General features: G+C 36.3%; 7 protein-coding genes and 1 pseudogene across 25 annotated transcripts; 7 read left to right on the plus strand and 1 right to left on the minus strand.

The window, feature by feature from the left end:
* Positions 1-45,343: 45,343 nt before the first annotated feature.
* LOC110689815 (glutathione S-transferase L3-like) lies at positions 45,344-54,845 on the plus strand. Of its 2 annotated transcripts, XM_021866630.1 has the most exons (10): positions 45,345-45,707; positions 45,788-45,862; positions 45,979-46,039; positions 46,154-46,240; positions 49,832-49,930; positions 50,011-50,116; positions 50,193-50,269; positions 50,512-50,619; positions 54,349-54,429; positions 54,556-54,845. In XM_021866630.1, exons 1-10 carry the CDS (start codon positions 45,496-45,498, stop codon positions 54,565-54,567), a joined length of 918 nt encoding a protein of 305 aa, XP_021722322.1. In that variant the 5' UTR covers positions 45,345-45,495; the 3' UTR covers positions 54,568-54,845. The 2 variants fall into 2 exon arrangements, with proteins under 2 accessions (XP_021722323.1, XP_021722322.1); XM_021866631.1 differs by lacking the exon at positions 46,154-46,240 and having other exon boundaries at positions 45,344-45,707.
* On the plus strand, positions 46,285-49,337 carry LOC110689814 (proteinaceous RNase P 1, chloroplastic/mitochondrial-like). Its single transcript, XM_021866629.1, has one exon. The coding sequence runs from the start codon at positions 47,352-47,354 to the stop codon at positions 49,098-49,100; it is 1,749 nt and encodes a 582-aa protein (XP_021722321.1). The 5' UTR covers positions 46,285-47,351; the 3' UTR covers positions 49,101-49,337.
* Positions 54,846-59,888: 5,043 nt separating the features above from the next.
* On the plus strand, positions 59,889-66,123 carry LOC110689816 (CDP-diacylglycerol--glycerol-3-phosphate 3-phosphatidyltransferase 2-like). Its single transcript, XM_021866632.1, has 7 exons — positions 59,889-60,782; positions 61,662-61,759; positions 61,842-61,892; positions 61,984-62,097; positions 65,158-65,214; positions 65,329-65,414; positions 65,494-66,123. Exons 1-7 carry the CDS (start codon positions 60,203-60,205, stop codon positions 65,615-65,617), a joined length of 1,110 nt encoding a protein of 369 aa, XP_021722324.1. The 5' UTR covers positions 59,889-60,202; the 3' UTR covers positions 65,618-66,123.
* A 9,043-nt stretch (positions 66,124-75,166) lies between these two features.
* On the minus strand, positions 75,167-80,556 carry LOC110689817. Of its 18 annotated transcripts, none has more exons than XM_021866638.1 (7): positions 80,189-80,556; positions 79,017-79,085; positions 78,881-78,945; positions 77,939-78,145; positions 77,284-77,807; positions 76,258-77,169; positions 75,167-76,182 (listed from the first exon to the last, which is right to left on the minus strand). In XM_021866638.1, exons 2-5 carry the CDS (start codon positions 79,058-79,060, stop codon positions 77,311-77,313), a joined length of 813 nt encoding a protein of 270 aa, XP_021722330.1. In that variant the 5' UTR covers positions 79,061-79,085; positions 80,189-80,556; the 3' UTR covers positions 75,167-76,182; positions 76,258-77,169; positions 77,284-77,310. The 18 variants fall into 18 exon arrangements, 13 of the variants coding, with proteins under 13 accessions (XP_021722330.1, XP_021722329.1, XP_021722331.1 ...); XM_021866637.1 differs by having other exon boundaries at positions 76,258-76,386; positions 76,524-77,807; positions 80,189-80,554; XM_021866639.1 differs by having other exon boundaries at positions 75,167-75,992; positions 76,078-76,182; positions 76,258-77,807; positions 80,189-80,554.
* Positions 80,557-91,993: 11,437 nt separating this feature from the next.
* Positions 91,994-93,118, plus strand: LOC110689900 (annotated as a pseudogene).
* Positions 93,119-102,479: 9,361 nt separating this feature from the next.
* On the plus strand, positions 102,480-107,930 carry LOC110689901. The gene is made up of 8 exons (XM_021866728.1): positions 102,480-102,802; positions 102,903-102,940; positions 103,068-103,127; positions 103,466-104,353; positions 104,451-105,348; positions 105,646-106,924; positions 107,096-107,830; positions 107,922-107,930. Exons 1-8 carry the CDS (start codon positions 102,480-102,482, stop codon positions 107,928-107,930), a joined length of 4,230 nt encoding a protein of 1,409 aa, XP_021722420.1.
* An 8,210-nt stretch (positions 107,931-116,140) lies between these two features.
* LOC110689902 (F-box/LRR-repeat protein 13-like) lies at positions 116,141-117,750 on the plus strand. Its single transcript, XM_021866729.1, has 3 exons — positions 116,141-117,061; positions 117,169-117,294; positions 117,397-117,750. The coding sequence occupies exons 1-3, from the start codon at positions 116,141-116,143 to the stop codon at positions 117,748-117,750; spliced, it is 1,401 nt and encodes a 466-aa protein (XP_021722421.1).
* An 8,325-nt stretch (positions 117,751-126,075) lies between these two features.
* On the plus strand, positions 126,076-126,567 carry LOC110689903 (pathogenesis-related protein 1A1-like). The gene has a single exon (XM_021866730.1). The coding sequence runs from the start codon at positions 126,076-126,078 to the stop codon at positions 126,565-126,567; it is 492 nt and encodes a 163-aa protein (XP_021722422.1).
* The last annotated feature ends 17,612 nt before the right edge of the window (positions 126,568-144,179 follow it).

Raw genomic sequence — 144,179 nt, forward strand, 5'->3', positions numbered from 1 at the left:
TTCTAATACACCAAATACCACTGAGTTTTAGGTAAATGTCACAACATACCATTTCCGTTAATGGTGTTAGTCATTAACGTTAATTATGTCACGTGGCAGCTTGGTAATTGGTGATTATTAATGTTATTTATTTAATTAACTAACTAAAAAAAAAATTAAAAAAAAATAACACCACCAACTCAGCCACTGTTGCCACCAGCCCAGCCCGACCTCTACCCCCGGCTGGTCGCCTGGTCCACTTCCCGGCCGGCCGGCGACCATCCCCTTCCCCTCCTCTTTCCCGTCGCGACCCACCCACCCATTTAAACCCAAAACCCGACCGAAACCCCACCCATGGAGCTTGCGTAATTGATGAATTTGATGAATGGAGATGTCGTCTTGTTGCTGCTGGTGATGATCTTCAAGTTCGTCGTCTAAATCCATGGCGGAAGAATCCATTAAAGCCGGTAACTCGAGTAATTACCCTCAGCAACATACCTTATACACTCCATTTGCACATACCAAGTTCGAAAAAAACGAAAACCCCATTTAGGGATTCCAGATTTTGGAGAAACCAATTCGCAATCAAATCCGAAAAAAACGAAAATCCCATTTGCACAAACCAAGTCCCCTTCAAGATTAACCCTAACCCACGACCCAATTTAGGGATTCCAGAATTTGGGGAAACCAATTCAATCATAGTAGAAAACACACAAATTGCAATCGGAACAAGCATTAAATCATAATAACGATTCTCAATTCCATCAGAATCCTTCAAATGGAGATGAGAAAGTAGAGAAGATAGTTGATGATGAAGAGGAGAGAGAGAGATGTGGCAGAGATAAGGGTGATTGTGGAGAATCGACGGTGGTTGTTGGGTGATTGTTGCGGTGGTTAGGAGGAAGAGGAGAGAGATTCCCAAGCTCTGAGAAGGATGAAACTGCCGCCGGCGAATGCCATTGAAAATAGCCCCATTGTAGTTTGATGGTTTTCTGGGAATTGGAGCTTGATATTCTGCAATGGTCAATCAAGAAATGGAGATGGAAGAAAGTTGAGAGATTGGTATTTGGTGGTGGCAGCAGGTTTTTTTTTTTTTTATAATTATTTTTTGTTATTTTTTGTATTAATTTTTGTTATTTTTTTGGTTTTTAATTTTTTTTTGATAATTAATTAAATAATTTAGAAAGGAACCAATCACAAGCTGCCACGTGGAATTATTAGCCTTAATGACTAACGGTGTTAACGTCTGTTAGTCATTAATGGTATGTTGTGACATTTACCTAAAACTCAGTGGTATTTGGTGTATTAGAAAATTTTGTGTGGTATATGGTGAATTACGAAAGAACTCAGTGGTATTTGGTGAAAAATCTGTTTTCATTTCTATATTTGCTTATATCAATCATCATTACATCGTAATGCTAGTCTCCTAAATTTGCAAAATTAAAGTGCTAATATACGGGATATGTTATTTGCTAAAGTAAACAACATAAAGTAAATTGTTGGTACTTATTGGAGTTTCTTGATTTTTTTTTAATTTATTCATTTAAATTTTTTTTTAGGGAAATTAGGAGATTAGTGAACATATTAATATGAACTATGAAGTGCATAGGATATGAGTATTAGGGTTTTGGAGGATTGTGGGGAAATGTTTATAAATATGACTCTGCAATTATAATATACGAGTTACCAACAAAGTGTTGGCTCACTTACTCTTACCTTAAATCCTAGAGGTTTAGGGTTCAAATCCTATCAAATGAGGGTACTTGGGGGCAAGAATTCCCTTACACTCCCCTCTATTCCCAAGCGCTTGGTCCGTAAATACTGGACCAAAGAAACGTGAGGGTTGAGGTCTGAAAATTATAATATACGAGTAGATGATACTATACTCAGTATTAGGGTGTTCAACAATCGAAAATATGGGCAGGAACAGACCGAATTACTCGGTTCGGTCTTCGGGTCGAGAAGATATAAATTTCGGTCTTCAGTTCGATCTGTCCAAAATCCTTTAAAAACGGTCTTGGATCAGACCAAGTTTCTGCTTAAAATTATGCCAAAATCTATAAAATTAAGAGTATTCTTAATAAATAAGGAAAACTTCAATTTTAATGAGCTATTTTTCCATTAGACTCTTAAAAAATGACATAAAAATTGTTTTTTCTTTATCTTTATTTGAGTTTTTCATAAAATCATTACATTAAAATTTTGAAACTATTAAAAAATTATTTTAAAACCGGTCCGATTCGGGTTTTGTACTGATTTTTCCGGTCCGATCCTAGCTTACTAGATCCGATTTTCGATTCTTGAAATTAAATCTTCTGGTCTTGGACCGATAAATAGCCCTGCTCCCTATGTTTTTAAATTCTTTAAGGATAGATAAAATACACGTAGCATACATGTAAATAATTACCCTAAATTCGCAGTGTTCATGAGTAAAACTGTTAAGAATGGTAACAATTTTGTCCTATTTTCCTCTAAAACTAACATTTTGGCCTCGTGCGATGCACAAGTTATCAATATTAGTAGTAAAATTAGGAAAAAAAAATTTTGTTATTTTATTTTACTTTATTACATTAGAGTTTGAAAGGAAGAGGAAAGAATGACAATTGAAATTCACCCATGAATAGTTTTTGTATGTGAGTGAGGGATAATTCAAGTGGCTAGAGCTTCCCTCCCAGTTTCAAAGAAGTTAGGGAATATAAAGTAAATATTAATTAATTTTTGGCCAAATTAGAAAATAACACCTGCAAAAAAACCCGATTTTGATTATAACACCAAAACATTTCGAAATTTTATTATAACACCACTTAAAATCCCAAAATTTTGGTTTCACCACCCACTAACGGATTTTTGGATGGAAACCGTTAGTGGGACCCACTAGGAACACGTGTCAGTTGTTTATTGGCTTAAAAATAAAAATTAATAAAAATTAAAATTAAAAAAAAAGAAAAACCCCTAAACTCTAACCCAGCCACCAGCCCCACCACCGCTGACCGTCACTACACCGCCGGAGACCCCCACTGCCGTCGGATTCCCTTCCTTCACCGGCGAAACCACCGGCCGTCACCCCCACCAACGTCAGCCCCCCCGTAAATCCCCTTCCCCCTTCCTTCTGCCTGAAAAATCACCCCCACCCTTTTTTATGTGCAATTTTGGGGCATTTTACGGTTCACGAGGCAAAAGTTAAGGGGCAAACATTAGAGGAAGTAAATGAAGGTAATTAAAGTGATAGGAGAGAGAAAGTAGGCCCACCTACTTGCAAAATTGGTGGGCAAATACTGGCAGTTTTGGAGGGATTTGATTTCCCCCCATATTTTCACCAAAAATTCAAATTGGTTGAATTTTTGGTGAAAATTTGGGTTCCCTCCTTATTTTAAAAAAATTTCAACACACATTCAAATTTTTTTCCTGAATTACAGCCTTCATTCAGCATTTAAGAGGCATTTAAATACAAGCCTCCACCATTCATACACATTAATTTCTTACAAACTTAGAGTTTTCACCAAAAAAAAAAGGAATTTGTTCATCCAAAAGTTAGCACTAATTACACATGGTTAGCCCATTAAATACCCAAAAAAAAACCCTAATCTGAAATAAGTGCTGCACATTAAATACCCAAAAAATCTTCATAAGTTGCATCTCCTTGCATCCTTCATCTCCTCCAAAAAAAACAGCAGCCACCCCTACATCATCGAGCTGAAGCTAAAAAAAACAACTCAGACAACACATGGCAGAATTTTTTGATGCTTTGTTTTTCGATGTTGATCAAATTCTAACAGAAGAAGAGCTGGCAGAATTGTACTATGAGCATGAAGAAAATACGCAAGATCTAGGCTTGGAGGACTATGGATCTGAAGATGAGAACATGCAAGACACACAAGGAGAAGAACATGCCCAGCAAAACACACAAGCTGAGGTTGATTCGCCAGAAATGGAACAACCAATTAAACATGGGGCTCAACTTACACAAAGAAAGTAACTCACCATGCAACAGAAAAGACAAATTGTTGATGCAATGTTGGTCAAAATGCATGAGGGAAACTTACCAAGGGGTCACATGAAACATTTATCAGTTTAATTCAATGTTCACAAATTAACCATCACAAGAATATTCACAGACATAAAAAAGCAGATGGCACATGGGAATTTGATTGATGTCAGGACTAAGAAGTATGGCAGAGCAGGTCGAAAGCCAAAGGAATTTTCTGATGAACTCCTACGGTCAGTCCCTTTGAATTTAAGGCAGACAGAAAGGAGTTATGCAGCAGCATTGAAGATCTCTCATGTTACTCTTCACAATCTGAAGAAAAAGGGAAGGCTAAGAACACACACATGCAGCAACAAGCCAGCATTGTCATCAGACCAAAAGGGTTTTGTCACATATTAATCCAATTACAGGTAATGAGGACCCCACATTTGTTGATATGAACCATGTCATACACATGGATGAGAAATGGTTCTATCTGAACCCTGATAAGAGGAGGTTTTATCTCCTACCAAGTGAGGAAGATCCATACATGGCAATATAGTCCAAAAGATTCAAGCTCAAGGAAATGTTTATGGCCTTAATTGAGAAGCCATTGTATGACACAAATGGGGAACTACTCCATGATGGGAAGTATGACATATTCCCATTCACTGTCAAACAACTAGCAAAGAAATCCAGCAAAAATAGAGATGCAGGAACTTTGGAAACAAAGGCAATCCAGAATGTAAACAGAGAGGTGATTAGAGATATGTTACTGACAAATGTCATACCAGCAATTATCTCAAAGTGGCCTGAGAGTCTGGCAAAAAATGTTGTCTTCCAATGGGACAATGCAAGGCTCACCAAGTTCCTAAGGATGCAGAATTTATGGCAGCAACAACAGCACATTGGTTCAACATTCAATTTGTTTATCAGCCAGCACAGTCACCAGATTTGAATGTGCTTGATTTAGGGTTATTTAGGTCTATGCAATCTTTGCAATATCAATCTTTTCCTAGCAACCTAGATGAGCTAGTTACAAAAGTGATGGACTCTTATGGCACATTCAATCCTCAAGTGAACGAGTACATTTGGCTTACTTTGCAAAAGTGCATGATAAAGATCCTCAAGGCAGAAGGTGGTAACAAGTACAAAATACCCCACATGAACAAAAAAAAAAAGTTGAAAATCTCGGCATTCTGCCAAATCAAGTAGAAGTGCAGAAGGAAGTAGTTATGGAGGCTGTGGAGTACCTAAACACTATGTTTAGGCCAACAATTCAAGGGAATGAACAAGCAACATAAGATGTGGAGGTAGATGCAGACTAGGGTACTCAGCACAATAATGGAGAAACACATAACCACTTAGCTCTGTTAGGTTTTTTTTTTTTTTTTTAATTCACTTATTTGGTGGTCAGGTGTATTTTGTTGAATACAGTGATGCAAACATGTTAGGCAGTCTTATGTAAAGGCATTTGCTGAAGGTATAGTCCTTTTGTACCCATATTTTAAATGGAATAGAAATGGAAAAGAAACAGATGTTATGTGGGCACTCAATCCATCAGAAGCTTTGTATGTCATAGTTGAATACAACACTAAGTCATAATGTTACCTCAACAACAACAACATTAAACCAATTGTTGGAGCAAAACATTTGTGTGTAGTGAAATTCAATAGAGTCCCTTCATCATATGGATTTGGATAATGTAAATAGCACAGTAACATGGGGGACTCAATACAAATCAGGCTACAACAGATATTCATAGGGGACTCCTTTAAGAAATGTGTAAAAATGGTAAGGGACTATCATGTGTTCTCTACCCAAATGATCATTGAGAACTTTTAAGGTATAACCATGCCAACTTTAAAAAATAAATGACACAGCATGTTGGGTTTCGTAGAGTCCGACTCTACGCGGAAGGGAAACCCACCCAAGACCCGCACACTAACTAAAGCGACTAAGCATGAAATCATTAATTAAACGACAATTAAGAGAGAGAATGAAAAGACATTCTTACCCTTGGTGCGTGCTTCACTCGAATCCCGGGCTCTTACTTGAACCCCGCAAATGCGAAGGTCTCTGACGGCTCGTACCCACGAACCCGACCCGAATAATCCAAGTCCCGAAGGTTAGTCGGGACCCGACCAATAAAAACTAGAGTTTTACAAACTTAAGGTTTTCTCACTTTTTCTAAGGAGATGCCTTTTTAGTTCCACTCAAGTGTTCTTCCCAAATTCCAAAACCTTGGTATTTATAGGGAAATGAACCTTGAATTCCCACTCTCAATCAATGTGGGAGATTTGCAATTTTCCCATTTTATTTTAATTAAAACAAAAATAAAAATGCAATTCAATCAATAAGTTACAAGTGGCACAAGGAGGATGAGAGATTAGGTGAGGACCATTTCCAAGGGGGGGGGGGGACCATCGCCTTGCTCCCCAAGACAAAGCCCACACCCCTTGGTCCCCACTAGCAAACCGGCACTCCCCTTCCATGTGGCTGGCTGGCAGCTTACCTTGGCTGCCAAGGCTGCCAGCTAGTGCCTAGCACCAAGGCTGGAAAACCAACCAGTACACACGCACACAGCCCACATGCATGCGCAGCCAGCCAGCACGCAATGCATCGCTGCTGCTTGGTGCGTTGTGCTGAGCACTGCAATGCTAGGCACACGCACACACACGCACAGCCCAGCACGCTGCTGGCTGGCGCATGGTGCTGTGCGATGTTGTGCTAGGCACACGCACACACACGCACAGCCCAGCTCGCTGCTTGCTGGTGCATGGTGTTGTGCGATGCTGTGCTAGCGAGGCTGCCAGCGCCTAGAATCACGCATAGCGTAGCACGCCTAGCATGTTGCTATGCGATGGTGCGTGGCTGCGATGGCTAGGCGCCTAGCACGCTAGCAAGCACGCAAGGCTGCGACGCTTGCAAGCAGTGCTAGGCTATGCCTTGCGATGTGCGATGGCTTGCTAGCACGCATTGTCCTAGCACGCCTAGCATGCTAGGCTTGCAGCTAGCATTGCGATGGATCTTGCCTAGCCTAGCACTCACATGGCTAGGCCAATGCAAGGCTACGGCTAGGCTCGAACTTGTACTTGATTGATTTCACGTCTCGTCGAATTTTAAATTCGACTCGACTTGCGACGCTCAGTCTCGACGCTCTAAGCTCGATATCCGACGTCTTTGTTCGTAAAACTCTGACGACTCATCAAATCCTTCGGATTGATTTGTCGTCTCAGATCGGTTGTTCGATTGGGTTCGACGGTTCGACCCGAAGGGTTCAGTCAAGATTAAGCTGTAATATTAATTGAACATTAATATTACTGATCGGAAGTGGCCTCCACCTAGGCATTCCGATCACTTGACCTTACCGAAGAATTAGCTATCCAATAATTCTGAACCCTCTATCGGAATAATACACTTGTTGGAAGGACACCATTCCTTTCAATCTCCCACTTGTCCTTCCGGACAAGTGTGTAATTTGTGCATAGCCCTTTTCCTATGTCACTTAATGTCTCTTCATGAACTATAAGGTAAGATTCTTCGTCATCCTTATTACGTCCAAAAGTGTTTCTCGATTCCCGAGTTCGACTGTCAATAAACAGATGATTTCTAAAATCCATTTGAGCACGGCCATGCATTTTCAAAGTCTCGCTCATCGAAAGGCCTTGTAAACAACAAAGACAAATTCCCTATTGTTAATAGGGGGACATTCCCAGTCTTGTACTGTAAGCTTCCCTTACTAAGAGGACCTAGTCGCCTGAGTGCTGATGTTATAATCCCCATTTACGGCAGACGTTTGACAACATCAAAACGACTAGTACTCAAACAAGAGAACTTGCGATACTCATGGTCGAGGAAAAAGGCTTCGATAGCTATAATAATGAGAAATATACTTATGACGATTTGATATCTCTTAAAGTATTCTCATAGGTTTATCCGGTGTAGTTCCAAACTAGTACCTGTGCAAATGATTTATAACTATCAAGTCCTTGTAGCACAAGAAACGGTGCTATAAATCATACTACACACTAATCTCAAGTGGTCATTAATCGTCCATCATTTAAATGACCTCAATTAGGGATAATTTTCGATTAAAATATTCAATATTCACTTAACAGGTGTTTCTTTATCCAAGACATGGTCTTGATACCCTATTTTGAATATTCTCAAAATCGAATGGACTCATTATTTAATTCTAAACCACAATTAAATAGATATGGAGTAATCATAAATTTGCAGAAAATTTAATTGCTCCAAAATTGAATGGTTTAGCATAGTGTTTTACATTAAGACATCGAGTTTAATTAAAACATCTATACAGGGAAATCAAAGCCAATCTCCAATGTGCTTGATTCTCATTACCTCAACGTGCTTAGAGGATCGGCTACATTGTCGTCCGTTCCAATCTTACAAATTCTGATTTCACCTTCGGATTTCCATTCCCTTATCATGTGAAATCGCCGCTTGACATATTTAACCTTCTGGTGTTCCCTTGGCTCCCTGGCCTGAGCAATAGCTCCATTGTTATCACAATAGAGGTCTATTGAACCCTTAATTGAGGGTACAACACCAAGTTCACCAATGAACTTACGAATCCAAACTGCCTCTTTAGCTGCTTCCGAAGCTGCCAAGTATTCGGCTTCAGTTGTAGAATCTGCAGTGGTGCTCTGCTTAGCACTCTTCCAACTAAATGCTCCTCTATAAAGGCAGAATATGTACCCCGACTGCGACTTGGAGTCGTCTCTGTCAGTCTGGAAGCTCGCATCAATATAACCTTCAACAACCAACTCATTACAGCCACCATAGACCAGGAATTTATCCTTGTTCCTTTTCAGTTTCTTTAGGATATTCTTGGCCGTAGTCCAATGCGCCTCTCCTGGGTCTGATTGGTATCGGCTCGTAGCACTCAAGGCATACGAGACATCCGGCCTAGTACATATCATGGCATACGTGATCGATCCATTAAGCGAAGCATATGGAATCCGACTCATTCTCTCTCGCTCATCAGGTGTCTGTGGAAACTGTTTCTTGCTGAGAGTTATTCCATGGGACATGGGTAGGTGCCCTCTCTTGGCTCCTTCCATGTTGAATCGTGCAAGTGCCTTATCTATACAAGTACTTTGGCTCAATCCAATCATCCTCTTAGATCTATCCCTATAGATCTTGATGCCCAATATATACTGTGCCTCTCCCAAGTCCTTCATTGAAAAACACTTTCCCAGCCAGCCCTTTACGGACTTTAACAGTTTAGTGTTGTTTCCAATGAGTAATATGTCATCGACATATAAGACTAGGAATGCGATGTCACTCCCACTAATCTTCTTGTAGACACAAGACTCATCTGGATTCTTGATAAAACCAAACTTACTAATGGCTTCATCGAATCGCAGATTCCAACTTATGTTTGCCTACTTTAGTCCATAAATGGACTTCTTAAGCTTGCATACCTTCCCAGCATTGCTTGGATTCACAAAACCTTCCGGCTGTGTCATATACACAGTTTCTTCCAAAATTCCATTAAGGAAGGCGGTTTTGACATCCATTTGCCATATTTCGTAATCGTAATATGCAACAATCGCTAGGATTATCCGGACGGACTTAAGAATTGCAACTGGTGAAAAGGTTTCATCATAATCAACTCCGTGAATTTGCCTGTAACATTTTGCCACCAGTCTAGCTTTGTATATAGATACATTTCCATCTCTGTCTGTTTTCAATTTGAAAATCCAGTTGCAACCGATAGGTGTATAACCTTCGGGCAAATTAACCAAGTCTCAGACTTGATTTTGAGACATGGAGTCCATCTCGGATTTCATGGCCTCTTGCCATTTAGCAGAGTCGGGGCTCATCATAGCTTGTTTGTATGTCGCTGGCTCATCTCTATCCATAACTAGGATGTCTTGATCTTCGGTTAAGACAATACCAAGGTATCTATCTGGTTGAGATCTTGGCCGTTGCGACCTACGCAGGGTAATAGGTTGAGCATTTGCATTGTCGGTTTGACTGTGACCAATGTCAAAAGCTGCTTCTAAAGCACTTTGATTGTCAGTTTTGTCATGTTGATTTTGTTACTCTACCTCTCGAACTTCGTCGAGTTCGATTTTCCTCCCACTTGTCATTTTGGAAAGGTGTTCCTTCTCCAAAGAAACACCATCACGAGCAAAAAACACTTTGTTCTCGGATTTATTGTAGATGTAATACCCCTTGGTTTCTTTTGGGTAGCCCACAAAGAAAAACTTGTCTGATTTTGGGTGAAGTTTGTTAGAAATTAATCTCTTGACATATGCTTCGCAACCCCAAATCTTAAGAAAAGACAACCTCGGAGGTTTCTTCATCCATAATTCATATGGAGTCTTTTCGACAGCTTTTGACGGAGCACGATTCAGTGTTAGTGCCGCAGTTAGAAGTGCGTGTCCCCAAAAAGAGATGGGAAGTTCACTAAGACCCATCATTGATCGAACCATGTCTAACAAGGTTTGATTTCTCCGTTCGGATACTCCGTTCCATTTTGGAGTTTCGGGAGGTGTCAACTCTGAAAGAATACCATTTTCTTTCAAGTGATCGTCAAATTCATGGCTCAAATACTCGCCACCTTAATCCGATCGAAGTGCTTTTATTTTCTTGCCAAGTTGATTTTCAACTTCACTCTGAAATTCTTTGAATTTCTCAAAAGATTCAGATTTATTCGACATAAGGTAGACATAACCTTATCTACTATAGTCGTCGGTGAAGGTAATGAAATATCGATAACCTTGCCTTGTGGGTGTACTCATTGGTCCACATACATCCGTATGTATTAAACCTAGTAAGTCACTTGCCCTTTCTCCCAACTTGGACAATGGCTGCTTTATCATCTTGCCTAATAGACATCCTTCGCAATTTTCAAACGACTCCAAGTCGAATGAGTCAAGAACACCTTCTTGAAGAAGTTTCTTGATGCGTTTGACGTTAATGTGGCCAAGACGACAATGCCACAAGTAGGTTTGATTCGACTCGATGATCTTAGCCCTTTTGGCGGTATCATAAATTTGTCTAAACATATGCAATTTTATAGAACATATAAACAAGACATTTTAACAAATCAATTATTGATTAAGTCTTGTGATCATAATAACTTGGTGTCCAACACCATGGATCAAAAGTATGTTCAAAAGCATGAGAAAACAACCATTGTTTAATTACAAGTCATAGAAAAAATAATTATGCCTACAAGAAAGATCAAAAGACCATCTTTGTCGTCCGCTTGTTGATGCACATGGTATCCAATACCCTCTCACTTGTGATGCCCTCTCACTTGGTTCCTGAAAAGGAAACATGAAGTGAGTTATACATGGTATCCAATACCTATGAATAGCTTTAAACACAAGTGTTAATGAAGATACCTGAGGCAGATGCCACATTCCCCTCTTCCTCCTCCTTTCGGAAGAGCTTTCATTCCCTCTTGTAGTGGCCTTGCCCACCACAATAGAAGCACCGCATCCTTGCCTTGTTCTTGAACTCCCTCCTCCTTGCTCTCAAGGGCCTCTCGGTCACTCCATAGGCGGTGGCTCGGCTAAGTAGTTGCACCACCTCCTTTAAAGAGCGTGTCTCCTTTCCCGCAGCTATATGCACTCTAAGTGCATCATAGCCCGAGTGGAGTGAAGCAAGCAAGATATGCCCCGCCATCTCATCCTCCAATGAGATTCCGAGAAGCTGCATGTGTTTGAAGAGCCTAGTCATTCCAAACACATGAGGTCGGAGGGGCATCCTGGGTCTCAATTAGGTATTGTAAACCCTTGATCAAAGCCGGCGCCTTTCCTTAGCAAGACGACCCACATCCGGTGGCTTTATCTTCATGTTTGAGAGTGACCTAGTCAAATCAAACATGAGTCATTCATAGTTGCCATTGTCACTCTTGGTGACTCTTATGTTGACAACATCCTCCAATTATTTGAGGAAAATGTCTGGAAAAGAAGGAGAGCTTTTCTTTCCAATCTTCCAGGATGGAATTAGCCATTAGATGTGTGACTTTCTTGCAATCGGAAGACCATTTCTCATGAGCCTTATCGCTCATGATTCCCTTAAAGAAGAAGCTTGGAATGGGAGTATCAAGAGTGTACTCCAAGGAACAATTCCGAAGAGTTTTCCTGAGTTCCTCCTCCCATTCCTTGAAATTGACCAAGTTAAGGCTAAAAGCCAACTTGTCGGGGAGTTTCGGGCACATAGAGTTGTTGTTTGAGTTACTTGCAGACATGTTTCTACAATTGAAAGAATTTGAAATGAAAAACCATTCATAAACCAATAAGTTTGAAATTTAAAGCGTTCATGCAAATTTTCAATCTTATTGAGCATTTTATCCACGCATTAACATTAGTCCCTTTTAGGCGAGAATAAAATGATTCCAAGATCCCAAAAATCAAATAGTGATTAAGCATGGTTTGGCTTGTCTTAACACTTAATATTTTAGGGTAAGCAATCCAATTGCTAATAGCTCCGAGCTACTCTTGGTTCGATAAAACGTCGCATCTAATGCTTCCTTGACATTTCATCTCCATTGCCACTACATCTAAGGACTCCTTACCGATATCGTTGAGCTTAATCAAGACAGCTTGTATACCTAGTATACCTTACGTTCCTAGGGAAGTAGTGATGCCTGGCTTTGGCGTAGCCCATCACATACGCGCATTAGTTCGGTAAGTGTTGTTCTTGGAATGACATATTTTAGGTCAATATTTTAGGGACCTAGGGTTTCTTTGTTGGTTGATTTAAGTGAACTCAATTAATCATCGCAACATTTGAAAACCTAAACATGCACCTATCATATCATTCACATATATATAAGAACAATTATATATAGAAAACATGAAATAAGATGCATTTGGCAACTAGCATGACCCCTTGAAATCTTCAAATCTTCAAGAGTCTTCATCTTGGCTCGTCGTCATAGAAACGTCGTCTTGAGACATTTTCGCCAAAATGAAATTACTAGTTACTACGACTAGGATTAATCTAAATATTAAGGTACAAAAATACGCAACGGTACGCAGACCGTATTTAGATTTACAAAAATACATAACGGATCGCAGTCCGTATTTACTATCCTGATCGGGCCCCACTAGTTGCCATTTTCACGAAACCTATGAAACAATATATCTTCCATTCATCCATTCACTCTATGTGAATGGCCCATGCATTTTACAACGAAAAACAACAATGCATAACGCGCGCGAACTAGTAACTAACTTAGGTGGTTTATCAAATTAACGCGCCTAATTAAAACTAGTCAAAGTTGTTTAACATTTTATGTGATTAAGACGCAATTATATCATGCAATTAACGAAGCTCCCACTAAATTCCGCATCCAACTTAATTAATCCAATTAATTAAGCCGGTTAACCCAAATTTTGTCAAAATTAAAATTTTGTCAAATTTGGCTACCAAGTGAAAGGAATGGTGTCCTTCCAAAATAAAAATTACTAGCTACTACGAACCTAGATTTCCACCCAAAAATATGTTTTTTGAGGGGTTTTTCATTTTTTGACAAAATTTTTTAAATCTTTTAACCTTGATTAATTATTGCATGTTGAAGGTAGATTAAATGTACGGTTGCATCCCTAATCTACTGCAATTATAAACCTCATTAAGCATGTTTATGAAGTCATAATTGGTGCTTAATTTGGTGTATTCACTTTTCACATAAACTTGTATTTTTCACATTATTGCAAATAAATTGCTTTAAGTGTGAATGTTTATGGCGAACTTGCAATTTTGAAGCCCCTAAAATTTCAAAGATTCAATCTTTAATTGTTTATTTGGTTTGAACTTTGATTGCTAAATTCCATGTTGAGCTAATTTTTGGATTTAATCATTTTTGTGTTGATTAAAGTCCTTAAAGTTCAAAACTTGTAATTGAATTTTGATTAATCTTCATATTGGAAGATGTAATTTTTCAATTTTACACAAGTTATTGTAAGGAAATTTTTCATTGGATGAAAGGGTTTATTTTTCCAACTCCCTATTTTGTCAAAAACTCATTATTAGTTTGCATTTTGATTAAATTAATTATGGGTGTAGCCCTTCAATTTTAAAGCATCAAGAAAGACTTAAATTGTTTCAAAGGTAATTTTGGATGATTTAGGTTTGTGCACCATTAAAATTGAATTTAATTAAGTTGGACTTGTTTTATTTTCATTTTGCCCTAAATTGATTCTAAAATAAATTTAGAGTTGATTTTATGTCACACGTACAATGGGATTAAAATCCCGAGAAAAGGCACGCAAATCGAGGCAACAACACCCAAGCGCCACCAAGGCTAGCCGGGTTGCCCACGCAGCCCACATGTGGCTTCCTTAGGTGCGCACAAGGGTGCTGTGCCTTGAGGTGTTGCTGCTGTGTGGCGAGGCTTGTTGCACGCTGATGCTGGATGCGTGGCCAAGGCGGCTGGAGGATGCTTGGGCGTGTTGCTGGGCAGCAAGGCAGCAAGCCCCAACCAGCCAGCCACTCGCTGCCAGCGCCAGCGAGCATGCTAGCATGTGTAGCGTGCTGCTGGTGCTAGCTAGCGTGGCATGCTACGCTGGGTGAGCATCCTAGCACCCAGCATAATCAGGCGCAACACCAAGGGGCTGCATAGCAGCCATGGTGCGCAGGCCACGAGTTTTAGGGGTGGGCCATTTTTGTTTAAACTTGGGCTATCGCTTTTGCAAAAATTTTTGCCGTTTTAAATGATTTAATTATTTTAACGAGGCTAGGCCTTGGTTTTTCCGGCTCTTGCAAAATTTTAATTTTGACAAAATTTGGGTTAACCGGCTTAATTAATTGAATTAATTAAGTTGGATGCGGAATTTAGTGGGAGCTTCGTTAATTGCATGAAATAATTGCGTCTTAATCACATAAAATGTTTAACAACTTTGACTAGTTTTAATTAGGCGCGTTAATTGGATTAACCACCTAAGTTAGTTACTAGTTCGCGCGTTATGCATTGTTTCTTGTTTTTCGTTGTAAAATGCATGGGCCATTCACATATAGTGAATGGATGAATAGAAGATATATTGTTTCACAGGTTTCGTGAAAATGACAACTAGTGGGGCCCGATTAGGATAGTAAATACGGACCGCGATCTGTAATGTATTTTTGTAAATCTAAATACTGTCTGCGTACCGTTGCGTATTTTTGTACCTTAATATTTAGATTAATCCTAGTCGTAGTAGCTAGTAATTTTTATTTTGGCGAAGATGTCTCAAGACGACGTTTCTATGAAGACAAGCCAAGATGAAGACTCTTGAAGATTTGAAGATTTCAAGGGGTCATGCTAGTTGCCAAATGCATCTTATTTCATGTTTTCTATATATAATTGTTCTTATATATTTGAATGATATGTTAGGTGCATGTTTAGGATTTCAATTGTTGCGATGATTAATTGAGTTCACTTAAATCAACCAACATAGAAACCCTAGGTCCCTAAAATATTGACCTAAAATATGTCATTCCAAGAACAACACTTACCGAATTAATACGCGTATGTGATGGGCTACGCCAATGCCAGGCATCACTACTTCCCTAGGAACGTAAGGTATACTAGGTATACAAGTTGTCTTAGTTAAGCTCAACGATATCAGTAAGGAGTCCTTAGATGTCGTGGCAATGGAGATAAAATGTCAAGGAAGCATTAGATGCGACGTTTTATCGCACCAAGAGTAGCTTGGAGCTATTAGCAATTGGATTGCTTACCCTAAAATATTAAGTGTTAAGACAAGCCAAAGCATGCTTAATCACTTTTTGATTTTTGGGATTTTGGAATCATTTTATTCTCGCCTAAAAGGGATCAATGTTAATGCGTGGATAAAATGCTCAATAAGATTGAAAATTTACATGAACGCTTTAAATTTCAAACTTATTGGTTTATGAATGGTTTTTCATTTCAAATTCTTTCAATTGTAGAAACATGTCTGCAAATAACTCAAACAACCAGTTTTCATTACGCTCAATTCTCGACAAGGAGAAGTTGAGTAGGCCAAATTATCAAGGAATTTGCGTATTGTTCTCATGCAAGAGGAAAAGGAATACGTCCTTGATGAGGAAATGCCCGACACTCCCAATGAGGAGGTCACCCAGGCTGCCCTTAACTGATGGCAAAGTGCCAATCAGGATGTCAATTGCATCATACTGGCCACTATGTTTCCGGACCTTCAAAAGACTTTCTTTGAAAAGGAGACGGCTTTTGAGATCATTTCTGAGCTTCAGAATATGTTTCAAGAGCAGGCCCGTACTGAAAGGTTTGAAACCCACAGGCAGATCCTTGAGAGCAAGCTCAAGAAAGGAGAGTCAGTAAGCCCGCATGTTCTTAAAATGATTAGATTGTTTGAGAACATGGAAAGGCTCGATGTTGGGTATTCAACCGAGATGGCAACTGACATCATTCTCCACTCGTTGCACAAAGGTTATGATCAGTTCAAGATGAACTATAATATGCATAGCCTGGAGAAAACTCTCACCGAGCTTCATGGTATGTTGAAGCAGGCCGAGCAAACCCTCAAAGATGAGGGAAAGCATGACATGCTCATGGTGAGAAAGGGCAAGCCATTTAAGCGCTCGGGCAAGAAGAGAAGATGATTTCGATATATGTGTACTCCGACTATTTTCTCATAAAAAGAACATTTATTGTTATGGTACTATGGTGGTAATTTGGTGAAAGGGTGTTAATTATTAACAACTGAAATTAGTTTTTGTATTTGTATGAAAAACTAGTATTCAAACGTGACATCTTAAAATTATGAGAAAATGCTTATGAAACTAAATACGTAATGGGATGACATGATATATTATATCATGTTTAATGTGGCTTTCAATTATCGATGTACAAAGCTGCATGAAAAAACTATTCTATTATATTAAGGAGGTGAAAAATAATGGTATTCATAAATTATCAATATATATAACTATATACTAAGCGAATAATACATGATACGTGTCAATTTCTGTATAAAATAAAAGATTTTCCGCCAAAATTCTTTATTGTTTTTTTTCTTCGCCAAATTGTTTTAGGAAATTTCTATTTCAATATCATATTTTCTTTTTTTATTTTTTGAAGAGAGTATCATATTTTCCTTCCTACTTAATCATTATACGAGTATATGTTTTTTCAGAATAAAATTTTATTTCAAATCTTTTATATCACTATTTATATTAAGAAAAAAATGATTTGAATGTAATGCAAGCTTTCTCTTTATAGAGAATTAACTTAACCATAAATTACAAAAAAAAATTCATAATTTAAAATTTAAAATATGTACATACAACGTACGGGTACAACAAAAAATGTGTTATTCGAAATTTTTTTATAGAATATGAATACCTTATTGTATATTTTATAAAGAGAAAAATATTTATAAAATTATTTTGAACTACAGATTATTATAAATCTTTATGATATTTAGTAAAATTGTGCGTTACACGGGACTTAAACTAGTCTATACTATATATTAAAGTAATCACCAGATTTATCCCTAAAGTACATGTGTCGCATACAAAAAAAAAATTACCCACCAAAAACTTTATTATTTTTTTCCTTTTTGCTTAAAAAAGTTAATGAATAAAAAATTACAATAGTTTATAAAAAATATTTAAAATTATATATCTAACAAGAGTTGTAAGGGTAGACATTAAATAAATTCAATTTTTAAAAAAAATAAAACTAAGATGTTATATAAGTCATTTTATTTAAACTAACTAAATTTTAATTGACTTTTATTATTTACAGGTCTTATTATTATGAATTCGTGCATTGCACGGGGTAAAAACTAGTATAATATTAAAACAGACACTAGGAATGACACATGTCACTTCCTGGTGCTGTTTTTTCCCTCCAAAATCTCTCTCTTTTTTTTTTTTTTTTTTTTTTTTTTAAGCCAATGCCACCTACTATAATTTATAAACAAAATATATTCACCATAAATCTTATAATCTTGATTCACATACTTTCTAAAATTGTAATAAAATATTTTCCATATATATTACTATATATCTTATAAATATTACTCCGTATGGTATATCTTTAAATAGCACAATACAACATATTTTATTCTTTCAAATAATAATATATTTTAAGTAACGTAATTTTGTAACAATATTTTTTTTTTTTTTTAAAAATACAGAAAAAACTGATAAATCTATTACACTATATGAATAGTATAGTTGAGGGGGGATTCATTATTGAATACACATTCAATCCACACAAAAACCGAGCAATATTCATTGCAGAATTCTCTCTTAATCAGAGAGAAGTATTTATATTCCGTATTATACTCCTCATACACGTTCTAACTCGATCGTCGGAGGCGGAACTCCAACCCCCGAGAGTCTCCGTTGTTTTGCAGGTACAGGCAGCCGGAGGTCAGTCTTGGTGTTGTAACTCTCCCGCAGGACACATCAAAAAACCCCAAAACAGTTGGGAAATCAAAAAATACCGATGGAAAAGCCATTGGTAAAAATAATACCGATGGTTTTACCGATAGCCAAACTCCATCGGTAATTTTTTAAATAACGATGTCTTAAACCATCGGTTTTTTTATCGATGGCGGAAAGCCATTCGTATTTTCATATTACTGATGGTTTTTTTTTACCGATGGCAGAAAGCCATCGGTAAATTTAAAAAAAAATTAAAAAAATTAAAACCCCTACCCCCCTATACCCCAGCCATTGCCCCCTACCCTTACCCCCATACCTAGTCCCTGCCTCCCTACCCCATACATCCTCACATCCAATACCAGCACCGCAAACCACCTAACCAGCCAAAACATCCACCGAAACCCATCACCACCATAATAAACCCATGAAAAAGATTTAACCTACGGAAATCAACAAAAAATAACCAACGAAAATCAACAAAAATTAACTAACGAAAATCAAACAATTAACTACAATCATCTTAAAAATTACGCAAAATCTAAAAATAACTACAATCATCTCATAAGTTAAACAAAAAAACACAAATCAACACAAAATTCAACTAAAAAAACATGAAAATCAACCCAAAAACGAAAACCAAGATAAATAACCATAATCAAATCAACACGAAATCAACCACAATATGAACCTACCTTTGATTTCTATGGCTGATTCTCATCTACTTAAGGTTTAAATGGTCAAATTTGACCATTAAAACTCCAGATTCGGAGCTTTTATGTTCAAATTTGAACAAAAAGACCACAATGCTGCAGGATTTCCCACGAATAGCCCACGAACACCGTCGAAAAAACCCACGAACACCATGAGAAAGAGCAAAACACAGAGGGAGGAGAGAGAAGCGGGCGTGAGATAAGAGATGAGAAAAAGAAAATAGCATAACAGAGAGGGAGGAGGGAGGAGAAATCGAGAAAGAGAAAAGTAGGGGGAGAGAGAAGAAAGAGAAGGAGAGAGGCGTGAGAATGTGAGATGAGAGAGGAAAGAGAGGAAGAAAGAAGAAAGAGAAAAGGGGGAAGGGGGGCGCTCAGTTTAGGGTTTACTCCAAACCTTTTTTTTAAAAATTTTTTAAGAAAATGTCGAATGGCTTTTAGTCATCGGTAAAATACCGATAGTATAAAGCCATCAGTATTTTTATTTTATCAATGGCTTTTAACCATCGGTAAAAAAATTAATTTTTTTTTTAAAAAATAAGATTTTACCGATGGATTAAAACCATCGGAAAAAATATACCAATGGTAAGGCCATTAGTAATTTGTAAAATTATAATTTTACGGATGGATTTTAGTGGTCATCGGTATTTCCCATCGATTAACGCGCGTATTCTTGTAGTGGACATCAATGGCTTGAAGCTTGAAGGATCGCTACTTTCTCCCTCCTCTTGTTCAGTCATACATAATTTTGGTTAGTAAATTTCGAATTCTACACTCTTAATATTGGTTTTTCGTCATTATTTTCGAATTGAGTGATCTCAATTTAGTATTTTCGTCAAAATTTTCGAATTTAACGTTCAAACTATTAAATTTTAGTGTTCCAAAAAATTTCGAATTTGAGTGCTCTTCATTTTTGTTATTCGAGTTTGATATTCTAATTTTCGCTAGATTTTTTGAATTGAGTGTTCTCAATTTAGGATTTTCGTTAAAATTTTCATAATGGATGTTAATTTCTGTTAATTTAAGATAATTTTCATGAATTTTTTCATGTTCAATGTTCTTATTTTGTAATTTTTTGTCAAATTTTTCGAACTAATTTGATAATTTCAATCAAAGATATGTAAAATGAGCAAACAAAAACAAAATGAGCAAACCTAAATATGCAAAGTAATATAATAAAAATAAAATGAGCAAAAATTATTTGCTAAGTAATACAGTAAAATTATCAAATGAGCAATAATTCTTTGCTAAATTGCTAAATAATTTTTTGCTCATTTATCAAATGATCAAATAATTCTTTGTTAATTTATCAAATGAGCAAACAAATCTTTGCTCGTTTATCTAATGAGCAACCATTCTTTGTTCTTTTATCAATTTAGCAACATAGGGTGTTAAAATTTAGAACATAGAAAAATAATTTAAAACATATATTCAGAGCTTATGCGGAACATATTCAAATAAATTTTTAGAACATATGCAAAAAATATTTATAATATATGATAAAACCTATTAGCTCAATTGGTAGAGCATTATGCAAATGCATAGAGGATGTAGGTTCAATTCCTACATAGGTTATCTCTATAAATAACTAAAAGCAATTAATTAAAAATAAAGAAAATCAAATTTGCACTAAATTTTATGTGCAAAAAATGGGCTTGAAATGATTAATAACTATAAAAACTTTATTACAAGTAAACTTTTATACAAACGCTTGTCTCCACATTACAAAAATGAACCTACGTGAGATTCGAACCCACATCTTTTGTGCATTTGCACAAAGCTCTACGTGTTGAGCTAGTAGGTTAATGTATATAAAACATTCCATGAAATGAGCAAAAATATTTTGCTCATTTATGAAATGAGCAAACAAATTTTGCTCATCTATGAAATGAGCAACATTGTTTGCTCTTTTGCGTCAATTGGCTAATCAGAGCAATATTATTTACTCATTTTAAGAAAAGAGTAATCATAAGTCAAATAAAATGAAATTTACATGCTGAACAAACACGAAAACCAGGTCGTTGAATTGATATGGAGGTACAAGCCATTTAGATTGACCAGTACCACTTTAATATCAAAGACATAAACTAGTACAACTTTGATTTCATTTTACTATGGTGGTTAGCATTCATACATCTTACGGCGCATAATTAACAAATAATACCTTAGGAAAACCCTAATTATATATTATAAAGGGGATCTTAGTTCAAGTCTTCTCTACTCATCTGTGAATTGAGCAAAAACCTTTGCTCATCTATGAAATGAGCAAAAATTATTTTGCTCATTTATGAAATGAGCAAAAATATTTTTGCTCATCTATGAAATGAGCAAACATATTTTTGCTCATCTATGAAATGAGCAACATTGTTTTGCTCTTTGCGTCAATTGGCTAATAAGAGCAATATTATTTACTTATTTTAAGAAAAGAGTAATCATAAGTAAAATAAAAAAATGATTCGAACGATAACATCCTATTTTATTCATCCAATTGAGTACAATTATAAATGTTTTAACCTAGTAAACCTATGTAGGATTTGAACCTACATCTTCTGTGCAATGTAGGAACACAGTGCTCGAAAAATTGAGCTAATAGGCTAAAAATTTGCCAACAACACACCAATGTAGGAACTAGAAAATGCTTGGCAGTAAAGGTAAAAGTCAATAGAATATTATTTATAGTGGATGTCTTGACAATCTGTGAAGGTATGAAATATGGCAGATCAAGAAGGAATGCATTTCATGTAGCAATAGCAAGAGGTGATAGAGGTTAATTCTGCATCAAAAATCATTAAGGTCTAACCGTAGCTAGCATTCACCTGATCATTCATCACATGTTAGTAGCGACTAATGATTTTAATCTCTTCTGTTTGTTTTCTAACTTTTAAATGCACTGAGCTTCTCAAACTCTACAACCACTACAACCCCTTATGAACCAACATCGACAGCGCACTCTTTTTCAATAGAGTTCCTGCTCATACAAAATCATAAAAAAAAAAAGTAATATCAAATAGATTTTTTTTTTGGAGGCATAGTGAAGAGCATACTTTAGGGGAGGATCTGGAGTATGTTATGATAGAGAAGCATAGGCTGATAAATGAGCAAATAGTTAGTTGCTCATTTGTTAAATGAGCAAATACTTAGTTGCTCATTTGTTAAATGAGCAAAATCTTAGATGCTCTTTTGTCAAGTGAGCAAATACTTAGTTGCTCATTTGTCAAATGAGAAAAAATATTTCTTTAATCTTCATTAAATCAGCAAGCATTTCTTTGCTCATTTGTGAATTGAAATGAGAAAACATTAGTTTGCTCATTTGTCAAATGAGCAAATAATTAGTTACTCATTTGTAAAATGAGCAAACATTTCTTTAATCATTTGGGAAATGAGCAATCAATTTTTTGCTCATTTAGAAAATGAGCAAATAGTTAGTTGCTCATTTGTCAAATGAGCAAATACTCAGTGCTAATTTAACAAATGACTACAACTCCAAATAGAACATACATTTCATCAGATATGCTATACAAAATAAAAAACCTCATATTTCATAAATGAGCAACAAAACATAAAATGAGCAAGTTTTAATATTGATATTTTAGTCTGCCAAGTTTCGTATTCTTTTAACAAACCGAATTTCGTACCCCCATTCCAACATTCCCAATCCGCCAATGGTACGGATTTATTAAGAACAACAGCAAAGAGTGAGAAAAAGGCAAAACATGTTCTGTCAAAAAATATATATATATATATAAATGCAAAACATGTTATTTTCTACTAGGCATTTCGTCTAACAGGTGGTGGGCAATATAAAAAATGATGGATAAAGCACAAAACTTCAACTATAGCTCAAATTATTCACAAGATTAAATAGGAAAATTCTACATGGTGGCCTTATGGTTTTGAGTTTTCTACGTGGAAGACGAAGTTTTTTTTAGCTCTCTTTGGTGGCACCAATGTTTAGAAAAATTGACCATAGTGACCTTTTTTAGGTTTATGGCTAACGTTTTTAGTTAAAATGGTTAACCTTTGATTTTTTTTATTAAAAAATTATTTAAATTATATTTTAAAATAATAAAATTTAAAAAAAAAACAAAAAAAAAATTCCCAAAAATTCCCAGCCACCCCGCAAACCCTAACCTTGCCGGAATCCGGCCACCCCCGACCACCGAAACCACCTTCCAGCCCAATCCCTGACCACCAAAACCACCAAAAATGGTCAGTCGACCTTCTACAACCCCACCTGACCTAGCCCCGACCCCCAAAACCGCCATCCAATCCCCAAAACAACTCGAAGTCCAACGAAACCACCGCCACCCCCACAGCGAAACCCTAAATTCAACGAAAATTGGCCGGCCGCACCCCTTCACCACCAAAACTCGTCAGCCGGCCTTTTAAAAGGTCAACTAACCTAGCCCCGACCCCCGTAACCGCCTACACAGCCACCCCGATCCCAAAAACTACCAACAAGTCCGACGAGCGCGCACGGTGACTTTAGGTGGTTTTGGGGGTCAAGGTTGGCTGGGTTGGTGGTTTTGGAGGTCGAGGATGGGTTAAAGGTGGTGTACAGATCCAACCGTTTGGTTTTGATGGGTAAGAGGGGTGGTTGGCTGGTTTCCGGCGAGGCTAGGGGTGGGGTTAGGGTTTGACGGTGGGGATAGGTGGCTGGGAATTTTTTATTTATTTATTTTTTTAAAATTTTATTATTTTAAAATATAATTTAAATAATTTTTTAATAAAAAAATCAAAGGTTAACCATTTTAACTAAAAAGGTTAGCCGTAAACCTAAAAAAGGTCATTATGGTCAATTTTTCTAAACCTTGGTGCCACTAAAGAGAGCTGAAAAAAACATTGTCTTCCACGTAGAAAACTCAAAACCATGAGGCCACCATGTAGAATTTCCCGATTAAATAAGCTTGAGTACTCATTGCATAACGAGTATCAGTACATTATAAATTCGACAACCATAGTTGAAAAAAAACTTAAACAAACAACGATTCTTTAGAGTTGAGTAAAAATGTAGCTCTAGAAATATAATATCAGATTTAACATCAAAATACCCAATCCAATCGGTTCAATATATAAACCAAATTCAAATAAACCTAAAATCAACGTAAATTTGTATCAAATTACGTAAAATAATCGAATTTTGGAAACAAATTAGATCATAATATTGATAAACTTACTTTAAATTGGTATAGAATTTCCCTAAAAACACTGATTTGAGATGTATATATGTATACAAGTATATTTATATACATATGTATATATATATATATATATACATATATATACATATATATATATATATATATATATATATATATATATATATATACATATGTATATATATATACATATGTATATATATACATATATATATATATATACATATGTATATATACATATATATATATATATGTATATGTATATATATATATATATATATATATATATGTATACACACACACACACATATATATAGGGGAAGACTCTTGTGAGAATTCCTCCTTTATGTGAGAACTCTTTCATATGTGAGAACACTCTCATGTTCTAAATTTTTACTCGTATGTTCAAAATTTTAAATTAGATGTTCTAAATTTTAAATCACGTGTTCTAAATCTTAAACGAGTGAAATCAAATGTTTTAAATTATTACTCAAATGTTCTAGATCCTAAATTATTTGTTCTAAATTTTAACTTATATGTTTTAAATTTTAAATTAAGTTCTACAATTTATAATCATATGTTCTAAATTATTACTTGTATGTTCCAAACTTTTACTCACATGTTTTAAATGTTACTCATATGTTATAAATTTAAAATCTGGTGTTCTTGATTTTTTTATTCACATGTTCCAAATCTTAAATAAGATGTTCTAAATTTTATTCAAATTTTCTGAATTTTAAATCAGGGTTTTTTAAATTTATAATCACACGTCATAAATCCAAAATCAGATATTCTAAATTATTACTCGCGTAGATGTTCTAAATTATTAATCACGTGTTCTAAATTTTGAATCATGTGTTCTAAAAAGTTAATTCATGTGTTCTGAATTTTTAATCATATGTTCTATATTTTTACTCATATGTTCTAAATTTTTACTCACGTGTTCTTAATTTAGATCATTTCTCATATAAGTATGTTTTCTCACATATAGACCTCTCACCGGATCCCTCTTCTATATATATGGTTTGCTCTTTTTTGCTCGGCGATTTATGATTTCGATTCTTATTGTTGAGATATTTTTGCTGATTTTTGTTGACATTTCTCATGATTAGGTGTCCAATTTGGAGAATTTAATTATTGATTGTTTTAAATTTTGTGTAATTTTTTATTTTGTTGTATTTTATTTAATTAGGGTTTTTTCTTTGTTTTTGGAATACTTACAATCTGCGATTTTGTAGTTCGCTTTTTATTTTTTAAAATATCATCTTTTAAGTAATTATAACTTACTTTTGACTTACTTTGATTAATTTTATGATATAATATGATATAATTTTAAGTTTCAGTGACGTTTGATATAATATGAGTATGATCTTAGTTTTGGTTGTTGATTTTTATAATTGGCAAACTCGTATTTGCTTATAACTAAGAGAAACTATCTATGCCGAAGTGGCTAATATGTGCCCAACATTCCATAGAGTGATCAATTTCAGAACTCCTAGCCTAAGGCATAGGCGCAGAAGGTTGAGATTTTTATTTTTTTAAATTCACTCATATACTAAGATGTCAAGACAATCAACTATGTCTCCTACTGAGTGCATTAATCAGTTTCAGATATAAACCAAATCAAAATATATGATGCAATTTATTAATCAATTCATTAGCACAATTATTACAAAGAGTGAGAGAATTGAAGTGAAAGTAGTAATCAGGAAGCAACATGACAGCACACACTAATAAAGCAGCAGTTCATAGCAAAGAGGCACCCATTATCACATATGGTTTTTCAGCTTTTGCTTTTCCTTTTACCCTGTTATTTTTTTGCTTGATTCTTAATGATATTGTACTTTAAATTTATCTTTGTGGTTAATATAATCATGGCAGTTTACAACAAATAGAATGATCGATGTGTATGAAAATACAATCGTTGTAAAAAATTGAGTACGGTATAGGATGGTAGAATTGTTTTAGTTAGCTTACATTTTTTTCGGTTTTCTTTCTTATAATTGTAGAACTGTTCAATGCTATGGATTCTTCGATTTCTGTGGATTCTAATAATGTTATTGATTCTACTAATGCTAAAGATTCTACGGCTGTACCTTTGGAAAGGAAAATGTACGTGTTTTCTTATTTGCACATTTTATATGTTTGCTTATTTTACAAATGAGTAACTAATTATTTGCTCATTTGACAAATAGCTCATTGCACAAATGAGCAAAGAAATGCTTGCTGGTTTAATGAATTATTAAAGAAATGTTTGCTCATTTGACAAATGAGCAACTAACTATTTGCTCATTTGACAAATGAGCATCTAAAGTTTTGCTCATTTGTTAAATTAGCAACTAAGTATTTGCTCATTTGACCAATGAGCAACTAACTATTTGCTCATTTGCTAAATGAACAATATATTGATTGCTCATTTGACAATTGTTCATTAGATAATTTATCAGCCTATGCTTCTCTATCATAACATACTCCAAACCCTCCCCTAAAGTATCCTATTCACTACATCTCCAAAAAAATTCTATGTGATATTTTACATTTTTTTTTTATGATTATGAGATTTTTTTTTTTTTTTTTTTTTTTTTTGTATGAGCAGGACATCTGTTGAGACAGATTTTGCTGCTAATGTTGGTGGTGACCAATTAAAATGTAGCAGGGGCATCACTGTTAGGGTTTGTTGGTGGTTCTACACAGCCACAACATAAGGGAAGGAACTTCAAGACAGTTGATTCTAAGGACAAAGGAAAAAAGGTTTTAAAAGGAAACATTAAAGAAAGAAAAACAGATGATTAAGGTAGAGGAGATGAAATCCAGCAATGAATTGCAAGGTTTGAAGTCAGGCAATGAAGTGGAAGGGTTGAAGTCTCACGTTCATGGGGCATTGCATAGTCGAATGTCACCCTCATCCATTGTTCAGGTTATGGAATCAGTTTCGAGAAAATCAGTTGAAAGCAGTTAGAGCTATAGGATTTGGGTCGATGGAGTTTTTGAAAGCAGTTAGAGCTATAGGATTTGTCAAATGAGTAGGCAATAATTTGAGCATTTTTCAAATGAGCAAGCAATTATTGCTCATTTTTCAAATGAGCAAATTATTCTTGCTCATTTTTTAAATGAGCAAATTATTCTTTGCTCAAATGATGACATTTTCCTCTTGTTTTTTTGAATTCTGGCTATGGTCAATATGGGGGTTTTAGAGGCTGATGATGGCCTAAGCCTTCAATCTTACTTCCCTAGTCAACAATGGAAAGTCTGCTAATGCCAAAGTAGTTTAACCTTTCCCTTGTTAATTGCTCCTGCCTTTCATTAATTTTTATCCATTACAGTGATGGTTTATAATTGTAATAATTTTATATGCTGCAATTAGGCGACCCATCATTCATAATTTGTCATTTAGAGCTACTTGTTTTGTGTCCCATCTATTTAAAGTAGATTTTTTTTTGGATTTATACTTGTACAAGTTGTCATCTGGAAACATGACTTATCTTTAGTATTTAATGCTTTTTTCAAATTAGCAAATTATTCTTTGCTCATTTTGTCAAATGAGCAAATTGTTTTTTGCTCATTTTTCCAAATGAGCAAAAAATATAATGTTTCCTCCCAAGATGTTTTACACTATCTATTCTATTCTTCTGCTTCCTGCTTCACCCTCCTTCTTGCATTTATATTTTTTAAAATTTTCATGTGGCTTTATTTTTTTCTATTTTATTTCTTAAAGGTGATAATCATAAAAAAAAAACTTCGTGTGAAGTACACTCTGTCTATAATTTCAAGTGAAGTAAATACAATTCAGTCAGTTAAAGAAATTCCTTAGAAGAAGAAAAAGCAGATGAAAGTTCCTGTTAAGGCTGAAGAAGAAAAGGCTGAAGGAGCAAAGAAGAAAAGGCTGAAGAAAGCTACTTCTCAGTGAAACCTCAGTACTTTACTTGGTAGTGTTGATTTAGATACTTGGTGGTGTATATATATAGAAATAGGATCATATGAGACCACCCCCCTTATGTGAGAACCCTATTATATGTGAGGACATATTACAACCGTTGGATTAATTGCATCCAATGGCTACAATTTATAGAAATAGGATCATATGAGACCACCCTCCTTATGTGAGAACCCTAATATATGTGAGGACATATTATAACCATTGGATTAATTGCACCCAATGGCTACAATTTATCCTAATCAAATGTAATTTCAAATAAAATTTTCCAGCGTTTTCTCTCTCCTCCTTCATTGGACGCGCCATTTTTCTCTCTCCTCCTTTAATTTCTCTGCTCCTTACTTACTGCTCTCTTCCTTTGCTTTGATTCTTCATCAATTCTACTTCTAACTTCATTGATTCTTTGTCAAGGTAATTTTCGTTGATTTTATTTGATTTTCGTTGATTAAAGTTTGATTTTCGTTGATTTTAGTTTGATTTTCGTTGATTTTAGTTTGATTACTTAAGGTTTTTGTCAATTTTTTTGCGATTTTCAAACTTATTAGTTGATTTTAGTTTTAATTTTGCTTCATTTGTTAATTTAGGGTTCTTTATAGTGTAATTCGAACTTTTATTTATAATTTCTGAGGTTATGAATGGTTATAGAGATTAATTTTGTCAATTTTGGTAGTTGCATTTCACTAATTTGTGCTTAAATTTTGATGCACACTAAGTTTTTGACAATATTCCCCAATGAATCCTATTATTTTATCAATTTCAAATGATGATCTTCTTATTTAATATTCCCCAAGATTGTATTGAGTCTTGGCTTCTAGCTTCTAGGTGTTATGCCATTTTCAGCATCAATTTTTACAGTTGTATTGATTGTGGGTTGTTTTACATGTGTCTTTAAGTTTTGTTCCTATTGATGTATGAGGCTTGTTGTCCTCACGGTGTCTTTGAACACTGGCTGGTTTGGGTGTTCTAGGATTTTTACTCTATTTTTCTTGCTATATGATATTTGATCTTTGATCTCTGGTTCAATATATGATCAAATGGATATCAGTTATTAAAGAGACAAAGGTATCATGTTAGTGAACTGCCTTGCAGCAGCTTAAGCTAACTTGCAGTATATATAATTTCAATTCCCATTTTCAAATCTGAGTTAATAGAATGTTCTTTAATTGTCTAGATCAAAAACTTGTGGACAATATTTTTGACTTTATTTCTCTTACAAATTTGTTTCTTAATTTGATTTTTCCTTTGTTTTAGTTAGCTTACATTTCTTCGGATTTTTTGTAACAGTGCTATGGATTCTTCGGTTGCTACTAATCCTAACAATGCTAAAGATTATACGGATGTACATTTGGACGTGTTTTCTTATTTCCTCATTTTATGTTTTCTTATTAAATGCTTGCTGATTTAATGAATTATGAAGGAAATAGTTAATTGCTCATTTGATTAGTTTGCTCATTTCACAAATGAGCAACTAACTATTTGCTCATTTGACAAATGAGCATCTATGTTTTTGCTCATTTGTGTAAAATTAGCAACTAAGTATTTGCTCATTTGACAAATGAGCAACTAACTATTTGCTCATTTGCTAAATGAATAAAATATTGATTGCTCATTTGACAATTGTTCATTAGATAATTATCGGCCTATGCTTCTCTATCATAACATACTCTAGACCCTCCCCTAAACTATCTTCTTCACTACATCTCCAAAAAAAAAAAATATATGCGATATTTTACTTTTTTTTTTTATAATTTTGTATGAGCAAGAACTTTATTGAAAAGGAGGTTGCTGCCGATGTTGGTTCATCAGGTGATGCTGCCGATGTTGGTTCAACAGGGGCTGCTGCTGATATTGGTTCATCAGGGGCTGTAGTGGCAGAAGAGAAGCTCAGTGAAAAGAAGCAGAAGAGAATCAAATTAGTTACCTCTTAGGTTCAAGGAAAAAAGGTTGAAAAAGGAGTGAAAGAAAAACAGATGATTAAGCTAGAGGAGATGAAATCCAGCAACAAATTGCAAGGTTTGAAGTCAGGCAATGAAGTGGAAGTTTTGAATTCTCATGTTCATGGGACATTGCATAGTCGGATGTCACCCTCATCTATTGTTCAAGTTATGAAATCAATTTCAGAAAATCAGTTGAAAGAAGGTAAAGCTATAGGATTTGGCTCGATGGAGTTTTTGAAGGTGACCTAACTGCCTTTGCAGTTGGGTTTATGGTTGGTGCAGTACTTTGATGCTAACACGTGCTCATTAAATATTCCTGATTTTGATCCTTTCCGTATTACTGAAGACCATGTGCATCAAGTTCTTGGGTTGCCAGTAGGGGGCATAAAGATTGATAAAAATAATTTTTCCAAAGATAAGAAAGTCATTCAGCAATGGAAAAAGCAATTCAAAAGCAACTCACTCTCTATCAAATAAGGGAGCTTAAAGAGTTTTTGAAGGAGCATAAGTCAGCTGGTGCTATGTTCAAACGGAACTTTGTAGTTCTTTGTGTGTCTACACTGATGGATGGTAAACTTGTTATTTTTATTTTGCTCATTTTCAATTTAGTTGCTCATTTCTATTTTATTTTTCTCATTTAAATTTCTGTTTGCTCATTTTTCTTCTGTTTTGCTCATTTTTTTGTCAGGGAAACAAAACATGAATATTAATTCTGAAATTCTTACATTTCTTTCTGATGTTGATAAAATCAAGGAATTGAATTGGTCAAAGTATATCCTTGATTCTCTCGTCAAGGGCAAGCTTTTCTAGGAAGAACGTCAAACTCGTTCTTTTCCTGGGTCTTTGTTGTTTCTTATGGTATTACTATAATTTTTGTTTTTTGTTAATGTAGTATTTCTTACTTATTTGTTGATTTTTAATTTACTAATTTTTTTTTCTTACTTGTTTTGTAGTTATTGCATGTTGATCAATTTGTACTTGAGGAAGTTCCAGCTGCACATGAAATTCCAATCTTGAAAGGGTGGACAACAACTATGTTGTCAACACGTGAGAAATTGGAAATCTTTAAAGGGAGGCTTGGAAATATTTGTGTTAAAAAGCTTGATGTTGGTTCTTCTAGCATGACACAGCCTAAAATGGTGCTTAACTATGATTTTTTTTTTTATTCTTTTCCTTTTTATTCTACATTTTTAACTTTTTTGTTTTTTATTTAGGAAACATTCATTCCTTCTGAAGTGGAAACTCAAGTAGGTGCCAATAAGGTAATCATATGTACTGTAATATTCTATGTTCTTTTTGGAAATAACCAACTAATTTTTGCTCATTTTCTAATGAGCAAGCAATTACTTGCTCATTTTTTAAATGAGCAAATAATTTTTTGCTCATTTGACAGATGAGAAAATTATGCAATTGGTTATGTCTTATAAGTAAGCTTGGTTTATATTTGTTAGGATATTTGCTTTCAACTTATTCTAACTTTCTTTTTATTTTTTTTTGTTTTATTTTTGCTTGATTTTAGGAACAATCTGATCCAATTTGTACAAAAAATGAAGAAATTGAACAAGATCCAAAGAAGGTATTTATATGAGTTTTCTGGAATCCAATATTAATTCTTATGGATCTTGCAAGAAGCTTCTAATGGACCTCTCTGACTACTAATAAAGATATGTTTTTGTCGCTTGTGAAATTTGTTTGACTATTCTGCTGTGAGTTTCAAGATCAACATGATAAATTTGGCAATAGTTTGTTCAGTCTGACTGCCATTTCAAATATCTTCAATGTACACTGTCATTAAGTAGATTGTGACTAGTTTATATGTGGTGTTGTTCCTGCCATGTTGTGTTCCTGCTTGATTTGTTCCTGATTTATTACAAATCAGCTCTCCCCCCTATCTGTTTGGTCATTTCCTGCCCTATCACCAGTGATATCATATATTTAGTCACTTGTAATCATCCCTATAATCCATGTAAAGCTGCCTGCCATGCTGTGTTCCTGCTCATGACAATATGATATTGCTATAATCCTACACTTATGTCCCTTGTGTTAAGTGCTTGTATCCCTGGATAATCTGCCCTGTCCTGATGAGATTTAATAGAGACCTTATTCTGTCTCTCAATTTTATTTGTCTAGTTACCAAGAATTTGTCAAATGAGCAAAAACTTCAGTGCCCATATAAAGTTCAATTTGCTCATTTTCATATGAATTTGCTCATAACAAACCAAACCAACAGTAGCTAGCTTTGCAACAACAGAGAAAGTCTGACTGAAATCCTACCCTTCCACTTTTTGATACCCAATAGCAGCAACCCTAGCCTTGTATCTTTCGTTCAGTAGTACAAAGTACAGAGTAACACCTTATGATTTTAAATCAGAATCTGAATCAATTTTGGTCATTTTATATGATTTTGATCATTTGATATTCAATTTGCTCATTTTATGTTTTTTCTAGAAACGCTTTATGGATCTTACAATAGCTTCAATGGACCTCCTAAATGAGCAATTAATTTTTTGCTCATTTGTCAAATGAGCAATTAAATTTTTGCTCAGTGCTCATATAAAGTTCAATTTGCTCATTTTTATATGACTTTGCTCATTTCATATCCACTTTGCTCATTTCATATTCACTTTGCTCATTTCATATTTACTCTTTTCATTTATATTCATCTTATTATGTATTTTTTTTTATTTTTTACAGAAATACCTTATGGAGCTTGCAACAACATCTACAAACCTAGTCTTGGCATACATGGATTTCAGTCAAAAACATGAAGCTGCCGTCAAGTATTTTCCAAACAATGAGAAGATACAAAAATTGAAGGAAGATGCCGTGAACATTTGTGATGAGCATAAGATGAGCTCCAAAACTTTGACCGAAGATAATCCTCTTTCATTTAGCTAAGATGAACAGTATTGGCAAGATCCGGCAGTAATTGAAGTCTAGGATAGGTTTTCAAAGATTTTAGGCAATGACAAGCATGCTGAATCTACAATCAATGCAAGGGTTGATCATCTAAATGAATCAGAACCCATTGATGTTACTAAGATTGCTGCTGAATGTGTTCACATAGCAAGTGGTATCGCTGATGTTGGATCTCCATCTGTTGTCTTAGAGCCTAGGGCTACTGAATATGTGTTTAGATATAGTTTAAGAAGTTCAGTTGCCAAAGGATTTGGAACTCCTACATTCAGTTTAGGAATCTCTTCTCAAGAAACTAATTCTCAGGCAAAGTCCCCTAGCATTGCACCTACTGATGAACCTGTAGTTGCTCCTGTCAGTGCACAAGTTGGAGCTTCTGCAATAGCTTCTATATCAGCTGTTGCTGCTATTGCTGATGCTTTGAATGCTCAAGAAGATCCAATTGTGCTTAAGAGAAAAGGAGATATTGAAAAGGAGAGTTCTATTCTAAAGAAGAAGCGTAAAGTGCAACCATCATTGCAAATTAGATCTCCTTTTAAGTCTCGGATTATTAACATTTACACACCATTGACAGCAGTTCAGAAAGTTATTATGGATTCAGTTTTTCATGAGAAAAAAAAATCGTTTATAAATATTTATTGAAGTCATATAATTGTTTATCTTGACTTATCTAAATTTTGCTCATTTTCAAAATGAGAAATATTTTCTTATTTAGAAATACTGAGTTAGACCTATTTTAAGAGATACATTTCAGAGTAAAGGGTGATGAAAACTTCAATAGCCTCTTGCATTTTGAAGTACCCCTCTGGAAATTGGCAATTAACCTTATGTTTCTTTCTTAAAACGAGTCCAGCTCTGTATTCTCATTTTACATACCTTCGACTTAAATTATATTAACTTCCCTAAATCTTATATGTAGTGATCCAGGGTTTTTATGCGAGGGTGATACTGGTACTGAAGTAATGATATTTCAACTTGAAATGCTAAAAAATCATAACAAAATTCATGGCGAAATCATTAATGCATGGTCTATTGTTCTAAATTATAATGAGAAATATAGAAATATCAATCTACAGGACGTTTCTTTTTCAGTCTTACTGCAAGTGTAATTTCAACACTTTCATTTATTTTGTTTTATTTTGATCATATTCACTTTGCTCATTTCATATGATTTTTTATATTTTAATATAGATGTAGTTTGTATTTCCAAAAACTAATATTAGTTCTTTGCTCATTTGTCAAATGAGCAAACTATTCAATGCTCATTTGTCAAACTATTCTTGCTCATTCATTGAAAATAAATATTTATTTTTTGCTCATTTGTCAGATGAGCAGTTAATTTTTTGCTCATTTGTCAAATGAGCAAACCTTCCGTGCGTATTTGTCAAATAAATTTCAATTTACTCATTTTATATGACTTTTCTCATTTCATATTCACTTTGCTCATTTCATATTTACTCTTTTCATTTGTATTCATCTTATTTATGTATTTTTCTTTATGTATTTTTTTAGGAATGCCTTTTTCAATATGAAACTGATCGTGCTCTACAAAGGTATAAAATGTTTTGTGATATTGTGGAGTCAGAATTCAGCAAAACAGTCATCCCAAAGAAAGATATTGAGCATTTCTTTTGCCCAATATTTGAAAAAGATCATTATTTTGGTATGTTTTAACACCACCACAGAGCGTGGTACAATGGAGGTTATTGATTATAGTGAAGGCTCTACAGAAAACAAGAAATTTCTTTAAAATCTGGTATGGCTCAAGATTTTGTTAGATTATTTTAGAAAAATGATTAGAGTTTAGTTGTTTATCTTGGTCTTGTTCTGCCTATATTTGTTTTGACTATATTTGTTCTGCCTGTTTTTATTCTTATTTTAATTTATTTGCTCATTTTCAGAAAAGCGCATTTTCATATTTCATGGATGATCAAGGAATTATACAAAGTGTTGTTTTGTCGAAAGAGATCAAGTCTATGGAGTCTATAGTGATTGATTTACTCTAGAAGGCTTCAGATGATGATCATTTGCATTGTAGAGTTGCAATGATGAGGCATATGGAAACATATATGGGTTTGAAAAAGTGGAATTCGGGTTTAAAGAGAAATAATGTAAGTCTTTCACATTTCATGCTTGTTGTTGCAACTTACAGGCCATGTTCCTTACTAAAATACTTAATTATTTGCTTATTTGTCAAATAAGCAAATAATTATTTGCTCATTTGTCAAATGACATATACATTGATACCTTTTTTGTCTTGTGATTCAATGATTCAAATAAGCAAATACTTAAGTTAAGATCTTATAAGTTCATGTTAGATAAGTTACAAGGTTAGTCGAATCAAAATTAGAGAAGCAAATTGACGGTTTAAACGGATGATTCCGTTATGCGTTACAACACAATGTTCGTCCCTTGTTCTACATTTATTCTTGTTTTCTTGTTTCCTTCTTCGAATACTAGTCTAGTTGGTGATAAAATCATTGATTAATGTTTAGTATAATCACATGTTTACAAAAAGTCACATGACATGATTCTGCAGGAAGTGACACTGAAGCCATCACAAAACAGAATTAGGAGTATATAGATACTAAGGAATAGATTCCATATTTCAGAAACAGGTAGAAAAAAAAGATGATAATAGAGAACATTCCTTAATAAAATATCAAATAGGCTTTTCAAGGGCAAACTCGTAGAGCATAAAAGATATGTCTCTATCAAAGTTTCAAAATATTAAAAGATTGAAGGATTCCCCACCACTTGAGCATATATTCAACTTACATGCATGTATCAGTTTTGAGCGCATAACATAACACTGCTTAAAATTCCAGCAGGAAGAGGGAATCATGAAAAGGACATAAAATAATGTGACATTTTTCATAGTGGAATAATTCCTGAACTACCAACAGCACATCCTGGTTGGCAAAGTTATCGAAATGGGGAGCAATCCTTTCCCATGTTTATAAGCATATGCTGCTGCTGCTTTAATTACGGCGATAAGTCATTAAGAGACATATCTAAAAGACATTAGATGCTAGATAACTTGACATGAGCAATGTTCACTAGCAACTGCCATCATACCTAGTGAAGATGCACTGTTTTTCTGGGCTGTATCAGTGATAAACTTCGATTCTGTGTTAGAACTTACTTCTTGTCTCGCCTCTTATAAGTTTTTTTGAATTATATTTTGCTCATTTTAATTCTATTTTGCTACTAGCTGAATAAAAATTTTGCTTTCTAAGATGACCTTCTGCAACTTCTGAACTATTGCTTCCCTATACTTACCCTGAACTATTGCTTCATTTTTTCTCTTTACAGGTCACAATCATTGAAAAACTTCGTTTGAAGTATTGCTTCGCAATTATTTCAAGTGAAGTAAATACTGTTAAATATGTTAAAGAAATTGTTCAAAAGAAAAAAAAGGTTGAGGAACCTAGTCTTACAACTAAAGAAAGCTAGGGGCAGCAATCCAAGAGCATTCAACGGAGAGAATTGAAGACTGAAGTTGATCAATTATTAGGATATTCTTAGGATTTGTATAGAACAATAGAATTATTAGTTTTTATGATGTTATCAATGGGACAAATGATCAAATTTGACAAATGTGTTTGTGTTGATTTTGTTCTTATAACTTTTGGTATGTCAACGTAATTGAAAACATTTTCTACAAGTTGACCTTATTAACTAAGTTGTTGCTCAATTGTTAATTTAGAAACTAAGTATTTGCTCATTTGACAAATGAGCAACTAACTATTTGCTCATTTGCTAAATGATCAAAAAATTAATTGTTCATTTGCCAAATGATCAAATAAATGATTGCTTATTTTACTAATGAGTAACTAATTATTTGCTCTTTTGAGAAATGAGCAACTAACTATTTGCTCATTTGGCAAATGAGCAACTAACTATTTGCTCATTTGGCAAATGAGCAACTAACTATTTGCTCATTTGACAAATGAGAAACTAACTATTTGCTCATTTGCTAAATGAGCAAAAAAGTGATTTCTCATTTCCTAAATGATCAAAGAAATGTTTTCTTATTTTCCAAATGAGTAACTAATTATTTAGAAAGTGTATATCATTTCACAAATGAGCAAAGAAATGCTTGTTGATTTAATTTATGATTAAAGAAATGTTTGCTCATTTGACAAATGAGCAATTAACTATTTGCTTATTTCAACAAAGTTAAAAACACAAAATTTCTATATGAGGGGATGTGCTAAAAATATTAAACTTCAAATTTGAGCTCAATTGCATTTCGAGGCATGATTATTATAACAAATCCCTCGACATCTTTTGGCCATTGGTGGTATTTTTGATCTTATTCTTCCCACACTTCTTTCCCCTACAAAGTCTGTTAGTCTTATAGATCAAAGCATACTGACAAAGTGACAAACAGATGCACACAATGGCAAGAACAGAAAACAAATAAAGAAATAACAAGTACGACCTACAGTTAGGAATTTATATAAAAATATTAAATCTTATATTTATATAAAGTTATCATTACACTTTTTATGGACAATTTCTAATATCATGATGACTCAATTCACCACAACCTCTACATAATCTCTTCTTTTTCTGGTTTTGTTCTACAACCTTTTCTTTTTCTCCCTTCAGCCTTTTTGCACTTCTACCTCTTGTTTCAACATTTGGCACATCAATCTCAGCCCCTTTCTTTTTTGAAGTCTCTTCATTTCATACATGAACTCCAGTCCCTTTATTCTTTGATATTTTTGGAGGTTTGACAATTATTTCAATTGGCACACTAGCTCCAATCAATAGCTCAATGTCTTGTCCTTTGTTGTTTGCACTTCCAGCTGTTGTTTCATTATTTCTTGCAATCCTCTTAGCCTCCAAATCCTGTCTTATTCCTTGAAGATTTATCACAAGGTCTTGAATATCTTCATCTTTGCCTTCTGCCAAACTTACACAAGTGTGTTTCTCTGACCATAAATCATTTAACAATTTTTTCTTGTCAATTAAATTAGCACATTGCTCCAACAGGTTTCCACCCAAGTCAAAAATTGGTTTCTTCAGTGCCATAGTAGTCCATCTATGTAGCATATACTGCTCAGGAATGGTTTCAAACCTTTTTGCTTTCCAAACCTAAATCATATGTCTACATGGAATTCCTTGTCTATAAAATAGCTTGCAAGAACATGTGGTGTCATAGTTAGTTAGATTAATCACAACATCAAATGTTCTAATCCGATTTCCTTCACTTACTTTTGCAACTTCCAATCCATTTTCTTTCTTCAATTCATCAACACCACAAGAAAAACAAGCAATTTCAACCTCATATTGAAATTCATAAAAGACAGAGTTAGTATATAAATGTGAGGCATGCTTTTCTATCCCTAGTGGTTTTTTGCACTCAGGATATTTGTGTTTTGAATCATTATCATTCTGACCTTGAGTGTGTCTTTGGGCATCAATTGCAGCTTCATATCTCAAGTAAAACTCAAAAAGTGACACATGAGGATTGATAAAAGAGCAGAAAAAGTTGTTTTCACTTTCGGATATTGATGTTGTACGCATTATTCCTCCAAGGAACACATCTCTAAAATACGTCGGAATCCACTTGTCCCTTATCTTGTACATTTAACCTAACCACTCATGTTCTTCCAAGTGGTATTCAACCATCACCTTGTTCCACCTTTCTTCAAACTCAGCGGGTTCAATTTCAAGATGCCAAACGCAAGCACATATTTTTTTCTAGGAAACCAGTTTCTTCTTGCATGATTGATTTCTCCACCTTATCTAGTCACTTTTTCATTATGTGCCACATACAGAACCGATGTTCAGTCTTCTTAAACACACTTTTAACAGCAATTTTCATTGCTGGATCCTGATCCGTGATCATACAATTAGGTTCATTCCCACCCATTGCCTTGAGAAATGACCTAAACAACCACTCAAATGACACAATATCTTCCTTTGCTATGAAACCAGCAGCAAAAGTAATGCAACTCTTATGATGGTCAACCCCTGTAAATGGAGTAAACACCATGTTGTACCTGTTTATACATACAGATTAAATTTTAAATGAGTAAATAATTCAATGCTCATTTGTGAAATAAACAAACAATTCTTTGCTCTTTTTTTTTCAAATGAGCAAATAATTGAATGCTCACTTGTCAAATGGGCAAATAACTAAATGATCATTTGTCAAATGAGCAAATAACTCAATGCTCATTTGTGAAATAAACAAACAATTCTTTGTTCTTTTGTCAAATGAGAAAATAATTGAATGCTCATTTGTCAAATGAGCAAATAAATCAATGCTCATTTGACAAATGAGCAAATAACTCAATGCTCATTTGCATTGGCGGACCTAGTTAATGTCTTGGTGAGTCATTTGACTCACTAGTGAGGCAAAAAATAAAAATTCAATTTATTTTTAAAAAAAAAACCATCACCCTTTCGGACGGTCCAAGATGCCAGTAGTCACAATGAAAGAAAAAGAGGAAGACAGTCATGAAAGAGTTCCTCTCGTGCTTCTGTAAAGAGAAGAACCCTATCGGCGTTAGACCGGGTTACGGAACTGACGGAAATGGAAGTAGATGTTTTGGGGGCAAGATGAGTCTTGGAGGACTCAAAAGGATGGCTACCATTGAGCCCCGGATGTAGGTGAGGTCTGGTGTCATAACCTTGATGGGGAATTATAGAAGCGTTGGAATAGGAAGGTTGATGGCCTTGATGGGGATACACGGCCTGCTTTGGAAAAGATAATAAGGGTTTGGTTGGTTATAAGGGAGGGAAGCAGGATAATGCTTCAAGTATGGGAAAAGCTTAAAATTTAGATTTAGAAAGCTTTCACATTTGGAAAGGACTAGTCATTGGAAGTTCAGGTTTTTCAACGTGAAGTGTCTTCACCTTGTGTTTTTTTTTTCTTTTTAATTTTCATGGATTATATATTAATAAATGTAAGTTCATAGTTTTCATTTAAATTTCACGGCTTATTTAATAAATTTTGGTTCATAGCTTACGGGCTAATACACACCCACGGGCGGATTTGGATGTTGTCCTGGTGAGTTATATCACTCACTAGTCTACCCAAAAATAAATTTATTTGAACATTTGGTTGTATTTTATACTTTTTGAATATTTGGTTGTATTTTTTAGTATTATTAATTGATTGTTTGGTCAAAAAATTTATTACATGTTTTATTATCAATTGTGACTCACCAGACGAAAATTCCTAGGTCCGCCACTGCTCATTTGTGAAATAAGCAAACAATTCTTTGCTCATTTGTCAAATGAGAAAATAATTCAATGCTCATTTGTCAAATGAACATGCAATTCAATGCCCATATACATACTCTTATCAAAGAAAATTAGACTTATGGGGATATTCACTTTTCACATTGAAGTAAGCAAACAATTATACTAAGTTCATTTAAAACAAAGTCATTAAGTTAAGCCATAGTTATAACATAGAAATGAATTGTGATTATTATGTATTACCTATTGGTTTGGTATGTGGTATCAAAGGATACCATATCACCAAATAGAGCATAACTCTTTTTACAAAGGGGGTCTGCCCACAATGCTCTACAAAGGAAATAATCTTCATCCATCTCAAAATCAAAGAAAAAAGCACTCCACATTAACTTTTTGTTGGTAAAATTATCCACGAACATTTGAGCATCGCTTCCTTGAATGTATGCTTTTAAATCTCTATAAAAAAATTTTGAAATCTTGCTTAGATGCACCAATGTTATCATATCCTCCAACAATTTCCTTCATCATTCGAAAAGTTGTAACGGGACCAATATTCACCTATTTAAAGAACAAAACAGTTTGTCAAATGAGCAAACAATTTAATGCTCATTTTTCAAATGAACAAACAATTCAATGCTCATTTTTCAAATGAAAATGAACAAACAATTCAATGCTCATTTTTCAAATGAGCAAATAATTATTTTCTCATTTGTCAAATGAGTAAACAGCTTTTATTAGAACATATAGAGATTCATGAAACATAAGAGACTTTGAAAGTGTTACCTTAGAATTATTCACAATTAATTTTTTGTGCAATATGTTCATTTTCCTTCCTTCTTTTTGGAAGAGATTGCAACTAGGTGTATAAAGTGCATGAGTATGTCCCTCATGAAATTATGACACTATGAATTTGTTATCATCACAATGCTTTATGACAATATATGCCTTGCACCCAACACGAGTAACGAGTCTCTTCCTTTTGATTGAAGCTTTTTCTTCATTGCTTTCTCTTTCCTTGTTATTTAAATATTTTTCAACAGTAGCCTTTCTTTTCTCTTTGTATCCTTCCTTATTGCATAAGATATACTGTGATTTCAATTCTTTGCTTCTTCTTTGTCTTTTAGTTGTAGACTTTCTTGTGTTGAATCCAGCAGCAAATGCGTAACTTTTATAAAATTCAAGGCCCTCTTCAAGATTATTAAACTTCATCCCTATAGTTGGTTTCAACTCATTGGGGAATATTGGAAGCCATTCTTTTGTTCCTCCAGGATTGAGCAAAGGTGCTACTTTAGGAGAAACTACTATTGTAGGAATAGTTGGCACATTTGTGATGGTACTAGAATGACTGTCAAGTTGTTCATTGTTCCTCATCATTTCTGTCATTAAACATAATAGAAATAACAAGTCATTAACATTCCCACAAAATAGTAACAAGTGAATATGCACCCCCTTAAACACACTTACACACAGACTCTCAATAATTAGAACTGAAATCGGATTCTTAAATTTACACAGCCAGAAGCAAACACACACACTTATACATACACTCTTACATTCACTCTCTCTCTCTCTCTCACACACACACACACTTACACACAACAATTTCTGAAATCAGAACTGCAAGCAGAAAGATGAAGGGGCAGGGGGGATAGGTTTGTGCAGGGAAGTGGAAGAAGGGAGTGTGGTTAGTGTGCAGGAAACAGACCAAGAAGAAGAGGGTGGGGCTTGTGCATAGGCAAGCAGACCAAGGAACTCAATGCTCATTTACGAGATAAGCAAACAATTCTTTGATCTTTTGTCAAATGAGCAAATAATTGAATGCTCATTTGTCAAATGAGCAAATAACTCAATGCACATTTGTGAAATTAGCAACTAAGTATTTGCTCATTTGACAAATGAGCAACTAATTATTTGCTCATTTGACAAATGAGCAACTAACTATTTGCTTATTTTCTAAATGAGCCTATATATGATATATTATTTGTCAAAATAACACTATGCAACGCATCAACATCAAGCATAAAGCATATCTATAGAACCAAATTTACATCAAATGATCAAATTTATATAAACAGTCAATTATAGACCAGACATATGCAGGATAAATTGATTTTAAATATTGTTGTATCTGCAATCAATCATGAATGCTCCTTAACTGAAATCACTTTCTACCGTGATCTGTTAGTAGTCGAAATCTGCAGCAAGCTGAATTCCCCAAAGGATTGCCTTCGCTTCACTAATGCAAGGCTCCTAGCAGTCTTTCACCTTCCACGAAGCGGCTACATAAGCCTTCCCATCACTTCCCTCTACTTTCTTTCTCTTTACTCTTTTTTCTTCACAATAATATGGGCACTCTCTCTCTTCTAATCCTAGCATTAGCATTAGCATTAGCTACAACTACCTCTTTCACTTTCACTGCTTCTGCAACTTATGATAATGAGCTGAATGCCATTTCTCACCCTCTTCCTTACAATGTACAATCACCACCACCACCAAACTCTCTTTCCTTCCTCCGCCCCTGTCCTTGTCCCTGCCCCTGCACCTTACCACCACCACTATCACCACCACAACCTGTCTCACTCTCACTCCCCTGTCGCCGCCCCTGTCCCCTGCACCCTACCACCACCACCATCACCAACTTATTTTGCTCATTTGCTCATTTTTATATTTGCTCATTGTTATTTTGGATTTGCTCATTTTAATTATGTTTGTTCATTATATTTTTTCTATATTGTTATACATATTTAGGTTTGCTCATTTTTAATTTATTTGCTCATTTTAAATTTGATTGCAAATTTTCAATCTCTATCAAATTAATCAAACCTAAATTATTGATTCAATTCAAAAAACTTCAAAGAAGTAAATTCAATCAAATCAATAATTGATGCAATTAAACATGCAATTCAATGAGAACAAAACAAACCTCAAAAATCGAAAAGTATCATGCAATTAACATGCAATTCAATAACCTGGCGATCGATGCAATTAAACATGTAATTCAATGAGAACAGAACAAACCTCAAAAATCGAAAATTATCATGCAATTCAATAACCTGGCGATTGATGCAATTAAACATGCAATTCAATGAGAACAGAACAAACCTCAAAAATTGAAAATTATCATGCAATTAACATGCAATTCAATAACCTGGCGAATTTAATTTTGTAGCAGCGATTGCAATTGCAATTACTAATATCGAGCAAGGCGAGCGAGGTCAGTGTGAACTTGCTTATGATTACTTTGAGGATCCAATTCGAAGCAATGAGAAACAACTTTACTAATTAGATGCCATTGATGAAGCTTCGTGGTGGAGAGAGAAGTCAGTTATCTGGGTGGAGAGAGATGACAGTTAGGCGTGATTTTTAGGAGTTTTATGTTATTAATCACAAGCGTTGGATTGAATACAATTTGATGGCTGAGATTTGTTCTCACATATAGGATGAGTTCTCACATAGAAGGTGGTTCTCACCAGATTCCGACCCTAAAATGTATAAAATTTCTAAAATGTATAAAATTTAAAATTTATAACATAAATATGTATATTTGATATATTAATGTGATTAGGTGTGTTATATTCACCTGATTTTGACAAATCTGAATTTATTTCAACTTAATTTTCTCTTATCTGAATTTATATAAACAACCCTGAATTTATATAAGCATATCTGAATTTATCTGAACTCATATCAATCTGAACCTATCTAAATTTATTTTAAATTATCCGAACTTATTTGAATGTGTAAGAAAATATCTGAATTATATGAAATAATTTAAACTTGTATTAATTTATCTGAACTTATCCGAATTTATCTGAAATTAAATTATCAAAACTTATCTTAATTTATCATAAATTATTTGAACTAATTTGAATATTTCAAAAATTATCTAAACTATTCTGAATGTATCTGAAATTATCCAAACTTATCTAAATTTATTTGAACTAATTTGAATTGTCTGAACTAATTAATCTGAATTTGTATAAACCTATCTAAAATTATATGATATTATCTGAACTTATAGTCTTGATATAAGAGAAAATAAGGTGAATTAAACAAACCCTTATCTGAACATACTTTAACTTATTAGACCATATTATAGCTTATTTTAGTTGTAATTTATTTAAATTTGGATAACCTTTATTAAACTTTATTAAAACTTATTTAAGTTATACATCAAACTCAATTAACATTTATCCATTATTGACCATTAGTAATGTGTCCTTACTAAATAAGGTGTTAGAATTATTATGAAACCAACGCAAAATAAATGTGTTGCAATTATTACGAAATGAAGGGGTATAACTTCATTAACAATAACAAAATTCAAACATTACTAAAATTTGAAAATCTTGTATTCTTAATCACGATTTAGATATAATCAACAATCTTAATACTTCTTATAATCAAGTTGCTAATGAATTGACGATGATAAATAGCCGCAAAGACGGCGATAAATGCAAAACGATAAGGAAAAAGACATTTTACAATGATGTGATAATCACCCGATCAAGGTGATAAATAGTCATTTTCAGTAATAACTTGAGTTGTCAATCTTATAACAATTCTAATAAGCGAATACGAAAGTTAATTAAATGAAACCCAACGGACTATATATGAATGAAAATCTCCAATAACAAAAATGACATGACATGTATTCTAATATAGCTAAAACAACTTCAACTGAGATGGATCTGAATTTAAATTAGTCGACTCAAAATCGAAACTAAAGTAATTTTAACTGAGAATGAGCTAATAATCGAAGTAACCAGATTCAAATTTTAACCGGCATTGAATTGATTTGAACCGAGATCTAATTGAATTCAAAATGACCCGTTCCAAAGTCAAATAAATCCATTTTGACACAAATAAACCCGATAAAATCCAAAACCAAGTTCATCTTAACTCAATATGACTCGGCCCGAATTTGACTTGACCCAAGTTTGATTTGTATCCGACCATGCTTGAACTCAACTTTAACCCGAATCTGATTAAGCTCAACCCGATTTGATTTGGTTTGTTAATTTAATATAACCCATCATTACTCGACCCAAACATCCCGACCCGTCGTGGGTCAACCCAAACTCCATCTGAATATCCGATTTGACACCTCTACCTATAACATGGAAACTAAAACAAAGGGAGTACAACGATCCCCTAAAAAAACATGTGTTCTTAGTTGATTCAAGTTTATCGTGTAGACACACAGGCTAAAAGCCTAAAACTAAAATTGTTTATACGAGTAGTTCCAACTTTCTAAGTGCAGAAGTTAGAACTATCGTAACAACCGGAAATGGGTTCTACAACTCCAGCAATAATGAGTAATGGTTATGTATCAACCTCACATTTTCCAATCATCTCTTTCCTTTCATTAAATTTAAACCCCATTAAATCAATTTCACTCTCAAATTTTCATTCTCACCAAAAACACCATCATTTTCTCTCTCTTAACTTGAAAATCCGAAGAAAAAATGTCATCACTGCTTCATCAATGGCTTCCACCAGGTATTTTAGTGTATTAATTTTAATATTGGTTTCATATTATTGGGTTAAATGATTTTTTTTGTCTCCAAAATTGCAATTAGAAAAATGGAAGAAATTTTGCCTCCACCTCTTGATTCTACTTCAGACCCACCTTCATTGTTTGATGGCACCACAAGGTTCGTACTCCTAATTTTCCGTTTTTTCGAAAAAAAGGGTGGAAATTCCAATTTTAAGGTGGATTATTTTATTGATTTAATTAATTGTGGTGAGTTTTGATTTTTTTTTTTTGAAGGTTGTATGTTTCGTACACTTGCCCATATGCTCAACGGGTTTGGATTACCCGTAATTGTAAGGTAATTTTTCTAATTTTAACCAATATGGAGTAATTAAAAACCATTTCCCTTTTTTTAGCATGATTTTTATTTATTATTATTATTATTATTATTTTTTTTTTGTTTTGTGAGAAGGGACTACAAGATAAAATAGAGTTGGTAGCCATTGATCTCAAAAACAGGCCTTCGTGGTACAAAGAAAAAGTCTACCCACCAAATAAGGTACTCGTAGAGTCGACGAGTCGTAGTAATCTTTTTCATTTCTATTTGCTTTGGAGGGCTAGTCTTTTGGCAATTGGACTATCAATCATCAATTCATCATTACATTTCAATGCTAATCTCCTAAATTTGCAAAATTAGAGGGTACTTGGGCTAATGCATGGGATATGTTATTTGCGAAAAAATAACAATACAAAGTATACTGTTTGTAGTTAGTTATTTGAGTCCCTTGCAAAAAACAGGAAAATTAAGAAATTAGTGGACAGGTAATTATTGATATGAAGTGCATAAGATTTGAGTATTACGGTTTTGGAGGATTGAGGTGAAATGTTATAAAAATGGCTTTGCAATTATAATATAGTTGATGATATTAAACTCCGTATTAGGGGTGTTTAAAAATCGGAAAAATGAATAGGAATGGACCGAATTTTGGACCAATTTTTTCAGTCCGATCCTTGCTTAATAGGTCCAGTTTTTTATTCTTGAAATTAAATCTTCCGGTCTTTGATCCGCTTGGACCGATAAACAGCCTACTTCATATGTTTATTTACATGTGGCATACGTGTAAGTAAATACCCTAAATTTGCACTATTCATGGATAAAGCCGTTAACAATGGTAATGGTTTAGAATTTTATCCATGATGATAATCCGGAGCTCCCTCTTTTAAGGAAATGACTAAAATACCCCCCTACAAGCAAAAAAAACCAGCTAGTGCCAAGTGGAGAGTGAAAATCTAGAATCTTTTATCTTCCTGCCAAACCAATCCCCTCAACTCCCTACTCTTTACCCCTTTCCCTTAGCTTTCTCAGTGCTACAACCCAACAACCTCGCCGCACCAAGGCGTTGGACCACCTCCATCCGCCGCCTTATCACTCGCCAGAGCTCCGTCCCACCACCGATTTCAGTTTTTCTTACCTCCATTTTTTCAAAGGGATGTTTTTACCCCATTAATTCCGGCAACTTTGCAATTTTGAAAATTAGGGTTTTATCATCCTCATTTGATTAAATCCTTAAAACCCCAGAAAAATTAATGCTCATTTGATTAAAACCTTAAAAACCCAGTAAATTTATCCTCAATTTAAAGTTGATTTGGTGCATATTCGCGTCGTTATCATGCCCAGGATACCTGTTTTGATGAGCTTACCTCGATTCAGCTTTGCTCAATGCCGCCCAATTTTCTCTCTCCTCCATGGAACCTGCAACAATGGCGGTTATACCCATATTCCAGCTTCTTCTTCTCTTTCTTTCATTAGCAAAAAAACCCTTTTCAGTTATCCCTTTTCCTCCACCTTTGCAGTTTCTGCTGCTGCAACTTCTTCAACCAAACCTGTTTCTTCTTCGGATGTTCCGGGTATAAGGATGACATTGAAACAAAGGAAAAAAGCCCGGGGCGTGACGCCTGAATACATACTGAAGTGTAAACTTGATATGTGTTCAAAGTTTAATAAGCTTGATGAAGCTCTGCGCCTTTACGATGCTGCTAGAGTTGATGGTACAGAACTATCTCTTCATCATTATAATACACTTTTTTATTTGTGTTCTAATCATGCTTTGAATGGTATTAGTGATTGTGTTATTGATAGTTTAGAAAGGGGATTTGAGATATTTAGACAAATGGGTATTGATAGAGTTGTTCCGAATGAGGCTACATTTACTAGTATGGCTAGATTAGCAGCTTGTAAGAAAGACCCAGAAATGGCTTTTGATTTAGTTAAGCAGATGAAGGATAGTGGTAATGTTCCGAAGCTTAGATCGTACGCGCCAGCATTGTTTGGGTTTTTAGAGAAGGGGGATGCCGATGGGGCGTACAAGGTGGATGCACACATGAAAGAGTGTGGGGTAGTGGCTGAGGAGCCTGAGCTTGCTGCTCTTTTGAAGTTGAGTGTGGATGCCAGGAGGGGAGATAAGGTTTATGAGATGTTGCATCGATTGCGAACTAGTGTGAGGCAGGTTTCTGAAGAGACTGCTAGGATAGTGGAATGTTGGTTTAAATCTGAGACGGCTTGTGGTGTTGGGATGGAGAATTGGGACATGGGCAAGGTGAAGGAAGGTATAAATATGGGTGGAGGAGGGTGGCACGGGCAAGGGTGGCTTGGTAGCGGTAAATGGGGGGTGGTAAAGACCGAGATGGATAAGAAGGGTGTGTGTAGTTCCTGTGGTGAGAAACTTGTGTGCATTGACATTGACCCTAAAGAGACTGATAATTTTGCTTGTTCATTGAGTTCTTTGGCATGCAAAAAAGAAAAACTGGCTGACTTTTTGAAGTTCCAGCGGTGGCTTCAGAGTAATGGACCTTTTGATGCAGTTGTGGATGGTGCTAATGTTGGCCTTTGCGACTCAGAATCTTTTGACTTTAGGCAGCTTGCTAAAGCTGTAAATAGGCTACAACAAATTAGCCCTACAAAGAAATTGCCTCTTGTCATTCTTCATCAAAATCGTGTTTATACTGGCCCAGCTGAAACTACTAATATAAAGAGAATGTTGGGGAGCTGGAGGAAGGCTGGTGCCATTTATGCCACCCCACAAGGTTCAAATGATGACTGGTATTGGTTATACGCGGCTGTTAGATGCAATTGTTTGTTGCTTACAAATGATGAGATGAGGGACCACTTGTTCCAGCTGCTAGGAAATAGCATTTTCCCTCGATGGAAGGAAAAACATCAGATCAGGATGACAGTCTCAAAAAGTGGACTTGTCCTCCACATGCCTCCACCGTATTCAATTGTAACTCAAGAATCTGAAAGTGGTAGTTGGCATATACCTACAGTAACAGGTGATGACCTCAAAATACCTAGACAGTGGCTCTGTGCTACTAGAGTTACTAAAATTAAATCCAAAGTTAAAGCTCAATTGTCCAATTGAGTCTTTAAAGGTTGATCACTTCATGGATAGAGACTAATAAAGAGAGAATGATTGAATCTATTTCTAGTGGTTAATCTCCTGGGTTTCTGCTTCATAATGCACAAGCGGTAATATGTTTGAGATTGATAGCTCATCTATTTTAATGTAGTCTTTGTTATCATATTTTGGGAAAGAAATTCCCTTGGCTTGTATTTGTTACATCTATGAAGTACTTCATATAAAGAAATTATTCTCCTATTTTTTCAAGCACCACTATAACATTTAACATTACTGACATGACAATGTGTGTTATCCTACTTTTGTCTGAATTCTTCCTTCAAATATATTGTTCCATTTGGATTATAAAATTTGTTAAGATGCTATGAAATGACAAGTTTGTTTTGAAATCATCAAGGGAACAAAGATACTGAGATCTTTGATCATAAATCATGGTTATGGGTACTGTGACTGAATGTTGAAGTAGTTGCTCTGTTATACATATGATTCTTCCAACGTTTATCAATATGCTATATCAAAAGCCGGCAAATTTTATGTCGTAATCAAAAGCAAACCTAACTCTTCCGTCTTCCCTCTGACTGGCGTCCAAGTTATAATAGTGAATTTGTCTGTATCTCTTCTTTAAAATACATCCAATGGGAAAAGTTTTGATTATAACAAGTAGTATTAAAATGGTTTTTTGATGAAGCTAATTCTTCTTACTATCACTGTTGCCGTTTAAAATAATGTCACAGGTTCCATCATTAGAGTACAAAAATGAAGTTAGAGGTGAGAGCCTTGATTTGATGAAGTTTATTGACAGTCACTTTGAAGGGCCGTCCTTATTCCCAAGTGTAAGCTTTGGAAGATAAATCCTTGCGTTTATTTGCAATTAGGTTTATATCTCTCTATTAGAATATATTTTATCTTGCAGGATCTTGTGAAGCAAGACTTTGCTGGCGTACTATTTTCTTATATTGACTCATTCCATAAATCTGTAACTTCTTCTTTCAAGGAGGATGGAGTGAATGCAGAAACTGGTATATTGAAATCTGAACCGCGTGTATTTGAATCATTGTTTATGGCTTTCACAATTTCCTTTGTCATCGACATCAGGTGCTGCCTTCGATTACATTGAAGATGCTCTTTCCAAGTTAAATGATGGCCCTTTTTTCCTGGGTCAGTTAAGTCTGGTATGGATTTATGCTTCAAGTTTACACTTATAATTTGACGCAAAACTGGATGAATGCTCTTCCTCACACTCAATCACTTATAGCAAGTATGAGGGTTGCTAAATTAACTTCTGAAGAAGCATACTCTTGCAGTCTTGCTATTCGCTACAGAATGAACTGTAACCAGAATTTTGTACCTTTGGATACTTTACAGGGTCAGAATCCTTCATTTGTGTTGACTCTTTTAATGACTTCCACCACAGGTTGATATTGCTTATGTCCCATTCTTTGAAAGATACATCCCCTTTTTGAAAGATGTGAGGAGCTATGATATTACAGCCGCGAGACCTATGATTGCTATGTGGATTCAGGTATATTAAATTATTGATCAACGACAGTAGTATAATTAAGTATAGAAAAAGAGAACGCAAAAGAAAAGCTTCTTATACTCCATTTATTTAAAATGTTAACTGCCTAGTTTGACTTGTGAAAATTCTGATGGCGATAAATGTTATTCTCTCTCATTTCGAGGTAAGAGGTTAATGGTTTTCTGTTAAAATGTTCTCCTATCATTATATGGTGGTATTTCATTGGTCATCCTTTACATTGTAGTCCTGGATAACAAGTTTGAAATAGCTTTTAGAGTCATGTCAGATTTGGGTGAGGTAAGTTTCAAGCTAGGTATGGGTTGGGTCCATTTGGGTGCAGGTCATATTCGGGTAAAGTGAATTTTGGTCCGGATTTGGGTTGGGTCTAGTTCAGGTCATCTAGTTTAGGGTACGGGTATCTTTTTTGGGTATGGGTCGCATTGGGTTGGGTATTTTTTGCCAGGTCTACAAGCAGCCAGAGTATAAAGTGGCAACTTGGCAAGAGGCTCACAACCAACTGAACACTGAGGCACTAACCTTGCTAACATCTTCACTTGTATCTGTGCAAACAATCATTAAATTTATCTCACATCCACAGTAGTTGCTAGTTAGAGTATTATCTCGCTGCATTTCCTGGAGCTTCCTAGCATTCCTTTCTTTCCATATAAAATATGCTCGGATACTGTTATTCTGTGCACCCTACGGTCACCTAAATCTCACAATGCCAGTCACTAGGGTTTCTTTAAATACTAAATCAGTTGAGGATATAACTCCAATTCACCCTGAGCAGTTCTTTCATCTTCCTTGTCACACAGACTACTTTTAATCTTAGCCTAGAAAGTTTGCCTAAAATGGCTGGCCAGGTAATGAAGTTACATTTGGGAGGTGTAGGAATGCAGGATTGTTGCAAATCATTTTACTCCCAAGGAACTAATCATGATATTTTCATCTCTTTTTAAGATATGCTTATTGAAAACAGTTGTAGGCCTTGTTTCTGTAAGAGATGCGCACTGACAGAGAATGAGCTGCACTCAGAATTTTCCTTACCACGAATGAAGCCTGTCTAGGCACAATCATAGTAACAACTAACAAGGTCCCTGTCCTTCACATAGTACTCATGAATCCATTTCAATCATACCTTTTCTTTTCTTCTATGATATGTTCCATAGAAGCTTAGTGCTGTTTTGTCCCAGTGTCTAATATATATACTACGTATAATGTTCCAACCCTTGCTGCTACTCATACCGAACCTTTTCCAGGCAACAGAGTCCTTTTAGATGCCCTAGAGTTCCCAGTCCAAAGAAAGGTCCTGCAAGCTGCTTGTATTGCCTTTATTGCATTTTAAGGCAAATGGAATAATTGGCTCCAATAAATTTGCCACTGAGTTATTATAAAGTGACGCTTTGTCCGTCAATTGACTGGTTTCCTGTACAATTCATATGAATTCACATCCGTCAATTGACTGGTTTCCTGTACAATTCATATGAATTCACATCCGTCAATTGACTGGTTTCCTGTACAATTCATATGAATTCACAAAAAAAAAAAAAAAAAAAAAAGAGGCAGGCAGGTAGCAACCGCCCATCAAAAAAAAAAAAAAAATCAGTAACATGATTTGAAGGGACGCAAACTGATATAAAAAAAGTCTGGGTAGTAAGGTGATTAGACTATTTGCCAATAAGATACCCTTATTCTAATGTCTCTTATTTATTCCAATTTCTGTTCGAAATATTTTGGATTTATTTATTTCATTTTTTCTGTTGGGAAGGCTATCTAAGCTATTTTCTTCACTATTTGGCCAATAAGATACCCTTATTCTAATGTCTCTTATTTATACTTCGTGTCTACTCCATCAATTTTTATTACGAATTATAAACTAGCCTTTATGTGTTTCTAGAAACTCCTGTCACTAGGAATGCCAACGGATCGGTTTCGGGTCGGATGAATTCGATCCACTTCCTAATCGGATCATGGACTCAGATTCGAATCCGAATCCGAATCCGCTTAATCCGAGTTCGAATCCAATCCGACTCATTATTTTAGCATCCGAATCCGGTCCGTTTATTCGAACATCCGATAAAATCCAATTCATTTATGTGATACTAAAAATTTCATGTATTTTCTCTTATAAATTTCATTTTTTGCATCATATTAGTCGGATTCGGATCCGGAGTCGGACTTTGTACAAGGTCCAAGTCCGATCCACCTCCTATTCGGATTCGGATTGATTTAGCCAGATTCGGATTCGGACTACTTTTTAACGGATCCGTATCGGACTTTTTCCTTCGGATCGAATTCTAATCAAACTCGGATTGAATTGCCATCCCTACCTATAACTGTTAAACTGTTACATTAATCTATGAAATCAAGGCATAAAGTGTGTGGTAGGTAGTTATTTAGCTAAATAACACATCTACAATACTGTTGCATTTTTGCATCTGTTACTTTAGGCTTCAGTCATCAAATAGACTCAAATCAGTAACACAACAAAACCAATATATATAACAGCAATGCAAGTTGTAATAGGCTGGTTGACGGACTTGGAATTTCTGATTTTTGATTAGTGAATTAATTAATAAAGATGGAAGCGTTAATATTGATTGATTATGGTGGAGGGGTTACAAAATTATAGGGTTAATAGCTTTAGGCTATGTGTTAGGATCCAACCTCTTTCATCATGTATTTTGCTTTCTTATGTCTTTACTTAGTTTATGTTAGACTTTCAATGTATTCGTGTAAGTAGTTTAGGCGCTAGAGGAGATTATTGTGTTACTGTCATTTCAGTGTTCACTAGTATTTCTCCATATAAACAATATAAAGCTCTATATGGAGCGATGGTTGAATGAATGAAAAAGCTCCTATTCGGGTTGCCTTGCTTTAAGACTTGTGTGTTGATTTAAGCCTTTATAGATATTGTGCTTGCCTTGTTTTAAAGCTCCCCACCAAACCAAGAGACTCTCAAAGACGCCTACATCCTTGTCGGTTCGGCTTGTGCCCGCTTCGAAGTATCGGCCGTCACAAGTCCCGACCCTGCACTCGTTACTAACGATTGCCTCATTGAGATACCTTTGGTCCGTGTTGCTGTGTGCCCACGAACCTCTCTCACTCTAGGCTTGTGTTCTTGTTTCTAAAAGATAAGAGCGCGCCGCACGATCCGGTGCCAAACCACTCGGACCGTGACACTATGACTCTCAAATTAGCTTGAAACTATCACTCTCTAATGATGGCTTGAGGCCATTACTCTCTAGATTTCCCTAATACAATTTTCGCCTTTTGCTTTCTTTCCCCCACCCCCTCTCTCTATTTATATTAAAGCTTAAGACTACTAACCTAATAGTACTAGACTAGACTACCAATATTGCCCCTCCTTAGGTTAGTCTATTACATCATCTTGTGACGTTTGAGAACAGAAAAATTCCAAGATTCAAGACACATCAAGCCTATTTGTGCTAACAATACCAGTGGTTATGTGGCTATGTGCTCATGAAACAGACCAGAGTCTAAGACCAAATTTTCAGTTCATTTCTTGTATTAATCAAAACCCGTGGACCAGTAAGCTTGGAACGATTTTGGTGCTTGATGATTCATACATTGTGGGTTTTTCAAGAAAAACTCTGCTTATATTTTGCAAAGGGCTGAATAACTTAATAAAGTAGTCTTAAAATTTTTATTCCAAATAAAAGTGTCTTACAAGCTGTTCAAGTTTAGCCATTCTGTGTGATAATGTCGCAGGAGATGAATAAAATAGAGGGCTATAAGCAAACACAAACTGATCCAAAGTTGCTTGTTGAGAGTTACAAGAAACGTTTCTTGGTAATGATTACACTTTCTATCAACTCGTATATATTTGTATGCATGTATTTTTCATACATTATGTTTTATACTCTGTAGCACATAATTTTCGAACAAGTTTATATGGTACTCCAATTTTCTTTGCAGACCAAGCTTTGACGAGAGGATGAAGCTAAGCTACGGAAAGCTTGTTATTTTATTATAGAAGGTGATAATGGTATCGATAGATTACATGTGAAATGGATCAGTCCTCTAAACTCGAAAAACTGGGATAGTTGTCATCTTAATAAGCCGTGCTTGTTAGCATGAGGAATGCCCTTGTATTTTCAGATACTTCCTGTATATTCTCAGTGAAAGCATTAGCACCTTTAGTTTTCAAACTGTGATGAATTAGAGCTTTTACTAATACAATACAAGTAATAGCATTTCTTGGTAAACTGTAAGAAGTATTTCCCAGTGATTGCAATATCTTTACCAGAAATATATCGGATAGGTAATATCCAAACTAAAAATTTTGGTATCATTTTGAAACTTTGGGTGGATGACATTCATGAATCATGACAACCAGCTTGATAACTCCTTTTTGCCTATTTACTTGGAGAAATTTAGGATTATTGAGGGTAAAGCAACCCCCAGTACCTTCCTTTCAATATGTCATGCCATCTACACTCAAAATGCAATCAGTAATCATGCAAAATATGCTTCAATCAATGCAATTCAATCTTAGCTTCAAGAATTGTGCTAATAGTAATACAATGTTTCTTATAACTTATACAAATTATACAATAGGACTAATAAAGGTGGGTACGTATAGGCCCATGTGCCATGCCAGAATAGTTTGAGCTCAAACGGGGTGTGCTTAGAATCGGCGTTGTAATTGTTGTGCTTAGAACGAGCCTAGTAATAGTTGTACGGTGCCGAGCCGTGTCGATCTTTCATAAATGGAGCTTATGCAAGACTCGGGTCATGTGACATGCATGTCGAGTTATACCAGCACATCCCCTCATCAATGTTTAATAAGAGGGTTCACATGCGGAACATCCTATGTGTTTGTGTTGAATATTAAAAATGATGTCCATGCACGCTTCATGTCTTGCCGACACACGTTTTATGCCATACCAAACTTTGTATGAGCTTGTTTTGTAGGGTGGAGGGCGTAGGGAGGGGATGGATGCCGGAGGGTTTGGGCTAGGGTGGTGTGGGGGTTTGGGGTTCGCTGGTGGGTTACTTTTGTTAATTTTTTTTATTCTTTAAACTTTAGTTTTTTTTTTTATTTTATAAATCTATCAACTAATCATAAAGTGGCACGTAGCACTTTAACCTGTTAAAACCGGTTACCAACAAGTGAGAGACCAATAAAAGATAAAGGTGGGGTTATTAACAGCGAATCGATCAAAGGTGGGATTATTAAAAGTAATTTTTCCTCTATAATGAAATAGTTACAATAAACTGTATATATGTATGAGTAAATTTGATTGAATTGGTATTAATAGAATCGGAAAAAGGGCCATTAAAAAAATAGAATCGTAGAATTTATTGTAGAGTTTTCCACCTATTTTTCGATATAAGGAAAAAAAAAACACCATTTGTTCTAAAACAATTTAGTAATTAACACAATAAAACTTTGCACATGTTAGTGCATTATTTTGACTTTATTTTTATATAGTTAAACATTAATATAAATAAGGATTAATACTGTTTTTTAATCCCAACTTTTATTAATTTATTTTCATTAATCCCAACTTTGGATTATTTCAATAATCCCAACTTTAAGGTGGCCTATCATTCTTCAATCCCAAAAACCGGTTACCGGTTGAATGGGTTAATTTTTTTTTGGTTAAAGTGACACGTGTCACAAATTAATTGGTTAAAAATATAAAAAAAACCAAAAAAAAAAGAAAAAAAAAATCCACCCAGCCCAACCACCTTCCACGGCCCCGCAGCCCCACCAGCCCAACCCCCTGCCTGGCCCCAGCCGGAGCGCCGCGCCAACCACCCTCCCCCTCCCCCTGAATCGCCGACTCCCCTACCCCTCACCCTGAAACCACCAACCACCTCCGAAACCTCTACGCAACCGCCAATAAAACCCCTCCCCTTTTTCGAAAACTTCCAACCACCAATCCGGTTACCCCGAAACCCTAGCGGCTAGGGTTTTCGACGGTGAGGAAGTGGCTTTTGGGGGTTTTCGGGAGTGGGGGAGGGGTTTCGAGGGTGTTTCGAATGGTTGGAGAGGTTTAAACGGAGTTTTGATTGTGGTTGGCAGAAAATCGAATCGGAAAAGGAGGGGATTGGGGGTGGAGGTGGGTCGCAGCACCGACACAGGGGAATTGGGGGGAAAGCGGCGCAACATTGGGGCAGGGGAAGGGAGGGGTCGGTGCGGACGGCTGGCGGCAGGTGGTGGTGGTGGTGGGGGTTACGGTGGTCAGGTAAGGGTTACGGTGGGGAGTATGAGTATTTCTGGGTTTTTGTTTTTTTTTTTTTTTTTTTTAATTTTTAGACCAATCGAAAGGAAATTTTTTTCTGTTTTTTTCTTTTTTAATAAAAAAAAAATTGGTTCAGTAAAAAAAAAAAAAAAAAAAAATTGGACCACTCACGTGGCGACACGTGTCCAGCAACCTACAATAGAAGGTTGTTGACTTTTGTTAACCGGTTTGGGTATGAAGAATGATAACCCACCTTAAAGTTGGGATTATTGAGGAATAATCCAAAGTTGGGATTAATAAAAATAAATTGGTGAAAGTTGGGATTAAAAAACAGTATTAATCCTTTAAATAAAAAGCCATATGGGAAGACCTCTAAAAAAACCCTAAATTTTCTCTGTTCTCTATCTTCAAACCTAGCCACCATAGGAAAACTTAGGGGCTGCCATCGATTTTTATCGATGGTCAGCCCCAAATTCTTCCTTAATTTAATGTTTTTAGTCAATAAAGGTTACCAACAGTATGGTGATTATAGTCCGTCCCTTCGTGTAGGGTTTTGTTAGTCCCTCCGTGTAGGGTTTTGTCAGTTTCTCAATGTAGGGTTTAGTATAGTTTGTTTGTTTGTTTTTAGTGTGTGCAGGGATACAAATTCGGAAGATTCGTCTAGAAAATTTGTAGAATTGCGGGTCTGTTGGTATAGGGGTGCAGATTTAGAAGATTCGTCTTGCAAATTTGCAGATCTTGATGACCAATCAAGGTTTATCACTTTTGCGACTATACATCAATGTAGCTCCGTCAAAAACGATGCAAAGACATCTAAAATTATCCAGGAGCAGTGCAGAAGCGATGTCATTAGTTTATGGGTGTTTAATTCTTATATTGAGAATTTAGATCTCATAAGGGATGATTATAAGTGTCGAATGACTATTATTATTTAATGAAATCACCTTTCCCTATTCCATTTAAAAAGAAAAACAAAGCCATATTATGAAACTTTATATCACTGTCTATGTAACAACACATCTCATAAAAAATTATGTCTTAATTATGTTAAATAAAAAAATAGTTACAGTTACATATATACTTCACATATATTAAGAGTGAAAAAAAGTTCAACAAGTTAGCTAGTCTAGGACGGAAGTGATAGTTTTAATCAACTTTTTATTATTTTTAGTAATTTTAAATGAGCCCTTTCCCAAAATAATGTTGGGAAAAGACCCAATTCTATATATACAGTCATTTTTTATTTAATTCCCACAGTACCGACCATGTCACCGGTTCGAGCAAGATTTTTATTTTTACGATTTGTACAGAAAACCGCTACTTCAAGTAGCGGGTTTCTTATGTAAACCGCTATTTTATCTCTCACTTACACCGCTACTTGAAGTGGCGGCTTCCCTTTTCAGAATACCCAAAAACCTTCGAACAAGAACACAAAAAACAGGCATGCTAATCGAATATGGTCCTTTCGTCCTCTGCTTAGCGTCGCAACCTTTTCGGAGCGCCGAACCTCCCTCGTAGCTACTCTGAGTCGCCGAAAATAACTCGGTGGAGGCTACTCCGTCGGCTCCATCACTTGAAACTCCCTTGGTGCTGCTCTTTGTTGCCCTAATTTCTTTTTTTCCCAAATCACTTGTTAATTATAATGTTATTATAATTATTTGACATGTATTGATATCAATTCACCTAAATTTTATAGTAATATCAATTCCTAAATGAATTTTTGTTTAATTTACCAACCAAAGCATATGTATTTGAACACATGCAAGTACTGCAAATATGTGTTTAGCCTTTTTAATTATTTATTTGGTGAGCCAATTATACTATTTTTACATTGCATTGGTTGATGTTCAATAAATTTATATGGCTGATTGAGGAAATGATTTCTGTAACAGAAAACCGCTACTTCAAGTAGCGGTTTCTAGTTATAGAAACCGCTATTTCAAGTGGCAGTTTCTTGTTATAGAAACTACTACTTGAAGTGGCAGTTTTCAAATGAACCGGCAAAAAAAAATGGTTTTCTCTTACATGCTTATGTGAACGGTAATGTGGGAATTAAATAAAAAGAGACGGTATATATCGAATTGAGTCTTTTGCTAGCATTATTTTGGAAAAGGGCTCAATTTAAATGGTCAACATTATGCATTGGAAACCATGCTAAACATAAATAGAAAAGTATTTATACAATTGAGGAAATGCTCAATTAAATTACGTTGTGTTTACCTTGCCTCAAATTATTTTCCTTTTTATTCATATTTTGTAAATTATATGACATAGAATTAATAAAATTGAGTTTACGAGAATGAGTAATTATAACTTTGGAGGATCTAATAAATTGAGAAAGATTCAAAATTGATAAGTATTTTTGTATATAAAGTAGTCCTACAAATAATCTAAATAGATTGTATTATGATGTAAAATAAATCAAACAAGTATGTGATATTTCTTTTTGAATGTATGTAGTCTAGAGGGAAAAATATGGATCTAATAAATTGCGAAGGACTCAAAATTGATAAGTATTTTTTTTTATATAAAGTAGTTCTACGAGTAATCTAAAGAGGTTGTATGATGTGAAATAAATAAAAAAATTTTAAAATATGAGAAGGAAAAAAAAAAATGGTGAGCTCAAAGATTTGTTCCTTAAACCACTAATCAAAATAATAATGCAATTCACCATCTTAGCTAAAGTCAACCTATGTTTAAAAAATGCAAAAAATAAATAATATATTTAATTAAATTTATTTGTGATACATTGTGGTACGTTGCTTTAGTGGTACACAGCGGTACGCGTCATTTATCGTAGAATTTTCGCAACCCTTGTATCAGTTTGAACTACGTCCACTTTTAAGTTTTGAATTACACTCCTTTTTCTCACAATAATCTATTTTTTTTTTTTTTTTTTCAAAATGGTAAGAAGGAGCCTCATTTGAGGAGCACAATAATTTAATTGAGTCCCAAATAAAACCTAGGCAAGTTACAAGTACTTGTACCAAAAAATAATTTGATAATATCAGTAATTAATTAATTAATTAAATCACACTTTCACAGTTGGTAATTTTTATCCTCCATTAAAAACTACCATGCCACATCAACTAGCAAGTAGCAACCAAGTCAAGTGTTTTAACAAAGTTATTTCCGTACCTCATCATCATCCTTCAAATTTCAACAAAATCACAAAATCATTCAATTCAACTCATAAAAAATTTCCCTTTTCCAAATTTAGCAATCCAACTTAATCAAAATTCTCCCTAAAAACCCACCTAATTTCCATAAAAATATCTCTACATACATCTCACAACTTTTCCCAATTTTATTATTTTCATTTATTTATTTAATTAAATTTCCCCCCAAAAAAAAAAAAAATTAAATTAAAAATGCCACCTTTACAACTACTTCTCCGGCGCACAATAGCCACCGCCGGCGGCGTAAACCCACCATTAATTCTCTCTCCTCCACCATTAATGGCGAAGCAATCGATCCCAAGCACCATTGTTTATTCTTCAAAGAGGAGCACGTTAGCAAAAAAGAGGGGCGCGTGTTATGGTGTTGCGTGTGCGCACGTTAAGGGGTTAACTACAACCACTACAAAAATAAAGCAAATGATAACATACAACATCCCTAACAACATTAATAGGAAAAGGGTATTTATGCTTTCTTCTTCATCCTCCTCTTCTTCTCCAATTTCAGAGGAGAGAGAAACTAAGAGTAGTGAAGAAGAAGAAAAGGGGGGTGATAGATTTACTAGGGCTTCTGAGTTTGGGGTTGGTTCGTTTGGGTCTGAAATGGGTTTGAAGGATAAGCGAAACGATGATGATTTGAATCGAAACGGTGTCGTTTTGTCTACAAAGAAGGATCAGGAGGAAAAGGGGAATGATTGTTCTTCTACCAAATTGCTTACATTGCCTACTGTTTTAACCCTTGCTCGTGTTGCTGCCATTCCTGTTTTTATTGGAAGTATGATGTTTTATTTTTGATTTTTGGTTTTTGTTTGGTTATGAATCTGATGGGGTTTTTGATTTGTTATGGAATTAGTTTTGTTTGTTGGGTTTCGGGGATTGGGATTGATCTGATTAGAATTGGGTTTTTGTGGGTTTTCATTGAATTGTTGTAATTAATTTTGTAATGTGGAACTTTGATGGGTTTTTGTGATATGGTTGATTTTGGATTATGATGCTTAACTTGGGTGTTTTTATTTGTGTTTGTAGATTGGTTTGTTTTCATTATAGATTTTGCTAGTTTAGTGTGCTAGAAATGCAAAAAAAAAAAAAAAAAAAAAAAAAAAAAGGGTGTATTTTTGTTGGGATTTTAGGTTGTTTATGTTAGAGTTGAAGTTTTTGTAGTATGTTGTTCGAAAATTGAACTAAATACCGGTTTTTTTGGGGGCATAGTAAACCTCAAACCTTTGTTTTGTGTAGGGTGATCCATCTCTTGATATTGCTTAGATATCGTGCTGATTTTTCTTGGTGGAATTTGGCACTCTTTAGGAAAGTGCTGTGCTTTTTTCTTGTAAGGAACTAGGAATTACATACAAAAATATTTGAATTGATCTTAATGGGAAGATAGGTAACCATATCTTGGACTCTTCCGTCCATCCTTGGGACTTGGATACAAAAACATGTTGTAGAATGTTTGGAATATTGGGGTTAATTAACATCTTCTGTGTGAAGAATAAAGAGTTGCTCTTGTTTTTTCTCATTAGTATCGGAGCTATTCCTAGATTGTTGATGCTGTGCAGTTTGATTTAATCACAACTCAAACTCTAAGGCAGTTATAAAAAGGTTGTTTTTAATGCTACTCACCTATAATTGCTAACGTTTAGGCTTCTGTTCCCAGCATTTTACGTGAATAGTTGGTGGGGAGCAGCTGCCACGACCAGTTTATTTGTTGCTGCAGCAATCACAGATTGGCTTGATGGCTACCTTGCCAGAAAGGTATCTGTGGAATAAAGTTATATGCTGAGATGAATTTGTTTACTTCCCTTACTTATTGTTATACTTGGGCAATTTCTTTCAGATGCATCTAGGTACGGCATTTGGTGCTTTTCTGGATCCCGTGGCCGATAAGGTACTGCCTATAGGAAGAACCTTTGTAATGTTGTTGATAGTTGAAGTATTTTTTTTAGTAGTTTATTGATTCATCTTCTTGTTTAATGCAGCTTATGGTTGCTGCAACATTGGTCTTATTATGTAGCAAACCACCTGAAATTGCCTTATTCGGAGATATCCCTTGGCTATTTCCAGTACCAGCCATTGCAATTATTGGGAGAGAGGTTTCTTTGCATGCCCTTTGCTTTTAAATTGACAATTTTTGCAGATAATATATATGTGATGTAATTGATTCTGCCTTATGTCTGTGTGTTCTGTTGACAAGTTTGAGCTGAATATTGGAACACATACCATGCTTTTAAAGCCAAGCATTCGTTTCTTTGAATTAATGTACTTCGAATAGTCTATCCTGAAGTTCCTTGGAATTCCTAGCTGAAAAATTGATGATAAAGTTGAAACATGATAGTGATTTATGGAACTTCCAATTTAGTGCTTTCTGAAACACAGTGGTAAATTGATTGGGTATGAAATCTTAGTTCATGGAAAGAAAAAAAAAAAAAAAAGAGGGTTGGGGGGGGGGGGGATGGTTTATGGTGAGCAAGTTATTTAGAGTTGGAGGCTTAGGTGGCATTCCCTGTGTATAGGTTGCATTTCCCAAACACAAAGGCCTTTACAATTTGTGCATTTGTTCAAGTTTCAAGTGACTAAGTATATTAAAAAGTCTTTATTTTACATTTTGTTGGCAATAGAGTCCTGTAGAATGACCGTTCTGTTGTGATTTGTGACTTTGTTTTCTTGTTAAACAACAATATATTTTCATGCTCTTCTATCCTTTGATTCTGATCTAAAGCAGTTGCTTGAATAAGCTCCTTTTATTCCATTATAAACTTTATTACTACCTCTGTTTTTTTAATTTGCTACAAATGGGTATTTTATGTGAGACATAAAAAAATTCATTTGTTGCAAAAAAAAAGAAATGGAGGTAGTACTATTTTGGGGGTGTCCTACTTCACATTTGCTTTTGTATGAAGTTTAATATTTTAAATTGTAGTATTTCCTCTTTTCTCACCATCCCATCAATCTTTTTTCTTTCTCATCCTTTAACTAACTTCCTTTATACACGTTCAACCTTTACACTACACTCAACAACTATTCTTAATATTTGTGCCCAACCTCATATGAGGTCCATTATAGGATACAGGGATCATTGCAGTTTCAGTTGGGTTTCTTGCTGCAAAGAAAATTACTGGTGCAGGGTATAGTTTTTGATGCTCACAAAGTTTGACTTTTGTGGCCCCAGTTTTATAAGTGTTACCATTATCATTTAAAAAAATTGTTAAGGTACAACAAATTGTTAGTTTTGATTGCATGGAGTATGATAAAAATTGTTTTTTTGTCTGATTTAATAATTTTGAACAAAAGTTATCACTTAAGTATTTCCTGAAAGACAGTAAAAAGTTAAAAGGTATAATAGTTTGCAGACAGAAAAGAATCAAATATATTTTGAAGAGTTCTGTCAATAAAATTGGCCATTAAATTTCAATTTTTGGAATCCAGTTGTCATTAGGTATACAATCTTTACATTCTTTTCTAGTCAAATACTTGTAGGAAACTTCCGTGAAGTAACTTTACTTATAATCATATGGTTGAAATTCTGTTAAGAGAGAAAAAAATGTGGGAATCAAATAGGTTGTTGAGAAAGACTGAAGGACTAGAAGGGAAGATTTGGGTGTGTAGTTGCTTGCATTTGACAAATATATGTGTTTATATAATCTGTTCTGCATTGAAATTTGCTGAATTGTATTCAATATCACCATTTCCATGTCAATACAAGACACTATTTGCTCTATTTGTGTTTAGCAGCTTAGGGAATAATGCGCAAAGCGAAGCAAATCTCATCTATTTGGATTAATATGTTACGTTAAAAATATATGCCAACGATTATGGTTTCTGTGATTTGAGGAGGCTTTTCTTTAAATGATTGTTAGTAATTAACAGTAACTGTGTCTTACTATTACTAGTTTTACTTTCTAGGAGAGTGGGATAACATTGGTTGACCGATGAATAATGCGTCAAATATCGCTGGTCATAACTATGGTAATAATGAGCTGAATAAGGGAAAGTGAGAGGGAAAGATGATTGTTCAACTTCTTGGTCACCAATTAAAGCACCCTTTGTGATATATGGTTGAACCTGGCTTTTGTTAGAAATTTTGATCACATGCTTGTATTGTTTACAAAAAATGAATAATCCTCTCTACTGCTTCCTTTTTTTTTTTGGCTATACTTATACTCACTTCTACTCTGTTCCCTTTTTTGCAACCCCCCTTTACTTTTATTTTACCCTCTTATCCTACAAAATTTACACCTTACTCTCTCTTTCTCTTCAAGTACCTGTTTCTTACAACTCACCTTTTTCTCACACCCTCTCATTAAATTTTTTTTCTTCAGATTCTTAATATATCTATCTACTACGTATAATAACTATGAAGAACAATGTAAACATTAGAGCCTTTTATTTACACCCGGGTACACATAGAGGTAGGTGCCACCAAGGGTGGTTTTTTGCTCATTTGTTTTTTTTGTTTTTTTTTTTTTTTTTTTTTTTTTTTTCCCCTTTTTTTGAGCAAAAAAAGAAAAGAAAATATCCTTGGGTGGACCTTGCTCCAGGGTGCATATAAAATTAATCAACAAACAAAGGTAGTCTTTTTATTGACCTGGTGTATCTTTTGGTTCCACAGTACCACATTATACAGTTCTATGTTTGATCTTGGCTCTATGATTTACCCATTCTTGAGTTTCTGTTGATTGATTTTTCATTTTTCCTTCATAGTTAAGCAGGCAGTTGCATTTTCAATGCATTATTTATTAGATACTCCTTGAATTGTTTTTGCTTCATGGATAACTTATAGTGGTACTCTTCATCAGGGTTAGCATAAATATTAAAAATAATTGCTCAATGTCGAATAAATATTGAAAGTGGGATATAGAGAAATCAAGAGATTGTGTTGGAAAAGAAGATTGTCAGGATAGTGTGAATTTTTTTGAGGGATAAGCTATTTGTTAGTTTGTTACGGAGCAGAGACTAAATATAATGATGTCTTCGTCTGATGATTAGTATACGTGTTGCTTTGTGATTTGATTACTTTTGCATGTTCTTCAAATAGTATACTTGTTATGCTTTGTGATTTAATTACTTTTGTCAAGTAGGCATCTCACTACTAGCATTATTCATATTGTACATTTGTTGACTACCTAACTTTTTGATTTTAATACTCTTTCTAGATAACCATGTCTGCAGTTAGGGAATGGGCTGCCTCTCAAGATGCTAAGCTTCTGCAGGTTTGATATTCTTTTGGCTTTGCTCATCTGTTGAATTACTTGAATACATAGAGATTTCAATACAATGAGATTAGGTGAACTGATATATATGATCATGACTGTCACTCTTCCTAGGCTGTTGCTGTAAATAATTTAGGCAAATGGAAAACTGCAACACAGATGACTGCACTTACTTTGATCTTGGCTACTCGAGACAGCAGGTATTTTCTTGCTTGAGTTGCTTCCATCTTATATATATATATATATATAGTGTATGTTCTAACTGTCATATTTCTGCAGTTTTGTTGCTAGCCAAGGGGCTCTAGCAACTTCTGGTGTTGCTCTGCTCTATATATCAGCCGGGCTTGCAGTATGGTCACTAGTAGTATATATGAAGAAAATTTGGAAGGTGTTAATGAGATAAATAGTGATACGCTCAGAGCTTGCATTATGTGATTAATCATACGGCCCAGCCCATACCTCACCCCATACAAGTTTACACCCGAAGGCCCAAGGTTGGCAATTAAATCAAGGTTGACAATCTCCAAGTCAGTGAGTTGTGCTATGGTCAAGATGCGGCAATCGAAGTACAAAATACAACGGCAACAAGAAAGGAGGAAGTTTGAGTCAACAACAAGGGCAAGATGACAAAACTCATTAAGAAGGACTTGAGGAAAGCAAGCAACAAGCTTCTACAATGTCTAATTATGGTTTTGCCATTTTAGCTAATTAGTCACATGAATCTATCCTTAGTCTTAGAAGTCTTGAGTATAAGTAAGTTAGTAAGTTTGGCAATTAGGATTATCCAGAAATTGAATGTATTGTAATTGAAAGTTGTAGCCTCAAGCTACATTGTGAGATTAATGGCCTCAAGCCATTGCTATCCTACTTCCATTAATCAATGAAATACTCAAGCTTTCCTCTTAATTAGTTCATAGTTCTCTTTGCATTAACTATTACAACCGCTATTCCATAACAAATTGGTATTAGAGCGGTTTTACTGGCGGTGGTCCAGCGCCGGAAAACACCCATTTGAACCTCTAATTATTATTAAAAAATTGTAATTGAGAGTTGTAGCCTCAAGCTGCATTGTGAGATTAATGGCCTCAATGATGTGGTTCCAAGGCATTAATATTGTTATTTTAATAATTTTTATGTTATTTTTAATTTTATTATTAGGTGACCAAATTTATTAGGATATTTTTGTTAGTTTAATTCGGTTAGTAGAAGATAGCTTAACTTTAAAAATTATATTTGCAAAATATTATCTATACAAGTTAGGATAAGTTTCCTAGTTAGATTAGATTTTGTTCTACCCTAATTATTTAATACGTGGTTAAGAATTAATAAAAATCAGATTTGAGTTTTGATTATCATATGAAAAACGTGAGCTTAGCTTGTGTTTATGGTTTGTTAAACCTTGCCGTTGTGCTAAACTTTGATTCTTGAACCAAGCCTTCAAGTATCGCCTCTCGACCGAGCCTTGGAAGTTCTATCATTGTGTCACAAAAATTCTTTAACTTGTTTTTCCTCGAGAAAAACGAATACATTCAACCATAATCGTATAATAAACTTAATAAAATCCAATAAAAGGTTAAAAAATTGTTTCTTTTACTCAAGAAACTCAAAATAGCTGCGTAAATATGCATCACTCAAGCCATTGCTATCCTACTTCCATTAATCAATGAAATACTCAAGCTTTCCTCTTAATTAGTTCATAGTTCTCTTTGCATCAACTATTACAACCGCTAGTTCCATAACAAATTGGTATTAGAGCGGTGTTACTGGCGGTGGTTCGGCGCCAGAAACCACCCATCTGAACCTCTAATTATTATTAAAAAAATAAAAGGTTCAAATAGTCACACAGAGTTGTTACACCATAGAGCAGAGGCTCGCAATTATAGAAGAGCAGTTGCAAGCTCGGGAAGAAACCATGAAGAAAACCATGGAGGAGGCTGTTCAAAAGCTCGACGGTCGGATTGTTTTTGCACTCAACAAGAACCAGAGAGGAGCCAAGAAAGAGCGAGCCAGTTGAAGTTCGAAGAGGAGCTTTGTGCTCTCGTGGCTGCAATACCCAGACCGCAAACCAGAGTTCCCAACGAAGACGAAGCCGAATGCTCTCAAGCAAGGGAGATTTCGACCAAGGAGGTGGCGGTGGAAATCACTGGAAGCACCACAAACTAGAGATGCCAGTGTTCTAGGGGACAGATCGGATAATTGGATCTTGAGGGCGGAAATGTTCTTTGAGTTTTACCACTTGGATGAGAGAGAAAAACAGGAGGCAGCGGTGATAGCCATGGACGACCTACACTTAAGTGGTATCAATAAGAGAAGAAACCTTGACCATTGATGGGGTGGACGGACCTTAAAAACCGGCTTTTGTACGAGTTCCGACCGTCGCATTCGGGAAAACTGTACGAGCTGTGGCTAGCGTTAAGCCAAGAGGGGACGGTGGAAGAGTACCGTCGACGAAACATTGAATTGGCCGCTCCGTTAACAGGTATCTCCGAGGACCTCATGCTCGTCCAGTTCATTAATGGCCTGAGATGGGACCTTAAGTCGAAACTCCGTATGTTGAATCCCACCACGTTGGAAAAGGCTAAGGAACTGGCTGCGGGAATAGAAGAGAAGAATAGAGTGTGTCTTGGAAGAAAGGGAGGAATGGGGTTAGCCAGAAATAGGCCGGCCCAAACAACCCAAACTTACAACTCTAACAGTGGGTTTAAGGGAGGTGGGTTGGGCCTCGTACAAACGTATCGGCTACCCAACCAGACGGCCCCAACCGAACCTTGGACCCGGCCTTCCGAGTCCCTGGGTTCCGTCAATATGGCTGACACCGTACCCGGAACCACGACCAGCTCCGCTAGCACACCCAAAACAACCATAACACGGAGGCTCACTAAAGCGGAACTCCAAGAACGACGACGAGCGAAGGGGTTGTGTTTTCGCTGTGATGAAAGATGGGGTGTAGGCCATTGATGTAAGCGAAAGGAGTTGAGTGTACTCTTGACCACCGGGGAAGATGAGGGCGAAGGAAGCGGGGCGTTCGGAGATGAGGTTACCGAAGAAGAAACAAAGGAGCCACCGGTGGAGGTGTCCCTATACTCCGTGGTCGAAAATTCCAACCCATAAACAATGAAGTTAAAGAGGGTGGTGAAAGGAGTGGAAGTGGTAGTGATGGTGAATCCCAACGCGACACACAATTTTATCTCGATAAAGGTGGTGGAAGAAGCAAAAATTCCGATCACCCAAGGTGGTGAGTTTGGGGTATCCTTGGGAAAAGGGGACACCATGAAGGGGAAGGGAGTGTGCCAAAGCGCACGGGTCAAGCTAATCGGCGGGTTGATCGTGGTAGAAGATTTTTTACCACTTAATTTGGGGAATGCGAATATAATTCTCGGCATTCAGTGGCTTGAGAAACTTGGGTTGGTCACCACCAACTGGAAGACTCATGAAATAAGGTTCCAAGTGGCCGGCGTACCGGTGGTCCTCACCGAGCAACCATCGTCATTGGAGAAAACGCAAGTTGAGGGACAGGAGAAACCTTGTAAGAGTAAGGCCCTACCGATACGCTCATGTGCAAAAAGATGAGATCGAAAGGCTAATCTGGGAGATGTTTGAGGCCGGAATTATCAAGCCTTCGATGAGCCCTTTTGCAAGCCCGATTTTACTTGTAAAGAAGAAGGATGGGAGTTGGAGTTTTTGTGTGGACTATAGGGCCCTCAACAAGGAGATCGTGCCGGATAAGTATCCGATACCGGTTATCGATGAGCTACTTGATAAATTGCACGAAGCTTCCATGTTCTCTAAGTTAGACTTAAAGTTCGGCTACCATCAAATTCGGGACAAACCGAAGACACTCACAAGACAGCTTTCCGCACTCACAAAGGGCATTATGAATTCTTGGTGATGCCCTTAGGTTTGACAGATGCCCCAGCGACTTTCCAGTCCCCCATGGACGACATTTTACGACCTTTCCTAATGCGGTTTGTGTTAGAGTTCTTTGATGACATCCTTGTGTATATTAGCAACGAAGAGGAACACAAGAATCACTTGAGTCAAGTGTTGACCAAGTTGGCCGAACACTCTTTGAACGCCAACTTTAAAAAAAATGTGGCAAAGAAAGAGTGGATTACTTGGGCCATGTAATATCCAAACAAGGGGTGACAATGGATGAAGACAAAGTCAAGGCTATTCCTGAATGGGCCAGCCTAAAGAACTTGAAGGAGTTAAGGAGCTTTCTTAGGCTGACTGGATATTATAAAAAGTTTGTGGCCTAATATGCAGACATCGTTAGCCCATTGACTTCTCAATTGAAGAAAGACTCTTTTGGGTGGAATAAAGAGGCTAGCAAGGCTTTTCAATGGTTGAAGGTCGTCATGACTATGGCACCGATATTGGCGATGCCGAATTTTGAGAAACCTTTTGTTGTAGAAACCAATGCCTCCGAGTTCAGATTAGGGGTCGTTCTTATGCAAGAAGACCGACCCATAGCTTATTTTAGTAAGCTGCTTGGAGTTCGAGGGCAAGGCAAATCGATCTACGAGAAAGAGTTGATGGTCGTATGTATGGCTATTGAGAATTAATGGGTAGACATTTCATCGTGAGGAGTGATCAACAAAGCCTACGATATATCACGCAACAACGAGAGGTCGGGGGTGAATATCAAAAGTGGATGAGGAAATTGGTGGGCTTTGACTTTGAAGTGCAATACAAGCCCGGGGCCTCGAACTGAGTAGATGATGCATTGTCAAGAATGTGTCGACCCGAGGCCCAGCTCGCGGCCCTATCACACACTCTACTCATTGATTGGGCTGAACTTGAGGAAGAATTCCAAGCAGATACATGGTTAAAGGAAATCAAATTGGGCCTTAAGTCCAATAAAGAAGGGCCTAGTGGGTTCACATTAGACGGAAGAAGTGCGTTGTATAAGGAAGGGTTGTGCTCCCTAAATCATCTTAATTTATTCCAATACTCTTTCATGAGTATCATAACACGCCGACCGCCAGCCATAGTGGGGAAGTCAAAACCTACCTTAGGTTGGCAATGGACTGGTTCTAGCCCAGAATACGTAAGATGGTTGGGGAATTCGTTCGTAGGTGTGAGGTATGCCAACGGAGTAAGGTTGTGCAACAACACCCCTTAGGGCTGCTCCAGCCACTGCCGGTGCCCACGACGGTGTGGGAGGATGTGTCAATGGATTTTATGAGGGGTTTCCAAATTCTAAGGGGGTGGACAGTGTATTGGTAGTTGTGGATCGATTTTCTAAATACAGCCACTTTATCAGCCTCAAACACCCATTCAACGCACTAAGCGTGGCCGACCACTTCGTTAAGGAGGTAGTCCAACTGCACGGGTTCCCATCCTTGATAGTTTCGGATCGAGACCTGGTGTTTATGAGCGTGTTCTGGAAGGAATTGTTCCGCCTAACAGCAACACAGTTGCTCCGAAGTACGGCCTACCATCCGCAAACCGATGGTCAGACGACCGAGATCGTTAACAAGGTCTTGGAGACTTACCTTCGATGTTTTGTGGCCGGTTGGACAAAAAGTTGAGCACAATATCTTTCGTGGGCAGAATACTCCAATAATACGGCTCCTCATACGACCACTAAGTTGACAACAATCAAACACTGGTTGACACACTTGAAGAGACGTTGAAGGAGAGGGATTTGGTTCTAGATGAGATGCGGCTCACTTTGTTAAAAGCTCAGAAAGTCATGAAGGAAAACACGGATAAAGAACGGCGTGACAGTACATTCGAAGTTGGGTAGAGGGTTTATCTCAAGCTTCAACCATATCGGCAGCGCTCCCTAGCCAGGCGGCCGAATGAGAAACTAGCGGCCAGGTTTTATAGGTCGTTTGCGACAGTGCAGAAGGTGGGGGCGGTGGCTTACAAATTGGATCTACTGCCAGGGTGAAAAATTCACCCGGTATTCCATATTTCCTAGCTCAGGGAAGCAATTGAGTCCGCTTTGACTAACCTGACGATCCCCGAGCAACTCACAGTAAGACATGGAGTTAGTAGTTCGATCGGAGGAAGTGTTAGAGGTGCGCTTCCAGTCCAAAGGTGCCAAGGTCATTGTCGAGGTTCTCATCAAGTGGAAAAACCTTCCGGCATTCAAAGCAACTTGGGAAGACGCCTCCACCATAATTGAGCGTTTTCCGTCCTTCCACCTTGAGGACAAGATGAATCTTGAGCCGGAGGGTAATTTAATGAATCATACGGCCTAGCCCATACTATACCTCACCCCATACAAGTTTACACCCGAAGGCCCAAGGTTGGCAATCCACAAATCAAGGTTAACAATCTCCAAGTCTGTGAGTTATGCTATGGTCAAGATGCGCAATTGAAGCACAAAGAACAACGGTAGCAAGAAAGGAGGAAGTTTGAGTCAACAAAAACAAAGGGCAAGATGACAAAACTCATTAAGAAGGACTTGAGGAAAGCAAGCAACAAGCTTTTACAATGTCTAATTATGGTTTTGCCATTTTAGCTGATTAGTCACATGAATCTATCCTTAGTCTTAGAAGTCTTGAGTATAAGTAAGTTAGTAAGTTTAGCAAATAGGATTATCCAAAAATTGAGTGTATTGTAATTGAGAGTTGTAGCCTCAAGTTACATTGTGAGATTAATGAACTAAAGCCATTGCTATCCTACTTCCATTAATCAATGAAATACTCAAGCTTTCCTCTTAATTAGTTCATAGTTCTCTTTGCATTAACTATTACAACCGCTAGTCCATAACACATTAGTTGCTGCCTATTTGGTAAGTTCTACATAGTTATGTGGATCTGAATTGGTCGGTTCGTTGTTGGAGACATCCGGATCCCATCTTCCTGATGCTGAGAATGAAGATATTGTGCTCTCCTGTATACTACGCATTCTGCTGAATAATCTTCAACCGAGTAATTGAAATCGCTTTTTACGGGAATTCTTGTTCATATTAGTGGAGTTTTGGGGAGATTCGTCACGGATTGACTTTGAAACTATAACACAGGCCTAATCTCAGTATATTGTTTTATGATCTGGAGATTCTTACAGCAACAAGCATTGGTTCAGATGGTGATAGGTAAGGGTTATTAGTTCTTGTTTAATGGTAGTAATTTTTTAAGGAAATTATTTGTTGAACTTCAAAGATACAAACCTGTAATATACTTATATGCAGACTGAACAAAGCATGAGCAACTTTGTCTTATAGAGTTTTGAACTTTGTCATATGTTACTCTCTCCGTTCCTTTTTGTTTGTGTGAGGAGGGTGTGCCCATCGTAGGGGATCCTTCTCCTATATGCCCATGGCCCTTTAAAAGCCTAGGATTTTACACTTTTTAGGGTGTGTTAGGATTTGAATTTCTGACTGTTTGGGGGACCTTGAATTATAGTTGATTCTATCATTACGCTTTTTTGTAAGAAACTAATAAGGAGTTGCCAATAAGTTTTAGGAAAACTCATAAACCTCGTTCATGCCTTTCTCCGAAGTAGAGTTCAAGAGATATTTAGCATGAATCATAAGTTTACCCATGCCCAAATTGGTCTACTTGTACCAAAAATGAGTTCGGGAGCGAGGGTACTAAAATAACGTTCCTTTTAGGGAGGAATCGCCATTCTAGCCCAAGTGCGGCCTCTACTAGCTCTTCCATTTCCACAATTTCATTACTAAACAATATATGCAACGTGATACATAAAACTAAGTTAGTTGATTTTATTTACACGCATTAATCACGTAGGAATTACATTGCAAATGTCGTTATTCTTATTTATTCAAATTCGTGAAAGAACAAATTTAACAAGATTCGCCTTGTCTTAAGTGATAAAACAATCAATTAATTATTCAATTCTAGTCTTTAATTAACGCATGAATACTATGTGAATTAATTAATTAAAAGTTATTTTAAAGTGATCAAACAACACTAATTAGTCAATTAAAAGTTGTTTAAACAAGAAAAGAAAAGGTGATTTATCTAAGTGCTCGGGAATTTACCACTTTTCCTTGCTAGATCTTCGCTTAGAACACTTATGGACTCCTTCTTATTCGGGAACCTCCACCGTAAGAACAAACAATAAAGAGGGTGAGTGTTTAGGACAAGAGGGATGATTAGAACATAAGTTCACAAAGTTTCTGCTGACTTTCGGGTTAATATCACCTCTATTTATAGGGAATGGGTGAGTTTAGGGTTTTGAACATTCTGCCGCAATAGGTGGCGCGCGCATCTCAGAAGTTCGTGCGCGGCTGCTGCGCACAAGTGATTAGGTTGCGTTGCTGAAGGCAACGTAACTTATTGTCTTGCGCGTGGCTTTATGGTAAGATTCGATTCAGTATTTTCATGAAATTCTGGATCTTTCGCAAGCGCACCATTGGAGGTTACGTTGTTGTTACGCGCAACCTTGCAGGTTGCGCGTGCCAAGCCAGCGCGACTCCTTGAGTTGCGTGCAAATTTTCTTGCGGCAACCTCAGATTTTAACCTAGGCGCCTCTTAATCCGTCAAAATTAGGTCTAATCTTGGGATTAGGCCTAATTACTGATCAGGCTTAGTTTTAGTTAGCTTTGGTTCATTTCGTATTGGGTCAAGGTAGTTGTTTTATGTGTTTAAGTCTTAATCAGCAGTCCATAAGTATCCTTCACGTTGATCCAACACAAAGATGGTTTTATTTATTGTCATAGCACTTTCGGTCGGGACTGGGGACTAAAAGTAGATGTCTACAGTTTGCTTCACTATTTACATTTATTTATCCCCTTTTTTCAATTATTGGTCTCCTTTCGATTTTTGGATAACGTACAATCTTCTCGGTTTACCTTTCTTTGCTTTACTTAATCTCTTTCACCTTACTTCACTCTTTCGTCTTTGTGTTTATTAAGTTTATTTCTTGATCTCTAGGCCTTCACCGTGCTTCCCTTCCATATTGGAATTGTACTTTTTCTCTCATTTTTAGATACCTTTCTCTCTTCTCGTTCAAGCAGTATTGTCAAGTTGGATTGGTAAATTTTCTATTTTCTTAGAGTGAGATTCACATATCCACACAAAAATCGACATCAAATTTTGCTACCAAAACATTGATTCTCATATCCTCAGAGGTACATGGTAACAGATGATGATTAACATAATATAGTTAAAATTACTGACTGAAAACCATCCATGATTTTTTTTTTTTTTATATATTCAAAAGTTACTAATTAGGGTGCTTTTGGTATGGAATATTTTAATCACTCATTTAACAAAGATGATAAATATGAGTTTATTATACATTTTCACACTTTTTGCTTAGTCTCTCGTTAATATTAAGTTGTAAAACACATTTTAAGTGGTTGTTTGATTAACATATGAAGGAAATATTCTCATAAAATTCAATTTTATGAAAATTAAATTTTGTATAATCAAATTCATAGGAATTTCCTAAACCTATTTGATTAGCAATAGGGAGAGTAACTCTCTACATTAATTTCTATTTTGGCAAAAATTAGTAAATTCCTACATATTATAAATAATGAAAATTCCTATGTAGTGCTACTCAAAATAAATTCAATCAAACAACTCAGATAACTTAAGACTCCCTAAAATTTATATATTTCAATTTACTAGGGATTTCAATGCGCACGTTATGGCCAACCCTTTGAAAAAAATTATTATTGGTGACCTTTATATCCTATGCATGTTTGCGTATACTAATTGTGGACCCGCGCGCGATGCGCGCGGTTCCTCAAGTTATTAATGTATATTCTTCACTGATTTTGTTATCGGTGTTGTTTCTCTAGTGATTTTTTTGACGTTTTATCATCCATCAAGATTTGTGGTTTTCCAAGTTATCAATGTATTATTTTGACTGAATTTGTTATCGATGTTATTTCTCAAGTGATTTTATTTACGCTTTTATAAAATATGGTACGTAAGGAAAAATAAAATGGGAATGAGGTTCACAGACAAGTTTTGTCAAAGAAACCTAACCAATGTCGAGCATAAATCTTCACCTCCAGATATTCAACCAGTAAAGAAGTTGAATAATTAGATAAACAGCCACAAAACATGGAGATGCCAAATATCTTTACTACCAAGATTATCAAATTCTAGCAAGCCACTATCCAAGCCTCCTAAGTGACACTATTAGCACATTGTGATATACTTATAGTAAATTTTACCTGTCTGTTTTTTTTTTTTTTATTTTTTATTTTTTTTTTTTTGACAATCAAGAAAACAAAACAGACTACACCCTTCCTAGCTGCTATAGCTAGTTCATGGGCCTCTTTTACTTTGAGTCTACTGACTTTTACAATTACAAAATTATCAAAATTTTTGACAGCCTGTTTAATATAAAGCATTAACTGCTTTATCTCCCTCTTTGCTTTGCTGTTGTCAGTAAAAACCTTCACCAACTCGCTTGAGTCTGTGAGCATAGTGACTTTCCTCCCTGTAAGGTTTGAATTTTTTATTGCCATAAGAGCAGCCATGGCTTCAGTTTGGGGCGGGGTAGAGGCGAACACAGGGGCTTTCCCTCTGTCAATCACTACACCTTTTTCTTTACAAATCCATCATACAACAGCTTTCCAAGTATTCATCGAAGGTAGATCGTTCCTCTTCCGGGCACCATCAGTGATATGATCCTGACTTGTTCCACTTGAGTTGTCACCATCTGTACTATGCTCATTGCTTTCACCATCTGTAGAATCTGCAGTTATTGGTGTCGTTCTTGCTGTTAGGAGATTGCCATTGATCCATATGTTCTTCCAATGTTGGGCAGTGTAGATTATGTTGAGTGGATTACACTGTTCGTTGTTGAAGGTAGCTTTATTTCTTGTGAGCCAAATGCTTCAGAGAAAACTCACAAAGTCCATAACACTATCTTCTTAGTTGCTGTCCAGAGAAAAAAAGAGATGAAGTTCTGAATCCAAACCCTGATTTTGAGCTCTTTGCCATTGTGCTGCATTTCCATAATCTTCTAGAGATTTCGCAATCTCTAAAAATATGCTCCCGCGATTCATCTTCAAAGTGACATAATCTGCATACATTATAAGCATTAATTCCCCTTTTCTTTAGATAATTAGCAGTAGGGAGTGCATTATTAATTTTTTACCTGTCAATGTTAACAATTTTAACTCTTACAACATCATCCACTCTTAATACATCCCTGACATAGTGACATCTTGAACATAATCCCATAAAACTTCCGAAACATGTATTAAGCCAGTAAAATGATATTTTCCTGCATAATATAAGTTGTATACATCCAGATGCCAAAAAATACCGTAAAAAAACAATCACAGTAACAAAAGGCTCAAGCATATATATACCATCAGGGAAGCTCAGATTGAGAAAGGCTCCATAGTCCTCAACTCTTACCTCAAAGATATTCCCTTCTTTGATTTTCTCAGAGTACCAAATTGTGTCTTAATACTGCATCCTCTCGGTAATTTGAACTAACCCCTTTTGCCTGTTAGATGACTTGAAGGCATCCTGTGTCTTCCTTACCTCTCCACGAAAGGGTAATTACAGACAGCTAATTCCACTTGCTTATGATTGATGACAAACCTTGAAAAATTGGGGTATATGGTTTTGTTCTTGCTGTTGATGTTTGCCTAGTAATTTCATCAGTTGCTTATCTGCCATCTGGTTTTATAGTAAGGACACTTTATCATGGCCCTTGTATACATACTTATATAGATACTTTACTGCTTTTATGGTGGAGTAAACCTCTACATTAAGATAGTCAAAAAGTGTCGAAAGATATGGGTTGTATGGGACTTTTTCAGCTCAGCATTTCTGATCTTTACTTTTTCTCCCGTATCTGTTCTACGGTAGCAAGGATAACCGTCTTCGTTGGTAGTGGTTTGATCAACAAATGGCTTTGGATAGCTATTTTTTCATACCAATTCACCTCCTTTCTTCTGCATACAAGAACATTGTGGATTCATTCGACCACAAGGCCCATGCATCATGTGCTTTAATACAATCCTACGCAATGTAGGATTACTTAATGAAGGAATTTCTGCAGAAACATACTTGTCATAATCAGCTGGACTTTTCAATTTGAACTCCGGCTTCAGAATCAATAAAATATGAGCATGAGGTAGCCCCCTTTTCTGGAATTCCAAACACCTACCTCACCAAATACCTTAATCTCCATAATCTACTTCTTCAGAGCTAATAATTTTGCTCTGAATACCCGAGCTACTAAATCTGGTCTCTCATGTGCGATTTCCCCAAGGGAAAGCTCTGCTTTAATCTCTGGCCAATTTGCATTACACGTCATTGTGCTAAATAAATCCGGCTTCCCAAATCTGTGAACCAGAGCCATGGCATTGTAGTAACGCCTTTTCAAATCCCTTGGACCACCAAGGAATGTAGGCGGTAAAACAAATCTATGGCCAACATTGGCTGGATTAATCTCTCCAGCTTCAACTGTATCTAGTATGCCTTGATATAGATAAGCTCTAATACTATCTTGATGTCGAAGGAAAAAATCAAGCCTCGTATTTTCAATCTTCACATACATGTCTACAATGTACTGGAGAAATGCTGTTCCTGCCCTTAAAAGCATGTAGTTCGGTTTGATCTGCAACTTATATGCATAATATTCTCTTGGCGAAACAAATTTATCAGCCTTTGTATGTCTACCAGATGCACCTATATAATAAATATAAGCATGGTAATGGTAAGATATGAAATCCTTAGACAGCAGTAACATGGAGCAAAGTATGATTATCTAAACCCTTTCATCTTTAATTCACTTTAAAAAAAATTAAAAAAGGGCTTACGTGTAGCTTCTTGAGCAAGCAAATTTTCTACATTGTGCACAGCACAAGACTGAACAGGGTCAACCTTGGTATCAGCTTGCCTATGTCCACCGTGAGACATTTTCTTCAGCCCTTGATTCCATTCTCCCCGTGGAAAAAGCAAAGGATATTGTAGTGGACAATAACAACTGTAATAATGCTGAATTCTATGAGAGTCAGCTGATTTACCTGATACAAGAATATGTGGGCCTAAACTTTCACTTGAAGAAGTGTTATCAGGCCAAATCACAGCAACCACGGTATTTTGATTTATGACAATCTTAGTATCTTCATTTACTTCTACTTATTTCTAAGATCGAAAAAATCTAGCATAAGAATTATCTTTAGAGACGTTCATTAAAATGTCTATGACATCTAGTCAATTCAGGAAAACATCCTAAACGATTCTCAGTCTCATTCTAGCCATCATAATAATAATGTTGTAGATACTTAGGGTTACTATCAGCGGGCAAAAGATCAGGGACAAAATGATATAGTTGTCCATGCAATCAAAACACATAAATGCCCTTATATGTATCAGCATCAAAATTCCCTCCTATAGTGCTGAAGGCAAATAGGTTATTAAATAACCTTACATACTTTCTAAAATGCATAGCAATTTCTTCTTGCGAAGTAAAAAGTCTTATAAGTTCAGGAGGGTATTCATTTGCTGCAATTCGAACATCACCATTTCCACAACAAAAATGCAAAGACTCATAAGCAAATTTCTTAGCATTGCACTTGGAACAATATTGTGGGTCAGGCATTGTAAAGGCTTAGAGGGTAGAGGTTGCCCAACTGTAGCAGGCTAGCAGCTGGTGCTCCTGATATTAATAAAACGAACCCAAAAGGAAAAAGCAACCTCAATAAAAAAAAAGCTTTGAATAAGACTAACATAAGTTAAATATCTATGTGTATACTTACTTGCAATTGTTTCATAGTTACTTTTCCGGCTTCTTTTTGGTTGCAAGCTTGAATCTTGCCGCTCACTATATATACACTATGTTACTAACAATTTACGGCAACACATTACATTATCAGCGCATGATGTTTAACATACCTTCTATAGCCGGACTGCAAACTTGATGACCCAACTGTCCTCATTCTCTTGCTACAGCGAGTTGTAGATCTAAGAAAATAAGGATCTATTAATGCAATTAAAACAAAAGCAAATGTTGTTAAACAGTTTATAGTATATATGCTGTAAATGAGTAAAATAAGAAAAAAAATCCTTTGAAGAAAAAATTCTCATAAACCAGGTTTCATCATCTTCTCTCATATAAAATTAAAAGCAAAATAAACCATAAATTCCTAGTTCCATTTTGCTTGGTTAAAATAAGAAAGATCTTCTTTGCCTATTTAGACCACAAAATTTCAAAATTCATTACAAAAACATCAGACAACCTTTTTTTATTATTTATCATCAGTTTTCATAGATTTATTAGTGGTCCTTTGAAGTTAGAACCAGCCTAAACTTTGGTGCTTTCTGGCCACCTACTACTGATGTGTATTAAACTCCAATTTTGCCAGCAATATTTATGGGCTTTCTTCAATTCTTCTGCCTTATTATATTTTTTCCACTTAGTTTTACTTCAAACTAGTGGTTTAAATTTTCAATAATACTTAACTATTGTGAGAGCAACTCAAGAAACTGTACTGCAAACTAAAATATAAATATACAAATTTCTCACAAAACATCTAACAATATTTTCTACACTAATACAAAGGGAAAAAAAAAAGAATCATAACAGCAAAATCATAGTCCTTTGTAGTCGTACACCAAACAGACAAAAGATCTACCACACTCGTAAGATTACCTCCCACAAGTCCCACCCTAGTACGACTTATACAAGTTTGTAACGAATTAATAACACCAATCGACACGTGATGTTTTTAGCAAGATCATCCCACCAAACATTTTAAAGATGAATTGATATATGTGATCGGAAGCTACCCTAACATGCCCATGTCTTCACAAAGCATTTAACAACAATTCAAACACATCAATTTCCAAAGTAATGAAAAACAAAAAAGCATTCAAATGAATAGCATTTTATATGTTGTCTAACGAGCATAATGTCTAATCCAAACCCCTAAATTTTCAGCTGAAACTAAATCAGACCAATCATCCCTCTAAATCTTATTCATCATTGTCATCAAGACCCATTTAAATTTACCTGATTTTGCAAGGATATTTACCATTGAATTAAAGAGACGAAGAGGGTTATTTACCCAATTATTTTCAGCTACTCGTCGCCAATGATCAAAACCACTGCAGCAAGCTAGCCTAGCCAATTCACCACCACAAGCACCCCCTCTAGCTCAAGTGCCCACTTACAGATTATTAATGGACTTAATATTGAAGAAGAAGAAACAATTAGTTGACGACAACATGAGCAAGGAAGAAAATGGAGAAGAGAGAATTAGATGATACTATGATAGCCACGGGGGGCTGGTGGAGGCCAACTGGCGATCCATTTATGTTGAAGGCTGGCCCCTGTAAGTTTTATTTTTTGTGTAAAGTTAGCATTCTAGATTGTAGTTTAGTGGTTGAGCGCTCTACATCAAGCATTAACACCCTACAGGTCATGTGTTAGTTCTCACTTTTAATACTCGCTCCGTGTTTTAATAGAGTGCATCTCAGCGCATAATTGACTCTGCACTGCTACATTATAACGTACAATTATGGTATAATGTACCATTAAAGTATAAGTTGTCTTAATATTACTTTTTGTGTACTATTATGCATGTAGTTGTACTTTTTGCCATCTTATAGGTTGAATATTTTCCCCAAAAATACTCAACACCTGTCACCTATTATGCATGTAGTGGTACAATTTTCCATTTTATACGTTTGCTAACAAATAGCAGCTATGCGCTAAGGATTAACCGTTTTAATAAGTATTATAATTTGACTTTTTTCACTATTCACATAGTGATTTTGACTTGATTAATTTACTAAAATAAAAAAAATGTTATTATACATGACTGGAACACTTATTAAAATAGGAAAAATAAAAGGAAATGGAAAAAGTAAAAGTTGGCTTTAAATATTGAATAAATAAAACTTTTTATTTACAAGTAATTAATCAATTTAGGGAATTAAGAGACAATTTTAAACTTTCAAAATCAAATGAGAGCAAATATGTAAAGGAACATTTTTTAGGGATATAAATTAATGTCCATAAAATTTTGTTAAACTTTTTATAAGGTAGGAATTTAAGGCATATGGCAGATACCACAGATATATGCTGGACTACCACAGCTTTGAATGGATTTCAAGAGCATTTATACAAGCAACACCATTAATAAATATTGGCACCATCAAAATACTTTGATATTATCAAAAAAATAATCTAAACCATTTCGAAAGGATTTTAAGGAGCATTTATATAACACCATTATTAAACATTGGACACCACAAAAAAATTAAACCTCAAATTGTCTATTACAGTATCCTTTGTTTTTACATGCAGATCTAATAAGAGGATTTAAAGTCAAGCGAAAATGATTAAAAAATCAAAATACGAGTTTCTCGCCTGATGGTCTTATTGGATGAGGAGGTATTATATCTTTATAAATCGTTTAATTTATTAAATTTTTTAATAAACCTTTTTAGTTCATGTGATTTAGGTAGCTTAATCAAGGCAATAAATTAACTTGATTTTTATTTTTAATTAGGGTGATTACATTCATGCCTCAATTAAAGCCAACTTTGTTCAACAATTTCGTTCAAAATTGATTGAAGGAAAATTTTCCTCCATTAGATAGTTTTCAGTTGTTATGAATATGAAGCAATATCGCACGCGTTGTCAGTGACAACAAAATAATGATTCAATTTTTCAAAATACTATTGTTCGTGCGATTAGAGACGATGAAAAAATTCCAATGGATAGATTTGATTTTATACAATTACAATTTTTAGATCATTCACTTTTATTAGAGGGAAGAGATATGGGTGTGAACAAAGTTTGTGATTCTATCGAAATAGAAGATAAATAGTATACATGTTTTGTTGCATACGGTTATGTATATATATTTTTTAATTTTCTTATCAAGATATTTATTAAGGGAATAAAAAATTATCCTTAACAAATAATAGCAAATTAATCAAAAATATTATGAGTATGACTAATTATAAAAGATATGTTTTGTGTGATTTTATGTATAAAAAACCGTGCGAAATTAGGATTTAAATTATTAAAAAATAAAAATTATCTTGTAAAATTAATGGTTTTATCTAATATCCGATTTATAAGATGTTATTTTCATAAAAAAAATTAAAACAACAAAAAACTTTACCTTCTAGAAACATTTATGTGAAATTTATGTCAAAAAATTTGAATAGACAAATAATTTGTTAGTGATCAAGAGATCACAAGAAATATACAAAATGATATATAAATTTGAGAGCTTAATTTCAAGTGCTAAAAACAACATATAATGATCTGAAATATATTTACAATTTTTTTTTATTTTGAAAGATATCATATTATTGTCATATCTATTAACTATTACTAAAACAAAACATTGCTGACATCATCAACTTTTAAAGTATCCTACGTGTCATCTTTATGTATGATATCATTAAATAATTTTTTTAAATCTACAATATTTATTTCTCAAACAAAAATTTATTGCCACTCTTTTTTATTACATAAATGAATAATAAAACGATTTAAATCGTGCAACGCACGAGCCTAATCTAGTTACTAAAATTAACAAATAAAATATATAACAATAATAAATAAAGTCGCATTATAAATTACATTTTAAAAAATTATACTTTTGTAATAGCCAATAACATTTTAACTTAGAGTCTATAAGAAAATACTTCTGTTCATATTTATGTATGAAAAATCGTGTATCGCAAGGGCTTTTATCTAGTATAATATATTCGTAGTTTTACGTAATTTGTTAATTTTAATAATTTTTATATATAATTTGTTTCATGTTAATTGAAGTCACTAATAAAAAAATTTGGAAGGGGTTAATGAGATAAATAGTGATACGCTCAAAGCTTGCATTAGTTGCTGCCTATTTGGTAAGTTCTACGCAGTTATGTGGATCTGAATTGGGTGGTTTGTTGCTAGAGTCAATCCCCTATATCAATGCTGAAATACAAATACAAGACTCCGATTTGCTCCAATGTATAAAAATTATTTCTCAATTGAAATAAGATTTTGCGATCGAATGTTTTACATGCGACCGGGTAGTTGCAAGCCCATAACCTAACCTGTCGCAACCATTTACATGCCCATTGCCATAGTACTTAAAATATTAACAGCGATTATATATATGCGCATCAATTCACATCCCAAAAAGAATAGATTAACAGACCAGTTGTTATCAGACTACACTGGAGCGATTAGTTCCAGTACATGAGATCGTGCTTCATTGAAATCAGAGAGCAAGTATTCACATAACAGCCACGACCGCTCAAAGTTGATATCTTCATGTTGTGCACACCACAAACACACATCAGTAACAATGAATCCGTAAGAACCGCAAATATATTTTCAAGCAACCTTTAACTTACCAGCTTAAGTTAAAACCTCTCCGAATTTCTCTTTATCGCAGCTAACATATGGATTTCACAACTGAATCTGAAAATGTACTAGATTTACAGTATTGATCAAATGGATACGAAGTCAAAGCGGAAAAAATCAAATGGATATGAAGTACTAAAGTAATATCGACTTGGAAATTCATGCACTTACACCTCACCCTGGTGATCCATACTCAAAGAAGTTCTCACACACCCATTTATCGTACCCGTTTCCCAATTATGATCTAACAACGTAAATACTTCATCCATTGCAGAAGCCCGCAAAAGTCAACTTATGTTATGTAATTGAAATGAAGATTCTGTTAAAGTATAAACAGCCAATGTATTAATACCATGATAGTCACATTAACTGAATGTACATCAGCCACATCTGACGTTGAAATAGAGTCTATCACTAAAATTTCTCCCCGATTTAAAGAAAATGCTATACACCACCAATGATGATCCTTAAGAACAGGAGAAAACACCTACAAGGAAAGATATGTAAGATAAACAAAGACAAATTAATGAAAAGCTATATAAAAATTCAATGTCAGACCTCACATAGGTTAACAAGTTGTGAAACAAAAAAAGAAAATAAATAAAATCAATTTTTGTTAATTTTGCTGGTAATAAAGTAAGAGGAATTAACAAAAAGTGAAAGAAATTAGAAGATTTAACTGACCATAAGGCTATCAGCTAAATACACATAGACTCTGAGTTGATATGTGATCTGTCACCTGGTCACCCAATACCCATCATCAAATAGCACAAATCTAGATTACTGCGAAATGCTTCTCAATTCACTCTTTTCCAGATCATTCAAATTCTACTCTTATTAGTAGCTAATCATCGCTAAATGGATCATGAATCAAAAAGTCTGGAAGATTGTCAAGAAGATTAATAACAACCTATGTTAGTTTTTCCATATTTTGTTAAGGGTGTTTTGAATAATTTGTTCATTTTTCTGTTTGTTATGTTATTACTCCAAAAAAAGACCTGTGAAATAATTTAAAATGGGTTACATGGGTTATGCTATCACATGGGTGTGAGGGGGAAAAAAAGAATAATACTTGTAGCAAAATGGACAGGTTCTCATATTTAGGAATGTAAGATTAGAAATGGATTAGATGTCTGCTTACAACATTAATCCTATTTGGTGAAGTGCCAACCATTTGCTGCGTATAAGTGCATGTCGCCTTTTCCATGTTAGAGCTAGATTTTCTTTGCAATACACGAATCTGTCAAGCCATTTTCAAATGTTCAATCAAATCAGATAACACTGCACATTAACCGTATACAAAACTACACCACTAAATTCAAATCATACCGCAAAAGCCGGATCCATCATATAACTCTTGCTCCAACCTTCAAACTGTGAACTCCACACTTTCTCATACATTTTGCCAGCGACACGAGCGTACTATAGACATAAGAGACCATATTTTCATCATCAGATACTTTCGGACTACGTGTTGTCCTTGGATTTCTGTTTTCAGTGTTCAAATTCGCATTATTCTCGCTTTCCAGCCTCTCTCTCTCTCAACCCTCTCACTATCTTCCTTTTGCATCCTCTCTCTCTCTCTCCTCCTTCTGCATCCTCTCCCTCTCAATCCTCTCTCTCTCTCTCTCCTCCTTCTGCATCCTCTCTCTCTCTCTCTCAACCCTCTCACTCCCCTCCTTTTGCACCTCTCTCTATCAACCCTCTTACTCGATCTCCTCATTTTGCAACTTCTCTATCTCAACCCTCTCACTCTCCTCCTTTTGCAACCTCTCTCCCTCAATCGTACCCTTTCACTTTCGTCAATCTGTAGCCCCTCTCTCCCTCAACCCTTTCACTCTCCACCTTTTGCGTCTCTATCTCTCTTTTCTCCTCCTTTTGCCTCTCTATCTCTCTTTTCTCCTCCTCAAGCCTCTCTATCTCTCTTTGTCTTTTCTCCTCCTCAAGCCTCTCTATCTTTCTTTGTCTTTGCTGCTCCTCAAATATGCCTTTCTCTCTCTCTTTGCTCCTTAACCCTTTCTCTTTCTCTTTGCTCCTGCTCAAGCCTTTCTCTCTCTCTTTGCTCCTGCTCAAGCCTTTCTCTCTCTCTCACATTATGTTCATCAATCATGATAGGAGTCCCAACTGAACCATTCTGAAAATAATAAAAAAACTAACATCCAGCAAATTACCAGAGGACCTTCACCTACATCATACATCAAAAATACATCAACCCTCTCACTTATAAATGTCATGAACAAGCAACAAAAATACACAAAATTATATTCATAGTCAGTAACAGTATTATCAAGGTCACAATAATATCAAGAAGAATTACATTACACATCCCAGAATTTCAACTATTTTACCTGCTGCCTTTGCTGCCTTTTTCCTAAAGTAACCATAATCCTGACGCCTAGAATGTTTTCCCCCTTCGTTGCTGCAACTTCATTCTCAACATCTTCTTGCACATTAGCATTTACAGCTATCATAAATGCTTGCATAGCCTGTACACATTCACAAGGGAGCCCATTACAAATCATTCAGGGAGAAAAATATTTGAAATACGTACTATAACCCAAATCACTCACCTCCTGAACAATACGTGCTGATCTCTTCACTAGCATAACATTTGGTACATTCATTTCATGGGGACAGCCATATGCAGCTTTCACAGTCTAAAAAGAACAGGTAAAACATGTCAGCAAAAGATCTAACAACCTATATTTATTCACTGAAATATTCCTGCCAGAACACTCACTCCCAATTTGCCAAAATCCCCTTTTTTATAACGATCTTCCTTCTTCGCCATGTTCAACTCCTTGTCGGTCCATACTTTTATTTTGGGAAACATACCCATTTCACAAGGGTTCTTCTCAAACAATCAGATACATGATCTGCCATACTCCTTCTCAAAATTAATACTCTACACCAATGAATTAAACAGATAATAAAAACAACAATATGTGAACAATCTATACTTACACAAAGAAATATAGTGCAACCTCCACAACCTTTGGCAAAACCACAAGGGTAAAACCTCCAAGAAAAACTTGCTATAGCGTACATAAGTTGCTCAATCACAAGGGTACATCAGTCATAGTTCACCGCATCATCAGCTGCAATTGCCGTCGGTAATAATTTGGAGCACAACCTATGACATATCGTAGGACATAGTATGTCAGTCAAGGCAAGCAACAAGAATGCTATCTTAAAATCTCCCTCGCCCTCCACACACCGCCACTGCACTACTAGAAAATCGATCTTTAGTATCAGAAATAATTTCCGACACTAAACCGATACTAGTACCTTTGTGCCTAATGTATTGGTATCGGTTCTTTAAAACTATTTCGGGGTTTATGGAGTCCCTTGGGAGAGTTACAATTCCAAGAATGCGAGTCAATCAAGTTTTTAGAGTACCTGCAAAACCACGGAAGCTCCGGTTGGGTGGAGTTCCGCCTCCGGCGATCAAGTTAGAACGTTTTCGGATGTATAAAAGTGCGGAATGTAAAGGTTTTTTCTCTCGGATTTCGAGAGAATTCTGCAATTAATATTGCTCGGGTTTTGTGTGTATATTTATGAATATGTAATAAATGAGGATTTTCCTTTATTTATAGTGGAAGGGGATCAGTTCCCCTTTTAGGGTTAATGTGCCACGTGTCAGTAGAGGATTGGATCCCCTAGGACCTCTCTAAGGCTGACACGTGTCAGCATGCTATAGGGCCACGTGGACAGGGTAGTTTTACCTTAAACATTTGCCCCTCACAGGTGTGACGTGGCTTGCCACGTGGCACCTGTGACAGGTGTCACGCTCTGAGAAGGTGACGCTTCGTCTCCTTCTCTCTCTTTTTTTTTTCTTTTTGAATTTGAATTTGAAATGGGAAGGTGACGGTTCGCCTTCTGGGTTCTTCTATAAGTAGAAACCCTCCCCCTCATTTTTAACACTTTGCATATTTTCAAAAAAACTTTCTGAGAGAAAAGCTTTGAGACCGGCTGCTTTTATTTGCAAAAACTTCCCCTCTTTCACTCATCCGGCTTCCGTTTGAGTGTTCTTTGCCCAAAGCTCTTAGATACCGCCAGACCATACTCAAATTCCTTCCCCTTTGCTCTCACTATATCCACAGCCGGTCACAACCGTCTGGGGCATCTTCAAGCAAATTTCCTTCAAACCGCCTGAGGACCCTTTGACCTTTCCTTAGCTCCCAATACCCCCACAGTCGGTCACAACCGTCTAGGGTATCTTCAAGCAAATTTCCAGAAAAACGTCTGGGTCTTCAGTGAAATTCAGTTTCTCTTCAAAGGGGTACATCCGGGATACCGTCTGGGGTATCATCAAGCAACAAAAAGGATTTCCGGCTGCTAACTTCAAGGAGTCAACCGTCTTCAGATTTTTTACAACTTCAAGGTACCGTTTCTACCCCTTGCAACTTTTTTACGCTTTTTTCGGTTGTATAGATTGTAAAGAAAAATAGACTCACCCAACACACACACGGCACGGCCTAGGACAGTTGTCAGCCGGTCACTGGATACGGCTGAGTCTAGGACTGGGAATGCCGTCTAGGGGTGTTTGGACCACCCTTACTCTTCTGCGAATCTGACCGTCTCTGTTCATGAGCAGGACATAATGGCTCGGACGAGACGGACGGCTGTAGACCCCGAATATCAGTCAGACGGCTCAGCAGAAGTTCCGGCTGACTATGTACCTTATGACCAGCCAGGCGTACCTAGCACGCCCGGGGATGATATCTTGGACGAATCCGAAAGTACAGGCGGCGAGGAGACCGTCCAAAAATCAGACTCCACTGAGTCAACTATGGAACCGGATGCCCCTCAAGAGGATGAGGAGGCATATAAATGGCCCTCTATCAACAACCCAACAGAGGCGCACATGACCGCCCGGGATGTGGTCACTCTAAATGCCACCCTTCCCGCATTTTTGGAAAAGCGCCGGGTTGGGGCCGGATGGGAGATTTTTGTGCCGCCTGTCGAGGCAACCGTCGTCTGGGATGACGACCTTGACCATGCCAATGATTATTTTGGCTTCTATGAGGCGGCGTTCAAAGCCGGCCTCCGGTTCCCTCTCCATAATATAATAAAGGCCATTCTAAGGGGTTACGACCTTGGCGTCTGGCAGCTAACACCCAACTCTTGGGTGAATATACTAGGATACATAGCCGCCTGCGAGATGCAGCACATAACGCCTAGCTTGGAGGCGTTTGCACATATGCACTACCTCAGCCATGCCCCTGGCGGCTGGAATGAGTGGTATACATTGACCACGCACCCGGAATTTATGATGACGCTTGACAAGCCGTCTAAGTGGAGCAGCTGGAAGAGCAAGTTTTACATGATATCTTCCCCCTCGCTGCAACTAAACCACCGGCTGCGTCGCTACAACACACACCCAGCTCTCCTTGGAAAGAAGTGTGCCCTTCCTAGAGTACCGGAAGAGGCTTGGAATCAAATAATGGAGACGGGTCTCTTCAAAAAGACCTCCTTGCCTTTGGATGATGGGATAGAAGTCATTGTCCCCAAAAACTGGGTCCCTCATCCGGGCTGGCTAAAGGACGAGGCGTTCCTTTCCGCCTCTGGCCTAAGCACAATGTTTAGCAAACGTATGTTGATTGTTAGCCGGCACTTTATTCCGTCTGTATCATGCTTGAATGGATTTTAACTTTTTGATTTTTATTCCTTGCAGAGAAAGGATTAGAGATGGTGCCACCTAAAAAGACACCGGCTAAGTCTGCTGCAGAGATCCGGAAGGATCAATTGGAGAAAAAGAGGGCCCAACTGGCGGCCATAGATGATGGGATAAACGCCGGTTGAGCTCTTTGACCGTTTGTATTGTTTGAAGCTTATTTTTTATATTAACCGGCTGTGTTGTTTTCCTTTTCAGACGGGGAGCAAGAATGTTCCTCGTTCTCTTAGACAGATGCTGAATAGACCGAGAGAGGAGCCCTCCTAGCCTGCTTCCAAAACAAGAAGGGTTTCGGCTGCCCCTGTCTCTACCGGAAGGCCGCTTGCGCCTGAGAGGCCTACCTAAGCAGGCAAAAGCCTGAAAGATCTTAGCTTAAGATCAGGGCCGGCTGAGGTTAGAAGGAGGGAGCCCGAAATTCCCTCAATCCGGGTGCTTGCTGTAGCATCTGGCTCCAATGCGGTTGGGGGTGGAGTGACCCCTCAACCTGAAAATCAAGGTACAACTCTCACCTTTGACCCCCCCTGGCCGCTTGGGCCTATGCGAGTCAAGTCCCAAGCCACCCAATCAGGGGATTCTTTAGGCAGCCGGCAGAATGTAGGTGCCGCCTATGCTCAGTACTTAACCAATAAATCTATTCATGCAGATGCCTCTTCTCGTTGGCCAGATCTCCAAAATCATGCCAAGAGAATGCTGAGGACCCTTACCCGGTCCGAGAAGGAGGCGGTGCCGGATATAAACCAGGTCAACATAGACTGCATCAACTCACTGCTCGCTGAGGTAATTGACCGATTGGGGTGCTTTTGTGCCACTTTATTCCTTTGCCGGTTGTAGCGTAATTGAAATACTAACCCCTTTCCGGCTGACTTTGCAGGTGATGTTGAGGGTGGATGGCATGAAAGTCCCCTTGCGGAAGAAGCAAAAGGAGCTAAGGGATGCCATTAGAAGGGCAGCCAAACTTATTGATGTTACCCAATATAACACCCTAATGTATGAAATCCAAACTAAAAGCCGGGAGATGAAACAGGAGGAGCTAATCAAGGAGCTCACGGCTGCTGCTGACACGGCCAACAAGAAAGCAGCCGACTTTGAACTCCAAGTCAAAAACCTCCAAGCTAATGTCAAAGCATTGGGGGATGCTGATAAGGAGAACACTGAGCTGCGGGCAGAGGTCAGCCGACTGAAGAATGAGTTGGCCCAAACCCAGGCGGACCATAAGGGGAAGCTGGAGGCTGAGCAAAACCGGCTGATTGCCGAGAATGAGCGCGACTGTGAAGAGTGCATGAAGATGGCCTGGTCTATGATCCATTCGGACACCGACTGGGCTTTCTTTGACCTGCGGTACAAATATGCCACTGAGGTGTTTGATGCCCAGGTTTTCGGAACAGAGAAGCCGGTTCCCTTTAAAGAATGGGCCGACATTGCCGAGGAGGAAGAGGAGGAGCAGACGGAAGATCAAATGTCGGGCGTGGCTAACGAAGCTCAAGCCCAGCAAACTCAAGATGCTCCTCCTTACGGCCAGGGCCAGCCGTCGCAGCATCAGCAACAGCAGCAGTAGTAGCTTAATTTGTTTCTTTCATTCTTTCTAATTCCAGCCTGCGAGCCGTGTAGTTTGCTTGTATCTCCTTTCCCCGGACATAGGTACGACTGGCAATCTTTTTAATATATTTTGCCGACTGAGTCGGTTTTGCCTTTGATATTATTTGCTTCAATTTTTGCAATTTTTGCTCGTACAAATCTTTTTCTTTTTGCAATTTGATTCGATACGTGCGGTATGCCGGATGCATTGGCTCTGCCTGCCCCTGGACGGTTGTTTGCTTAATATTATTCAACTCTAAGCAGGCAGCCGTCCATACAATTATCCGGACAAATAGATAGGCGGTCCTTGATCGTATTTAAAATAGAATTATTCTAAGTTGGATTAGCAGACAGTGCCGGCTAGGACCAACCTAGATTATTCTTTTAACCGGCTGTGGATTACTCTTTGGGTATCCGTCATTGCCGTTTGCTGGTATGCAGGCGGCCATTGGCCGAACGGATGTATGATAACCAAGTTATGGATTAAATGCTAAGGTTTTGACCTTGCTTAATTTAAGTTTGTAACCGACTGAAGTGCTTTTGTACAAAGACCGGTTACCTTCGACTAAGATTTTAGTTACCGTCTGTGTTGCTTTGGAGCAAATACCGGTTGTGTCTCGGTTTCAATTAATCATTCAAGCAGTCGTAAGTTATCTTTAACCTAGACCGTCGGTTAAAGCCGCTTAAGTTATGATTTATGGAACAATGAACCACCCAAAAAGGAGATGCTCTCTTCGACGAATTCACCCAGATGAGCGTCGCCGGTGGCCTGCTCATGTTGGAGCAGGCGGTTTGAAAACTATCCGGCCATTGTCCTTGTAAATAGCTGCTAAGTTTGATACTCAGCTTACGTCTACTCAGTTTAGAGCAGACGGTTGCCCGGTTGTGCATTGCACAGATGGAACTTTGTACAAAAGACGGTGAAAATAAAGCATTCTTTCATTAAAATACTCTATTTACAAAGATTTACAAGTCCTTAGAAGTAGTACTTTTTTCAAGTTATCTACGTTCCAGGGTCTGGCTAGCTGCCTACCGTCTGGAGTTTCCAGGCGGTAGGTGCCATCTAGAACAATGTCAATATTTTCACCAGCCGGCTGAGGACGAAGATCATCTGACCGCTCCCCGATCAGTGATTGCTATTGCTTTTCTTTTTTTACGGCCACCAGGTGCTCCGCCTTCCTCTTTTTGCCGGCTGCTTTGGGTGCAGGCGCGGCTTCTTTGAAGTCATCAAGGTCGATGGGCTCCTCGCCGGATATGTTAGATTAGGGGCCGAAACCAAATAATATGGCATATGAGCTGATTGTATCTCACTTTAATGTCTTGCTTAGTGCTGCTATGAAGAGAGGAATCTGGAGATGGGGGTTAAAGTTGCTGGACAAGATGGAAGCCAAAGGTTTGAAACCAAGAAGTAGGGAATGGAATGCTGTTCTTATAGCTTGTTCTAAGGCTTCGGAAGCTACTGCAGCTGTCGAAATATTCAAGAGAATGATAGAGAGAGGTGAAAAGCCAACTGTAATTTCATATGGAGCATTACTTAGTGCTCTCGAAAAAGGAAAATTATATGACGAGGCTGTACGGGTGTGGGAGCATATGCGTAAAATTGGCGTTGAACCCAACTTATATGCTTACACAATTATGGCTTCAGTTTATGTTGGACTTAGAAAATTTAATCTTGTTGACTATATCGTTCAAGAAATGGTCTCAATAGGTATCAACCCAACCGTTGTTACTTTCAATGCAATTATTAGTGTATGTACAAAGAATGGTCTGGCTGGCGCTGCTTACGAGTGGTTTCAACGCATGAGAAGTATGAGCATTGACCCAAATGAGATCACATATGATACGTTGATCAAGGCTCTTGCAAATGATGGTAAGCCTAGGTTAGCGTATGACTTATATTTGAGTGCGTTAAATGAGGATCTGAAGCCCTCTTTAAAGGCGTATGATGCCATATTACAATCCTCAAGAATACTTGGTGCTACTATCGATATAAGTGCTCTAGGACCTAGGCCTCCGGAGAAGAAGAAAAAGGTGCCAACCAAAAAGAACCAGTCAGAGTCCGGTACAGTGATTGATCTTCATAGCCAGAGTAATTCATTTGTTAGAGAGGAGACTCATGCACAAGAAGCAGCAAAATACCTGTAAAGTAACTAAATTAGTGCACTTCTGTACTACATGTATATCAAATTGTGCATTCTCTGATAAACATACTGAAGGAGTTTCCTTCTCTGGTATATTCTGTGTCACATGACATTTTTTGCCAAGTAATGGAAAATTGTATATGATGGAAAAACTTCTGATGTGAATTTTTTTTCATATCCATGTTTCTAATTAATGCCTTTAGGTATTTAACTTATATCATATACTTGTACTATTTGTGTATCTCTTACTGCTGTGCATATACTGGATCTTCTTGCTAATACTTAGTTTATGAATTGCTTAATTGATTCTGTAGTACAATCACTACGGTGCTGAGCTTATATTATGCATAATTGTTGTGATGTGTTTCTGAATTCGACATGTTTCTAGGCTATCCACTCTTGTGATAGAATTATATCATGCATTTTCTGCAAAATTTAACGTGTATTTCGAACAAGAGGGATTCTTATTTTCTTTTGATGATAGTTTGAACAGCCCTTTAGATGCAGAGAGTGTTGGACATTGTTTGTTAAACGCTTATCCTCTTGTACTGAAATTGAGCTTTGGGTCTGTGCTACAGTCCTCTATGTCAATAGATGACAACTACACTAGCTCTGAACTTGGGTGAAAATTGTGCCTACAGGTATCAGGTAGCTAATCTAGCTACGTTGTGGACGATTCTACAGTAGTTGAGCTCAGCCAACCGGGTTAGCGGAACTTTTGCTTGACAGTGGATGTGCGCTTGTAGATCAGCTCACATTGGCTGGTCGAACCCAGACACAGGCTGGGTTGAGGCTGCACCAGATTCACCAGCCATATATTAGTAATAGCCCGGGTGTTTGTTAGCTCATCTTCATAGAGCACCAATTTGGCTTATCGTTTCATAGAATCAGCATCACCACTCTCACCTCTATAGGTGTACTATTCTCTCCGTCTCAATTTATTTGTCCCACATCTTTTCAAAGAAATTTTTTTCTCTACTTTTTCTTGAGTTGGCCCCGATATTCACCTACTTTTTTACTCTTATATTTTTACTTTAAATCCCGTTTAAATGACTATGAAATAAGTAAATTAGGACGAAGAGAATAATGCAAGTTTGCAACTATAGACGGAGTAGTTATTGTTGTTTGCTATAAAAGGGGTGGAAAGGTAGAATGAGCCAATGAGGGAACATCATCATGAATCATGATTCATGTGAAAACGTTCTACCAATTTGATCTTTGAATGGGCTCCATCTAATTAATTATATATATGGAGGCCTCTATCACCGACATCAAGAAACAGATACATAGGAGATTACAACAATCTACCTAATGTATTGTAAATATTTAGCGTGCCTTATATATTGCCTTTAGGATTATGTTTAACATTTTCAGTATTTCCAAATTTTTGACGAGTTAGAGATAATTTTGTATCTGCATGTAACAATGTTGAAATAGATATACACGAATACTGAAAGAGTAGGATTAACATAAATGCTGATGATAATTACCTTTTTGACTTTGTACTCAAAAGTATACTTACCAATTAGCACGTTTGGATAGAAAGTTTAAAGTTGGTGAAATCATAAAAGTGATCCAATTTTGTTTTAAAGAAAAGTTATTCGTTTTACTCCAAAAGAAAAAGTGATCTGTTGCCCCTTCCTCAAAAAGGAAAAAATTTCCTAAAAAAAAAAAGAAAAAAATTAATCCATAAACCCTTTACAAGTTTACAATACGGATAGGGCTGGCAATCCCTGACCCGACCCGATATCACGACCCGAACTTGACCCGAAGTCACTGAGAGAAACCCAAACCCGACCCGACCCGAATAACCCGAATTCAACCCGATTTAACCCAAATTTCATATTTCGTAATAATATTAAGTTTTACACTATTTTTGATAGTTTCTAAACAAACCCGAAATCGACCTAAAATCTGACCCGAATCCGTCCTGCTGACCCGAATTGCCACCCCTAAATACGGAGTAGCCATAGTAGTATACTCCATGTCTCTATCTTACAATAACTGACACTTTTTTTATTTTTATTTTTATACTTAAACAACGCACAAATTTTACTAAACAATGTAACGAATTACAAAAGAAGAATAACCTTGTAATCCCTCCGTCCCATAATATAGTTCCTAGTTGTGTTTTTTCACGATATTTAAGAAATAGGAGGAGAAAGTGGAAGATGTACATTAATAAAAGTAAAAAGTACAATTATAGACAAAAGTTAGAGAGAAAAAGTTGAAAAAAGTACAGTGCATGTGCAAAATTCAAGGGTAATCTAGGAAGTACAATGAATAAAGTTAAAAAAAAATTGAGGGTATAATGGTCTTTACATACTATCCAATAATAGAAACAAAAACAACATTTTGGGTCTCCAAAATAGGAAAACAGGAACTATATTATGGGACAGAGGGAGTAATTTTTTTGTTTCAAACATTACAAGGTTATTTAAACAATTATATACTAACAAAGAATTTCATTTATAAACTAAACAAAATAATTTATCGGATCCTTTTCAAATCAGATCTTCAGATGCTTTTGTTCATAAAACTCTTTAATACACCTATTTCACATTAATCTATCGTGAACCGCTAATATTAAGATCACTATGTTTAAATGTTACTATTTTATAAGAAATTAAAGGCGTTATATTAATAAATAAAATCAATATATTAAAATACAGGTCATTTTGTAAAAATAAAAGGTTGTTGTTATATAACAGCACACTTTCTGTACGGCTGACAATACCGTGTGACTGCTTGTAAAAAAATGGAGTAACCGTTATAGCACTAACGGAGTAACCTCTATTATACTGACATATATAGTAACCTCTTATTATATCTATTGAGTAACTAACCCTTAAATAACAAAGTAACCCTTACAATATTGATAAAGTAACCCTAGTATAAGTGACCCCTTTTTAACCCTACAAAGTAACCCTTATAACATTACTCGGGTAATTACATGGTGGCTGCCCAGTGTGGCAAGCCACATATAAAAGTTAGTGATATTGTATAGATCTTAAGTTATTTATATATTTTATAATGAGAGTTTTAGTATATTGCTCAGTATGAATAATAAAGGTCATTAACTCACTACTCCCTCTGTTATTTTTAAATGCATCACTTGGTGATGCGCAGAGTTTTAGTAAAGTAATATAATAGTGTGAGTCGTCGCTGAATAATTTAATATTATAAAAGTAAGATGAGACCATGAAAGCGAAAGTATGTGAAGAAAGAGAGTAGATATTAATGATAAAAGAAAATAGAATAAAGTTATAAATATATAAGTGAAGCATTTAAAAAAAACACTCATTAAAGAAAAGTGATGCATTTAAAAAACCGATGTAGTATATTAAAATTAGGGTCACTAATCATCATATGCAACATAACTTCGGCTGCCCCGTGTGGCCCCTGAATCCTCGATTATATTGTGGCTCAGGTCCACCAAAGTTTTAATAAAGGTCATTAAATTATGTTAAAATTATGATCAATATGTTCAATATAACGTCACATGGTACGTGTAGATCTCAATTTCATAATAACCTGATCCACACAAGTTTTTTCTCATTTACTCAATCTTAAGTTTATGACCCTAAGTCAAACTTAAGTGGACAGTACGTATATCCAATCATTAATTGAGTTTAATCTACAACTCTTAAAAAGAGAGAAGTTCACCGTTAGACCTGTTATGAACAGTAACGAATTTCAATTTCCAATTTTGAACAGTGTCAATTTTGAACAGTAAATTTTGAACAGTAACGATTTTAACAGCACAACATTTGCTACAGGAGCAATTTGAACAACACAACATTTGCTTCAGCATTTGTTTTTCGGATTTGTACTTTCCTATTGTATTTGGCCTCTTTCCGAAACATTCTCATTATATATGTAGGTGGCTTTTTTGGGCTTTCCCTTAGGTTATTTCATTTACTGTTTATCTCTCTTCCGATTTTGTTTTTTCGTTCTTCTATTCTCTCATTCTATATATAATTGTCTTCTCTTTTTATAATTTAGATTTAGTTTTTCAAATTTGTGTTTTCGTTCTTCTATTATGTTTCCTGTTGGAGTTATATACAGGTTTGTTTTGTGGTTTTTTTGTTTCTTGGTATTGCATTTTGGATTTCATTGTTATGTATATTTGTAAGTGTTTGTTCGATTTTTCTTGGACTGGAGGTTTCGGTGATTTTTTGTTACTTCTGTTCAGTTGGACTTAATTTGTTTGTCTATTTTTATTGTTCATGGCCTTTGCGTTTGCATTGTTTTGGTTTGTTTGGTATTGGGGTTTATTACCTTGTTTTTTTTTGTCTTTGTGTTTCCTATTTCTCTGTATTTGTTTACTTTGTTTGGTAAATAGTACTTTCACTGGTCTGTGTTGTGATTTAAATCGATTATCATTCTAGATTGGTGTATTGTGTTGTGTTTCTCTGTATTTGTTTACTTTGTTTGGAAAATATTTTTTTTTTTGGGTTTGTGTTATGATTTAAATCGCTTACCATTCAGATTGGTGTGTTGTGTTGTGTTGATTTATATTTGTGTTCTGGTCTTTTATTTTGTACCATTCAGCTTGGTGTGTTGTGTTGTGTTGATTTATATTTGTGTTTTGGTCTTTTATTTTGTTTTTTCGCACCAAAGAATCGATTATCATTTTAGATTGATGTATTGTGTTGTGTTTCTCTGTGTTTGTTTACTTTGTTTGGTAAATACTATTTTTTTTGGTTTGTGTTGTGATTTGAATCGACTATCACTTAGATTGGTGTTGTGTGTTGTGTTGATTTATATTTGTGTTCTGGTCTTTTATTTTGTTTTTTCACACCAAAGAATAAATATTAACGACCAACAAATATTACAACAAACAACATAAAATTAAACTATTGGAAGGAAACTGTGAATTCGTCGGAAGTTATTGAAGATATCCATTAATGCGAGAAAGAAGAAGAAAGCAAAAGGTTTAGCTAAATCTGGGGAGACGAGGATCGAGAGATGGCCAAGAAGAAGAGAGAGAAAGGGAGGACAGGAGAAATAGAATTAAAGTTCGGCCGATTAAAAGAGGAAAGGTCTTTCGGCCGAAGAAAGGAGGAACAGGACAATATTGGCAATTGATTTTGCTAAAGCAATTGTTGTTCTGTTCACAGTGCTACTGTTCAAAATTGGCACTGTTCAAAATTGGAAATTGCAGAATACTTTATTATTCATAATTTGCAATTGATTTCGGGAGATGGCTAAGAAGAAGAGAGGGAAAGGAAGGATAGAAGAAATAGGAATAAAAGTTTGACTGGCTGCCGAAGGAAGGAAGATAAGGACAATGGAAAGGGGGAAAGCACAATACTCTACTGTTTATAATTGGCAATTGAACTGTTCAATACTGTCAATAATGAGTCTATCGGTGAACTCCTCTCTTTTTCAGATTTAAGAGAGAAGTTCACCGGTACTCTTATTGTGAACAGTAGCGATATCAATTGCCGATTATGAACAGCAGTAATTTCAATAGTATAACATTTGCTTCATCATTTGTTATTCGGATTTGTCCTTCTCTTTTATATTTGGCCTTTTACCGAAACGTTGTATATAGAAGCAAAAGGAAGAAACGTTCGGCTGGGTGCCGAAGCAATGAGTACATAAGGACAAAGGAAAGGGGAAAAGCATAATATTTTACTATTCATAATTGGCAATTGATTTCGCTGCTGTTCACAATGAGAGTAGCGGTGAACTTCTCTCTTAACTCTTACAAAGTGGGGAGTTCACCGGTAGACTCGTTATTGATAGTAATGAATAGTGCCAGTTTGGAGCGGCAGCAGTTTAAACAGTATAACATTTGCTTCGGCATTTGTTTTCCGGATTTTTCCTTCTTTTACACTGGGCTTTTTGCCGAAACATTCTCCTTCTATATATAGGCGGCTTTTTTTTGTTTTTCCTTAGGTTCTTTTCGTTTACCGTTTCTCTCTCTTTCAATTTTGTTTTTCCATTTATCTGTTTCTCGTTCTATATGTAAGTGCCTTTTCTTTGTATAATTTTGATTACTTTTCCTTTGGCGGTCACGTTGTGTATATGGTAAGAAAAATGAAATATAAAGTTATTGTTAATCTACGGTAATTGTAGATGCATATAAATAAAGGAGGATAACAACAAAGGAAAGGGGAGAAGCATAATACTTTGCTGTTCATTATATTGTCAGTAATAGATTGTGCCAATTTTGAACAGTAGCCGTTTGAACAGTATAACATTTGCTTCGACATTTGTTTTCCGGATTTGAATGAATCTACTGAAAATAAGGGAGACAAAAGGGAAAAGAGCATAGAAAAGTACTTCACCATGAGTAAAGAAGAAGAGGGTGAAAGGAAGGACAGGATAAAATGGAAATTAAGTTCGGCCGAATAAAAGAGGACAAGGATTTTGGCCGAAGAAAGGAGGAAAAGGATAAAATTGGCAATTGATTTCGCTGAAGCAAATGTTGTACTGTTCAAATTCCTACTGTTCAAACGATTTTTATAACTTGATTAATTTTTTCTTGGCGGCCACGTTGTGCTTATGGTAAGAAAAATGAAATATAAAGTTGTTGTTAATCTACGACAATTGTAGATGCATATTAGTTCTTATTTGTCTTAAACTATTTATTATGCTGGGCAATATAATGTGTTCTCTTATTTTGTTTTTGGCACAGTATAGGTACCGTTAAACACGGGACAATAGCTGATAAGTATATCTTTCCAACAGAATACTATGCCTACATATTGCAACTGAGGCCTTTAAATGTCCTCCTTAGAAGTGGAAGATGTTCTCAGCAATTTGTTGTGGACATGTATGTGAAGATCGAAAATTCAAGACTTGATTATTTGCGGAACAATCAAGAAATCATTGGATCTTATTTTTATCAGGGTATCCTTGATAGTGTGACACGTGGAGAGGCAGATGCTTCGAAGATTGGATATCTTGTTGTTTTACTTGCGTCGTTTATTGGGTGTGCTAGAGTTCTAAAACGCCGTTATCTAAATGTAATGGTATTAGTTCAAAGATTTGGGAAACCGGATTTGTTTATTACTATGACATGTAATGCAAATTGGGCCGAAATAAAGTGTAACTTATAAGCAAATTGGGCCAAAATAAAGTGTAACTTATAACCTGGAGAGAAAGCTCAGGATAGGTTGGATATAGTGGTCTGTATATTTCTGTGAATAGGAACACATTTCGGATTTCCAGTTTTGAACAGTGCCATTTTTTAACATTATCATCTTGAACAGTACAACATTTGCTTCAGCATTTGTTTGTCGGATTTGTACTCCTATATTACATTCGGGGTTTTTCCGAAACATTATCTTTTTACATTTAGGCAGCTTCTTTTGGTTCTTCCTTAGGTTCTTTTCATTTCCTGTTTCTGTTTCTTACGATTTTGTTTTTCCGTTGATGTCTAGGATTTGTAGTTATGTTTTTGTAGTGGTTTTTGTACATTTATAAATTGTTTCTGCAACCCTATTGAAGCGGCCGCAAATCCAAACACCGCAAGCAAAATCGCACCAAAGAACAAACGTTAACGATCAACAAATAATACAACAAATTGAAGCAAAACTGAAAATTAGACTATTAGAGGTAAATTATGCATTCACTGGAAGATATTGAAGATATCATTTCAAATTTACCGATGACTGTTGGAATTAGGCAGCCATTAATGTGAAGAGGAATAAAAAAGTAACAGGTTCAGCTAAATCTGGGGAGACGATGATCGAGAGATGGCTAGAAAGAAGAGATAGAAAGGAAGGATAGTAGAGATCAGCAGATAAGTTCGGTTGGGTGCCGAAGAAAGGAGGATAACGACAAAGAAAAGGGGATAGGCACAATACACTACCGTTCATAATTGGCTATTCATTTCGCTGCTGTTCATAATTGGCAATTGATTTCACTGTTGTTCACAATGGGGGTACCGGTGAACTTCTCTCTTAACTCTTAAAAAGAGAGGATTCCAACCGTATTCTAATTTCGGCTGGGTGCCGAAGAAAGGAGGATAATCACAAAAGAAAGGGGAAAAGCATAATACATTACTGTTCACAATTGGTTATTGATTTCAACGGTTGACTTATTATTGACAATATTTAACTGTGCCAATTTTGAACAGTAGTAATTTGAACAATATAACATTTCCTTCAGTATTTGTTTTTTGGATTTGTTCTTGCATATTACATTCAGGTTCTTGCTGAAACATTTTCTATCTATATATAGGCGGCCCTTTTTTTCCCTTAGGTTCTTTTCATTTTTTATTTCTCTCTCTTCCGAATTTGTTTTTTCCGTTAATCTATTCCCTCACTCTATATATAATTGCCTTCTCTTTCTGTAGTTTTAATTTATTTTTCCAAATTTGTGTTTTCGTTCTTCTATTGCATTTGCTGTTGGAGTTATACACGGGTTTGTGTTGTGGGTTTTTTTTTTTGGCATTGCAATTTCGATTTCATTGTTGTTTATATTTGTTAGTGTTTGTTTGAATTTTATAATTTGATCAGTTTTTTCTTAGTGGCCATGTTGTGGAGATGGTAAGAAAAATGAAATGTGGAGTTGTTGTTAATCCACGACAATTATAGATGTTTGGTTTGGATAAGTAGTTGATGTCGGTGTTTTGCAGTTGTGTTTTTTTAGTGGTTTTTTAACATTTTGAAGTTATCAACTGGTTGTTACTAATCATGGGTTTTCTTGTTTTATTACGTGTTTTTAGCCTGTATAGATTATCGGAGTTTTATCTGATATCATGTTTATACATTCTCTATCATTCTTCTTTACCTGTTGGTGTGGTTATGTTGGAGTACGAATACAGGAAATATGCGTATATTTATAATCTGATCGCTTTTTTTTTGGCCGAAATGTTGTATAGATGGTGAGAAAAAAAAACTGCAGTTGTTGTTAGTCCAGGGCAGTTTCCTGAAAGTGAGTCTGCTCGGTTGTCGACAGAAGAGAGTCGAGATGTAACACCTGGCATTTCAGCGACAGGGATAGCTGTTGACTTGGGTGAATATCCTTTGATGGACTTATGTATGCTTAAGGGGTTAAGGCGGGAACAGAATATGAATGGAAAAGATGAATCAAATGTTGATGTTTCTATCATGCCTGGTAGGGATAGTGTTACGTTACTTGTGGATGAGCAACCAAGAATTGTAACAGATGCTGAAAATTTAAATGAAGAGTTTACTCAAACTCATTCGGTAAATTTGCTGCCTGTGCGAATTGTGGGACACAGGGGATCTAGAAAAAGGGATAGGCCTATTGTTCACTTAGGTCAAATTTCATCCAATGAGTTATCCATTCAGTCGAAAAAAACAACTTGTAGGAACGGGTGGTTTCGGTAGTGGGCCCATTTTAGATTCGCTGAATGTTTGTCACCAAGGGGAAGGAACTAAATGTAACGTTGTTCAAATTTCGGGAGATAATGTTTCTGTTAAAGGCCAAATGGAAGTTGATGTCTTGGCTGCATGTTCTGAGAATTATGTTACAATGGGTATAGAAGAACAGATGAATTTTGCTGTGGGAGTCGAAAATATGATTACACATAAAGGACCTAAAAAAAGGAAGATTAGGCCTATTATCGATTAGGAGTTAATTCGTCAGAAACGGTGATGTCGTTGCCGACGAATTTCCCGTCGAGCAGTCGACCGGTTGGAGGCGAGGGTAGGCGAATCCCAGTTTTTTCCGATGGTCATAAGGATGGGGAAGAAACTATATATAATGCTCTTCAAGTTTCGGCAGATGTCGTCACAAAAAAGGGTCAACTGGGTGTTGATGTATTGGTTACGTCTACAGAGGAAAACGCTGTGTTGGTTATGGACAATAATCCGATAAATGGTCGCCATGTGGATACAGATGCTGAAAGTTTGCGGCCAGCACATGGACACCTGTTTGCTGATTGTTTTGAGGTGCCTATTCAAGATTGTGAAGAAGTGTAAGTCTTCGTGTTTGTCGTCAGCATTGTGGATATACTCCGATTCAGACTATGATTATGGTATTTATTTGTATTTATTGATGTTTATGTTCTTTTATAGAAAAAAATCCAGGAGTAATTGGAAGCCGTGTAATGCAGGTAATATTGTTTAACATTGTGTGAAAGCATTATTTCGGAAAAGTGAGTATTATAAACGTGTTCATATGATCTATGATGTATGGAATTTATATCGCGTTTTTTTGTTTTGTTTTCCAATTTCGAACAGGAAATTTTTCGGCATTGCCGTATTCCGACGCGACATGGCATACTGTGCCAGTTGAAGTTTGTGAGACGTTGTAAGTTTTTGATGCTCTTCTCCTTTATGTGATGTATTATTTGAAATTAATATATATTATGGTTTTTTTGTAGATATGAATAAAAAAACGGAAAGAACGTGATATTCATTTTTTTTTATCTGCCAACAAACGAAAAAAAATTCAACAACGTAAGAGCAAAAGATCTCTGTTCTTTGCACAGTCTGCGTCTGCCAAAAACCCCGGTTTAAAAGGTATTGTTATGGTTTTTTTATAATATAAGAATTAACTATTGTTTGTGATATTTGGAATGAATCTAAATGTATTTGTTTTTTTTTTTTTCAAAAACGTTTTTCCCACGTTTCGGCAGTGACACCACTCGCAATCATTGGTGAAAACCTTCCAGTTGGCCCTCTTGTGCTTGATAGTGCTTCGTGTTGTTTGTATTGTAATGCCAAGAAATTCATGTATGAAACTCCGAGTTTCTGCTGTTGTGGCGGACAGGTTGTGGTTGCAGCCAATCAATTTCTTGATGAGTTATGCCAATTATATTTATCAGAAGAGGAAGACGCTAAACATTTCAAGCAATACAGCCGAATGTATAACAATCTCTTTGCTTATAGTTCTATACGCGGTAAAACGGAATCGACTACATATAAGGGGATATATTTATTTAAAATGCATGGGCAAGTATATCATTCTGTTCCAGATCTTCTGCCTGATGATGGTAGCCCTAAATTTATGCAGCTCTATTTTTATGATGGCCAACACGAAGTTCAGAATCGAGTGAATTGTTTTCCTGAGGTACGGGAGGATATTATTCGTATATTAATGAAGATTACTGAAATAAATCCATATGCAAGATTTTTTAGATCGTTGAGGGAAATAGAGATAGATGAAGACACGCAGATAGTATTATCTCAAAATCCTGTTTCGGATCAACGTGTTTATAACGCACCTGTTTCTGATGAAGTTGCTGCAGTGTGGCCAGATGGTGCGTCTTCAAGTCAGATTAGCACTCCACATATTATTGTGCATGGAAAGTCTACCCAAACTCATCAGATTTGTCATTATTATGGGTGCTATGATCCATTACAATACCCGTTATTATTCCCTTTTGGTGAATGTGGATGGACTCAGAATCTTAAGAAGCGAAATGTTGGTGGGAAAAGTCGTACACAACAAGTTCCGGATCCTATTCATTCCTGTACAGTTCATACCGTGCAGAATTTCTTAGACGAAGAAGAATCACGCAGGTGTTTGTTATTTATGCATATTAGTTCGAATTTGTTTTAAACTATTTATTATGCTTGGCAATTTAATGCGTTTTCTTATTTATTTTTGGCAAAATATAGGGACTGTTAAACACAGGACAAGAGCTGATAAGTATATCTCTCCAAGAGAATACTATGCTTATATATTACAAATGAGGCCTTCGAACATGCTCCTTAGAAGTGGAAGATGTTTTCAACAATTTGTTGTGGACATGTATGTGAAGATCGAAAATTCAAGACTCGATTATTTGCGGAACAATCAAGATATCATTAGAGCCGATCTTTATCAAGGTATTCTTGATAGTGTGACAGATGGAGAGACAGATGCTTCAAAGGTTGGACATCTTGTTGTTTTACCTCCGTCATTTAATGGATGTCCTAGAGATCTAAAACGCCGGTATCTAAATGCAATGGCTTTAGTTCAAAGATATGGGAAACCGAATTTGTTTATTACCATGACATGTAATGCAAATTGGCCTGAAATAAAGTGTGAATTACAGCCTGGAGAGAAAGCTCAGGATAGACCAGATATAGTGGCCCGGATATTTCGTGCAAAATTGTTGGCATTAAAAAAACAAATTAAAAAAGAAAGAATTTTTGGTGAAGTGGCTGCAATGATCTATGTTGTTGAGTTTCAAAAAAGAGGATTACCACATGCACATTTTTTAATAATACTGAATCGTGATTTCAAGATAAGAGGGCCATCTGAGTATGATAAGTTTGTTTGTGCTGAAATCCCATCGTTTTATAATCCTCGTCTTCGTAAAATTGTCTTGACTCATATGATGCATGGGCCTTGTGGGAAGCTGAATCCTAAGTGTCCTTGTATGAGAATGGATGGGAAAAAAATGATCTGCAAAAATGGATATCCAAAAGATTATAATTCAGAGGCAGCAAACAACAAAGATGGGTATCCTGTATATAGGAGAAGTCCAACAGGAGAAAAAGTAAAGGTCCGAAGGGCTGAGTTAAATAATCAGTGGGTAGTACCCTATAATCCATATTTATTACTTATGTTTGATTGTCATATAAATGTTGAGGTTTGTTCAACTATTAAATCTGTGAAATATTTATATAAATATGTTTATAAAGGGCATGATCGAATATCATTTAAGATATCTGCTACAAATGAAAAAAAAAAATCGATGAAATAGAACAATTTCACTCTGGCAGGTTGGTATTGAGTGCTTTATTTACATATTTAGTTCACATTTCTTTATATTATGATATTATGGTTACAAATATTACATTTGAATTTTGTTGTTTGAAATTGTAGGTGGGTATCTTCATGTGAGGGAATATGGCGAATATTTGGTTTTGATTTATTTGAAATTTTTCCTCCTGTTATGCCATTACCAGTGCATCTTCCAAACATGCAATCCATTGCTGTAAGACCATTTGAAAATCTTAGACGAGTTGTTAGAGATCCTAAGCGCGCACGTACACCTTTAACGGAGTACTTTGCAGTTAATGCGACAGTTGATGGTGGTGTTAACCTTCTATACAGTGATTTTCCAGAACACTACACATGGAATTCAAATGTGAAAAAATGGAAAGACCGAAAAAATGCACTCACTATTGTTGGTAGAATATCCTTTGTCTTGCCTGCCGAAGGTGAACGTTATTATCTTCGACTATTGTTACTTAATGTACGAAATTCAACTTCGTTTACAGACTTACGTACAGTTGACAATTATGTTTGTGCTACATTTCAAGAAACTGCTAAACGGCTAGGCCTTTTGGAGGATGATGATGTTGCATCCATTTGTCTAACTGAAGCTGCAGAGATACAATTACCGTGTGCTTTGAGACGGCTGTTTGCAACAATACTGATATTTTGCAAGCCCAGTGATCCAGCATTTTTATGGGAAAAGTATTATGCCTCATTGTCAGAAGATTATAGGTACCAGTTTAAAGATTGTCCCGGAAAAGTTAAACAACTCACTGTTAGTTTATTAGAGCAACATCTTGAATCAATGGGTAAATCACTGAAAACATTTGGGCTGGATCATCGGGCCTATAATGTCAGTGACGAGTTTAGGAAAACGAGAGACATAGCAGATGCTTTGAATACACCTATTCCTGAAGAATATATAAATTCACGATCACGGTTGAATGCGGCTCAACTGAATGCATTTGATGTTATAATGAATCACGTGAAGGAGGGAAAGGGAGGTGCTTTCTTCATTGATGGACCAGGCGGCGCGGGTAAGACTTTTTTATACAATTGTTTATATGCAGAAATCCGAATGATGAATAAAATTGTACTGCCCACTGCGTCATCTGGAATAGCTGCATCAAATCTACATTCAGGCAGAACAGCTCATTCAAGATTTAAAATACCTGTTGATCATGAGAGTTGTTTTACGTGTGATGTGCCAAAACAAGGTAGTTTAGCACAATTATTAAAAGAGGCAGCTTTAATTATCTGGGATGAGGCTTCTATGGCGAATAAAGCGAATTTACAAGCACTTGATTTGTTGTTACAAGATATATGTGAAAATACGACACTTTTTGGTGGTAAACTTATCATTTTCGGCGGAGATTTTAGGCAGGTTTTACTGGTTGTACCCTAAAAGTTATTAAGACAGGCTGTTGAATCGAGCATTATCGCTTCATATATCTGGCCATCTTTGAAAAGATTTAAGTTAACAGAAAATCAGAGAGCTCGTGAAGATCCAACATTCTGTGCGTTTTTGTTATCTCTTGGTAATGGTGAATTACAGACAAATGAGCGTGGATATGTAGAGCTTCCTAATGGAATGGTACATCATTTGGAGATTGACAGGGATCCTATTTTGGAGATTATAAAAGCTACTTTCCCAGAAGTTGAGAAAGGAACGATTACATCAGACATCTTTGCAGATAGAGCAATCTTAACTCCGATGAATGATGATGTGGATACGGTCAATTCGGTTCTGATTGAACAGTTTCCAGGAAATAAGGTGATTTACAAGAGTTTTGATGCAATGCTCAACGATACTTGCAATATCTATCCATCAGAGTTTGTAAATAAGCTTTGTCCAGGAGGAATGAGTCCTCATGAGCTTGCGCATAAAAAAGACTGCCCTGTGATTTTGCTACGTAATATAATGCCTTCGGATGGTCTCTGTAATGGGACGAGATTGATTTGCAAGATTTTTCAGCCCAACGTTATCGTCTGTGAAATTTCTGTTGGTCAATATAAAGGGAAAACTATTTTTTTGCATCGAGCAACTTTACGCCCTCCAACAAATAGCAGATATCCATTCACTTTTGAAAGGAAACAGTTCCCAATTAAATTATGTTTTGCTATGACGATTAATAAGTCACAAGGACAAACACTGAATCAGGTTTCGGTCTATCTTCCTCGACCGTGTTTTGCACATGGTCAACTGTATGTGGCTTTATCTCGGGAAACAAAGGCTAAAAATGTTGTTGTTTATACAATGAAACCGCCAGATGGGTATCACGTCAACTCGGTTAGAAATTTAGTGTCCTTTGACATTTTGAAGTATTCAAAAGTTGTTTAACTTCAAACATGTTTGTTATTGTATAATGGCATTTTTGCAGATGTTGTAATCTTTTTTCTTTAAAAAATACTATACTAATTATAGCAAACGTTAATGTGTTCTACAAAATAGTATAATTACAAATATTGATATAAAGTTGTATTTCTTTTCATAATTGTCAATAAGTTATGTTCCATTTAAAGCATTCGTTATGTTAACATCATTTGTATTTTTTTAACAAAATTAATGTTGTAGATGTTATATACTCTGATTCGGGAATTATGTAGATCTATCACATACGAATTTGTGTAAATATGTTTACTTACCGTATATATTAAACTTCTTTTAAATTGTTTTTAAAAATTAGTTAGAGATCAACGTATTATTGTTGCAATTAACATATATTACAGTTAATTGGAAGTTTAATTTGGTGAAATGTAGATATTGTCAATGATTATAACAAACAACGGAGAGTGTAATAAATATATTGGGATGTTTTGTCGATAGTTGGATTTTTATGAATGTGTTTACTAACTGTTTAATTAGGAATTTTGATGATTATGTTAATTTCTATTAAATTTCCATATTCAAGAGCCTTTTGTTACAAATATCAAGTGTATATATATTGTGAAAAGTAATAAATTATATCTTTTAATAAAGTTATATTTTATTACAAGAGTTTATTATTGTTTTTCATTTTGAAGGATATATATACTAATAACAAGTTTGTGTTTGTTTAATGTATTCTACAGTACAGATATTATGTGTTATTATTTAAAATTTAAGAAATTGCAAATAAGTAGATCTGAGGACAGGTATTTGTATTCTGATAGATACTTTAATCTGTATGAATTATTCTTACAAACTGTTTATTAATCAATATATCGTTTGTATAATTACCAAGTACTTTGAACTATAAATGATTGTATTTTGAAATTGGTAAAATGTGGATAATTTAAACGGTTATTATAACTACCATTATTTAGTGTAATTAAATAGTTGCGACGTTTTGTCGGTAGTTAGACTTTAAAAAAAATTAGTTTAATAATAGTTTAATGGGAAATGTGACGATTCACTTAACTATTAACCTTCTCTATATTTAAATTCAAAAGTTTACAGATATATATTCTCTCCGCTATTCATTAATCAATTTCCTGCAAACCGAACCCTAGAAATACCAATTTTTTTTCCCACAGTTAATTTGCATCCCAAATATCTATTAATCTCATTCATACTTGAAAATCTGACATGACGACGTACAAGCCCGATGATTGGAGTCTTAGGGACAGGTAATTATTTATGAATTCATTTGGATTTATTTTCGTTTTTTCAATTTCCATTGTCGTACGATTGTTCTCCATTATTATGGTTAGATGTCGGAATTTGGGTAAATCCCCTGTTGTTGGTGGAGGAGAAGAAGTTGAAAGGCGACAAGTTGTATCCACAGGTCCTCGGCGTAGACAGCTGCTCGGACATATGCCACCTCTTAGTCACACTACTACTCTTTCTAATACGGAGGAAAGAGAGCCTACGATCAATGTTCCGATACCGGCTATACCATTAGCTTCTGTTAGACCATTTTCATATGTGTCATTCAGGGAGTGGGAAGAGCCTACTTCGTCTGACAGCGGTGCTGTTCATGGACCTCGTCGTCTTCCAGAAGGTGCAGAGGAATGGTACAATCCAATTGAAAATTCGGGTCTTAGAACTGCTGCTCCGTACGGATGGTGGGTTACACAGAATGCCCGATATCGTTTCGCTGAGCAAATTGAAATTTTCTATGGTATTTATGAACAAGACGAATACTAGTGTCGAATGCCAGTTATAGAAGATAGAATTCACAGACCGCCGCCTGGGTATATTGGAGTATATACTAGGCAGTTACAATCAAGGTTGAGGTTTCCTCTTCATCCTTTTGTAACCAAAGTGTTGAATGAGTATAACATTGCGTTGTGTCAGTTGACTCCAGCCAGTATTCGAAGAGTTATGACATTCTTATGGGTTTTCCTTTTTTTAGGGTTTGACCCCAGTGAACACGTTTTTACGGCAATTGCATGCTTTAGTACCAAATAGACAGTCTTCCGAACCGAATGGTCTTGGATGGTGGCGAATTGAAGCAAAACGAGGTTATTTAACTACTTGGCCTCATGACACTTGGATAAAGATTGGAGGGTCAATGGATTTGGATCAGGGCTCCATCCGAAGAGGAACATTTAAACTATTTTTGAGCGCCGAGATACCTGAGGATGCCTGATCCGAAAATGTCTGCTATCGGTCCTGATGAATTTTCTGCTGAAGATAATCAACTTATGAAGCTCTTCAGAAAGGTGGCTACAGGAAGAGGGGGACGAGAGAAACATACTCCAGCCACTTGGCTTCCTTGTTATCACTATATTTTCCAAGAGAGGATATTAGCTGCCGTCGGCCTCAGCCGAAAGTACCAAGGGGGTAAGATTCTCAGTTGGGGCCGAAGGCTCGTTTCTTTTTTTTTTTCACTGTTGATGTTATTGTTGTCTGTTTTGATATTTTTTTTTAAAACCGTTTCGTTTCTTTTTTTTTCAGTGTTGCATGAGTCGAATTGCGGGTTGAATTATGAACGTCTTGGAATTAACGTCAAAAGAAAAGTGACCAAAAGAGACCCTGCGATTACTCCTACTTCTGAAAGAGCTCCTGCACTGCGTGCAAATTATCTTCAGATAGTAGATTCTTCTGAATATTCTAAGCGTAAGCCGTGGTACTTGAAACGTGATCCATTATTTCTTTTGGGTCTTGAAGAGGAAATTCTAGCCACTGCTGCTGCTATAGAAGCTGGTCTTTCCGAGTCTACTCCTGACACCGAAGACAACCAAAGTTCTGAGGACGAATTGTTGGATAATTTGGTAAGTATAGGTTTGATCTTTACTTTGTTTTGCTTAAACGTTTTTCAAAGTATGAAATGTTAATGCATATATTTTCTATAATGTGTTGTGTACATTTTCATTTCCAGTTTCTTACTACATGTTGCACACAACTTTATTAATTGAGTAGAATATTGTTTAGAACACTGTTTCAAGTACTGTTTTTGTTACTGAATGTTATGCTGCTGAAGAGTTCAATTAATATTAAATTGTGTTAGGCTTTTTGTTACGAATCAGTTGATTTGCGAAATTTTAATATATTCCTTGTTTCAATGTAACATTTCACTGATCTTTGTTCTGCATATATACATGCAGTAATACGTGTGAAATATAATTGTGTTTAGTACACTCAGTTTTACATATAATCCAACTACAATATTCATTCCACAGGAATTACTACTAATTTATAAAGATTTCATTAGTGATAGTGTTTTGCAACATATTGTTTGTTAACTGTTAAACATATTCGTACTTAATCAGTTATAGAATTTCTGTTGCTTTTCTATAATGAATTGCTTGGTTTCCTTATGGAATTTCAATATATGAGTTTTGCATTTTTAGAATACATTGTTAATTTTCTAAGATACATAGTGCATGTTTCGTTTTAAGACTTAAAGATCTTCTTAAAATGTTATATGGCAAACGTATATTGTTATTATGTGGTGGACCTATAGGGATTGAATCAAGAATGAAAGATTGGTTTCCTTTTTCTTATTAGTTATTTGATTTTGGGTGATTTAAATAGTATTGTTATTTTTGTATTTGTAGTTTATTTCCAATAATTGGAATTGTGCTGATAACTTATTTCTGCAGCCTCTTACCCTTCTGTTGCAGAGGAAGGAAACAGGAGTAACAGCCCAACCGAAAGAGCCTTTATTGGATACCTCTTCATCAGATAAAGAAATACAAGATATGGGTAGAAAGAGAAAGTCTAGGGCTGTTTTCAACCCAGCCCAGTTCCCTTTAGAATTTGTGGCTCCGTCATCGAAAAGAACAAAAGCAAACGATGGTCCAGGAGAATTGTCTAAGGAGATAGATCCTGAACCTTTGACCTCTGCAATACAAATTGACAACATTCAGCAGGGAACTCTATCTACTTCTGAAAAACAAATTGAAAACATTCAGCAAGAAACTCCCTCTACCCCTGCAAGACAAATTGAAAACGTTGAACAGGATAGTCTTTCTGGAGCGCCTCATCTTTCTGAATTCACGGTAAACCCTTTTGCTGAAGAAAGTCAAAGACAGGCTAATGTTTTCATTACACACATTGAACATACTGATATGACAGTTGGAGGAGAAGAGTCTTTACATTTCAAGGAAATGGATGAACATATTCATGAGCCTCAACAAATAGATGTGCCATCGGTTTCTGGTGTAAATTCTATTAGAACTTTTCGGTCAAATGATATGGGGTATGAGTCAACCTCAGTTGTGGTACTCCCCGATGTTGTGCGGAAAAATTTGATGGAAAACCAGAATGCTGCTGCTGGGATTTTTGGGGATTTATCTGCCCTATCCGAAGTGGAGAAAGCTAGATTCTGTTTGACACAAACTGCTGCAGGAGCGTGTGAAACTTTTTTGAGAGTGTCGGACCCCGTCGCAGAGAACTTCAAATTATTGTTGCAGGTACTATTTCCAGGCAAATTTCGCTTTAAGTGTTTATCTGATTCTATCATTTTAACTATTTGTATTTACAAAATGTAATTTTTCTTCAATTATTTGTTTTAATTATTTTGTACACTCTAAATGTGTAGTTTGTTCATAACCATGTCATTACTGCCAGTTTAAATGAAGAGTTGAAGAAAAGTGCTGACACGGCAGAATATCGGGTTCATATGGCAGAGACAGCGCAAAAGTGTGCTGAAGATGCTGCTTCAGACAGCAAATTACGGATAGAAGATATGACAGAGAAGTTTCACACATTCTTGCGCGAAATGGAACAATTAATTTCTCCTTATGTTGAGCAAGGCGAGGTCCTGACTCACTCTGATGGAGCTGTGGACCTTCCATCGTTGAAAGTTCAGATTCAGGAGAAAATAGATCAGGCGATGGCTGCTAAAGATCAAATAGTCAGGGATCTTGATGACCAGAATTCTCTTTTTAGGAAAGAAGCTGAAAAGAAACAGACTGAACTTGAGGCCGATAATAAGCGTCTAAAGGATTTAGTTTCATCTACAGAGCTCAGTCTAACAGAGTTGCGAGGACAACTTTCTCTGGAAAAGGAACAAAATCAACTGAAATAGTCTGAATTTGAATCTGAGATCGAACGTCTGAAGAACACAATCTCTTTTAATAACCTAGAATTGATAGGGGTTAAAAATCAACTTCAAACTGAGAAAGATGGTGCTGCTACAGTCAAAGCTGATTTGGAAAATGCCAGAGAGTTGCTGAAAACCCGAATCTATACACAGGCTGAATACGATGAGGGCTACGAGAATGGTTACAAAGTTGCTCGCCGCCTTGCGATTAATCTTGAACCAGAAATTAATTGGGATTTGGCTGAAGAATGGTCTATGGACCTTCACCATTCAAAAATGCAGCAGCCTCATCCTAATGAGCTTGCTTTACTTAGTCGGCTGGCTAAAAAGGAAGAATTGGAGGAAGATGATGTAGACAAAACTGGGTCCCCGATTCAAGATGTTAAGACTACTGCATCCTCTGTTCCTGACACTACAAAGGCTCCTAATATCAATATAGCTGATTCTGGTGCATAGGAGATCGGGCAGTCATCTGCAGAATCTTGCGGCTCTACAAGTGCTTGAATGAATAACGCTGTTTCTGCTCTTTTGCCTTTTTTCCAGCTTGCCATTTGTACAAAACACTTTGTTTAAATAACATCTGAGTTTGTACTAAATTCGGCAACTGTGTATCCGCGTGTAGGCGGTTGCCGGTTTAGAATTCTCTTTGTTATTCTCTTATCCGAACTACATTTTTACTTTTTGCTACAATTATCCCAGGTATCAATATTAGGTTCAGGAGTCATATTTAGATTAATTTCAATTGCTTTGTAGGCTTTACATTTGGCTTCTGTGTTATTGTTTTAGTTTATGCTTCTTTGTTGTTCTGTTGTGATTTATCTGTTAACTATCAAGTACATAGCTTTATTTTAAAACTCAAAACAAGCTTTCAATTAATCTAATAAATATATGGTCTTTGTCAAATATCAACTGTTCATGGAGTTTCGACATCTAATTAAAATTCATGTAAAAGGTGAAATGATGTATCTAAAATAATAAATGTTAATAGAAATTATTATGCACCTAAATTTTCATCAATTACATATTATAATACACAAAGTAATACGATTATTACAATAAAGAATTCTATCCGTGATACTGAACTTAATTTATGTAGTATAGTATTAGCGTATTGGCGTTATTGCCTTCGGCAATGAACTGTTAAACATCGTAATGACTACGGTCAGGTATAGAACTGTTTGGTTTTGTATTGTTAACTTCGGCACAATTTACATGTTTGAATTCCGGCGAATCTTGCTCATATGCAAGACACTGCAATCCTACCAAAGAACGATTTCGGCTATAATTTTGTAGACGGTGAACTTGGCAAAGAGACTAAGATTATAAAGACATCTCCTCAGCATGTTGTAGCCTTGAACATTGTCCAATCAATTTATTCGATTTTAATTATTAAGCTTAACGTTATTGTATGTCGTTTATGCTATGAATGATTTCGGTCACTGGGAACTCAGTAAAGTAAATAGCATATAATGATAATAACGTTATTTGTAATTTTTCAATCCCATCTTTAAAAAATATTTTGGCCTATAACATCTAAGATAAGAACAACCGAACTTGGCTTATCAACATCTGAGAGTAATCAAACAAACGTGATGATCGAATATAAAAAGTTATACTTTATTTAGAAGTTCTAAATACAAGAGTTTGTTATCAACAACGATCATCCATCTCATTCCCAGCTCCATAGCACACCCTACTTTTTATTTCGCATACATCCTATTCTATACGATTTCCGAAATATTAATATTAACATAGGTCGTTACACAAAAAGATCACTGTTCAAAAAGCAAGTACTTCTTCGAAGGTCATTACTCTATTCCTTTCATCTCTTGTTTTTTATTTTCTATAACTTCAATGTAACTTTACATAATCTAGATTAACTGTGCAAGTACTTCAGCGCATACAATAAACGAGAGTACAAAATAAATAAGTATAAATTAAATGTAACTTCAATGTAACTTTACATAATCTAGATCCTATACATTCTTGTGCAAGTACTTCGGCGCATACAATAAACGAGAGTACAAAATAAATAAGTATAAATTAAAACAACTGATATGGACGACGTACGAAAGTATGTAATGCAACAACGGATAAACATAATCATCACTAAATTATGTAGCATGTAATACAGTACCTCAACTTTTGAATAGATTAAATAGTACCGGGGTTTTTGAAACTAATTGAAGCGATGCTACAGTTAATAAATTAACCAAAGGAGAAAACAAATACCGTTCCAAATCAAGAATATTAACTGAGGCGCAAACCAACAAATAAAACGCCGGAAAAAAAAAAACAAAAAGCCACAAGATATTTGATGCAGTACGCATTTCTATTCCTCTATCTTTGAAGACCTAAAGGATGGATTTTCATAAATAAATAAACACACTTATGAGACTCTCTTCAATTTATACGTACAACGGTTCAACTTGACTATATACGTAAAACAGTACCGGCAATCATAACGTATATGTCAAAGTCAAAATTTTAGTTGTGAAATTCTTTTGACTATCCTCTAATGGCTAACGGTGAAACAATATTTCAATATGTTACTGATACTAAGAAAGCGAAGTTTAGTCTTACGGTAATGTATTATAAAACTATTTAACCAACGTACATTTCGGCTAGCAAATCAATAAATAAGAAACTTAAATGAGTAGTTATTCTGCGGAAAACCATAATTGTAATGAATTAGTAGAAATGTTAATTATTTTTCATAAATGTAAAATCTTTTGAAAAAAGGCCGTATTTATTTTTTAACAATAAAAAGGAATTAATTGACAAGTTACACTTCAATCGACACGACAATACGTAGGAAATCTAAAAGTCGGTTCTAAAACAATTTAAACCCTTTCATCATAACTAGATTCACTCTAACATCCAAATTTTATATCCAATTACATTCCATTATTACGCTTAACGGTTTCCAATACTTATCTATTCGATAAATGTTTTGGTAACTGAAATTTTTTTAAAACAGATTATTATACTCCTCTTTTTCTCCTTCCTTTATTTATAACAACACAACCATCAAATACTCCATTTATAGAAACTGCCCTTATCTGTCGAAAACATTCATCGCTATCATCTTTCCATTTAAACCTCTTACAATTATAATTCAAAGTATGAGTGACATCAGTTATCCCGTAAGAGAAATAGATTACATTAGTAGTTTACATGATACAATACTGTGTCATATACTCTCTTTTCTACCAACAAAGTCTGCTGTAAAGACCTGTGTATTATCAAAAAGATGGAAGAAAGTGTGGAATCAAGTACCCGTACTTGATTTCACGGAAATACCAGATGATTATCATCCATTGTGCAACGGTGCAAAAATTTCGTACAATAAATTTGTGAACAAGGTATTAGCTGAGAACAATGTGTTCTATTTGAAGCGTTTTTGTTATGAATTTTCCTGTGATGATGACTGTGATTACTACGAATCTTGGTTAAATGCTGCAAAACAACATGAATGTTATGAAATTGATTTGAATTTCATATTAGGCGGAAGTCGAAGTTACAAATTTATGGAAATGATGTATGGAAAGGAAGTGAAGATATTGAAACTAACGGGTGTGAAAATGAATGATACACCAGAGTCTTTTCATCTACCATCCCTTGAAATTGTTCACTTTTTTAAAGTCGAATTTAACGGTGACGAATATATGAAAAGGTTTACATCAAATTGTGCAGCACTCAAAACAATTATTATCAAGGAGTGCACCGGTTTCGCCGATATGCTGTTTGTAGAGTCCCTGACACTTAAATCATTAGAAATTTGTGATATCGTGAGCCAGGCTTGGGGCAGATCTCTGATTATTACCATTAAAGCACCGATTCTTGAGTACCTTAAGATAAATGATGAAATAACATATTATATGGTTGATAGTTTACCTTTGCTTACCGAGGCAGATCTACATCTTAGGGAAATTTTTCTAGTTATGGTCAGTGAATATGGAGGTGATTATGATATTTATCAAAATATCAATTCTCTTATATGCAAGGCTTCCAAAACCAGATCTTTGAGACTCAAGAATTTTGGGGTAAGTATATATTTTTACAATATTTCTATTTAACTTATAATGGCGACATATTGATATAATACTTTACGTTGTTTTGAATTAATAATATTCATCTAAATTGGACGTAGCTTTTTCTTAATGGAAGACAACTACCGACTTTCGGAAACCTGACTCATTTGGCGGTAAAAGCCGAAAGTTGCACCTACGAGTTACTAAGAAAAACTCCCAACTTGAAATCATTAATACTCGAAGAGGTAAGTACATAAGAATGATGTCGTTATTTGTTTTCCTTTCGTAACCTGAATGAAATGAATTTTAATCTAATTATGTCAATATACTTGATATTTGTTTTACAGGTTGAGTGGATTGATACCTCTTTAAATTGTATAGCCGAAGAAGGTTGTCTATCAAATCTCAAGCATGTAACAATCTTCTTAGACAACGTGTGTCAAGTACATATTGTAACGTGCATATTAAAAGCTGCAACAAACTTGGAGAAATTGACCATTAATTTATGCTGTCCAAAAATATCCGAGAGCAGAATACGACGAGAACTTTCGGCTATACTAATACCAACATCATCCATGAGATCAGAGGAGAAAACTATTACTTTGTGTTGCCCGACGTTATCCGAAAGACGCACTCAACATTTTCCGGTTATACTTACACCATCGCCATACTTGAGCATTACAGTTGTTTTTACAAAGTAAACAATAGATCCTTAAACAAGCTCGAGAATGAATACGAAGTCAATTTAATCTTTAATCTTTTGTTTAGCAATTATTATATTAATATCTAAATGCATATACTTTGAATATTACAATCTTTGTTCCTGCTTTTATCTAAAATACTGTCAATGTTTGTTCATTAAATATTACGGTCTTCGTTCTTGCTTTTGTTCCAAATACTTTCGCTGATGATTATTATTCCATCAATCTCCGAAATAACAATTAGTCGTTCTTGATTTACCAGACAATAAAAAAAATCAATAATAACCAAAAAAAAAAATCACTAAAAATAAAAACTTACACTGAATTTTTTGAAAAAAAAATCACAAAAGCATAAAAAATAAATAAATAGAGAAATGATATATTATTATGACTTTAATCACCACAATTTCAATATAAAAAGCCGAAATTATCAATAATATATTACTTCGGTAAAATTATTACCATAACTTAACAACTCTACGTATCAAGATTATTTAGTTTAAATATATTGTAGACAACTTATTTTAAAAAACCAAAACACGATCACCCAATCACAAAATAACTTTTATTCAGATAATATTAAAATAAACAACAAATTATCATAAAAAAAGACCACTGTGAGATCGGCAAGTGCCGAAACATAAGTATTGTCTATTCAACAAAATGAACGGCCGAAACATATGTCTGATTTAATTGGCAGATATACAACGTACTTATTTATTCTATAACAATTAGTCGGTCTTGATTTACCAAACATTAAAAAAAATCAATAATAACCAAAAATAAAAGCACTAAAAATAGAAACTTACACTGAATTTTTTATAAAAAAAATTAAAAAAAACAAAAGCAAAAAAAATAGATAAATGAAGAAGCTATATATTATTTCGACTTTAATCACCACAATTTCAGTGTAAAAAACCGAAATTATCAATAATACATAACTTCAGTAAAATTATTACCATAACTTAACAACTCTACGTATCAAGATTATTTAGTTTAAATATATTGTAGTCAACTTATTTTAAAAAAACCAAAACACGATCACCCAATCACAAAATAGCTTTTATTCAGACAATATTAAAATAAACAACAAATTATCATAAAAAAGGACCACTGAGAGATAGGGAAGTGCCGAAACATAAAATCTTACGCCTACATGATGTAGTACTGTCTATTCAACAAAATGAACGGCCGAAATATATGTCTGATTTAATCCGCAGATATACAACGTCCTTATTCATTCTAAAATGCCTTCATCTATTATATCATAATCTACGATTTCATCTTCCATACATTTTATAAGAAAATAATTATTCTTAATTTACCGGTGACTAGCAATCAAAAATATGGACCTTTTAATCCTAAAGAGTTAACAACATCATAGTAGCCAAAACAATGTCCTACAACGCGAACACTTCTTTTACAAAATTACTTTCAATATCACACAAATAAATATTCAAGTTTATTAACGTACCTTCATCGTAATAAATGATAATCCTAAAGTATGAATATTATTCAGAATATGCTTTCTAAAATCGTCATCAACGTTCTCGGTAACTGTTTCAAATTGTCCTAATACTACATTAAAGTATATGTATATCGATATCTGATAACTTTATTCTACATAAGTTAAAATGTAATAATTAACTAGACCAGAAATTATGTTCATTCGACTACAATTATAATACGGTTTAAATATTTCGTCTAACTTACTATACATATATTTAACCATGGCAGTTTCTAAAATACTTTCCCGCATCCCTCTTACCAAACTTATACATATTTATATATTATAATAGCACTTATTACCCATATACATTCAATTGTCAAATCGCAACATCTCATTCGACTTTTAGCATTCTCACTCCTCTTGAAAAATTAATTTGCCCATTACTTAAACCAATGCTTACTTCTTTCGCTTTGTGCACTCATTTAATACAAATGAACAAATATACGTAATAAATATTACTTCATCCATCACCGAAAAAGAAACTAATAACACTACATCATCATACCTATAAAAACAAATTAATACAAGTATTAAAAAAAAACACAGAAAAAATGGAGTAATAAAACTTATTTCCTATATTTATTGAATTATTATTGTGTGAATCACGCCTCTTCACTCCATCATCATACCTATTCACTACCCTTACTATTTTCATTTAATTACACACCTCTAATATTCTACTTATATATATGTAGCTCTTCCATGCTTTCCTTTTTTATTCTGTCATGACTTTTCCTCTTTCTATTCAAACCTCTTCATCATTTATTTCGGATTTTGTGCGTTTCTTTCATCGTAGCAACTTCTTGACACATATCTATTTCGTCTTCCTTGCGTCCTTCGAATCTAAACTGCATTCTTTGTTTCAGTGAGTTTTCTATACTATCATTTCAGTTGTCTTTGTTTCGTTTGCGGTGATCAAGTTTCCTCCACCTATGTTCCGTTCTTTGTTTTTATTCTATATTTTTTAGGGACCAGTAAAGTTGATTATAAATTGTTTATTTGTGTTTTGGATTATGCTTTTCATTCTCTAATTTTTTTAACACGACTGTTTGACTTTATGTTGAATAATTTATCTTCTACTTATGTTAATTTGTTTATGTTTTTTGTATTCATATCCTAATTCCAATTATTTTCAATTTCCCAACAACGTTTCAACAATTATAAATATTTAGTATAAATGGAATTTTATGTAAAGTTTATAGATAAAGATTACATGGCATATGATTTGGTTTTTGTACGCGATTGAAATTTGCGTACAAATGTGTCAACTTAGAGTTTAAGAAAAGAAAGGTAGGGTTTCATAATAATGTTGAAACTTATGTTTTGCTATACATTGTAGGAATCTTTTTATATATACATTATACACCAATGGAGATTGAGGAAGAAGTTGAATTAGCGATTGAAAAATACAAAAGATTCTGTCAAATACATAAACGTATTTTGGAGGTTTTGAAATTAAACGCTATGGAAATGCAGAAAGAAGTTCTACGTAGACAGGCCGAAGTTGATAGGATATTGAAGGACACTGGTGAAGGTTCACAAAATTCAATTAGCGAAGCACCAACCGTGGTAGTCAATTTTATTACATTTCTAAATCAGTTAAAGCCTATTACAACCGATGGTATAGCACAAATTAATAGGCTCAAAGAGGATAAGCAGAAGGAAAGGGAGAAACTCAAATCGGTGGGGTTGAAATATAATAGACAAATAATTTATAAGCACCCATAAAATATTTTTATTGTAAATTTTATTAAATTGCATTAGATAAAATTGTATAATTATAATAAAATGTAAAATATATATCTAGATCGTTTTCTTTCTGTTTTAATTTATGTTTACGTCAATTTATTGTAATTAAAGATGTTTTTTTTTTCTTTTTTATTTATATTTACATGTCCACATTCCAAAGCATAACTTCTTATACGACCTTATACCATTCGATAATATAACGTAACTTTCGGCCAACACATACGTCTTGAAACCCGCGGTTCAATTAAATCACTTAGTACACCTGAACATCGATGACATCAATTTCGGATATGAAGTTCGACGCTTCGACGTTGGCAAATCTGATTTACTTTCAAATGGAATTAAAAAAATCAAACCTCAAAACTTCTTGCAATTATTCTAAAATATATGACTATATATCTTCCAACAATTAAAATTGACCAATTAGATTGACCAATCGATGATAATAAGAGATTTCGACCTAAGAAAGGAGAAAAAAGGACAGAATTGGCAATTGATTTCGCTGAAGCAATTGTTGTACAGTCCACAATGCTAATTTTCAAAATTGACACTGTTCAAAATTGGAAATTGCACAGTACTCTACTATCCGTAATTGGAAATTGGTTTCGGTGGTATCCATAATTCGCAATTGATTTCGTTGCTGTTCACAAGGAGTCTAGCGATTAAATTCTCTCTTAACTCCTACAAAGAGAGGAATTCACTGGCAGACTCATTATTGACAGTATTGAACAATGCCAATTTGGAACGTCAGTAATCTGAACAGTACAACATTTGCTTCAGCATTTGTTTTTCGGATTTGTCCTTGTCTCTTATATTCGGCCTTTTGTCAAAACAATCTCTTTCGAGATGGCCAAGAAGAAGAGAGGGAAAGGAAGGATAGAATAAATAGGAAAAAAAGTTCAACTGGGTGCCGAAGGAAGGAAGATAAGGACAATGGAAAGGGAAAAAGCACAATACTAAGCTGTTTATAATTGGCAATTGAACTGTTCAATACTGTTAATAATGAGTCTACCGTTGAGACAACCGCTGGAATCCTCTCCTTTTAAGAGTTAAGAGAGAAGTTCACCAGTACTCCCATTATGAACAGCAGCGAAATCAATTGCCAATTATGAACAGCAGCGAAATCAATAGCCAATTATGAACAGTAGTGTCTTGTGCCATTTCCCTTTACTTTGTCGCTATACTACTTTCTTCGGCACCCAGCCGAACTCTTCACAACCCATTACTAAGTCTAAGGTTTGGAGTTAACAGAATAATGACCATTTTAAATAAACAATCAACGACCCTAAATATTGTGACCATGCAAGAAAAGGTTGTAAATAGAGGAGAATAACGTGCCACAATAATATTTCATTTATAAAGTCCAAATATAGAACTACATGAATTTATATATCCTCATCTCTTGGAAGAGGTTCAATAGTAGCAAATCTTTCAACCATAGTCGAAGAAAACACCCTGACAAAAAATGTTATATTACCAGCATGATAAATAATCATTAATTCACCATCAACCAAGTGATTTTCATTAACAAAATTTTCCCACCCAATATCAAAACACATATTGCTTCTGGTATCTTCAACAACCTTCACTAACTCCACAGGCCATATACGACTGTTAGGGCCTCAAAGAACTTCCACAGGACTATGGATTCCGGCTAACAAGGCAGTCCAAACCTCCGGAAATACCTACAAGATCCGTACAATTATTTATAAACAGAAAAAACCACATTATAAAAAATATATAAAATATAAAATGAAAAAAAAACTACCAACTTATTTCTATATGCATCTCCGAAAATAACAACATGACTTGGTAAGTTACTATACATCTCTATGATACAGAAAATATATTGAATATATTATGATAAAGAAAAAACTGTATTTATATACAATCAAATTCCACTAAGAAGAACCATATACTATATCGTGAAAGTATTTTAATTATATATACATGTGGCTGATCAATCGTTAGACTAAATATGAATATAACTAAAATTTCATAATATTCTTCAACCTATGTTGACTATAACGTTTGAATCCTAAATAAATCCTCGAAAAATTATAAATTAAATAAATTTATTCTATTTGATTAATAACAACAGTTGACTAATTTTAATACTCAAATTAAAATACAATTAATACTCGAGTATAGTTTTCAACGTCATTTATCTTGACATGAATTTAAATAATGACTTTTAATCTATATTAAAACTGAAAACAATGTAAGAACTTCGGAAAAAAAGACAGAAAAAAACCTTATTACCAACACTCTTACTATTTAATATGTTACGGAAACGATGCACCAGTATATAATTTCGGCTACATATCACACAGAATCAACATGTTAAACGAAGCTGTTAGCAGTCCACAAATTCAGCTATAACTCAACAACAACCCCATATACACCGAGATGAAAGATTAGTAAATTTATTTAAAATAATTATTTATTTAGAATATATCGCAAAAAACTTATCTCACTTTGTACAGTCTACACAAACTTAATTGCCATAAAACCAAAAAAACCAGAACAACAACTGTCTAAGCATATTCACCACCATTGGGGTGCCGCGCGCGTAGCGCGCGGAACAACAACTAGTTAGTCAAAATATACAAAGGAATAGATTTGGCCATAAGTCAAACTCGATTGTAATCTATACATAAAACGTACTACGTACAATCATGGAGGATTGCTAAATTGCGTCCGGTATTTACTAGGTAACGCCCGTATTTCAATACGACATTACAAACATGCCCCCTTTTAATTTTACCCTAATTTACTTTTACCCCTTATAAATTTACCCTATTTTATTTTTACCCCACCAGCCACCAATTATCCACCGCCACCAGACAACCACCAGCCACCATCCTCCACTCCACGTCATAATTTTAAAAAAAAAACCTTTATTCAGAAACGATTTACACAAGCGGTGAATGGACGAGTTTGCGGAATTGGCGACGCCACTGGAGAGGTCGCCTGTGCGTACGGATGAATTTTTATCGTTTTTTTTTTTTATTTCGTAATTGCCAGAGAAACACCTGAAAATTTAGAATTTACCATGGAACATTCTAAAATTTCAGGCGTTCCTACCATGGATCGCCTGATATTTTAGTATGTCCCATGGTAGATTCAAAAATAGCAGGCGTTCCTCACATTGTATTTTCAAATGTTTATGGGAACGCCTGAAAATTTAGAATCTACCATGGGACATACTAAAATATCAGGCGAACCATGGTAGGAATGCCTGAAATTTTAGAATGTTCCATGGTATATTCTAAATTTTCAGGTGTTTCTTCCATGGTACATTCAAACATTTCAGGCGTTTCTACTTATTATTATTATTATTATTATTATTATTATTATTATTATTATTATTATTATAATTATTGTATTTATGTCGTTTATTATTATTAAATAAATTATTATTATATTATTTAATTATTATTAATATTTAATTATTGTTATTAATATATGGGTTCTTAAGTAGTTTGTTTTGTGGTTTTTTTTTTATGTAGGATTCGGAATCAGAAAACGGTGGTGATAGTGTGAATTATAGTGGCCATTTTCAAACCGACACAGTGTTTCCTAGTTATGATGCTGCTGTTGAATAGGCGAAAGAAATTACCCAGCTAATTGGATTTTTATTCGTCTCATCATTGTAAAAAAAAAATGGCTAAAGAAATAATAAAAATCATATACGGAATACTTTGTTATGGCAAAAAGCTTCATTCAATTTGGTTACCAATTATTAGCTAGTCAAATTGAGGTAGAAGCTAAGGGAATTCCATAAGATGAAGAAATTAAGCAAATCACCTCTTTAACTTGGCCATGTAATTCTTGCAATAGTATCAGCCTTTGGGCCTCTAATATCATTGATACAAATTATATTTTGTAAAATAAAACATATTTTACAAATGCTCCTAAAAGCTGTCAGAAATTCTTATATACATCGGGTGCCCGTGTATGGTGGTACTAAGAATATTATTTATTTATTTTGAATATTATCTTTGAACTACGAAGTTTTGGGATATTAAAAACTATAAAGTACATTGTAACATTAATTAATTTTGATTGTGAACTTTATTGTTTAACAATTACTCGTTTAAACAATAACGTTTAGTGGTTTATTCAACACTTCTCATGGGTTTCAACCCTTTCTTATCCTTGCTAGTAGTTAGTATGGCTGAGTTAGGTTATTATTTGATAGGTTGATCGATGACACTTATTCAAAGAATTTGTGCATTGTAAATATGTCTGGTAGAAATTTTATAGTACACCGCATGTGGGCATTTCCATACTCTCCAGACTTCGTATCCCTTGCCTTTTTTTTTTTTTTTTATCTTAAAACTAAAATACTCGTAATTCAATAATAATAAAAAAAATGTACAGTTTTTTCCGATAAAGTCCAAAATTAATAAATAAAATTATCAAATAAAACTCAATTGTGGAAAACTAAGATTTTTTATTTTGTCCATTAAGCTATTTATTTTCTACTGTACTATTTACGAAGTCAAAACAGCTCAATAGTTTTAGTCAATCCTAGCAAGAATACTACAATGTATGAATACCAATGACCGATCACTATTAGCATAGAAAATATTGATTGAGATAATTCGCCTTATTATTTAGTTATTTAATTCCTTATACTTCGTATAAAAGATCATGTGAGACAACATACCAAAAAAAGTGCATCAAATTTTAATTTGGCCTATAAAATGATTTTATCCTATATTGTTATAAAATAGAAGAAAAGAAAGAATGAAAGATGAAGATGTAGTGCTATTATTGATTGTCTCTTCCATTTTCCATACAACATACATATATACATTGGAATTGTAACTTCCAAATGACAATAAGAAGCCACTATTATGAAAAGAGTTACGAAGGTATGTAAAAAAGTTAAGGGAGTTACAAGGGGGGTTACAAAAGGAAGTAATAAAGCTAAATAAGTTAATGGACCTACATTAATATATATTTCATAACACATATATATGTGTGTATATATCTGTAATACATCCTTTATTCATATGCTTCTCTAGCAATTACATTCTCCCCCCCCCCCCCAAAAAATGAGGTCACTGCTATTTTCGATTGCCTTACTTTTAACCATAATATTCTTATTCAAACATTGTTCATCCCAAATTGAACCCGGTGACAATAAAATCTTCCTAGATGGCCATAACGCTGCTCGCCGCGATGTTGGGGTAGATCCATATACATGGGACAAAAAGCTTGAAGCCTATGCTCAAGACTTTGCTAACAAGAGGAAACCTAGTTGTTCAACAGACTTGGGTTCAAAGATTCCATATGGTATAAACCTTGGTATAGGCTATGGTTTCTTGAGTAGTGGGCAAACGATTAATAGCTGGATTGGTCAAAAGTCTGATTATAACTACACAACAAATTCTTGTGTCAAAGGTAAAGATTGTTCGGCTTATACACAAGTTGTTTGGCGTAAATCGGTTCGCCTCGGGTGTGCTAGTGTTGCTTGTGGTTTATGGCCTTTATTTGTATGTGTCTATGATCCTGCAGGAAACATCCCAGGAGAAAAACCTTATTAATCAGCCATTACGTAGTTCTATATCATGCTTTGTGCAATCGATTAAAATGCTTTTAAGTTCTTTAATTTGATTGATAACAAAGATGATAGTTGAGGTGTAATATATTAATAAGGGAATAAGGTGTAATATTATATATTAATAAAGTGAACTTATAAGTTTCTTCTTTAAAGTTGCCCGTCAAAAAAAAAAGTTTTTTCTTTAAAGGTAATGAAATTTTATGAGTTTGGTGTTATCACATTCGGGTCAATTTTTCTGAATTTTTATCAGTTATTTTCTTATTTTTTGCTTGTCTTGTTTATCATTTTATACAATTTCCATTTTTCCATTGCAAAATTCTATAACTTTTAAATGAACCTAGTTTACATTGATTTTTGTGGACCACTAATAATATTAAGGTTACTATATTTAAATGTTGATATTTTAAAATAAAATCATAATATTAATAAGAATCTCACTATAAAAAAAATATTGTTATTATATTGAAATAAAAGTCATTGTATTATAATAAAGGTCAATAATAATTAAATATTTAATAATAAGAGTTTTAATATACTGGTCAATATAAATAGTAATGGTTACTATGTTATTATTAGGGTCGCTATATTTATAACATAACGTCGGGTTGCAGATCAGATGTAGAACTAAAAGTCTACAATATTTCTACTGTGAATTAAGTCCACACAAATGTTAATAAAAGTCAATATGTTAAAATTAGGATTATTATGTTTAAAATCACAATAGTTGATAACAGGTAACCTGATGTCCACAATAATATTATTGTGAACCAGGTCCACACAAGTTTTTTCATGTGAATTTTGAGTTCCAATGTTTTGTTCGGTAGCTTAATTCCATTCCATGTTGCAATCAACCCTGCTTTTCGTTTTAGCTTATTTTCACAAATGATATGAGCAAATTGAAAGCAATTTTGTTAACTTGTTTTTATCCAAAATTTCTTTGATTCTATATGTAATATAATATGAAATTTTAATATTTAGAAAGTGCACATTAATACAAATCAAATGACATCATATTTGATAATATTTTATCATAAGATTAATGTATAAATAATGTCAAAGTTTTGTCAAATATGGAAATTATATCCAAATCAGAAATTCAGATCAAATGAACATGTATAGGAATATCACCAAATCATTTCTTTTATTTAGTTTAGATAAAACATTTCAGTGCAAATTTATAACCATTAACATCTTCAAATATTAGAATGTAAAACATTATTTTAAAAGAGGAAAATTTGCCAGAAACCATCCTATATAACACAAATTTTTGTCACAAAACCACCTATAATTATTTTTTTATTTATTTGCAAATACACCAGTTTAAAATTTTTTTGTCAACACCCACCTCTCATCAGTTTCTAATGGTTGAATCGATTTTCGGTATTGACCTAGCACGTGTAAGTCACGTGACTTACTAAACCCCCCTTTTTCTTATTTTTCCCCCCTTTTCCCTCCATTACATTCTCTCTCAAATTCACATTTCCTTTCCCCCAATTGAAGCACATACAGAAGACTGGAATTCCACCATCGAAGCTGAGATCTTGCACAAATAACATTGAACCCAAGCGCAACTCAAGCAATTACTAGTTTTTAATTTCTTTATTTTGTAAAGTTTTAGAAATTAATTACATGTATACGAAAATTAGGGTTTGTACAATTAAAGTCGAATTTGTAGTTGAATTAAGCTTTATTATTTCGGAATTTTACTACATCCATTTAACTACTTATTAAGTGCATAAATTAGGGTTTGTGTTTTCAATGTTTAATTTATTATGGGGTGTATTTTCATGTAGGATGGCTCTTGCTAATTTACTAAAGGACCAAAGGTGCTTCTGTGGGATTCTAATTGCAGTAGGACATCTTGGACTCTTCGGAATCCTGGCAGAAAGTTTATTTCTTGTAAATTCTATAATTTTGAAACTGGACATAGGGCCCGTGAGTTCTTCCAATTGGTACGTAAATGAGAAAATATTGGATTGACAAAGAGATAGATGTGACCACCTTCTGATGAGAAGCAATCAATTCTATCTTGCCATGGCATGCAATCAAGTAGCAGAGGTTTAATGAGAGAAAAGTAAATGACGAGGAGATGTGAATTAGAGAGAGGAACTAATGGAGAGAAAAGGGGAAAAAAAGAAAAAGGGGGTTTGGTAAGTCTCGTGAGATACACGTGCTAGGTCCACGTCGAAAAACAGAGTCAAGTTGAGAGATAGGCCTTGAAAAAAAAGGAAAAAAAAAACTGGTGTGTTTTGACAAAATAACATGTTATAGGATGGTTTGTGACCAATTTTATATTTTATAAGTTCAGATTTGATCAAATAATAAGCAAAAATAAGGTGAATTAAACATAGCCTAGGAGGAGAAGAAGAAAGAAATAAGGAAATTATGAGAGGAGATAAATGAATCTTGAAGGGGGGAAAAGAAACACAAGGAACGAAAAGAAAAAAATGAAATAGTAAGACAATAGGTGTTTTGGGGAAGACAATAGGTGATTTGATTAGTTGAGACCTTTTCTGTTCACCTTATTCACTTATTTCAGGTGTAATAAATTCAGATAATTTCAATTCGGAAAAAATAATTAAGTTTTGATAAGGGTAACCCTAGTAAAACATGCAGCTAAAATAAGTCTTCATAAGTTCAAATAAGTTCAAGTAAGTTCAGACAAGTAAAGAGAAAAAAGGAGTTAACGGGTTTTGGTGCTCACATGGTGTATGAAATTAGATAAAGAAGCTCTTGTATATTGTACAAATGGAGTTAGCTCTGCTTGCTCAAGGGTTTTTTGCTTGGAATATTTTTGGTGACCATGCGGTGTCGTATGCTAGTCTTGTGGGTATTAAACATCGGCAAAATGTTGTTCGGGATACCCTTGTTTATGTTTGCTATCGGTTTGGGATTTCAACAAGAAAAGAGGTTGACATTGGGTTGTCTTGGAGGAACGACGGGGCCCTTAGACTTGCAGATATGTTACTTTATTCTTGGGAACGGGGTTGCGATGTGTGTGTTGACTTGACATAATCTTCTCCTTTGACTCAGTCTGGGTTTTCTAATTTTATTCCTGAACAGGTTGTGACTGATACAGCTCATCGTAAGCGTGTCAAATATGAAGCTAGGTGTCGGGCGTTTGGGTACGGTTTCATTCCTTTATCCTTTTCTTCTCTCAGGGAATTGAAGAAGGAGGTTGTTGCATTGCTGAAGCGGGTTCAAAACTTCTCGAAGACGCAAGACATTGGGGCACATGCTGCTGCCCATATTTTCACCAGGATTAGCTTTGCTATAGCTAGAGGAGTGAGGGCCCATATTGTATCTCAGCTTCCTAATAGTATTTTCTCCATTTTTTATTAGATGCATCATTTTGAAAATCGCGGACTCCTAAGGCAATTTTTGGAGTAAAGAGAGTAGATAGAGAGAAAAAAATCGAAAGGGACATATGTGATTTGAGAGAGATAGAAAGAATTTATGGACTAAAAGGGAATTGAAAGTGATGCATCTAAATTGTGAAAGGAATGGTGTCCTTGGAACAAGTGTATTATTCTGATAGAGGGTTCGGAATTAATTAAGAAAGCTAATTATTTAGTGAGGTCAAGTGATCGGAATGCCTAGCTGGAGGCCTCTTCCGATCAGTAATATTAATGTATAATTAATATTACAGCTTGCTCTTGACTGAACCCTTCGGGTCACACCCAATCCTGAAACCGAGCAATGGCTTCGAATTAATCCGAAGGATGAAATACGTCGATAGAGATTTTACGAACTAAGAAGTAGGATTTCGAGCTTAGAGCATTAAAGCCGAGTGTCAAACGTCGAGTCGATTCAATGAATCGAGAAGACGATAAAATAAGTCAAATGACAAGTCAACGCGCAAAGTTCTAACCTCGCAATTGGCCTAGCCAAGCGAGGGCTAGGCGCGCTAGGCTAGCAAGGCTGCTAGCCAAGTGCTTGCCTTGGGCGCAAGCCCAACAGCCATGCATGTGTGCTGGCTGGGCGAGCTGGCCGAGCAATGCACTGCTAGCAGCGCTAGTTCGCAGCAAGGGCACCAGGCCAGCACGCCATTGCATGTAGCAAGGCTTCTGCCCCAGCACGCTTGCGTGCGTTGCCAGCCAGCGAGGCTAGCCCGCAACACCACAAACCGAGCAGCGCGCTGGGCTTGCGAGGCAGGCCCAGCCGAAGGCCAAGGCTGCCAGCGCGGCAAGCCTTGAAGCCCAAGGCTTGGGGCACGCAATGCACATGGGGTTGGTGGGTTTTTGCTTGCTCTTCAAGGATGGGTTTGTGGTCCTTACCTAACCCTTTCCCTTGGATTGACACTTGTCATTTTCTTATCGCTTGTGCTATTTAATTTAATTTGGAATTAAATTAATTGCTTACATTCTCATTTCAACAACTCTCCCACATGGAAAGTTGATGGAAACTTTAGGGAGCATTTTCCTATAAATACCCACCTTGGGTATTGAGATTTAAAACTTGAGTAGAACTCAATAAGGTATATATCTCCCTAAAGTGAGAAAGCCTTTAAGTTGGTAAAACTCTAGTTTTATTTGGTCTAGCCGTGTCTAAGCTACAAGATAGGGGCCGGTTCGGGCACGAGAGTATGAGATGTTGGAGGGCTTGCACTTGCGAGTCTCGAGGTTTTCCAAGTCCGAGCTTGTGATACGAGCGAAGCATGCATCATGGATGAGCTACTCTTATTTTTACTCTCTCTCCTCCTTTTATGTGTTTATGCTTTCATTAATTGCATGCTATGTTGTAAATATTATGCTTGCGATCCTTTTGCGGGTTTTGTTTTCGCGCGGTATAGGACACCGCAAAATCCAACAAATTGAAACTTTCATATATAGAAAGTAATGCATTTAATAAAGAACAGAGGAAGTAATAATAATTTAAAAATACATTCTTATATGTGGCCAAGAATTCACATATAGAAGATAATTGAGGTTACAAAAATGATCAAATGGGGTTACATAACGAATGAGAGATTACTACCATTGAAAAACGACATTTTCACCATATACTCCTGAGTTTTCACTTAATTCACCATATACCTCAAAAACTTTCAAATTCACCATATACCACTGAGTTTAATAAAATTGTCACCACTTTCTATTTTCCTTTACTTTGTTAGTCATTAAGAGTTAATTGTGTCATGTGGCAGCCTCTAATTGGCTCTTATTTAAACTAATTAATTAATTAATTAATTAAAAAACTTTTACAAAAATAATTTTAAAAAAAACCACCACCAACTGCCATCCACCTCCTCATCCCCACAACCGCCACCTAGCCCAGCCCCTTACCGCCCGCTCCCAGACAATTCTCACCACAGTGCTGGCGCTGCCCCTCCCCCAGCCTTGCGCTGGTACCCACGTCTCTCCCTTGAACCACCATACCCAACTTAAATTCTTCCTCCCTCCCCGCCTAAAATGCCTCCCGCAGTAGCCTTTCCACCTTAACCGAAAACCACCATGCCGAAACCCCAACGCCGACGGCCCACATCCCCCTCCCTCACGTCGGCGTTGCTCGATTTAGCTGCAAACAACCTACCAAAAATTCTAAAACCCAAAATCGAAACCCTAGATTTTGATTTTAGGGTTTTAAGGTTTAGGGTAGTGGTTCAGAGGGGAGAAAGGGTGGAGTTGGTAGAGAGAGGGGTGACCTAGGTTCGCCAGCGCGGGGGAGGTGGGTTTGGGCGCCGGAGAAAGGGTTTTTCGAGTTTTAAGGCGGGAGGATGATGGTTTATAAGGAAAGGGATGGGCGAGTTTAGGTGGGTCGGGGTTATGGTGGCGCCGCCGCAGGGGTTCAGTGGGAATTGCGTGCCGGCATGGAGGAGGTAGCGATGGAGACATGGTGGCGCTAGTGGGGGCAAGGAAGGTGGTTGGGCAGTGTGGTGGGTGGGTTATTTTATTTAATGATTTCATCAAATGCCACTGAGTTTTTTTTAAAATTCACCAAATGCCATGAAGTTTTTACAAGTTCACCAACTGTCACTGAGCTTTTAAAAAATTCACCAAATGTCATTAATGACTAATAATGACTGTAGGTGTCATTCGAAGCGTGCCTACCTAAGTATGTTGTGAACATGCTTGGCACTCATAGGAAGTGGGAATTGACATACGATTAGGGACACTATTAGGGAAAAAGCAAAGTAGGGAGCCGCCATTAAGTTCTTAAGGAACTTGTAAACCATTAACGGATAATTTAAAGCAACCACGAATAAGGGACAATGAAAGGCAACAACGATTGACCCGTGAAGGTTACACCCCGTTCATAATCCATGAGATTACTAACTCCATATGGTCCGGAACCACGAAAGGAGGATCGGGGATGATGGTACGAAGTGAGTCATGGAGTCACATTCGCCCGTATTGGCCTCTACTCGATTTTTATTGTGAAAACTATTCTTGCAACCTCAAAGGCACGCAAACAAAGATTCAATTTGCTCCAAACTGTTATTAAGCTAAATTGGTTGAATGTTGATGCAACATATAATTCTAAATATAATGATCACTTGTGATTTAAGTGAAAATACCCAAGCCACGTGGCCCAATCAGAAGGTGACATGTGTCACCTTAAGAGAGGTCCCAAGAGGACTAATCACCAGATGACACGTGGCATCCCCTATCATTAGGGAAAAAGGCGGCCTTCTAAGGCCCAAATCCCGAGGCGCTGTAAAAACGATCCAGCCCATTTACCTAGGTTGATAACCTAGGAAAGGGACGTTGGTTTCCAAATGCCCTATAAATAGGGACATTTACCCTATACTGAGTCGGATCCAGAGGTCGAAGTACATACGACCGAAGATGGATCCCTCATCTCTAAACGCATCCGTACCAAAGATAACAGGAACAGGGTAAAAATCAGGCGGGTCTGAACAAGTCAGCCGGTAAGCCCCAGGCTGAAGAGCAGACTGCTCACATCACCCGTGAAGAATTCATGAAGTTCATGATGAACTTCAAAGGTGGGATGAAAGATCTCATCAAGAGCCAGACGGCTGGTCCGAGCAAAGGATAGTCGTCCAAAAAGCCTTCTCACTCTGGGAAGACCAAGCTGGTCAAGGATAGGCAGCCCACTCCACATCCAAAGCAAAAGAAGGGGGACCGACCCTTGATTGACTGGACAAAATTCAGTCTCCCAGAAACGATGAAGAGGAAGCCCATTTGGCAAGTATAGCCGGATGGCAGCAAGAAGACTTTCACTGATGCTCGACTAATCATCGAGCAAAAGAGAAACAGTCAGCTATCTGACACGGCATCCATGAGGACAATGCCAGACAACTTCAGGAATACCTCACCGAGGTATTCCTAATCAGCACAACAGCACCTGTCAGACGGCCAGTCCGTCCATACAGGTCCCAACCCGATAGGCTTGGCGCCGTATGTGCCCCATCAATCATACGGGTCGTTTGCCCAATCGTATCAACAACCTGCCCTCTTCGGAGGTTGGGCGACATATCAGGTCTAGCCCCTGGACTGACAGCTCTGTCTGCTCAAGCTTGAAGAACAACTTTCTGCATTCTCAAGGAAATAACCGAGGCGGCACAGCCGGCCAAGGTAAAGAATGTCTTGGTTGGTGCCTATGATGGCACCACTAACCCAGAAGACCACCTGATGGCCTGCACCAACCTCATGTATCTACAGGGGTCAAATGATGCCGCATGATGTAGATGCTTCCCTGCTACACTAAAGGGCATTGCCTAACAGTGGTTCGGCAACTTGCCGCCTGGGTGCATAAACAATTTCAGGACACTTGCGTTCCTGTTCGCCTCTAACTTTTCCATGAACATACCGACCAAGAAGACAAGCATCGACTTTGGCACGGTTGTTCAGGGAGACAGGGAGGGACGCCGTTATTATGTCAGGCGGTTCAATCTGGTGAGAATCCAGATCCAAGGACTGTCTGACGAAGTTGCTTTCACAGACTTTTTCAAAGGTCTGAAGGACGGGTCACAATTCAAGTTTGACCTTGTCCGGAAGAGAATCTTCACTCTTTAGGAAGCGCTGAGGGAGGCACAAGTCTATGTACAAGCGACTGAGCTCTGCTCCTCCTACAAGCAGCCAGACTCAAAAAGGTCCGACAAACAAAAAAGGAGTCGGCAAGATCAGCCGGCCTAGAAAAATGAAGAGAATAAAAAGAGAAAAGACATCTGGGCGGTTGACGACTCCAATCAACCGTCCAAAAAGAAAAAGAAAGAGGTTAAGTTGTACGTCCCTAAGTACGAGTTTAACAAGGACTGCTATTCCATCCTCATGGAAATCAAAGACCGAGTAAGGTTTGAAAATCCCTCGACAATGAAGGGTCCGGCCAAAAACCGAGACAAGAGCAAGTATTGTCACTTCCATGAGGACATTGACCATGACACCAACAACTGCTACAGCCTCAAGTGGTTGTTGGATAGATTGGCTGATAAAGGGGTGTTGAAGTCCTACATCCTCAAGTCCAAGGTGACTTTGAAGACGGACCCCAGGCAGCCGTCCGAAAAGCTAGCAAACACTACTAGAAAACCGGCCATTTTCGACAGAAAAATTCCATCGGAAAACAGGATTCCGACGGAATTTCCGTCAGAACCGGTTGTCGGAATCCCATTTGTAGGAAAAACGACCTTTTCTGACACTAGAAAATTCCGTAAGAAAGTTCCGACGGAATTCAAATCCGCCGAAAATTTTTGACGGAAATTCCGTCGGAAGTTGATTTAATGAAATTAAAAAAAAATGTCGCGCCACCACCGGCATGGTGTATGACCACCACCAACCCCTAACTAACCCTAATCCCAACATCAGACCACCACCGCCACTAACCCCCACATCAGACCACCACCACTCCACCACCCCCTAACTAACCCTAACCCTAACCCTAAGCCCAGACCAGTCCAGACCACCCAGCACCACCCACCACCACTGAACCATAAACCATTCCACCTAACCCAACCCTGACCGAACCCTAACCAAAACCCCACCAAAACTACTAGAAAACAGTACCACTGTGAAACACCCATCACCACCAACCGTCAAAAACCACAAAAAAACAAAAAAAAAACCTAAGTAATTCGAAAAAAAACCCACAAAAATCACATAAAAAACCCATAAAAAAACCAAGCAAAAAACAACGAAATCAATCTATAAAAATTAAACAAAAATTAACGAAATCAACAAAAATAAACTCTAGATCAACACCGTACAAAAAGAGGGCTTGTTCCAAATTCCAAATCTCACCGTACAAAAACCAAAAATTCCAAATCAACACCAAGAATTTCAAATCAAAACCCAGAAAAAGGGCTTGTTCTTTGATATTTCAAGCAAAACTCGAAACAAATTAAGAGAAAGAGAAAAGAGAACTTACCTTGAATTCCATCGAAACCCTCAAATTGGCTTGAATTTGGGTTTTAAAGGTCAAATTCGACCATGAAAACTCTAGATCTAGGGTTTTCATGGTCGAATTTGACATGAAAATCCTTATTTTGTTATTTGATGTTTCATGCGTGAATTGTTGCGAGGCGTGAAGAGAAATGAAGGAAAGAGAAGGCGGCGGTGGTGGTGGTGGTGGTTGCACAGCGGCGGAGGTGGTGTTGGTTGCACAGCGGCGGTGATAGGAGAACTGAGAAGGAGAAAAGAAATGAAGGGAGGAGAAGGAGAAGAGAGAGAAAGAGAGGGAGGAGAAGAGAGAAATAAAGGAAAAAGAAGGAGAAGATAAATGAAGGGAGGAGAAGGAGAAGAGAGAGAAAGAGAGGGAGGAGAAGAGAGAAATGAAGGAAAAAGAAGGAGATGGAGAAGGAAAAGGAGAAGAGAGAGAGAGAGCGGGCGGAGGAGAGAGAAGGGGGAAGAGAAGAGGAAATAGGAGAGGAGAAAGAGAAAGAGAAAAGATCAGAGAGATGAGGAGGGTTGGTTTTTATTTTTATATGATTATATTTCGACGGATTTTAATTCCATCGGAAATTTAATTTTCCGACGGAATATTCCGTCGAAAATCCCATATATTCCGACGGATTTTTATTCCGTCGAAAATTTCAAACGAATTCTCGACGGATTGTTAAAATTCGTCGGAAATTCGGGCGAAATAAAAATCCGTCGGAATATATGGGATTTCCGACGGAAATTCGGGTCCGTCGAAAACAATCCGTTGAAAAAAAGGCCTATTTCTAGTAGTGAAAGGCTGACAGTGGTTCGGACACTGATCCGGACATGATCTGCACCATTTTAGGCGGTTTTGCCTCCGGTGGCCCAACTATCTGAGGCACAAGGACCATGTTATAAAATTGGTCAATTTAGTTGACGAGCGTCAGACGTCTGCCGACACATGTCCTGAGGTCGTCATCTCTAAATAGGACCGGGGCAAGGTCCGCCGGCCGCATGACGACCCTATAGTCATTAAATGTAAGGTGGCTAACCAAAAGGTTGGTCGAATTCTCATTGATACCGGTACTTCGTCTGACATTATCAGTTGGCAATGTTTTTCAAAACTGAAGTACAACCCCAACAGCTTGCATAAGGTCTCTCACCCCTTGGTTGGTTTTAGGGGTAGCGTTATGCACCTAGTCGGCCGAATTGAATTACCCATTTGGCTGGGAGAAAGATGACAGGGGCGGAGCATGGTCGTCCGGTTCTTGGTAATGGAGGAGTTGACTGCCTAAAATCTCATCTTGGGCCGCCCGACTTTAAACGAATCCAAGGCCGTCATTATCCCCTCCCTCATGCTGCTAAAATTTGAGAAGGATGATGGCTCTGTCGGCTCCTTGAACGGAGATCAAAAGACGACTCAAGAGTGCTACCTCTCATACGTCAAGCCCACGGTTATTGGCCAAGACGTGGAGTCGATAGATCTTGACGATGTCATGGATCTTGAGTTTGCCCCACCAGCAGGCGGCAAAAAGAGAAAGGCCGACCAGCTGGTGAATGTCAAGAAATAAAAGCAATAGCAATCACTGACCAGGGAACGGTCAGATGAACTCCGTCCCCAGCTGGCTGGTGAGCACATTGACATCGCTCTAGATGACACACATCCGGAGCTAACTGTTAAGGTGGGGACGGTTGCCTTTGCAAAGTTGGGATAGACTTGCACAATCTGCTGAAAGAATTCATGGACATTTTTGCCTTTGAAGTGGAGGAGATACCCGGAAAAAGCCCGAATCTAGACGTCCACAAACTCGTTGTTGACCTAAACAAAAAGCCTGTAAGGCAAAAGAAAAGGAATCACGGCGAGGAAAGAAGTCAAGCGGTTGTCGCCGAGGTCAAGAAATTGTTAGATGCCGATTTCATTCGGCAATGTTACTTTCCAGAGTGGGTAGTGATTGTTGTTCTTGTCAAGAAGCCGAATGGGACCTGGCGCATGTGTTGTAGATTACACGGACCTGAACAAGGCATGTCCGAAGGACAGTTATCCGCTTCCAAAGATCGATAGTCTGGTCGATTCTACAGCCGGACATGCCATGATGAGTTTTATGGACGCCTACTCAGGATTTCAACAAATACCCTTGTTGAAGAAAGATCAAGAGAAAACGGCTTTCGTCACTGTCCAGGGTTATTCTGCTATATTGTGATGTCGTTTGGCTTGAAAAATGTGCCTGCTACATTCCAACGTATGATTACTACGGTCTTCATCAACTTGATTGGTAGGAATGTGGAGGCGTACATTTATGATATGATAGTCAAATCTAAGCTACAAATGGATCACCTTGCTGATCTCCGAGAAACCTTCACCAAACTCAGGCGGCACAAGGTCATGCTCAATCCTAAGAAGTATGTCTTTGGTGTTGAGTCTAGGAAGTTTCTCGGATTCTTGATTGATTAAAGAGGGATAGAGGCGAACCCAAAGAAGATACAAGCGGTTATTGACATGCAGTCACCCCGCATTGTCAGGGAAGTTCAGAAGTTAACCGACTGCGTGGCGACATTGGGAAGATTCCTCAGCTGGTCAGGTGAAAAGTGCCTATATTTTCCCAAGCAATCAGGAAGAAGACCATGTTTGAATGGGGAGATGATGTTGAGGCGGCTTTCCAGAAATTAAAAGAACACTTGCACTCCTTGCCAAGGCTTGTAAGCCCTCTGCCCAAGGACACGCTTTACATGTACCTCGCCGTCTCAGATCATGCTCTTAGTGCTATTCTCCTTGTTGAGAGAGACGACAATCAGCTTCTGGTCTATTTCGTTAGCCATGTTCTTCGAAATGTAGAACTCTGGTATTTAACAGTTGAGAAATTTGGCCTTGTTCTTTTCATGGCAGTCAAGAAGTTAAAGCCATACTTCTTGGCACATTCGGTGGTCGTCTACACAAATCAACCACTCAAACGGCCAATGACAACTTTAGAGTCATCCGGTAGGATGCTCAAGTGAGCTATCGAGATGCAAAGCCTTGAAATCTCTTTCGAGCCAAGAAAGGCAGAGAACGGTCAGGCATTCGCCGACTTCATTGTTGAGATGACAATGAAAGGAATGGTGTCCTGCCAACAAGTGTATCATTTGGATAGAGGGTTCGGAATTATTAGAAAGATAATTCTTCAGTAAGGTCAAGTAATCGGAATGCCTAGGTGGAAGCCGCTTCCGATCAGTAATATTAATGTATAATTAATATTACAGCTTAATCTTGACTGAACCCTTCGGGTCACACGCTAATCGAGTAACCGATCCGAGTCGACGAATCAATCCGAAGGATTAGATGAGTCATTAGAGTATCACGAACAAAGATGTCAGACATCGAGCTTAGAGCGTCGAAACCGAGCGTCGTAAGTCGAGTCGAATTTAGAATTCGACGAGACGAGAAATCAAGCAAGCGACAAGTTCGAGCTAAGTCGTAGCCTCGCTAGCAACACGAGTGTTAGGCTACCTTAAGATGCCTTGCGCATCACTAGGCATACAGCAAGCATGCTAGCAACGCTGGTGCACAAGGCCGCAAGCATGCTAGCGGCTAGCGCATGCTAGCGTGCTAGTGTGCTGGACCACGCACGCATAGCACTCGCACAACAACTCGCTATGCCTGCTTTAGCTATGGGCTGTGTATGTTAGGCATTGCATAGCAACAACGTTCTTGCTAGCACGAGCATCACAATAGCGTGCTAGGCATGCTGGGTTGTGCGTGCGTGCTAGCGTAGCAGCACTAAGCACCACGCCACTCGCATAACAGCACACACCAAGCAGCAGCAGCATCATCGCATGCGTGTGCGCTGGCTGGCTTGGCATGTGCTGCGTGCTGGCTGGCTAGGCTGCCCAGCCTTGGTGCTAGGTGCCAGCTGGCAGCCAAGGCAGGCTGCCAGCCAGCCAAGTGGCGAGGTGTGTGCGGTTTTGTGTGGGGACCGAAATTAAGGGGTTGCTTGGTGAACAAGGATTTGGTCCCCCCCCCCCCAAATGGTCCTTACCAACTCTAGCCCTGCATATGACACTTGGAGCTTGTTAATTGCTTTGCATTTTAATTTTTTTTGGATTAAAATAAATTGGTGGAAAAATGCAATTCTCCCACATTGATGGGAGAAGGGGAGATCAAGGTTCCCATCCTTATAAATACCCAAGTTTTGGGTTTGGGAAAAATCACTTGAGTTGAACTCAATAAGGCATCTCCCTATAAGTGAGAAAACCTTTAAGTTCGTAATACTCTAGTCTTTTCTTGGTCTAGCCCTGACTAATCTTCAGGGTAGAGCCCGTTTGGGTTGGGTCTCGAGGGTGGACTCCGTCGGAGGCTCTCGCGCTTGCGAAGCTAAGGCTTTGAAGTCCGAGCTCTATAGGAGCGAGCAAGCGTCGAGGGTAAGAATGTCATTTCCCTTTCTCTTTCTTTTGTTGTTTAATTATGTGATTGCATGCTTAGTCGCTTTAATCACTGGGCGGGTCTTGGGCGGGTTTCTCTTCCGCGTAGTGTTGGACGCTACGAAACCCAACAAACAAGACCGGTTGAATCGGAAAATCTTGATCAGGCTTGGATAGTGTATGTAGACGGGAGCTCTACTATGAACGGTTGTGGTGTAGGAATTATATGTCAGTCTTCTGAAGGGGATAAATATGAATAGGCACTGCGGTTTAAGTTTCAAGCCTCAAACAACGAGGCCGAGTATGAAGTCCTGCTAGCCAGGTATACGCATGTGTAAGGCGGCAGGGGGAAAGAAAATTGACGCCTGCTCTGATTCTCAATTGGTCGTTAGTCAATACCACAGTGACTATGAGGACACCCATCCGGATATGAAAAATTATTTGCAGACGGTCAAAATAGAGGCTGGGACACTTGACGAATTTCATCTGAGTCAAGTGCCCCGCTTAGAAAACAATCATCCGCCTCCTTTGATATACATCGGTCGGTCTTTTAGGAAGTAATGGAAAAAAGAAGTATTGAAGAAGATCCCATTGGCGTGCTAGACCAAAGTTCAACCTGGATGGACAGCATCCGGGCCTATCTACTACACAACACTCTGTCGAATACATATCCAGAAATGGTTGCTATGAAAAAACGTGCTGCCAACTTTTAGATTCGCAATGGAGAGCTTTTAAAAAAAGGCTTCATGTTGCCTCTTTTGCAATGCATCACCCCAAAAAGGGGGCATGAAATTCTAGAAGACCTACACTCGGGCTCTTGTGCCTCGCATATAGGCGGCAGAGCTCTAGCAGAGAGGGCTAGGCGGAAAGGTTACATCTGGCCGACTCTGGAAGAAGACGCCATGGAAATGGTGAGGAAGTGTGACAAATGTCAAAGGTTTGGCAAGCTCATGCACCATCCGACAAGTGATCTGACAACAATTCATAGCCCAGTGCCATTCACCAAATGGGGCATGGATATCTTGGATCCATATACGCTTGCGTTAGGCTAGAGGCGGTGTATTCTAGTGGCTGTTGACTACTTCACCAAATGGGTTGAGGCTGAGGCGGTCAGAGGCATAAAGACAAAGGATGTCATCTCTTTCATCTGGAAAAACATCATCACCCGGTATGGGGTTCCTATGTCTATGGTCTTTGATAATGGCCCTCAATTTGAGATGTCTACCCTCAAGAATTGGATGGGAGATCCAGGAATCTCTCACTTCTTTGCATCAGTCGGCCGACCCCAAGCAACAGCCAAGTTGAAGCCTTCAACAAGCTAATCTTAGACGACATTAGAAGAAAATTGAAAGGGCTGGCGGTCTGTGGGCCGAAGAGTTCATTCATGTGCTCTGGTCCATCAAAACAATAGCTAAAGGGGCAACCGGCGAAACTCTATTCTTCATGGTATATGGTGTCGAAGCCGTCTTGCCTATTAAGCTCTATGAGCCGACTCTACGAGTCATGTTGTACGAAGAAGAGGTTAAGTGGGAGGCCATGCGGCTGGCATTGGACTCTCTTCCAGAACGCCTCGGAAATTCCACCTTACGTCATGATATCTACCGTCTGACAATGAAAAGAGCCTACAACAAAAGGGTACACAAATGACCCTTAAAAGTGGGGGACATTGTATTACGCAAGATGGAGGCAACCGGTAGGGCCAATGAGCAAGGCAAATTGACTCCCAATTGGGAAGGTCCCTACCAGATTTATGAAGAAGTCAGAGGCGGCATCTACTGCCTGGAGACACCAGACGGCAGGAAGCTACCCAGAACTTCAAATGTAGACAATTTAAAGAAGTACTACTTCTAAGACTTGTAAAAAAAAATTTGTAAACAAATGGCTTAGTAATGAGAATTGCTTTTTGTTTCAACTTGCTTCTTATTTTTTATAACTGAACCGTCTGTGCTATGTACAAACGGCTAAACAAATTAGATACGCTTCCTTATGGGAGCACCGCCTGTGCGATGTACAAACGGTATATCTAAACCAACCAATCACTCTGATAAAGTGAGACATTCGGCGACATCCATGCGGGTGACTTTGCTTACAGAGAGCATCTCCCATTTGGGTGGCACATTGCTCTATAAACTTGTATCATAAACGGCCCAACTGGCTGCCTTAATAAGGACTAGCTCATAGTCGTTTGCTCTTAAAAATCTAATGTGGGACCTAAACGGCTTAAGAAACCGCGTGCTATGGGATCACAGACGGTGGCCGCCCGATATTCCACATTTGATTAAAAATTTATTATTTTGTTCATTACAAAATTATAACATATCTGTTATTGCTCTGGAGCAACACAGACAGTGCAAAATCGCCGCCTTCCCTATGGGAAAGAAAGATGTCATAAGCTTGGACGGATGACCTAGACGGCAAAGAATGTTTCCTTGTCCAATGGACTAGGTGATACCAAAAACCGCTTGGTAGAGCTGTCCACCGTGCGAGTCGTACGAGCTGGGTTAGGGTTAGGTGGGTTGCGGGTTGGGGTTTCATGACACACGGCACGACACACGTAGGGTAGGGTGGGCCGGGTCGTGGGTTGGGTCGGAGAAGTTGGACACACCAGGGTTAGGTTCGTGGGTTAGACGAGTCGTGGGTGGGTTGAGCTGGGTTCGTGGGTTAGACGGGTCGTGGGTGGGTCGAGCTGGGTTCGTGGGTTAGACGGGTTGTGGGTGGGTCGAGCTGGGTTCGTGGGTTAGACAGGTCAAGGTGGGTTAGTGGGTTAGGGTGGGTCGAAGGGTGGGTTAGTGGGTTAGGGTCGGGTGGGTTGTGTGGTGTTTTAATTTTTACAAAATTAACAATTTGATGACTTGCTCAGTTGCTCTTAATTAAGATGCCTACGTATCCTTATATTATAAAATAAGGAATCAAAGCCAACGTGTTCTTATATTGTACTTCTTTTGGAACTTGGGGGGAGGGGGGGCTTGGACCTATCTTTAGAAAACTAAAATTTAATTTTGCAATTAAATTGTAATTTTCGAAATATAAGTTGCCTACGTATCCCGAAAGAATCAAAGTTCACGTAGTTCTTATATTGTACTTCTTTTGGAATTTGGGGGGAGGGGGGGCTTGGACCTATCTTTAGAAAACTAAAATTTAATTTTGCAATTAAATTGTAATTTTCGAAAAATAAGTTGCCTACGTATCCTGAAAGAATCAAAGCCCACGTAGTTCTTAGCGTACCTGATTTAGACTTTTCTAGCCACCCATGTTTGTTGCATCATCATCCCCGGAAGCTGCATCATCCGTTGACGACTCCAATATCATCACAGGATCATCTTCATCGTCTTCGTCTTCCTTTAAACCTTGAGTTCTTCTTTCAGCTTGATCCCAATCTTTCTTACAAATACAAATTTGAATGCTTTCCGGAGTTAAGCGAGATCTTTTTTCATCTAACACTCTTTTACCTGCACTAAAAGCAGACTCGGAAGCAACGGATGAAGCGGGAACTGCAAGTACATCTTTTGCAATTCTCGTCAATATAGGAAAACTTTTTTTATGTTCTTGCCACCATTTTATAATTTGAAAGTTGGTGTTGGTCTCATGTTGATATGACAAATAATCATTAATAGCAAGTGTTGAAGAAGATGATGATGAGAATGATGTAGATGCTTTGTGTTTTTTTTTCATAACTTTATCAAGAAAACCAAATCTAGAATCGGAAGTGCTAGTAGTAGTTGGTGTTGCCAAATCAAAATCATATATAGATGCATAATGATCATAAAGGTCTCCCAAACCAGATTTGCATTTGTTAATATATTCACTAACATCATAATCGATACTTAAACTTGTATAATAAAATTCTAAAAGATTTTCCAAACCTTCAGCTTTGACACCGGGG

The sequence above is a fragment of the Chenopodium quinoa genome, unplaced genomic scaffold (assembly GCF_001683475.1).
Source record: "Chenopodium quinoa cultivar QQ74 unplaced genomic scaffold, ASM168347v1, whole genome shotgun sequence".
NCBI classification, from domain to species: domain Eukaryota; kingdom Viridiplantae; phylum Streptophyta; class Magnoliopsida; order Caryophyllales; family Amaranthaceae; genus Chenopodium; species Chenopodium quinoa.

What these genes read in the sequence shown, in the direction of transcription:
- LOC110689817 (XM_021866638.1), bottom strand. Translation starts at nt 79,060, where the DNA reads ATGAGGACAGTTGGGTCATCAAGTTTGCAGTCCGGCTATAGAAG. An exon ending in TTGCAGTCCGGCTATAGAAG is followed by an intron (nt 78,946 to 79,016) that starts GTATGTTAAACA and finishes GTGTATATATAG; the next exon opens with TGAGCGGCAAGATTCAAGCT. An exon ending in TAACTATGAAACAATTGCAA is followed by an intron (nt 78,146 to 78,880) that starts GTAAGTATACAC and finishes TTCTTGTATCAG; the next exon opens with GTAAATCAGCTGACTCTCAT.
- LOC110689902 (XM_021866729.1), top strand. Translation starts at nt 116,141, where the DNA reads ATGAGTGACATCAGTTATCCCGTAAGAGAAATAGATTACATTAGTAGT. An exon ending in TGAGACTCAAGAATTTTGGG is followed by an intron (nt 117,062 to 117,168) that starts GTAAGTATATAT and finishes AATTGGACGTAG; the next exon opens with CTTTTTCTTAATGGAAGACA. An exon ending in AATCATTAATACTCGAAGAG is followed by an intron (nt 117,295 to 117,396) that starts GTAAGTACATAA and finishes TTTGTTTTACAG; the next exon opens with GTTGAGTGGATTGATACCTC.
- LOC110689903 (XM_021866730.1), top strand. Translation starts at nt 126,076, where the DNA reads ATGAGGTCACTGCTATTTTCGATTGCCTTACTTTTAACCATAATATTC.
- LOC110689814 (XM_021866629.1), top strand. Translation starts at nt 47,352, where the DNA reads ATGCCCAGGATACCTGTTTTGATGAGCTTACCTCGATTCAGCTTTGCT.
- LOC110689816 (XM_021866632.1), top strand. Translation starts at nt 60,203, where the DNA reads ATGCCACCTTTACAACTACTTCTCCGGCGCACAATAGCCACCGCCGGC. An exon ending in TGGATCCCGTGGCCGATAAG is followed by an intron (nt 61,893 to 61,983) that starts GTACTGCCTATA and finishes TGTTTAATGCAG; the next exon opens with CTTATGGTTGCTGCAACATT. An exon ending in TTGCAATTATTGGGAGAGAG is followed by an intron (nt 62,098 to 65,157) that starts GTTTCTTTGCAT and finishes TACTCTTTCTAG; the next exon opens with ATAACCATGTCTGCAGTTAG.
- LOC110689901 (XM_021866728.1), top strand. Translation starts at nt 102,480, where the DNA reads ATGTCGTTGCCGACGAATTTCCCGTCGAGCAGTCGACCGGTTGGAGGC. An exon ending in ATTCAAGATTGTGAAGAAGT is followed by an intron (nt 102,803 to 102,902) that starts GTAAGTCTTCGT and finishes GTTCTTTTATAG; the next exon opens with AAAAAAATCCAGGAGTAATT. An exon ending in AGGGCTGAGTTAAATAATCA is followed by an intron (nt 105,349 to 105,645) that starts GTGGGTAGTACC and finishes TTGAAATTGTAG; the next exon opens with GTGGGTATCTTCATGTGAGG.
- LOC110689815 (XM_021866630.1), top strand. Translation starts at nt 45,496, where the DNA reads ATGGGTTCTACAACTCCAGCAATAATGAGTAATGGTTATGTATCAACC. An exon ending in TGGAGTGAATGCAGAAACTG is followed by an intron (nt 50,117 to 50,192) that starts GTATATTGAAAT and finishes CATCGACATCAG; the next exon opens with GTGCTGCCTTCGATTACATT. An exon ending in TGATTGCTATGTGGATTCAG is followed by an intron (nt 50,620 to 54,348) that starts GTATATTAAATT and finishes ATAATGTCGCAG; the next exon opens with GAGATGAATAAAATAGAGGG.